General features: G+C 47.3%; 27 protein-coding genes across 27 annotated transcripts; 15 read left to right on the top strand and 12 right to left on the bottom strand.

Moving 5' to 3' along the window:
• Window positions 1-138: 138 nt before the first annotated feature.
• W97_05103 (uncharacterized protein) lies at window positions 139-822 on the bottom strand (the record flags this gene model as incomplete). Its single annotated transcript, XM_007782988.1, has 1 exon — window positions 139-822. The coding sequence occupies one exon, from the start codon at window positions 820-822 to the stop codon at window positions 139-141; it is 684 nt and encodes a 227-aa protein (XP_007781178.1).
• A 5,978-nt stretch (window positions 823-6,800) lies between these two features.
• Window positions 6,801-7,821, bottom strand: W97_05102 (uncharacterized protein; the record flags this gene model as incomplete). Its single annotated transcript, XM_007782987.1, has 2 exons — window positions 6,801-7,422; window positions 7,472-7,821. 2 exons carry the CDS (start codon window positions 7,819-7,821, stop codon window positions 6,801-6,803), a joined length of 972 nt encoding a protein of 323 aa, XP_007781177.1.
• An 858-nt stretch (window positions 7,822-8,679) lies between these two features.
• On the bottom strand, window positions 8,680-10,821 carry W97_05101 (uncharacterized protein; the record flags this gene model as incomplete). Its single annotated transcript, XM_007782986.1, has 1 exon — window positions 8,680-10,821. One exon carries the CDS (start codon window positions 10,819-10,821, stop codon window positions 8,680-8,682), a length of 2,142 nt encoding a protein of 713 aa, XP_007781176.1.
• Window positions 10,822-11,817: 996 nt separating this feature from the next.
• On the bottom strand, window positions 11,818-13,274 carry W97_05100 (beta-lactamase; the record flags this gene model as incomplete). The annotated part of the gene is made up of 4 exons (XM_007782985.1): window positions 11,818-11,946; window positions 11,997-12,869; window positions 12,995-13,095; window positions 13,187-13,274. The coding sequence occupies 4 exons, from the start codon at window positions 13,272-13,274 to the stop codon at window positions 11,818-11,820; spliced, it is 1,191 nt and encodes a 396-aa protein (XP_007781175.1).
• A 1,986-nt stretch (window positions 13,275-15,260) lies between these two features.
• On the bottom strand, window positions 15,261-16,459 carry W97_05099 (acyl-CoA dehydrogenase; the record flags this gene model as incomplete). Its single annotated transcript, XM_007782984.1, has 2 exons — window positions 15,261-16,304; window positions 16,358-16,459. 2 exons carry the CDS (start codon window positions 16,457-16,459, stop codon window positions 15,261-15,263), a joined length of 1,146 nt encoding a protein of 381 aa, XP_007781174.1.
• An 827-nt stretch (window positions 16,460-17,286) lies between these two features.
• W97_05098 (uncharacterized protein) lies at window positions 17,287-19,818 on the top strand (the record flags this gene model as incomplete). The annotated part of the gene is made up of 13 exons (XM_007782983.1): window positions 17,287-17,460; window positions 17,541-17,739; window positions 17,837-17,916; window positions 17,964-18,096; window positions 18,158-18,439; window positions 18,496-18,635; window positions 18,697-18,727; window positions 18,779-18,853; window positions 18,903-19,143; window positions 19,210-19,346; window positions 19,406-19,549; window positions 19,606-19,660; window positions 19,722-19,818. The coding sequence occupies 13 exons, from the start codon at window positions 17,287-17,289 to the stop codon at window positions 19,816-19,818; spliced, it is 1,788 nt and encodes a 595-aa protein (XP_007781173.1).
• Window positions 19,819-20,941: 1,123 nt separating this feature from the next.
• W97_05097 (uncharacterized protein) lies at window positions 20,942-23,025 on the bottom strand (the record flags this gene model as incomplete). Its single annotated transcript, XM_007782982.1, has 4 exons — window positions 20,942-21,477; window positions 22,219-22,339; window positions 22,395-22,876; window positions 22,926-23,025. The coding sequence occupies 4 exons, from the start codon at window positions 23,023-23,025 to the stop codon at window positions 20,942-20,944; spliced, it is 1,239 nt and encodes a 412-aa protein (XP_007781172.1).
• Window positions 23,026-24,803: 1,778 nt separating this feature from the next.
• On the top strand, window positions 24,804-25,947 carry W97_05096 (uncharacterized protein; the record flags this gene model as incomplete). Its single annotated transcript, XM_007782981.1, has 2 exons — window positions 24,804-24,979; window positions 25,068-25,947. The coding sequence occupies 2 exons, from the start codon at window positions 24,804-24,806 to the stop codon at window positions 25,945-25,947; spliced, it is 1,056 nt and encodes a 351-aa protein (XP_007781171.1).
• A 192-nt stretch (window positions 25,948-26,139) lies between these two features.
• W97_05095 (uncharacterized protein) lies at window positions 26,140-27,535 on the bottom strand (the record flags this gene model as incomplete). The annotated part of the gene is made up of 3 exons (XM_007782980.1): window positions 26,140-26,529; window positions 26,581-27,071; window positions 27,127-27,535. 3 exons carry the CDS (start codon window positions 27,533-27,535, stop codon window positions 26,140-26,142), a joined length of 1,290 nt encoding a protein of 429 aa, XP_007781170.1.
• A 728-nt stretch (window positions 27,536-28,263) lies between these two features.
• Window positions 28,264-30,331, top strand: W97_05094 (uncharacterized protein; the record flags this gene model as incomplete). The annotated part of the gene is made up of 6 exons (XM_007782979.1): window positions 28,264-28,294; window positions 28,538-28,689; window positions 28,742-28,883; window positions 28,936-29,611; window positions 29,660-29,933; window positions 29,993-30,331. 6 exons carry the CDS (start codon window positions 28,264-28,266, stop codon window positions 30,329-30,331), a joined length of 1,614 nt encoding a protein of 537 aa, XP_007781169.1.
• Window positions 30,332-35,102: 4,771 nt separating this feature from the next.
• On the top strand, window positions 35,103-35,498 carry W97_05093 (uncharacterized protein; the record flags this gene model as incomplete). Its single annotated transcript, XM_007782978.1, has 2 exons — window positions 35,103-35,353; window positions 35,402-35,498. The coding sequence occupies 2 exons, from the start codon at window positions 35,103-35,105 to the stop codon at window positions 35,496-35,498; spliced, it is 348 nt and encodes a 115-aa protein (XP_007781168.1).
• Window positions 35,499-36,566: 1,068 nt separating this feature from the next.
• W97_05092 (uncharacterized protein) lies at window positions 36,567-38,246 on the top strand (the record flags this gene model as incomplete). Its single annotated transcript, XM_007782977.1, has 4 exons — window positions 36,567-36,739; window positions 36,793-37,175; window positions 37,235-37,993; window positions 38,044-38,246. The coding sequence occupies 4 exons, from the start codon at window positions 36,567-36,569 to the stop codon at window positions 38,244-38,246; spliced, it is 1,518 nt and encodes a 505-aa protein (XP_007781167.1).
• Window positions 38,247-75,532: 37,286 nt separating this feature from the next.
• On the top strand, window positions 75,533-76,105 carry W97_05091 (uncharacterized protein; the record flags this gene model as incomplete). Its single annotated transcript, XM_007782976.1, has 1 exon — window positions 75,533-76,105. The coding sequence occupies one exon, from the start codon at window positions 75,533-75,535 to the stop codon at window positions 76,103-76,105; it is 573 nt and encodes a 190-aa protein (XP_007781166.1).
• A 1,222-nt stretch (window positions 76,106-77,327) lies between these two features.
• Window positions 77,328-79,095, top strand: W97_05090 (uncharacterized protein; the record flags this gene model as incomplete). Its single annotated transcript, XM_007782975.1, has 2 exons — window positions 77,328-79,016; window positions 79,087-79,095. 2 exons carry the CDS (start codon window positions 77,328-77,330, stop codon window positions 79,093-79,095), a joined length of 1,698 nt encoding a protein of 565 aa, XP_007781165.1.
• A 1,317-nt stretch (window positions 79,096-80,412) lies between these two features.
• W97_05089 (norsolorinic acid reductase) lies at window positions 80,413-81,874 on the top strand (the record flags this gene model as incomplete). Its single annotated transcript, XM_007782974.1, has 6 exons — window positions 80,413-80,531; window positions 80,584-80,600; window positions 80,659-80,728; window positions 80,784-81,009; window positions 81,086-81,502; window positions 81,569-81,874. 6 exons carry the CDS (start codon window positions 80,413-80,415, stop codon window positions 81,872-81,874), a joined length of 1,155 nt encoding a protein of 384 aa, XP_007781164.1.
• Window positions 81,875-82,818: 944 nt separating this feature from the next.
• W97_05088 (uncharacterized protein) lies at window positions 82,819-83,838 on the top strand (the record flags this gene model as incomplete). The annotated part of the gene is made up of 3 exons (XM_007782973.1): window positions 82,819-83,072; window positions 83,118-83,375; window positions 83,439-83,838. 3 exons carry the CDS (start codon window positions 82,819-82,821, stop codon window positions 83,836-83,838), a joined length of 912 nt encoding a protein of 303 aa, XP_007781163.1.
• A 2,193-nt stretch (window positions 83,839-86,031) lies between these two features.
• On the top strand, window positions 86,032-89,743 carry W97_05087 (uncharacterized protein; the record flags this gene model as incomplete). The annotated part of the gene is made up of 5 exons (XM_007782972.1): window positions 86,032-86,986; window positions 87,040-87,213; window positions 87,267-87,291; window positions 87,347-87,937; window positions 87,988-89,743. 5 exons carry the CDS (start codon window positions 86,032-86,034, stop codon window positions 89,741-89,743), a joined length of 3,501 nt encoding a protein of 1,166 aa, XP_007781162.1.
• Window positions 89,744-90,098: 355 nt separating this feature from the next.
• Window positions 90,099-92,057, bottom strand: W97_05086 (uncharacterized protein; the record flags this gene model as incomplete). Its single annotated transcript, XM_007782971.1, has 1 exon — window positions 90,099-92,057. One exon carries the CDS (start codon window positions 92,055-92,057, stop codon window positions 90,099-90,101), a length of 1,959 nt encoding a protein of 652 aa, XP_007781161.1.
• Window positions 92,058-94,377: 2,320 nt separating this feature from the next.
• Window positions 94,378-95,512, bottom strand: W97_05085 (uncharacterized protein; the record flags this gene model as incomplete). Its single annotated transcript, XM_007782970.1, has 2 exons — window positions 94,378-95,228; window positions 95,314-95,512. The coding sequence occupies 2 exons, from the start codon at window positions 95,510-95,512 to the stop codon at window positions 94,378-94,380; spliced, it is 1,050 nt and encodes a 349-aa protein (XP_007781160.1).
• A 3,143-nt stretch (window positions 95,513-98,655) lies between these two features.
• W97_05084 (uncharacterized protein) lies at window positions 98,656-100,994 on the bottom strand (the record flags this gene model as incomplete). The annotated part of the gene is made up of 7 exons (XM_007782969.1): window positions 98,656-98,862; window positions 98,910-98,970; window positions 99,035-99,204; window positions 99,292-99,642; window positions 99,694-99,837; window positions 99,886-100,911; window positions 100,968-100,994. The coding sequence occupies 7 exons, from the start codon at window positions 100,992-100,994 to the stop codon at window positions 98,656-98,658; spliced, it is 1,986 nt and encodes a 661-aa protein (XP_007781159.1).
• A 1,637-nt stretch (window positions 100,995-102,631) lies between these two features.
• W97_05083 (uncharacterized protein) lies at window positions 102,632-103,363 on the top strand (the record flags this gene model as incomplete). Its single annotated transcript, XM_007782968.1, has 1 exon — window positions 102,632-103,363. One exon carries the CDS (start codon window positions 102,632-102,634, stop codon window positions 103,361-103,363), a length of 732 nt encoding a protein of 243 aa, XP_007781158.1.
• Window positions 103,364-107,870: 4,507 nt separating this feature from the next.
• Window positions 107,871-111,530, top strand: W97_05082 (uncharacterized protein; the record flags this gene model as incomplete). Its single annotated transcript, XM_007782967.1, has 1 exon — window positions 107,871-111,530. The coding sequence occupies one exon, from the start codon at window positions 107,871-107,873 to the stop codon at window positions 111,528-111,530; it is 3,660 nt and encodes a 1,219-aa protein (XP_007781157.1).
• A 7,249-nt stretch (window positions 111,531-118,779) lies between these two features.
• Window positions 118,780-119,304, top strand: W97_05081 (uncharacterized protein; the record flags this gene model as incomplete). The annotated part of the gene is made up of 3 exons (XM_007782966.1): window positions 118,780-118,788; window positions 118,879-119,164; window positions 119,222-119,304. 3 exons carry the CDS (start codon window positions 118,780-118,782, stop codon window positions 119,302-119,304), a joined length of 378 nt encoding a protein of 125 aa, XP_007781156.1.
• Window positions 119,305-120,410: 1,106 nt separating this feature from the next.
• W97_05080 (uncharacterized protein) lies at window positions 120,411-120,849 on the top strand (the record flags this gene model as incomplete). The annotated part of the gene is made up of 2 exons (XM_007782965.1): window positions 120,411-120,560; window positions 120,628-120,849. 2 exons carry the CDS (start codon window positions 120,411-120,413, stop codon window positions 120,847-120,849), a joined length of 372 nt encoding a protein of 123 aa, XP_007781155.1.
• A 1,338-nt stretch (window positions 120,850-122,187) lies between these two features.
• Window positions 122,188-122,706, top strand: W97_05079 (uncharacterized protein; the record flags this gene model as incomplete). Its single annotated transcript, XM_007782964.1, has 2 exons — window positions 122,188-122,376; window positions 122,509-122,706. 2 exons carry the CDS (start codon window positions 122,188-122,190, stop codon window positions 122,704-122,706), a joined length of 387 nt encoding a protein of 128 aa, XP_007781154.1.
• Window positions 122,707-122,843: 137 nt separating this feature from the next.
• Window positions 122,844-123,170, bottom strand: W97_05078 (uncharacterized protein; the record flags this gene model as incomplete). Its single annotated transcript, XM_007782963.1, has 1 exon — window positions 122,844-123,170. The coding sequence occupies one exon, from the start codon at window positions 123,168-123,170 to the stop codon at window positions 122,844-122,846; it is 327 nt and encodes a 108-aa protein (XP_007781153.1).
• Window positions 123,171-136,595: 13,425 nt separating this feature from the next.
• On the bottom strand, window positions 136,596-137,576 carry W97_05077 (uncharacterized protein; the record flags this gene model as incomplete). The annotated part of the gene is made up of 5 exons (XM_007782962.1): window positions 136,596-136,754; window positions 136,805-136,840; window positions 136,893-137,187; window positions 137,407-137,432; window positions 137,496-137,576. The coding sequence occupies 5 exons, from the start codon at window positions 137,574-137,576 to the stop codon at window positions 136,596-136,598; spliced, it is 597 nt and encodes a 198-aa protein (XP_007781152.1).
• Window positions 137,577-139,258: the final 1,682 nt, after the last annotated feature.

Below are 139,258 nucleotides of genomic sequence, written 5' to 3'. Positions count from 1 at the left end.
CAGGCTAACCGAATACCCTCACCGAGTTGTGGTGATGTGCGACTATTCTACGGCGGGGGAAGTACTGTACAAGGCGACGTGGATTTAAATTCTCACGTGCCGCATCCTTCTTCTTCTCTCTCGGCTCTCTAACCTTGCTTACGCGGCATTCGCCTCAGGCATCTTCTTGTAGACAGCTTTCACTTCCTCCAAACCACCCACAATATCCATCCACTTTCTGATCAGTGGATATCTCTCCAGACTCAACCCACCGTACTCGTACTCCCACACCCAGGGATAGAAGTGAACGTCGACGGCGCTAAAACCTCCTTTCAAAACACTCTTCCCACCACTCTTCTTCAATTGCGCCTCAAGCACGTCATACGATCTGTAAACCTGCCCGACGTAACGCTGCAATGCATCCTCGTTTTTGCTCTCGTTGTAGTGGCGGTACCAGTTCACCTGGCCTGACATGGGACCGAGACCTGTAAGAAGGAAGAGGATCCATTTCTCGAAATCCACTCGGTCCTGCTCAGACGTGCCGCGGGGTCCGAACGAATTCTCCTTATCGTACAAGCGCAAGAGATAGCTGATTACGGCGCCAGATTCCCACGAGTTCACACCGGTGTTCGGATCCTCGAGAGCTGGGACACGGCCGTTCTCGTTGATGGCTAAGAATGCCGGCCCTTTAACACCTTTGGGGCCGTCTCCGAACTCCCAAAGCTTGACTTGATAAGGAATGGAGAGCAACTCCAACAGAATGGCGACTTTGTAAGGGTTAGGCCCTGATTCGTGCGCATGCAGAACCAAAGGCTTGAGCTTGCTGGTATCTGACCGGGCCATCGTGAAAAGCGGCACGCTTGCTCTTGTTGTTCAGCAGGAAGCAATGAATCTGGTGGCTGGATTCGGAACAATTTGATGATAAACATCTTGGAATAAATTGTCGAGATGCTCTCTTGATATAGCCAGGCCGTACCAAGTTTGACGCATACCATGTGAAGGTTGCAGCCTGTGCAATGCTGAATCAGCGTCGCTGATTCAGCCATCCATGATGAAAGATGCTGACATGCATAGATCATTCACACTAGCAACGTCCTGCATCTGTGACGGTTATCGTTAGGCCCCCAACTAACAGGAGTCGATATGCTAGATTGGTGGTGCTGGGCATTGGAGGACTAACTACATGACGAGGTGCCCTGTCGCCCGTAGCTGAGTCAGCGCCGCCACGTCTTTGACCGCAGGATACTGTTCTTTTCATAACGTCGCTGCATTTCTTGGCAGAACACGAAAATCGTCTCTCCGTGATTAGTATAGGCAGCTCCTAATAAAAACCGGAGAGCGCATGCCCGCACTATTAATTATTATTAGTTTAAATACCGGTAATTATCTATTTACCTAAAACGGTCAATTATATAGAATTCTTAGTGTTTTAACTTACCGCGATGCGTGTTAAAATCACCGCGCCACGCTCGCCACTACTATCCTTAGCTATACCTCCATTGTCTTTAAAGGCTCCCTCGTTTTTAAATAAGCGTAAGGCTACCGCCGAGGTGACTCCCGCTAAAAGTAATAAGAAGCTAGCCTTAAACCGCCGCTCTACCGCCTCTTATAAGGCTTAAAAGCAGCCGCGAGGTTAAACCGCTCCTATTATCGTCCCTACTATCGAACCGACTGTCGAACTAGTTATTAAGCTGGCTATTAAGCCCTTAACCGTTTTATCCTCTCGCGATTCTACCCTAGACTCTATATAAGCTTCCGTGGCACTAGTAGCTAAAGACAACGACTAGTCTTTAATTAAGGATATTAAGGATAAAGAGAAGGACCTAGTGTTCGAGTTTAATAGCATCTAGTATATTAGTTGCGGTAAGAAAGTCTTAAAATCTTAAATGGTTATCTATAAGGTTAATTATCTGGGCATTACCGGTCAGCTAAAGTTTTGGGATATTTAGTAATTTGAGAGGTAAGTGTTAAAAGAAGCTAAACCCTAGCGGTTTACCTCTCGCGGTATTTAAGCGGTTATATTATAAGATAAGATGCTGATTAAGGATTAAGCTCCGTAAGATATTAGCGGCTAGCGTGATATTCTAAAGATTAAGAAGATCTTAATAAACTAGTTTAAACGCTACCTATAGAGGGCGCTCTATATCTATATAACTATTACTATTTAAGAGATTATCTCTACTTCTAAGTTAACTCTAGTATTATAGCTATTGTAAGGTCGGCGGTCTATAACTAGTAGCTAGTATATTATTCTCTCTTACCAGCTTAAAAACGAGCTAGCGCTTAGTAATCCTAGTTTCGCTCTAAGTATAGAGTATAGATACTAGAATTAGAGTTGTTCCAACTATAGTAAGGTGTGGTCTAGAACGTGTTAGATATCTAGCTCTAATCTTCTATCTAATTACTATTCTATCTATACCTAAACGCTTGCTGCTTGGGCCCGCAATATTAAGGAGGGTATCGCTATAGTCAAAGATCTAAGCTACAATATTATACTACGGCTAGCTGTAGATAAAGGAGCACGTGGTGCTAGTAAGATACTAAGGTGGGCTCGATTACTAGTCTTGTAAGAGCTAGCTTATAGATACCCGATTTAGCAAGCGCCTCCTTTTAGCTAGCTATCTTACCCGCCTCTCTATTTCTATCTGTAGTTTTAACTACCCCCTCAACTCCCTGCGGCTGCCCCGAACGATCCTCTGCTGTCTTTACTAGTAGTAGCTAAAGACAACCTAGATGAGGTAGTTGCGTAGTTTATTAACTAGGCTAAGAGTCGACGGAGCTAGAGTATAGAGCCGGTCTAGACCTTCCTCTAAGAGCTGAAGATTTACTTTATTTAGGATGGTTGGAACCTTAATAGATTGTAAGAATCTACATCTAAGGATTAGTAGCGGTAGTATAGCTTTAAGCTAGAGTTTTTTGCTCGCATTTATAGGGAGATTAAGCCTTTTAAAGACTCTTAGCGTCGGGCTTACTGAGTACCTCTATCCTACTTATTATTTAGCTTAAATTAGTCTATATACGTCCGGGAGACTTAGATCTTAGTATAGTATTATACTTATTCTTGTTTTTTATATTTAGTTTTCTTACTAGAGCTAGTTATTCTATCCCGTCGACTAATTAAACCCGGGCGATTAGTATAAAATATAAGCTGGACTAGCTTTAATAATCCTCTAGCGACTCCGATAATTCTCCAGTGATCTATTACTAGCTAAAAAAAACCTTAATACCAAGTAGTTTTTAGTAGTATAATATTTTCTAATTATATATATAAGCGGCGGCGGGGTTTTAGACATATTATATCTTAGAACTGTTTTTTTTTAAAAGTATAGCTGCAATATTCGTGGAGTATCTAATTTAAACTGAAAAAAATAATAAGTCGTGTGTAGATTCCTATATAAATACCCTTAGGCTATAGCTAGCGTGCTTAAAATAAGCCCTTACGTTCCTTCTACCTACTATATAGATTACTATATATAAGAATACTAGGAAGTCCTCTATCTACTCTATTAGCTACCGCTCCCGCCTTATTTAGACCTTTATATCAGCGAATGTCGCCTTAATAGAGTTAAGATTAGGTGAGTATAGTGGGAGGTAGTTAAACTTAATACTAGCGTCCTAGAATATCTGCTTCACCTACTAGCTATAATAGATAGACGTGTTATCTATTATAATAACTAATCTTCTGGGCCTTTACTATAATGCTGGTAGTAGCTAGTGCTATAGCTAGGCCTTAAAAATTATAGCCGTTATAGAGTCTTAGATAATAAGGGTTACCGCCTTTATATAACCCTTAATTATTACCGCTAGTAGGATAGAGTATCGCTTAGAGCGCTGCCTAGATATAGTATCTATTATAGTAACTCCCTTAAGCGACTAACCGTACCACTAGTTATCTATCCGCTTATTAGATACGCTCTTATCTATAAAGATAAGCTTGCTCTTATTATATTAAAGCCGCTAAGCGTGTTAAGCTACCTGTAGTATTATATTCTACTCTACTACTTGTTGCGATATCTTTTTATAACTCTATCTAGCCCGCTAGAGCATTTAATAGATAGTAGGAACCAATAGTCTGATGCTAAACGTCTAGTTAAGCCAACTAGCTATTTTGTTGAGGTAGGTAGTAGGGTGGCGCTCTAGCTATTCGATTAACACCTATACTTATTAGCTATAGTATTATAAACCGGCTAGAGCAGCCTCATATTCTCTTGCATAATAGTAAGTAGCTTTAGATAGCCGGTAATAACCGATAGAGGCGGATATAGGCTACTAAATAGCTCGAGGTTTAATCGGAAGCGGTATATCGTATAATAAAAGGCTTTTATCACTCTCTTAATCTTTTTAACGGGAGTATTGGTTTATAAAAGGGATATAATAATATTAATAATATCTTTAGGCAGTTTACGACCTATTGCGGCATCGAATTACGGTGAGTATAGCCTTAAGACGATAACTGGTGGTGGTGGTGATGATTTTCGTGTTCTGCCAAGGAATGCAGCGACGTTATGAAAAGAACAGTACAGTAACGCGAGATTATAAATCCACCGTGCGAGAACACGAATCATAAGAGCCTGCAGCCTGCAGGCTGCAGGCGTAATTCTCATTCTAGTACGATTCCCTGCTGCACGGCTTTCACGGTCAGTGTATATTCGGAGCCAAGTCCGAAAGTGCAGTGGTGCGATCGTGATGGGTTGGTCTGTTGTTCCCGGATCATATTTAGAGGCCATGATTTCAGCCATGCCCAGTCCTCCCTGCGCGGCACCAACGATCCTACCACGCGTAGAAACACTTGGCCCTCTTCGCAGAGTTCCTTCGGTTGGACCTGGCGCGTTCAAAAGTTAAACTGTTGATTTCATGTAGTCTCTGTGCATCGTTGGACTAATACGGAAGCGTTACCGGCATTTGACGCTATCAGCCTAAACCTAGGATTATGCACATATGAATATCGAGGAATATCACGTTGTATGCACTTGAATTATTGATTGACAGATAAAATGCAGATTAAAGCTGTTGCATGCTTCCATAGGCCTTAAGCTGCTGGATCACTTTTTCCAAGAGTCCCGTCTTTCGACCGCCCTCTACACTTTCACTGCAAAAGTCCCTGTTACTCTAAAAAACTAGGAACCTAAACCCACTCTAAAATAGCTAAAGTATTAATATAAAGCTAACTAAGCTTAGATGTGACCGAGAGATGAGTGTCCCCCCGAAACTGAGGAACATCATATGAACGAGCTCCGCGATACCGTTACAGAAATACAGACGGTCAAGATCCACATTTCCCAGATACACCGGCACGTGGATGCCCTGGATCGGTCGGAGGCGTTTATAGATGGCAGCCTCGTGCTGCAGGTGAGCAACAAAGTCGATGACAGTGCATTTGGCGGTTATGGTGTATCCATGGGACGTCAGCCTGTCCTCAAACAGGCCCCCGCGTGATCCGTGCAAGCCCACCGGCTCGCAATCAATATCCAAGTCTTGCGAGAGTTGACGGCGCATGAGATTGAGGCTGGGATGGGCTGTGCTGAGATGGTCGGCTTGGAATATCTGGATCAGGCTCGTCATCATCAGGTTGACTCTGATCTTGCGGCGGATTACAGGCGGGGGAACTGGTCGAAGCCGCTCTACGTCGGAGCCGGATGGGTGACATGCGAAGAAAATCGGTCTGACGAGGTGGCCAATACTCCGATGAAGGCGCATCGAGTATAGGAATCGATTCGTTTGAATCTAATGGATCGTTGTAGACCAACTCCCAGGTTTTCAGTTGAGCCGCCTTGTCGGTCTGGCACTTCTGATTTGCCTGAAGGATGAACGCTAGCACTTGTCCGACAGCGGTCAGATGCAGTTGATTTCTCCTATCTGAATCCGGTGTCCATCTAGTAGTTTCCCCATGTCACCCCTGGGGACGGACAAGAAGTAATATACCGTCTTCGAATCATCTGGCACCCGCAGGAATATGAACGCTTCACCTGTGCAAGCGTATCCATACTCCAGTCCAGCCCGGATCATGTAAGAGAAGGCCTGAGTGATGGTCGCAGCGACCAGGCGACGGAAGTGGACCATTTCCTCAAGCTCCATGTCGCCGAGACCCTCGTAGATAACGCCGAGGGGTAGCTTGTGGGGAGCCTTGTACTCGGCAATGAAGGCGGCGACTCGATACTACGTACCCCGAGTCCTACCGGAAGTGTTGTACACACAGAACTGATCTGCACGAGGACTGGAGGATGTTGCTGCTCCTGTGATTATGTTTATCTAGTCTATGCCCGACCCGCCCCCAGTTAATATGGGAGCTGGAAAACCAGAAGTGTAGTTGACTTCTAACCACTACTAAGGAGTAGGTGCGGCTCTCCAGCAGATCGCATGCGTAGCGCTAATTCCATGTGCTAGAGATAGTTAGTCCCAGGGGTTAACCGACATGGTACCGTGTGTACTCTAATAATAAGGCAATTCTCTAGCGGAGAGGGGGGATAAGGGTTAGTCTACTAATGTTAATAGCAATATATTCTACTCCCACACTGGTGCATATCCACGCACTTGCCTATTACACAGCCCTTCTAACAGTCAGTCCACCGCCATGGGTTAGTGTAAGAGCGGTTCCGGAACTGCAGCTAGCTATTCCTTTGTTAAGGAAGATATGTGTTCAATATTATCTATTTATCCCAGACAGACGTGAGCTAATTTGCAACGACGTATCAACTCACGACACCTCACTCTTAAACCACAGAACTTCCTCTTGTATCATGCGGAGCACCCTTCTCTACAAACTTAAGCTTCTTCGAACAACCCTCATACCCGCTCCCTGCGCCTGATGTGCAGCAGATTAGTTACAACTTCGACTTTTCTGGAGGCTGCGTAGACTGCAATTCAACGTCAACTTGAGACCACCAAGGCCACGCTTTTGGTGCGTCCTTTTTCATTGAAGCCTGGAATCGAGGTGCTCTCTTTTCAAAGAAGCTGTGCACTCCTTCAAGGTTATCTTTACTTCCGTACATGCCGTGAATGACCCTCGAGTCCAGTAGGTGCGCTTCCTCAGCACTATTCGGGCCCCGGTACATCAGGTCGCGCATGAGCTTGTTGGATAACACGGAAGTGTTCTTGGCGATGTCGTTGGCAATCTCCAGAGCACGCTGGAGCGTCGCCTCGGGTGTCGGCAATACCTCTGAGAACAAGTCACTCAGGAGCTTGTGGTCTGCAGGAAAGGCAGATCCTGTTGTTGTGAGATGAAGCGCTCTAGAGAAGCCGATGAGGCGCGGAAGGAAATAAGAGGAGCAAGCTTCCATTATAATCCCTCTTCGAGAGAAGACGAAACCAATCTTGGCTTTGGCATATGCGATACGAATCGTAGCAGGTAGGCACATGGTGATGCCAATACCCACGGCCGATCCTTGGATGGCCGCAATTGTAGGTTTCGAACATTGGTGGATAGCCAAGGCGACACGTCCGCCACTGTCGGATGTTAGCGACGGCCAAATGTTCGAGAAATTTGTACGCTCACCCATCCCTATGATTGACGTCTCTTTCACCCATGCTAGGGAATTTTTCTCCAGTCGTACCAGCGCCCAGAAAGCCAATCTCCAAGTCAGCACCGGCACAGAACATCTTTCCACTTCCGGTCAAGACCACCGCTTTGACTCGGTCGTCGGCATCGATCATTCTATAAACCTGTTCCAGGCTTTGCTGCATGTGCACCGTAAATGCATTGTTCTTGGACGGACGATTGAGTGTGATCAGGATCACAGGAGTCGGTGTAGTCGAGGTACCTGGCACATGTGCCACCTTGATATGTGGAAGATCGAGAGAAGTATAGGTGGCGGGCACATCGACCGCGGCCGTCGATGGATGCATGATTGAATAGTAGGTCCAACCTGTAATGAGTGACGACTCCGCAAAACTCACAGGCACTCTTGGTCTCCGCGAGTTTGAATACAGGGGCTTCACACAGCTTTTGGAACTTATCAGTGGAAGGCCTCCGAAGCTCTTACTGCCGGGCTGGGGCATGATACTCTAACACATGCAAGACGTGATCACGGGCCGAGGCACACTCGGTCCGAGCCAACTGAACCTTTTCACCAACGAGTGTTATCACAGGATGGAACAGCGAGTATCGCGGTGTTGGAGATCCTCGGTTTGAAGCTTTCCTCAATCGACTGACACATCCATTGGAAACCTGTTGTTGTTGACGAGAAGCTGCCGACAGACTTAGTGCCCTTGTGGCGAGATTGAATCAGTGTACATGACTATTACAATGCTGTGGTTCTTGAGCCTGGCGGTCCTGGCCTAGTATGGACGAGAAACTAGACCTTTATAACCAGTAGGAGTACACAGTTGTTATGAGCATGCGACTTGCGAGATCACGGTCCTCAACAACGCATAGGTTGAGGACTGAATGTCGGGATAGTAAAGTTAGTCACTGGCACTGGCTCGAGTTATCCTCAAGTACCATCAGACTCCGTAGACGGCTGTAATTTGCGGTGCTTAATTCAGCTTGCAAGTGCATACAAACACTGGTGCTCAATATTCTCTAGACCTTTCACACGTACGGTCCGATAGCACATGCATTGACCGACTGTGAATATGAAAGTAAGAGGTGATATTACATTTTGATCCGCTTCCGGCAAGCCTGTCACATACAAAGTCCCCTACCGGCAATACTATCCTACTCGCCCTGGCTCGCGAACACTCCTCTGTCGGGACGTAAAACAGCTACAATTTCACTTTTAGCGGTTGTGCTGCTTCCGCATCCAGCGCCTCCTTGTAAAGACGATCCAAGACAGCTCTGTATTTCTTCGCAGCGACCGGCCGCTTCAATTTGAAGGTCGGCGTTAGGAGCCCATTCTCAATAGTAAACGGCTCCAAAGCTAACCAGACGTTGCGAACCCGCTCGTACCCTGGAAACTTGTTCCTCCAGCCCACCGCATCCAGCTCTTTCAGCACGGCTGCTTTGACTTGCTCCTCTCCACATGCGGACTGGATGGCCCCGAGATCCGTGCTTTGGATTTGTCGGCCAAGAACCCTTGACGCAAATGCTGCAAAAGAGTCGGGCTCGACGCCGAGAATGGCAATCAGGAAGTTTTGCAAGCTGTCGCCGTGAACATAGGCTTGCGCAAGATAGTTGCATGCGGAGAGATAGACACCCTCAATACGCTCAGGAGAGATGTATTCGCCCTGAGCAAGCTTGAGCACATTCTTCTTGCGGTCGATGATAGTGAATCGACCTAGACTATCCACCATGCAGATGTCGCCGGTTTTGAACCATCCGTCTTCGGTGAAGGCTTTCGACGTCTCTTCTGGGAGCTTGTAATATTCCTTGAAGATGTTGTTACCGCGCAACAGTAGCTCGCCTCGGGGATTTGGCTTGTCATCAACCGTATAATCCATTTCTGGTACCGAGAGCAGGCATGCCTCGTTACATGCCGATACGCCACCACAATTGCCCGTCGATAGATCGCCGTCTGGTTGCGCTAGTGCAATTGCATACGCCTCGGTAAGGCCATAGCCTTGTAAAACTCTTGTGCTAAAAACAATGCTAAAGAAGGTCTGTAGGTCCGGATCTAGAGGCGCTGATCCACTAACTATTGACCGAACACGCTCGAGACCTAGAGTGGCGGCGATCTTTTTACCCCATGTCATGTCGTAGGTAGTGTGCTTGTTCGTCGGGTTGTCTTTGCGACTGATGTTTGCTAACTTTGTCTTGATAACACGGCGACTCAGATCGCCCTCGAAGCCTGGAACATCTACGGTGCGCGACTTGATGGTTCCACCTAGCCGATTGAGTAGTCGTGGGACGGATGGGAAGGATGTCGGTTTTAGGAGTTTCAAGTCATCCACGAGCTCGAGGACGTTGCCGTGGAAGTAGCCAATTCGAGTACCCGCGTACATAGACACATGTTCGAGCATACGGCCGTAGATATGAGCTAATGGCAGGTAGGAACACAACACGTCGTCTTCCTTGTGAGTCGTAACTATCATCGATGCGCTCGATGATGCCACAGCGTTGTAGTGTGTGAGAACGACACCTTTAGGCGGACCTATCGTACCGGACGTATAGTTGACTGTGATGATATCTGAAGGGGCTGGAGGGTTACATGGACGATTCAAAGACGCGCCAAGCGCTTCTGCTTCGGTAATCGAGATGATTTTGAGATCAAGAACGAGTGATCCAGATAGGAAAGAGAGCAAGGTCTTATCGGACGGCGCCGCTTGTTTGTGCGTCGCCGGTTCAAGAGGATCGAGAGCGATAATGAGTTTCAGATTCGGTAGTCGGGGCTTGAGCTTGAGGAGTGACGGAATATGGTTTAGTGATGCAACAACGCAAGTCAGGTTCGCATGTCGGATAATGTGCTCCGAAGCATCGGGACCTAACGTGTCGTACAGAGACACTGTGAATAGCGACTGTGACATGCATGCCAGATCCGTTATCTGCCATTCAGGTCTGTTCTGGCACCATAGCCCAACGCCATATTGAGTGCCTGTAATCCCTTCTCTGGCGTGGAGCTCAATTAAGCCGACTCCGAGGTTAGCCATGCGCCTTTGAGCCGTTCCATAGTCCATCCACTCATATGGGCCAAAAGTCTGTTTGATAGAATCGTACGGTCGGTGGCCCAGAAACAATGCCTCTGGTCTTCGATTCGCGCTGATTTCGAACATGTCATGCGCTGTTCGCACAGACGGATCAAGGCTCTCGATGAGGCCATCCTGGAACCGCCAATGGCGGTAGATCTTGCTCCGGCCTTGCTTCTCTGAGTTTGGTAGAGCGACAGAGACTGGCTGGCCATTGGGGGGAGGCTTCTGCAGTTCCTCGGCTCTTTGAAGGTGAAGAGGGCGGGAAGACGGATATCGTGGCATGATCAAAGACGAAGCTCTTGGACGAAGGAGAGGTGCAGACGAGCAAAGGAGCGAACAAGAATTGTGTACCACTGATAAACACTGCTCGAAAAGACACCAGCAGAGACGACATGCCTCGGAGCTAGACCAGCGGAGAGAAGGGGCCTCGGAGCGAACCCGGCAGAGGCAAAGGCAACACGCCTCGGAGCGAGACTAGAAGAGAGGACAGCCTCGGAACAAGCAGGAAGGACGTGCCTCGGCCCGGTCCGCCTTACAGAGATCGGGTTGCGAGATACCGCAATTAATCATCGGATATCAAGGCCGTGTTCAGTGACACTGTCAGGGTGGCCTCGGGATATAACATGACGCTTGCAAGAGTTACCCGACGACAAAGATTCTACGTCAGGCTTGGTGTGCTGTTGACTTTGCCGATAGGCTAGTCGCTGGATCGCCGACATTGTCCATCATAAGTTGAAGTGGATACCATTGTTGTTCAATGGCTCCAGACAAGCTACATAGTTCTAGTGACAGACCTTACTGGCATGTGGACATTTGCACAGGTTAAAGTCTTGCTCGAGCAGCTTTTGAAGACGCAGGAGCTCATGGCTTCCAAAGTCTGGACATGCCGCACCCCCTATCACTCTATCGACGGATGGTGGACATCATCACGCACCCTTGCACGTTTTGAACAATGAGCTATTATGCTACAAGTCTTGAGATACGCACGCTAGCTGGATCACGAGCATTGATTGTCTGTGGAACTGTGGCATTCTTCAGCGCGGCGCAGTGCAACGAGGCCCAAAGCTGAGCTACAGTGTTTCTGAGGCAACTCTAATTGGCGAGAATGAGGGCAAGTATACACCCTTGAGCCACAAATAGTCCGTACCACGATGTGATACTGTTGTGCGATGATTTGGTACACAAGCGTTGGGTCATTGTCAAGATTGCTGCAAGGCCACCATAAGGCCTCTTACAGCTATCCTCGCAAAATCGTCCAGTAAAACGTGGTCCCATGAACTACAACTTGGCTACTGCTGCAAATGCCGCTCTCTGGAAAGCAGTGAAGAGTTTGCCAGTAGGCGCGTCACCGGGAGGCAACAACCAGCTGCCGTAGAATCCACATGTTCCTCGCTCACGATCGATGAACTGCGACCAGTGTCAACTTGAAAGATCAACTCACAACAGGTCTGACTTACCCAGAATGAGTTCGGTAATCCACTCCAATAAAGTAACTCCTTGCCAGCCTGACCCTCAACAGCGCTGACAAGTACCGCACCGCCACAGCCATAGTCCCATCTGCGGTCTTGATCCCTGGGCAATCCTGGAGCCAGAAAGCCACCCATAACCGGATCCTCAGCCCTCGCTTTGAACGCTTCTGGGTGCGCTAGTTGACCCTTGAATAATTCCTCTCTCATTTTTGGCCCAAGCAGCACCCCGTCGTTCATCAACAAACTCGTCAAGATCTTTGTAAAATCTCGGGCAGATGAGTATGTTCCATCCCCACCAAAGTCATCTTCTAGTTCGCTGACGAGAAACATTTCGGTCTCATCTTTCGTTAAAGAACCGGTCTCAGTCCTTCTTGTCCTTCCCACCATCCGCTTCATGATCTCCGGTCTCTGGAGGGGGTGAAACGTCGTACTTTCCATACCAAGAGGATCCCAAACATTCTTTTGCAAAATGTCTCCGAGCTTCACACCAGAGTTGACCCTCTCAACCATCTTTCCCGCCCAGTCAATACCAGGACCATATTCCCAACCCTCACCAGGTTCGTAGATCAACGGAGTAAGGTATTGGTCTTTGATGGATTTGTTTTCTGTCCCCAAAGACTGGCCGCAGTACTGACTCAAGAGAGGGTTGAGTAAGGGGTATGCCATACCGGAAGAATGGCTTAGGAGGTGACGCAGCGTAATAAACTTTGTGGCCGGCCTAAGTTTCGGCACTTTGTTGTCGGCGTCGAACCCAATGATGATTTGGGGTTCTGACCATTCAGGTAAGATGGCCGAGATGGGGCCGTCCAATTCGAGCAGGCCACGCTCGACGCACTGGAGTGCTGCAATGGAGGTCATGAGCTGGATAGAATTAGTGCCTATCGACAACCTAGCCGTGAAACCGTGAGAGCTTCCGTCTCCTGCTTTCAAATGCTCTCTCTTTCCCGCGTACTTGCGAACGAGGAGAACAGCATGACCGAACCTACCTTTGTACACGAAGCAATCCACATGACTGAATCCACGGTGAACAGCTTATCATCGTCTCCGATACCAATCTTGCCAAACGCCTTCTGGAACAGTAGCTTGCCTTCTCATTAGGACTATCTCATCAGCACTCGTTCGTCGCAGTGGCAGTCCTGGAAGTGGTCACTGTCAAGGTCTCATTTGAGACATCGTACCAGACTTGTCCACCGCGATAGCCGCACCTCCAGCCACGACGCCATCGTCGGCTGCTTTGTTGACCGTGTCCTCGAATTGGGCTGCCATTGCTGGAAGTAAGATCCGTCAAATGAATATGGTGGAGAACGAACGCTGTCGCATAGTCCAGCAACTGAACAACACAGACGCGAAGAGATATGCAACACAACCACGGCAGAAGTTCAGCAGGATAGGACGAGCACCAAAGATGCCGGGGGTGGGTAGGATTATCCGACTGTGGGGATGTGGTTGACCCCGCAAGCAGAGTAAATGGTACGGCCCTCGGTAGGAGACGCGGTCGTTTCGTGCCGGGGATTGCGGATATTGAACGTTCAGTTTCTCGGTAATGCTGACTAACTTACATGATGGGCAAAATGTCCGTTAAGCTAAGCGACCTAGAAGTGGGCCGCCACCTCTACTCTCCCCGCCGGAAACAAATAGAATCACGTGCCGCAGCCCGTGCTCCATCATCAAACCACGCAGTAAGGGTATATAATCGCCGCATTCATTGAATATCAGGCGCAAGGTAACAATACGAGCGCGCATTGCAACAATAATGTCTAGGCCTCGGCTTGGAGCCATATTGGTGGTGGTTAACTACAAGGTCATCCAGAAACGAGCTGGCTTAGTTTGGTGATGGAACAGGGGCTGCGGCACGTGATTCTATTTGTTTCCGGCGGGGAGAGTAGAGGCTAAGCACTCCATCAACTTGCATATTATAATGCGTCAACTCTATTTGCAAGTCTCTAGTAAACAGATCCAATAGGTCTTACTTGCTAGTCTATATCACGTGTTCTAATGTCGTAGGAACATCCGAGGTGCAGATAGACGAGTCCCACGCTGTAGCTCTCAGTGTTGTCAATAAGTCGGTTGGCGTTAAGTCATTGTTTGTATTGAAATGGCTCGGTACTAGATCTTTAATAACAGCGGTACTGCGGCTAACCGTCTGGAGGATATTCGGAGCCGCCGAACCGTGGTATCTAAGGTCTTGGCAGGTGTTCTAGATATTTAGTTGTAGGAGTTTTAGATAATTGCTGCTGCGATTAGTTAAGAGGATTCTTAGCTGCTTACCTATTCTACTATTGAAGATAAGGATAATGATCTTACCACTACTCTCTCTAACCCCTCCGCACTAAACGAGCTTCAAAGATCTACCGCGTAAAGGCTAATGAGGCTTAATTAAGATTAGTGGGGCTGAAAGTAAATATTAAGGCGTTTTCTGGCTATATACAGTCTCTGGCCAAAAGTCTTTTCGAATCGCCGATTTCTCACTAAAACTCGCTATTCTTAAGATCTAAAAACTCTATCCTGATACTATTACTAAGCAATAAGCTTTTATACTTAGTAAGAGCATAATCTTAGCTAATTATTAGTAGACTTATATTAAACTTTACTACTAATATACTTACGCTAGATATAGTTGAATTAAAGTATAAATATAAGTAAAAATACATTTTAAGATTTATATACCATACTATAATATTATACTTAAGTAGTACATATATATTAGCTTATTAGCTTAAAAACTGTATACGATATATAGTAATACTTAAATATAGTAGCTAGTTATCTAATAAATAGTACTTAAGATTTTATTTAGAAAATACTTAGAATTTAAACCCCTCTAGATACTTAGATACTTATAATAGTTTAATAATTTCTTAAGTTTAAGATAGCTTAGGTTTCTAATAGATTATACTAAAGTTTTTAGAGCTAGGCTATACTATCTAGCTATGAATTTATTACTTAGAAAACACCAAGTTTTGGTGAGAAAACGGTGATCCGGAAAGACTTTTAGCCAGGGACTGTATAGCTTAGGGAGTGTCCCGCAGGCTAGCTTTGTCACCGGCTTAGCAAATAACGAAAACCGGCGTTACTGGATCGTTATTTCCTAATGCGGAACAAATAAGTACTGGAGCTACTTATTGATAACACTGGTGGCTCTCTGCAACCTGTCGTAAACGCATCGGAGCATTCGGACCGAAACGAATTAACGCCATTTGAGACATGTTATTGCGAATTTCTCGCTGCATCTGTTCAAGCCCCTACTAAGGTTCACAATCTACTCCTCATGTTGTCGGTGCCCAGCTGCTTCTGATCCAAGCCCAGCTCCGCCATCATGTCGTGCGCCCGCCTCTTTTGGCCAGCGAGCTGCTCTATCACCTGGTCTTTACGCGTCTTGTTCTCCCGCTTTCCTAGTTGCTGCAGGTGCACCTCATCTGGGCCATCCGCTATGCGTAGCGTTCGTATCTGCGCCCACATGCTCGCCAGCGGGGTATCTTGGCAAACACCCATGGCGCCGTGCGCTTGGACTGCCCTGTCAATAACGGTCAGAGCCATTGTAGGCACAAGGACCTTGGCCTGTGCGATCTCCTTGAGCGCAGTTTTCGCATCGGCGGAGTCAATCTTGATAGCGGCGTTAAGGACGATAAGGCGCGCCGCATCAATCTCTATACGAGATTTTGCAATCCATTCCACGAGTACGCCGTGCGCGGATAGAGGCTGACCGAACGGCTTCTTGTTCTCGTCGTTCATTCGCGCAATCATCCAATCAAGTGCGCGCTCAGCTGCACCGATAGACCGCATCGCATGGTGAATACGGCCAGGTCCGAGGCGCCCCTGGATGATCTCAAACCCCCGGCCCTCGCCCAGTACTAACGCGTCGGCGGGGACCTTGACGTCCTTGAAGCTGATATGCCCGTGACCGTGCGGAGCGTCGTCGTAACCATACACGCTCAACATGTGGTGGACAGTGATGCCGGGGGTGTCAGCAGGTACAAGGACAACGGACTGTTGTTTGTATTTGTCGGGATTATGAGGGGAGGACTTGGCCATCACGATGTAGACCTGACAGAGGTCGTGTCCCGCATTGCTCGACCACCATTTAGATCCGTTGAGGACCCAAGAGTCTCCCGACTTGGTCATAGTCATTTTGATATTGGAGGCATCGGAAGAAGCGATGTCGGGTTCAGTCATGAGGAACGCTGACCGAATTTTGCCATCGAGGAGTGGCTTTAGCCATCGGTCTTTCTGCTTCTGGGTCCCGTACTTTGCGAGGACTTCCATGTTGCCGGTGTCCGGGGCGGCGCAGTTGCATGCCTGACAAACGAATGAGTATGGATGTCATGGAGGCTTCCAAAAGGTTCTCTTACCTCACTTGCCGTGCGACACTTGCCTAATTGCTCCGCCATCAAACCATACTCCACATTCGAGAAGCCAGCGCCCTCTTTAAAGTGGTTCTTTGGCAGAAACATGTTCCAGAGGCGTAGACGGTGTCGGCAGGGATGCACTCTCGGTCGACGAAATCCTCGATCTACGCACTGAAGTCAGAACCACCACATGGCTAGGCTGCAGAGGCGAAGCAAAACGTACCAGGTCGAGAGTCCTCTTTGCTCGATCCGACACCCATGGTTGAGCAATGATGGGGATGTTCTGCGAAGCTGTAGTCCTCACGCCCGGGGATTGCCGCGGAACTTCCAGGAGATGTTCCGCCATAGTCTCGCCTTGTCGATCATGAGGTTGGTTGGAGCTGCGTAGGAGTCCGACGATTATATACAAACAAAGGCGGCCGCGTTAACGAGCGCGTCTGATGTGAGTGTGAAGCACGGGGTCTAAGAACTGGTCGCCTCGGAGCCGAGGCACAATCGCCCATTCACCGTGACTTGGCCGCAGAAGGGATAAATCTCTCTCTTACAAATGCCATGCCATAACGGTACTTCTGATCTACCACGAGGCACAAGTCCCCATGCGTCGTCCTTCCCTCAAGCCATGTGCATCAGTCACAGTCCTAGCTTACGGAGTAGTCTTTCGGCTTCCCTTGGTGCGAAGTCTCAACGTTGAACGCATGATTTCCGTCGGTAAATGAGAGCTTGGTTCTTGCAACCTGAAGTGTAAATCCGTGGTTAGTCAGAATAGCCGTGGCATCCAAGCACCCAGTACCGCAGGCCGAGAAATCAGCGGCACGACGCGACCGCGGTTTAGGATCCAGACTACCATTGTGCGCCGAACCACGAGTTATTCCAGTTTTATACCCAGCTAAACCCTGCTATGCTTCGACCATACCTCTGGAACTTCCCCTACCATGTCTGTGCCCTACAAAGAGACTGATACTCAGGCAGAGGTCGCTCATGTAGAGCGGGCTCCAGCACCAGCCGCAGCCTCCAAAGCTTCCGATGGCCGCGACCAAGTCCTCGAGCATGACATCGCAGCATTTGAAGAGCGCAAGCTGGATTTCCGTACCGCTATGGCCATCGTAGTATGCACCTCTGCTCGCCAGCTTCGAGAAGCAGTACCGACATGCTAACATCTGTATCGGCTCTTGCTTTTACCTACGAGGCTGCCCTTCTGTCCTACGTCCTTCCAGTAGCGATCCTTTTCACCATTGATGCAGATATCGGACCTTCGGGCCAGATCAACTGGATCGCAACCGCATGGTCCTTAGCGACCGCTGTAGTTCAGACTATCGCAGGAAGATGCAGCGACATCTTTGGTCGTAGGAATTTCACAATTGCTGGAAACCTGTTCGGTTTAATTGGTACGTCGACGCACGTCCCTGGTCTGCTGTCAAGCACAAGAAACTTATCAGGTGCAGGATGTGCTGTTGCTTGCAGGTACAACCTGATCTACACAAGCGGGCATATTGCACGGATTAACAATGGATTACTCCAGAGCCACTTCCGTCAATACGGTCATCGCGGGAACTGCCTTGATGGTAGATTATCACATCCGCCTAACGACACCAACTGATCTTCCGTCTAGGGTATCGGTTCTGGTCCCCAGCAGCTGTCATTTGCTTGCGCCAACGAAATCGTTCCGAAGAAATCTCGAGGTCAGACTCTTGCATTTCTGAACCTTGCAGCTCTACCCGGATCGGCCTTCGGATCTGTCATTGGTATGTCATAGTCTGCTCAATCCTTTCCACAAGCCTTCTCTGACGTGTGGTCTCGACCCAGCTTATGCCCTTGTTGCCAATCTTTCATGGCGTTGGGCATTTTACGTGGGAATTATAGCGAACGGTTTCGCCCTGATACTCATCACTATCTTCTACTGGCCTCCTGGCTTCGTCGGTCTCCATCCTGAAGGCAAAAGTCGCTTGCAGCAGTTCAAAGAACTCGACTTCCTTGGGTTGATACTCTTTGGTGGCGGCCTGACAAGCTTTCTGCTCGGCTTGTCGTTCGGGAACAACCCATACCCGTGGAGTAGCGCCAGAGTCCTTGTTCCGTTGCTGATAGGAGGTGAGATTCGATGACAGTCTTATTCTCGATTGACGAGTTATACTAAGCCGCAGTAGCTGCCACTTTTCTCATAGCATTTCCAATATGGGAGGTCTACTCCCCTGACACAATCACTAAGCTATGCCCTCCAGCAGTCTTCAAGAACGTCAGAGGGTTTACACTTCCCTTATGTGTGATCTTTGTTTCTGGAATGCTGGTAAAGGCCAATGAAACCCCCTTTTTCCGCTGTTCTAGGCTGCTAACGACCCCGGAAATAGCTGATTAGTCTTCAAGTCTTGTGGCCTCAAGGTAACACAGTCTCACTCAACAAACACTACAGGCCTGCTTACAACAGATTAGAAGTTCAGTTACTCTTCACCACAGTCCCAACCACAGTCGGTTGGTACAGTTTGTCTTACAATGCAGCATCAACCCGTGAGTCTATCTTCCTATTCTCAACTACTGGTTACTTACCACTTTTCAGTCGGTGCTCTCGTCTCTGGCGTCCTGTTTGCCAGAATTCGCAGGACTAGGTGGCAGTTCCTGGTTGTGACCATCTTGCAAACAATCTTCATTGCTTCAATGGCCTCAGTCGACCAGCACACACCACGGCGCGCCATTGGACTCGTGATCGTTGCAGCTTTCAGCGTTGGAGCTTCTCAAATCATCGGACTCCTGATCATTCAATTCGGCGCCAAAGATTGTCAGATCGGGGTTGCTACTGGGTGAGGTCCACTCCCTGTCCAGAGGAATACGACTGAAGAGTGATTTAGCTTGACCGGCTCAGTCAGAGCCACAGGCGGCGCGATCGCGATTGCCATCTATGGATCCATCATCCAAGACAAAGTCAGTCAAGACTTAGCACCAGGCGTGGCTGCTGCAGCGATCGAAGCTGGACTTGCGCCTTCAGCTGTCGTATCTTTCATAGGTACCGAGTCTCTCTCTTGTTTGTCTGATAACACAGACAACGTGTTAACCGACTTTTAGAGGCCTTGACTTCAAGATCTGCGGCCGCGTTGGGTGCTGTCGAGGGCATTACACCGGCGATCATCGCAGCAGGTGCAAAAGCTGTGCAGACTGTCTATGCCGATGCTTTCAGACTTGTTTACCTGGTCAGCTTGGCCTTTGGAGGTGGGTGCAGCCTGAACGAGCAGTCTCGCAATGTCTCTCAACTAACATGTCTACAGGCATCTCTATTATTGCGGCCATCTTTGTCCGAAGCGTCGACGATGCTCTAACGTCGTAAGTTACTGACTCAATCTCAACGAGGTGCGAGCGTTTCACTGACGCGAGATGTCTGTAGACAAGTTGCGGTCAAACTGGGTGCACCGCATCTTCTTCCGGGCCACGGAACGGGTGACGCGGGGGTTATTAGCAAAGAGATTGATGAAGTCAATTAGGCCGCCATTCCAGAGCTGCTGGGCGTCAAGCAGCTGCCAACGACAAGGTGATGTAATTTGGATAGTTGTCCAGGAGAATATGAAAAGCGTTCTCCCGAGGCGTTGAACTCTTAACTTGGAACACTTGACTTCTACCAACTAGTTTCATCTTTGTACATTACAAAACCAAGCACGCAGACATCAGTGCTTCGTCCAAGCTCCTGCCTTCTTTTATACCTTCCCACCTAGCAAGCAATCTGAAAGCTTGAAAGCGTACCGCAACCACTGAATTATCGACTCTTACTTACTGTACTGCATTCTGATCTACTTATCTGGATCATGTGAAAGAGACTTGCATATGGCAAACAGACCCTACAAAGGTCGTTATCTACACCAGTAAACCACCAACTTCGGAGTCATTCAGCGAAGCGCATCGTTGTCTGAATATTGGGGAATGATGTTGACATCAATGCGCGCACAACAGGAGCAGTCACAATTCCTTCATGCGTCTCTGAAGTTTGGACTAGTTGCCACATGCTTGGCAACGTATCCACTGCCTGACTTACTATCGTGTATAGCTGGATTCGGCATGGAAGCTCACGTCAAGGCTCCGGGAGCGACACGACCGCGGTTGCACTGGCTCAGCCGACCTCCTCAGTCCGTGACATCAGACTGCCTCGATTGTCCGGTCAATCTGACTAACGAATGGGAGAGCCGTGGGCGAGTATACTCTCCCACCACCTCAGCAAGACCAAATACTGCTCAAGGGTGTAGCTCGGGTTCCACTTGAACATTAGTCTCGACCCCTGCATCGGGAATCTGGAACTTCAAGCTGCTAAAAGGATACTAGGTCCATCGATACCGGGTCCGAGGCAAAGACAACTTTGCTGTTGGACGTCATGTGCTTCCTATGGTGGTGATTTAGGCGAGGTCTGTGGGAAAGCATGCGGGCTACTCAATGTTTTTCATTTAACATGAAGGTCGATTCTCACGAGACAGGAGTGAAGTTGATGAGGAGGAAGGTCAGGGCTGCTCCATGCCAAACACGTAGTTTCTCGAGCCAGAAAGATTAATGCCCCAACTGAAGGGTGGATCAGGAGACTTTGTGGATGCCATTGCTGACTAGGGAACGTTAGGTATTGCCTCATCCAAACCCTGAATCCATAACACAATCCTCCGCCATGAGGATGTCGGACCATGCATTGAAATCGATCAAGCCGTCGATGTCACCACATAACTCAATGACATCCTCTCGCCTAGAACTACTTCTCAGACCAGCTGCAGATGTTTCCGGAAGATGCCAAATAGGTTCGCCATCCGACCACAGTGGTGTCGAGGCTGGAAGGTCATCCCTCGGATCCGAGCTCGGTCTGACCCTCCGGGCAGACTGAACAGTGCATGCGTCAGACCATGGCGTTACGGCTTCGTTGTGGTCCGGCAAGTCGCTCGTGGAACGTGCTTCTCTCTGTTCATTCTCATCTGGTATCTGCACGTCCACTTTGTTTTTAGCAGCCTCCAGGAAGAAGAACGCCGCGTCCGCTGAAGCGTACATCTCCCGCAGGCGTTGAAGGACCTGCATACACTGGCGAAAACGTCGTGAACTGCTATCATAGACAGCTGCATTACCGGACTTGATCTCCAAAAGTTGAACCACCATAGCCGGAATCAGCACAGTCACCCCTGTGGGAGGTAGAAAGCGCGTGAGGTCTTGGTTATGAAGATCGTGCGCTATTTTCGTGGTCTTAATAGCTGCGCCTTTAACTCTTTGCCGGGACATTTGTTGGAGGTTTCTAGCCATAGATTGGGACGGCAGTTCTGATAGGACTTGGGGACGATGTAAAGCGCTCACCGTCGTTAGATAGATCATGCTGAGTACAGCACGATGGACAGAAAGCTCCTTGCAGGCGTGAGCATTGGTGCGCTCATTCGACCCTGACATCCGATAGTGACAGTCCCTGGGAAGATTTTCATACCACTGACTAAGCTCTTGCTCGCATTCTATAACTTGAACCAACTGGGCAGCACATGCAGGTCCCTTCGACGTAAGCATCACTGTGCTTTCTCCTCTTGAGCAATATTGGACTGCAAGGACATGGCCTATGCAGTAGCACAGTTTTGCCTTCTCAATACACAGTTCAGCCAGTGTCGTTCTCTTCGTCACATCCGCTGCGGCTGTATGTTTTCCTAGTATATGGACGAGCTTCGGAGGAGGAGGCTGAATATCGAAGTCATCGAGCGTGAGCATCGGCAGGTCGAAATCTTCGTTCCTTATGCGCGTCGCCTTTCGCATGCTAAGCGCCACGATCCTATCGCGCATGAAACAAGACCACCATAGTCGCCTCCGAAGACGCCTCTTTCTCGGGCTTATATCGGACTGCACAGAATTGCGATGAAGTCCCTCAGTGTAAGCGAAAGACAAACAGATGCCCATCCAGTGCCAAGAGTCTTTTTGATCATCCGGCGTCTCATACGAGTAAGTCAAGAGCAGGAGTGCCTGCACAATCGAGAGCCGATCGGATTCGTAGTCGAAATCGTACAACAGCTAAATATGTTAGTCTCGCGACTCATACGTATAGCAGTGATTCCTAATATCGTACTTTGGCTTTTTGGAAAAAGTTTCTTCGTGCGGTCTTTCTGTCGTTGTAACCCTCCGCTTTGAGAAGAGGCAACTTGACGAATGCAGTTGCGGCAAACATCACGGCGTGAAACAGCATCAGGCTCATTTGATTTGAGGCATCGTTGCTTTCGATGGACTGTAGAAATTCTTCGAGGTCTATCGACGGCATGTAAGGGTGCACGTACTGCACATAACTTTGGAGAAGTTGGTTGCGTAATCCTATCCCTGGCAAAGTCAAAGCTCCTCTCTTGTGTAAAAACTCGACAACGTCCGCATCCAACGCAGAGGGAAGGGTACGGATATAGTTTGGGAGGCTCGCCCCTGCCTGGACATCGCTTGGCGTCGTGAGTCCGGCATCTAATGCTTGCAGGACCGTTGCCAGGTTCGCAGCCGAGCGCCCATTAATCAAAGATGTTCGTCGCATCCGTCTTTCGCTCGTCAAGACATCATCCCAGGTGTAGTCTGAGCACTGTCAGCTGCAAGGAATGTGATTCTTAACCAAGTCACAGACCAGAAACACGCGGCACGTGGTTGCTCAATTGAAAATCAAGCGACGTTGGTGCAGTGGCTAGAAATTCATCGATCGCTGAAAACGTTTCTCGAGCATCCATTTCTTCGACGTCGATAACTGGTGAGACCGGCGATGGAACTGGGAGAGGTTCTTCGGGAAGAAACCTTTTTCTCCTTCTCGAAACGCTCGTTGTGCACTCGCTGTGGTAGAGACGACAATTATCGCAAGGAATTCCACTTTGGACAACACTGCATTTCACCTTCCTCGCTCGACAGGAGTGACAAGCCGTGGAGGCCCTGCTTCTCATAGTGCTTTCCCCTCCCATAATCTCCCGATCAACATTCGTTTGAGCCACAGATCCGAGTGCCGCATCCATTGCGTTGGTTCCAGTGGCAGAGACAGGTGGAATCGTCGGAACGTCTGTCGCAATGTCGGCTGTATTAAAAGGGCGGCTAATCAAACGAGGGAGTGCATATGACAGGCGACTCCGTTGCTCACTTGCTCAACCGCGGCTCTTACAATCTAGTCTTGGTCCATTCAAGTACTCTTAGCCTGGCTTTTGGAAGGAAGAGTTTGCGATATGATGATAGGTGAGCAATCTTGCGTCGACTTGAGATGCTCGGGGCCGTTAAGGTAGCCCGTACCTCTCAGAGGTCCACTGAACTTCCCCGCTTCACCTTGGGCCAGATGTTGAAGGTGTGGAGGCACAAAGGACGCTTGGTCAATGAGCTTGATTGATTGATTGATTGGTACTAGCTAACTGACGATGCTCTGATGAGCTGCTTCAAACCCGATGTCAACCGTACCTTGGCTGACTCAGCTAGTGGCCGCAAGGGCCACCACAGACACAGTCGAAGCGCAGTAGGGTCTGGCTCCACCGGCGCCATAGCACGGGTAAAGAAGACACGGGATCCTCCATGGGGCAGATGAGAGCGACCGGCGTGACACTCTGCTGTCGTGAGCTGCTCCATCTCCCCACCACGATACACGGGTTTGGAGGATCAGCAGACGCCTTTCCAAGAAGGGGTAGGTGTCGCCCTTAGTGCGGGACAGGCGGCCACTGGGGTTGTTGCGCGAGCTAGACCCGTCTTTCTGCCGAGATAGCGACTCAGCACTGGTGAGTCGCCTGGCAGGCAAGGTTGCCTCACCACCGCATTCAGATCCGGGCACATCGAGCTCGCGATGAACAAGACCAGCCTAACAGGAAGATCCACCCGGCCAACACTAGTGGCCAGTACTGCTAAGAGCAACCTGGAGGACGGACGCATGAAGCAACGCCCGACGTCAATCATCCCAAGACGATCGGAGTCCACCTTCCATGCGGATGTCGAAACGTTCAAGTCGCCTTGACACCTCACTCCAGAGAGGGTTTCAAGTGGAGGGAGCAACCCATCTCGATTTAGATACGGACGCAGCAAATCAGTCTGTTGTGCTTTTCAAACCGAGGATGTTCCGCCCAAGTTCGTCCGTGCTCGGCGGCGGAGGTAAAAGGTGTATTGAAAGGAGTGTGGTGGCTGAAATGCCTTGTCAAGGCTTTATGCACCTCTAAGCCGAGTCGTCGCCGCTGAGTCGCCTTACCGAATTCCACGCCAGACACATGTCAAGTTCAGGTCGCTGAAGTTTGGCAGAAAGTAGCACTTGAAATTCACTCACAGTGTAGGGCAAGCCTGCACCTCGACCACATCAAGCCTCTTCGTCCGGATGCTCGTCTTCTTGTCGAACTCCGATCCCGAGATGTTGGAGGGAACCATCAACCGGAGAGACATCTCCTTCTTTCTCGGTCCTCTATCTTTCCCCATCGTCCTCTGACCCTTCATTTATCACATCATCACGACAGGACCGACTTCCTCGCACGTAACTTTCCACGGAGCCTCGGCTATGCGATCCTTGGCTATTCAGAGATACTGCACGCCGGTGGACTACGATGTCTTGAATGTCCCTCAGCCGCAGATCGAGGCTCCAGATGACATCCTCATCAAGGTATATGCCGCCTCCATTAACCCAGTGGATGTCAAGGTGGCATCCGGCGTCGCGAAGATGGTGCAGCCAGAAACGTACGTCCTCCTCTTTTCCTCTCAAAATCTGCTTTCGAAGCTTCGAGGCACCTATTTCGTTTGTTGACACCCTTACTCCTCCCCACAGCTTCCCCTACAAGATCGGCTACGATCTCTCCGGCATCGTCGTTTCAGTCGGCCCCGACGCCTCCTCCCGCTTCAAGCCCGGCGACGAGGTCTACGCCCGTGTGCCAGAGCGCTGTCGTGGCACGATATCTGACTTCGCTCTATCAACTGCCTCTGCCACCGCACTGAAGCCGAAGCTCCTGTCCCACACTCACGCCGGGTCGCTGCCACTCGTTTCTCTTACGGCGCTCCAGGCATTAGACGCGGCAGACGCGGAGCTCGAGGGTGGGCTGAAGGGAAAGACTGTGTTCATCCCAGACGGTCTCTCCGGTGTAGGGACTGTAGCCATCCAGCTCGCAAAAAACGTATTCGGAGCATCCAAGGTCATTACGACACTCTCGCCATCGAAGATTGCGAAGGTGGACGAGATCCTTGGAAAGGGCATCGTGGATCAGGTCATCGACTACACCAAGCAGGAGCCAGCGCAGACCCTCCCTAAGGGTTCCGTCGACTCCATGTTTGACACTATGGGCGGCGCCATGGGGTGTTTGCGTGCAATGAAAGAAGGAGGCGTGATCGTAACCGTCGCAGCTCTACCTTTCGGGCCAGACATGGAAAGAGTTATGTCTAACGCGCCAGTTGTTGCTCGTTGGGCTCTCAATGCTATTGGTTTTGCAGCCCAGTATAGAGCCAGCAGATACAAGGTAAAGTACTCTTACCTTTTCACGCATGAGAGGGGGAGTGACCTTAAGAGGCTGGGAAACTGGTTGGATCAGGGGAAGGTTGTACCCGTTGTCTGTAGGGTATCGAGTTTGACTGATTTGCAAGGCGTCAGGGACGGATGTCAGGAGGTATTAGCTGCGAAAGGCGGGATTGGTAAGTTTGTGATTGAGATCCAATAGATGGATCTAGATATTTACAAGGTCGTGTTTGAAGCCCGCTATGTACTCAGCTTGGTCAGAGCATTGGTCAACACGACATGACCGCAAAATGCTTACTGTGCATTCCATTGCGCGCTCCGCGCCCCCAAACCCAATACGTACCCGTCTTGCTTATCTTTACACTCTGCACATCTGCCCGGTTTACTGTCGTGGTTAAACAAGATCTTCCTCGAGTATCATAATCTTCTCGCGGTCCATGCCAACCACAAGCTCCGGATACTCATTCCAGAACTTTTCCAGCAATACCCATCCATCTAAAGAGAAGATCTTTTCCAGGAAGGCTGGATCGGCCTGTGCATCGCCACCTCGACTTCGCACAATGTAGTCAGTGTTGCGAGTGTTTCGGACGCGGCAAGTACAAAAAAGTAGGCCGAAGACCTCTGCACGACAGTACTTCATCCCGTGAACGATGAAGTTGTCACGCAGTTGCGGCCAAACAACGTAATCGAATATTGGCGAGTGGGGTGTGAAGAGCTGCATTGCGGTCGGACGAAACATTGCTGGCATTCGCCGGTAGCTATCCTCTGATGGATGAACGAACCACTGCATCTGATCAACAATTGATGGAAGGTTGTCAATACGAAACAGCCTTACCCGAGCAACTAGATAAGACATCCAATTGATGGCGAACTTCTCTGTCCGTCGTAACGGATCATGGAGCGTTGCACGATGCACTGCGTTGGCGAGTTCGTTCAAAGACCCACCAAGAACAAGATCTAAAGCTGCAGGCTCTGGGCTGCACAGTTTGAACAAGTGGGTAGACTTTCGCATCTCTTGTATGATTGGACCAAAGGGGTCGAAGCACGTTTTCGTTGGTGGAGCCGTAGGTGGTATCCTCAGCCACTCAGGCAATGTCAAGATTTCCTCAAGTTTCGTTATTGGTATGGTCAACTCGCGGTATGTGGTTAGGTGTGTAACATTGGGCATCTGCCGGCTTTTGGTCATCGAAACGAGCGACTCAGATGGTCTTTCGTAACGGTCAGGGCCAACATTCACCCGCGCACCATCAATGTCTGCTCGGGAGGAGTTGTCTGCACCGTTCAATGCATTCGAACTCGGCGCCGGATACTGAGAATTATTCATCTCTAATGCGTTCAGCTAGGTGCAGATGCAACGAGAAATTCGTGTAGATGAACATACCACACTCGAGTGGACCTTGACAGCCGACGTCGACGCATGGTCCGGGTTGAATTCCGCCGGTAGTCTCATCCGTGGTAGTAGAGGCGTACAAGTCTCTCCGAGGTAATCGGGTATCGTCTTGAGCAGTCCACTCCTTGATGAAAGTATTTACCTGGTCGAGTCGATCGTTTGTGGCTCGAGTCCTGGCACTCATTGACTGCACTGTGTTCCAAAGTTGCCGAACAGTTTCATTCGAGCCATCCAACAATGCCTTTACCTGCCGCTCCAAAGAGGCGTTTCTTCGCTCAAGGTTCTCGAGTGTCTCCCTCTCTCTTCTGCGTTTCTGCCTTTGGTTCTGCCTATCCCGCTGTAGCTTTCGTCCGCGGGCATCACATTGCCCAGAATCCTCCGAAGTCTGGCTTGTAGGCATGATCTTCTGTCGATGTTCATACCGTGATTGGCGATGTCGCGGCCGAAAGATTCGCAACTTCGACGTTCTTGGCAAGAAAAATGCCTTGCGTCGTTAGCGAGACTAAATTCAGTCCACGTACCCAAAGTCTTGGCACTACCCTACGCCCGGGTTCCCATGGGTCTTAGGGATGGAGGTTGATGAGTGGGCGCCGATTCTTTGCCAAGATTAAGCGAGGACCCTGATTTTGTATGTGAACAGGATGCCCATTCGCGATTGCATGAGTACAGCTAGGGCCTAGGGCCTTGACGCGGTGGCCATCTCGAGTCACTTGTGAGTAGAGCATCAACGAAATCCAAAAGACATCCCTCGCGTCATGCAGTCAGCAAAGCCATCCTCGATCACAGCGTTGGAATACAGGGAGTGTGTAGCGGGGTAGGTCTGTCCATCTGATTGGTAATCTTTGTCAGCAGCACGCTTCCGTTTCTGAGGAGTTTCTGAGGGCGCAGAAACATAAATACGACACTTTGGCGCGCTGTAGAAACTGCACACAACGATAAGCTCACTCGAGTAGAGCCTCGGACTAGTGTACAGGAGTGTTCTCGACGGTTTTGCCAAAACGGGCAGATAGTCCTTCGAGGAGGACTCTACAAACGGCCTTCCGTTGCGCCCTTCCCCTGATCTGATCACTGGCGATTATTCAGCTTAACGACCGCCAAGACCGCCCATTGCCGGTCGATCACAGAATCATGTCAGACTCGCCACCGTTGTCATCCACCGGTATGTCACTCCCACCGGCGGCGAGGAAACTCTCTCCAATTCTTCCGTTTAGGGTGAAGTAGTCTATGGCGGTGTCTCGCTCGGTTTTCTACATGTCTTCCTTAGTAATTGCTGCAGTCATTCCGATAGATACATCATAACTTTCTTTCTCCCCTTATCATAGCATTGTCCGAGTACCACTGTCCATTGCTTTTCACCTCTAAAATCAGATTCTACTTGATACCTGTCACTAACACAGATTAGTTATGGCAGAGAACTCAGGAATAAAGGTCGACGAGTTCGAAACACCAGAAACCCGCATTGAACGCCTCGGCCGAGAGCGTCCTGAAAAGTTTAAGTCTTCATGGGCAGAAGCAGGCTTCGTGTTCTCTGTAGTGATGTCACAGGTATTGACTGTAAGACGGCCCTTATATACGCGACTGAATAGCAGTAGCTAATAGTATCTAGGAATATTTCGTGTCTGGTTTTAACGTGGTGTTACCAACCGTTATCGCAGACCTAGGTATTCCACGATCATCTAGCACCTGGCCAGCAGCCGCATTTTCTCTTGTCGTGTCTTCATTTCTTCTGATTTTCGGTCGTTTAGCCGGTAAGTGATAGATGCCACGGCGTTTAACAGAGGCGAGCTGACATCCTATTAGATATGTATGGCGGCTACCCTATCTACCTTGGGGGCGTCATCTGGCTTACTTTATGGTCAATTGTGGCCGGCTTTGCCCACAATGAGCTGATGTTGGACTTCTGCCGTGCCCTCCAAGGACTCGCCCCTGCAGCGTATCTGCCAGCAAGCCTTATGCTGCTTGGCAGTATCTACCGGCCTGGACTACGCAAAAACATCGTCTTTAGCCTCTATGGCGCTTGCGCTCCGCTTGGCTTCTTTATCGGCATCTTGTTTGCCGGCGTTGCCGCTGAGTACGCTACTTGGGGCTGGTACTTCTGGATTGGAGCAATTCTGACGGCCATCACTACAGTAATCGCCTACTTTACAATTCCTTCTGACATTAAGGAGCGTAGAGGTCTCGGCATTAAAATGGATTGGCTAGGCGCTATCTTATCGTCGTGCGGACTAATCCTGGTTGTATATGCTATCACCGACAGCTCTCACGCGCTAAATGGCTGGGCCACACCCTATATCTATGTGCTCCTTATTGTCGGCGTGCTGCTTCTAGGTGCTACAGTCTATGTTGAAGGCTGGGTCGCGGAGATGCCACTACTCCCGCCTGATCTGTTTGCCGTCAAGTATATGAAACCATTAATTCTTGCGCTTTTGTTCACTTACGGTAGCCTTGGTATCTTCCTGCTATACACTACGTTTTAGTAAGTTTTCTTACAATGATCAAGTGTGTAGATACTAATAATCTTTAGCATGACTGAAGTTATGGGCGGAAGCCCTATACAACTCGTAGCGTGGTATTTACCAATGGCTCTTGGCGGCTGCATCGTCGCTACTTGCGGCGGATTTGTCCTCCACTTAATCCCAGGCAGCGTGATGGTCATCGCGGCTGGCGTGGCTTGGATAATAGCCCCGTTACTCTTCGCGCTCGTGCCTGAGGGCGCTAACTATTGGGCCTGGGTGTTCCCCTCAATGATATGCGCGACTGTTGGCATTGATATCACGTTTAACGTCACAAATATCTTCGTAGGTATATCCGATTACCCTGTTTTCATATCCCTTAAACCAGGCTAACACTTCCCTAGATAACAACAAGCCTTCCATTGAGACAGCAAGGCCTTGGGGGCGCCCTGATAAATTCTGTCCTACAGCTAGGGATCGCGTTCTTCCTAGGGTTCTCAGAAGTGATAGCAACCAACACCAGAGATCAGGGACCTATGCGCAGCTATAAGACCGTTTTCTGGTTCGAGCTAGCATGCGCTGGTGCGGCTCTGGTGCTTCTTGTTGGCTTCGTCAAGATCAGCAAAGCGTCAAGCGCAATGACTGCTGACGAGATCGAAGCTATGGTAAAACCTACCGACTTCCCGTTAACAAGAATGATTTCGCGGAGGTTGTCTATAACGCGGACGCTGTCTCAACGTTAGTTACGAGTTTGACGATCGTTTGAAGGTGGTTATGGCGCAGAAAAGGATGTTTCGAGTCCTTGATGACACTTAACGCACACAATGAGTCCTTCATTAGACGCTGGACATGTTGTGACGACTGCGATTTGATAGCTCGAGTGACAAGCTATTATTGTTGTTTCTTGCGCTGTCCTAAGGTTCGGTATGAGTAATGAAAACGGTTTCGTCAAATGTCTACAGGCTGCAGTTGATCACCCGGTAATTTTTTCCGTAGCATGCAGGTACAACCATTGAAAGACCAGCTGCATCCATTTCTGGTTTTTGGCTCTGTCGGCAAAACACGTCAGACGTTCGTGCCCGCATCATGGCGCATTGTCGCACTATCGCACCATCGCACCGTCGCACTGTTGGACTCGGAGCTGTGCACCTCTGCGCATCTTAGCGCAGCACTGTTAGCAATATATAAACATCAAAGTTTCTCCTAATGGCTATGGTCGTCGGCAAGAAGCTGTGTAAGGTTTGCTATTCCATTGACAGTAGAAGTTGCATTGCTCTACGACGGTGGAGGTCCGTTATTTGTTAGACTAGGAGTGCTGCTATAGCTGCTAGGCTCACGGATACTCTATAGTGATTGTCTAGAGATGGCTTCTAATAATAAATCATCGAAAATCTTATCTATAAACGCGAATGATTAGTCTAGACTTTACAAGAAGCGGTCTTACATACGGGAAAGACTAACCTTTAAGAGTGATAGAAGGCATGCTTAAAACAACTGCGGCAACGAAATAGAAGGTAAACACTTACGCTATAGCAAGCGTCTAACAAAGACATGAAACAGGTACTTAGATAATAGGTAAAGTCCTTATGCTAGAGGCACTCCCGGGCGAGCACTTAAGACCTTATAGGCGTTGTTGAATATAATCCTCTTGCCGGCCGGTTTAGCAACCTTGACGTGAGACATAGGCAGTAGAATTGTTGAGCGTGTTGAATGAAAAACTACAAGATAAGATAATCATGCAAGGTAAAGGCTTTATGTCCCGAAGGCGCTCCTAGGCACAACCTAAGATCTCTGCAGGCGTTGTCGGTTGCGTTGCTCTTGCTGGTTCAGCAACGTCTAGCGTGAGGTGTAGGATAAGAAAGCCCTTTCGTAAGCCGTAGTTTGGTTAATAGCTCGTTCGACTTGATCGGTAGAGCCGGCGCAAGCGTTCGTTCGTAGGTAAGAGGTTATCTAGAAATGCAGAAAAGCGGGTATGCTCTCGAGGCGTATTGTCTCTCATTCTACTATATAATATAGTACCCTTTCTATAATTGTAAGCGATCTTACCCTCAAGTAGGCCTTTAAGCCTAGACTGTAAGTTAGCTTACAGAACTCTAGCGTTAGGATTCCTAGAGCGAACGCTATAATTATAACGCGAGGCTAGTAGTATATAATAAGATATTATTACAAGATAATAAAAGTTACTAAAATGGTTAAGACTCTAATTAAGAAAGTAGAGAATAGTGCTAAGATATAGCTAATAAAGTAAGAGTTAATATCATGTAATAATAATTAGATAAGTTAAAAAGAATATAAAATTATTATTTAAATTAAGTATACTATTCTAGTAAGTAAAGATAGTATTATCTATATACTTAAGCCTATAGCTTATATTTCTATACCGTGATTCTCTTAATATAGACTCTCTTAGTGAAATTACCTATATCATATAATAATTTCTTTAGTATAGCTCTTTTTAGTGAAATTATCTATATTTTATTATATATATTTCTAGAAATATTTTCCTAGGAAAAGCCTAGAGTTATGATACTATATATTTATATAGATATCTTAAGAATACTATATAAGCTCTTTTTCTTTCTTATACCTAGATTGATAGCGCTCTTAAGTTTAGCTTAATTAAGAAAATAGTTAAGCACTTTGAACTAGCTCTTAGAAACTCGAACCTAAAGTTAATAGCTTAGGTAAAGATTAGTAAGCTCTACTAAAAGAATTACGACTTTATTACCTTTACTACTAAGATTTATACTATATTAATAATACTAGATATAGTAATAATACAAAGAAGCTAACCCTCTATATAAGTATATTAAATTAGGTTAGAAATACGCTTATAAGCTATAAAACTAAAAGCTTAAGCTATCTTAAGTTCTTCTATCTATACTAGCGTATTAATAGGTATCTCTTTACTATAGCTAAAACTACTAGAAGTATTCTCTTTTTTAAAAGTATATCTTTCTAACTCTACTTTCTATAACTAGTTGCTTACATTTAACTACTACTCTACCTATCACTTTATCTATAGTTTATACTATATAATACTTCTACCTCTTATAATATTCTTTAAGTAATTTAGTCTAGAAACTTATACTACTAATTTATAAAATTACATTATTAGTATTAAAACGAAACTAGTGGAAACTATTAAAAACAAAGCGCTTTGAAAGTTATAGTAATATTATAATAAAGTAAATAGACTTATATAGGTAAGTAATATCTCTTTATAAAACCTTTTAAGTCTTATTTTATCTTAGATAGAGCTTATACTATATATTATAAAGAATAATATTATAGATTTATAAATAGTAGATGCATTTTTATAAACCTTTACTTTTCTAGTATAGTAGAGTAGCTAGTAGAAGGTTTATATAGTATATAATCTAGCTAGGCTTAGTTCTCTTAGTTCTTTCTTTTCTTTATTAAAAGGTGCTTTTTAGTAGCATTAATTACCTAATATACTTATATGATAGTAACTTGTATAGGGATTCTCGAATAGAAATTAATTATTTTTACTAATATTAATTATCTTTCTTCTATACTTCTATTTACTATATATTGTATTTACTATTACTATTATCTGTATTAGATCTTTATAAACAAATGACCTTAACTAGTATTTATTATCTATACTTTATACTAGTAAAAGTATTTAAAGTATATTCTATTGCAGAACTTGAATAAGTTTAGAGTTAACTAAATTCAAAAAACTATACAACTTATAAGCTAAAATTATATACTTTAAGTTAACTAATAATATTTATATCTATAATATAGTAGCTAGAAACTCTATATATTATAATAATTTAGTGTATTAATTTTACTTTTTAAGATATTCAAATGTAGTAAGATACAAAGAGCTTTTTCTAAGAAACTATATTCTATAAAAAGAATAGTCTAGTTTTAGTTTCTATCTATATTAGTAAGTCTTTTTAGCGATTATAAGCGGTTATAAGCGCTATTTTAGCACTAGTAGTAGCTATAAGTATTTGAAACTATAGAATAATTCCACTTGCTTCTAAGCGGCTCTAGAGTAGCTTCTAAGCGCTATTCTAGTAGAATATAGTACTATAAGTATTTATAGTAATTATAGCGGTTATAGTACTGTTTAGTAACTAGCTTAGTAAGTAGTTTTATTAAGAAGAAAAGCTATAAGTCTGATTTAACTAGCATTCTATAGAAACATATAATAGAATCTTATTTTAAGAGTAGACTAATAAAAACAATACTTATTTATCACTTACTTTTCGAAACCATGGATATTATTCCTATTTTAGCTAGGGAAAAAAGATTAAACGAAAATCAGAACTCCTAAAATTATACATCTGATGTCTTATATATTTGTTTGCTAATCATCTTTTAGTTCTTGGCGCTCCGGGCGGGTTTGGCGGGTTTGGTGGTTTTAAGCGATTTTGGCCGATTGGATTTTCCCGAGCGGGTGAAAAATTTGCTGATGTACACTAGTATTATCCTTCTCACTACTGAAGCAACCCTTGGGTTTCCGATATCTCCGCTTCCACTCTTTAATATTCCAAGTCGGAAATCCCTCGTACAGATCAAACGCCTCCTATGTCCGATGACCGTGGTTTGCAAGGCCCCAGGGAGGAGCTAACTTTCAAATCATTCTGGAAGAAAGCTGCAAAGAGAGTCGCTGGCTCGACCTTAACCTTCAAACAGCACCAACCCGATCGCGGTGGACAACAGACATGTGAGCAATCCTTAAAAGTCAGGGCCGTCGATGATCGTGTGCTATTGCAACGCTCTATATTATCTGTCATATTCGAATTTGTCACTGATCCACAGAGCAGCACAGACTCCGGCCGGTGAGGGTACCAGCACTGGTTTGGAGATAGATCAAGATGCGCGCAACAAAGATAAGAGCAAGAGAGGCCAGCAGACCGCGCGAGCTCAGATGCGAGTCACTTGCCCATTCTTTATTGCGGTGCACCAGACATAGGGCAACGCTGACATATTCCATCAAAGACTACATCGTCGACGCAAAGAGGAATACGTCCAACATCTCGAGGAAGAGATAGCCCATCTACGACAGATGGATGTCGCTGCCCGTGAAGAGAAGACACGGCTGGAAGTTGAGAATGCCACAATCAGGCAAACGCTGGTCTCGCACCGAGTAGCTCTTTCCCCAAGCCAGACAGCCACTGAGGAGGTCGCCTTGTTCCAAGATCCAGCGATCGCCTCTGTTGGTTTCGATGACTATATCGGGCACGACCGTATCTTTGTCGTCGCGCCAGGCGCATCTGTCCAGCCAGCTTCTGATTTTACGAGCCAGCTCTCGCAGTTTCATACTGCCGCTCCGTCAACCTCCATCGCACCGCAAGTTCACATAGACGATCCCTTTAAGGTGCTTGACTTTATCCTCGCGTAAGTGTCTTTATCTGCCCTCGGTAATACCGCCCTGGCCCTTACGAAAATCGTAGTCTTGAACATCCGTGCAGAGATCATATCGAGCCGCTGAGCGCATTCCCGCATACCCACCTCGCTGATCCAAACGGTCACATGCTTACACTCTCTTCCCACGTCTACTCTCACGCCCCTCAAGAACACATTCCGCCCGAAAATCCATGGAACTTGCCATACGCCGAGATTGAGAAACTGGTCCAGTTCAGCGAGGCTTTGAATCTGCAGGACGAGATTACTCCTGTCCAGGCTTGGCAAAATCTCAAGAGCCATATAAAGTCAGAATTTTTGCATGATGCTGTCCTGAGGGAACTGAAGAGAGACCTAGCGCGTCTCGTCATTTGCTATGGGTACGCTGACCACAGCGATTACGAGGCATTGCTGACGATTTTCTCTAGGTTCGGCGCTGTGCTAAACGTGACGCAGTTCTGGGATTCCGTGAAGAGGGTTGTCGGAAGCCGTAATTTACGTCATGGTACCGAGTTACATCAATGACAAAGTGCGCCTTGATCGCTCGGCATCTGGATGATTTTGGGAACAAAGCTAGGCATTGCAGCTCATGGTCCGACAGCCGGTGTCAATACTATTCGGCTGAGATTCTTACGCTTACAGAAATGCCCATTTTCGGCCGTGTAATCTTGAATAAAAATCATGGACGAGGTGTTCAGGAAGTATCTATTTCCAAGGTTAGAAATCCAATCGGCTTTGAATGTGGCTTGCATAGCCCAATGTGGGCCCCGAGCCATCAGCGTCTCACGTTGTGTCTGGTACTTCCCTATGATGGCGCTCACCATGACCTAACGCACAACTTGAAGTGAAGCACTCGAAGCATCGACGCGTTCTTCAGGGAATGGCCCTTGTTTCTGCTGACTGCAGCAAGTCGAGTCAAATTCTTAGATCGCCGCTACGCTTAACCGACGGAAGCTAACCTTAAATAGGCAATTTTGATTTCTTAGAATCTTACTCAGCCATCTCTACAACACAGCCTATTCTAAATTAAAGCCTCCGTCTGATATTAACTTAGTGTCTTGGATCCTTATAATTCAGCCCCTTCGATTCCTGGCCTGTCGCGGAGGGATGTGGAATCATTATTGCCCTGGTTCTGGACCATAGATAAGCGGAGCCAATTGCGTTGCGGAGCATAATCTACGCTCTGCAAGAGCGAGACTTGGGTCTTGTTGATCCAGCGCAAATCACCAGAATAGTGTATTAATATGTGAGCTGCAAGGCTCCTCTGCGACAGCTGTCATGATCCGTTTCGGACAAACTGTAGCTGGCCAGACGCCGAACCCCAAGGCACGCTGATCCTTAGAAGACATGCTGGTCCTTAGCAATCGCGCAGGTCCTTAGCAATCACGCAGGTCCTTAGCAATCACCCTCTTTGGAACTCCCAGTATCTGAAATACCTTTCTGCATTGAACTATTAAGTGAGACTGATTTTCTATATTGTGGCTGTCATCAGCACCACTCTCTTCACTACACCGAAATTCCTCCACTCTTCTGCATCTTCTGTTCAGTTCGAACGCCTTTCCCTCGCCTCTTTGAGTATCCCACGACTCAATAATGGAAACACACTCATCTCAAGATGAGTCGATACCTGACATGGCTACGAAGCCGCCAACTTCCCAGATACTTTCACATAGTCTCTCGGCCTCAGATCCAGACAATCCAATGAACTGGCCGCTTCACCGTCGTACATATGCTTCTGCAGTATCATGGGCATTCGCGTTTGCAGTGTACAGTTGCTGTGCACGCACACCTACCAACGTCTGACTGACTATTGATGCAGCGCCTTTGGCCTCACTGCCTACACCGCCGGTATCAATGATGTCGTGGCAGAGTTCAATGTATCGACAAAGGTCGCTATTCTGGGCTTCTCGCTTTACCTCTGGGGTATCGCCTTCGCGCCGATCTACACGCCTCATGTCGCCGAGAGATACGGTCGCTCAGTCGTCTACTTTGCAAGTCTGTTCGTACACATGCTATTTATCCTTGGAGCGGGGTGGTCTCGGAGCTTTGCGAGTCTGGCAGTGTGCCGTTTCTTCGCTGGGCTCTCTGGTGGTCCTTGTCTCGTGCTCATTGAGGGGACGTTTGCCGACGTTTGGTCAGCGGGCACGACGAATACGTACTATGCGGTTCTGGGTCTGGCTTCCTACGTTGGAGCGGCTTGCGGTACGTCATAAACCTCACAATGCCAAAAACCAACCATTCTGACCTGTCTCCGCATACAGGACCTCTAATTGGCGGCTTTGTCGTGGGCGCGACCGGCTGGCGGTGGACCCAATGGGTCTCCTTAATGGTCTCGTTGGCAGCTTTCCTCCTCGGCATAGGTGTCCCTGAAACGTATCAGAGAGAGATCCCCAGACGAAGAGCTAAGCGGCTCGGTCGCGCTTATGCGGAAACACCTGCGCAAAGCGGCGTTACGATCTCGCAAATGGCTCGCATCACCGTCTTGTCGCCGCTCAAGATGCTTGTTACCGAGCCCGTCGTCATCATGTGCAGTCTCTATCTAGGTTTCAACTTCGCAATCATCTTCCAATGGTTCATCACGGTGCCAGCCGTGCTGAACTTGGTCTACGGCTTTACAATCCAGCAAGCCGGTCTCGCATTCATCGGCGCAATTGTCGGTTCCTTGTGCGCAGCCGCGATGTCCGTTGTCATCGAGCAGATCCTCTACCGCCTCCATGTTAGGAACAAGCTGCACATCAACTCCATGGACATCGAATACCGTCTGATCCCGGCTATGATCGGTGGCTTCGGCATCACCGCCTCGCTGTTCTGGATTGGTTGGACGGCGGAACCTACGATTGGCTGGCCCAGCCCTGTAATCGGTACCGCGGTGTACGTCTGGGGCAATTTGAGCGTGCTAATCTCCCTCGTTTCGTACCTCTTCGATGCTTATCCACCTGCTGGAACTCTCTCAGCACTTACTGCAGCCGCCAGCTTACGTCTGGTTCTTGCAGGCCTCATTCCATTAGTTATCCTACAAAGTTAGTTCGTCCTTTCCAATACCGTGATATCTGTGCTGACGTATTTGCAGTGTTTACAGGTTTGACCGGTGCGTGGGCGCTGAGTTTGTTTGGTTTCATCGCCGCTGCTATGCTGCCTATTCCATTCATACTCTTCAAATGGGGCCCGAAACTACGTGCTCGCAGCATGTATACTCACCGGCAGTCTACGATGGACGACCAGCACCATGAAGCGGAGCATACAATGGGCGAGCAGAACCGCATGAGTGTGTGATCGTCTAGTGGATGGAGCTAGGGCGTGGAGAGTGTGATAAGCGCTGCTATCTTTCATTTTTTGCCTCTGGAACGCTGTGGCTACCCTATTAAAGTTCTTCTAATGTTGTAGAGTGAGCATAATAATCTGAATTTCAGATAAATTAATTCTCTCGTTGTTTTTAGAAGTACACCTTACACCTCTAGCAGTGATACAAATCGTCCGACTAAAAATCGGTCGAAGCCGTCCGATTATTGACCGGGTCGTCGTGCCGGCTAGCAGCCGCGCTAAGCCCTTCCGGAGCTACTATCGGTTTCAAAAAGTGCAGCGGTTTGAAAATAAACTTTATCCACCCTCCCTCTAAGGCTCATTATTCCATTGAGCATGCGCAATGCTTTTACCTTAGTTAAATACTTTTAGATACCTTTCTTACGGCTATATCTATCTATATTAGTATTTATCTAGGTATAATTTACGAAATACGTAGTAGAAAAGCTTAAAGTATTATGAAAACTACTTATAGATACACCATATGCACGCCGCGTACGAGCTTTCAAGGAAAATAAAGTATACTATAGAATTATATATCTTAGTAGATTATTAGCTATATAGTATTACTACTCTTTATAATCTTTAGCTATCAGATAGCTATAGCTGAACTAAATCTTTTAATAGTATTTAGTTATATTCTAAGCGCTAGACTATTATATAGAATATAGTTTTAGTCTTTAATAATTAAGAGAGGAGGAATAAATAAAGTTTCTTTCTGAATAACTATACTTTTTGAAACTAATAGTATCTCTTAGAGGTATAGAATTTACTTACTACACTATTACACTAACTAGAAGATATAGTATCTAAGTTTAAAGAGCTTGAATCAAGCAAGTTACTATATAGTATAACACTACCGAATCGTAGTATTCTAGATCTTATTAACTAATTAGTTCACTTGTTATTCGCGGTGAAAGTATAGGTCTATATATTAATAAGTAGTTCTTTAAACATAAAGAAGCACTAAAGACTTAGAGCTTCTATCTATAAGATAGAATATTATAATAAGATAATTTAGGATACGATTATTAAGTTAAGATAAGTACTTACTATAAGAATTAATATATAAAATAACTAGTAAGCTAGTTATGCTAAGATCCGCAGAAATAACTTACTATATTATATACTATTTAAGGAAAAGTCAGCTAAACTACGTCTATTTCCAAGGATTTCAATCTTAGTAAGTGTTTTTCTTAATATTTCACGTAGTATTTCGCTTTAATATCTAGAGTATTCCTATAATCTTATTAAAATAATGCTTTTCTATTCTTCTAGAGTATCTTATACTCCTCTATATAAAGTAATACCTTTATACTATAAATTAAATAATTTGTTATTCTAGTAATTATATAACAGCAGTTACTATAAAATAACTAAAGTTATTATAATAGTTAGAGTTCTGATTAAAGAGATAGAGAATGGGGTTAAAATATAGAAAAATTAGATTAATATTACTAAGTGATAATTAGATAAGTTATAAGAATATTAGATTCTTATTTTAAGTTAAGTATAATGTTTCTATAAGAGAAACATTATTATCTATATACTAGACTATACTTATAGTCTATATTATCTATAGTATCTGTAGTTCTAATAGATAATAAAGATAATTAGATAGTATCTATATTATCTATATTGTTTGCATTCTCTATAGATAGTGGGAATAATATAGATAGCCTCAGTAACCCTACTTAGCGCAGTTCTACTATAGCGCTAGCCTTAAATTATAATATTAGGGTTCTTATACGCTTAAATTATTTCTTTTACTTACTATAGTAACTATCTATATAGCTCTTTAGAACGCTATGTAGCTAAATATACTATAAGTTATAATCTTTTATCTAAATAAGGCGCTTTACTTGTAATTTACTTACACTTACACTAGGGTCTTAGATTTATTAAAGCTTATACCTAGTAATATTAATATAGTAGTAGAAAATTATAAGAAAGATTACTAGTATCTTGGATGTATTTCTAGTAGTTATAGCTAATATAAATCTAGAGTATAACTAAAATAATCTACTTATTCTACTCTATTAAATACTAGTAGTTTAAAAATAGGCTTAGATAATTCTAGAAGAATAGACTACTACAAGATATAGCTACTAAAGCTCTATAAGTGTCTAATTACTATTAGAGAAATTAAGATTTCTAGTATCTTTATCTAGCCTATTAGTTTTACTAATACTTATTAAGCAGTCTATTAAAAGAGTTTTTACAGAAGTAGACTACCTAGTTCTATTATTTATAGTAAAGCTCTAGCTTAGTAACTTACTCTAGCTAGTTTACACTATTAATACACTATATTAATTAGTAGAAGCTCTTCTATAGATATTAAGTAGTTTATCTCTAGTTCATTTATAAATACTCTTTTAGCTAGTGTATTTAACTATACTACTAAGTCGTTAACTTATAATCTTAATATAGTAGTTAAGACTAGTCTAGTAGCTATAAATAATAAAGAAGAAAAGAAAGAAAAAGATCTAGCTAACTACAGAAAAAAAGATTTAGAATATAAAGACTTACTAACTATAAATAATACTAAAGCTTTAAGAGTTTTATAATACTAAGTTAGCTCTTATAGCTAGCTAGCTTAGCTTAGCCTTAGGGAAGTACCGCTTTTCTATTAATAAGAGAAAGAAACTACTTTACTACACTTATATAGCTACTTTTACTGGTAAGATGTCACGAACCGCGACAGATGACGCGGAACAAGAAGTGATTAGTGCCAAGCGTCACGTGAAGGACTGATCACTTAGGAGGCTAAGGACGGCCTAATCGGTGTGATTAGTGTGATTAGAGACGGATTACACTAATTAAGGGGATCACGGCGCAAGGCATTGCAGTATATAGGCAGCACCATTCTCGTTCATTAGGACGGTGTGCTCAACTCAAATAAGAATCCAGCATTCTTTATAACTTAATCTAATCTCACTACGTGATCTTAATCCTCACCTTGTTAACCATATCTTAGCACTATTCCCTACCTCCTTAATTAGGACCCCAACCATCACAGTAACCTTTATTATCTTATGATAGCACCTCGTTACACTTTAAGCACCACCTTCGTGGAACACCCAAGATCAACACGCTAATATGTCAACTATAGGATCAACCGCCGGACCATCAAGGGGGCAGGCACCGCCGCCACCCCTAGCACCGAAACCAATTAAGGTCAAGGTACTGGATGAGTATAGTAGAGAGCGTAATAAACTCGACTCATAGCTACTTCAATGCGACTTATATATATAGCACAACTAGGACCGTTTCTAGAAAGAAAATGAAGTGATGTTCGTTGTCACCTATCTAAGGGGACGAGCATTTAAATGGATCCAGCCCCATCTTAAGGACTTCCTTAAGAATGATGAACGCAACTAGTTCTAGGAAATAACGGAACTGTTCGCCAATATGCTCTCGTTCAAAGCAAAGATACGACGAGTATTCGGAGACATCGACCCGGCTTATACTACGGAGAGAGAACTAATAAACTTGACCCAGAAGGGGTCAGCAGCCAATTACGCTGCCTAGTTCTAATTAGTAGCGTCTAACACCTCATGGGATGAGACGGCTTTAACCGCGCAGTACTACCGAGGATTAAAAGAGAACATCAAGGACGACTTAGTCAGAGGCGACCGACTAGATCGTTTACAGGAAATGATTTTAACGTCAATCAGGATTGACAATCGACTGTATAAACGAAGGTTGGAAAAGAAAGGCTATAACGCGCTAGTAGTGGTAGGACGCAAACCAAGTAACCCTACTTAGTATAACCAAGATCCGTATAAGCTTAGGCCTATGGAACTTAACGCAACAGAAAGACGTCCGGGACGCTTTCCTAAGAGAAGATTATAGGGAGAACGCAGAACGCCCTCGCGAGGATAAGGATTGTCCTTAGGATAAAGAAAGTCTTTTACAGGAAAATGCTTCAACTGCGATCGCACAGGACATATCGCTCAAGACTATAGGCAGCCAAAGAAAACCCAATCGCTAGTAAAGACGAATGGCCTAAAGAAGCAAGGCAAGTTAGCTGCCACTATAACTTACTATAGGGCTATATCCTAGACTGCATGCTACAACAACAGGTGTCAGACACACCTAAGCGACAAGAACAGATCGGGTTAGTTTCCGAAACCACCCAGATCGGGACAAGCATTGCAAGTCACTAAGAAGGAACCCAGCTGGAGGACGGCTACGTTCTAGAGGTTATAGGCCGAGGTCCTGGTTACACCCACCACGGTACTATACACCCTCTCGGAGGAAGAGGTAGTACCGTTAGAAGAAGAATCGTCGGAAAGCGAAAAAGACTCCGACATCTCAAACCTAGTCTTAGATAAAGAACCAGAAATAAGGGTACCATTATAAAATCTCATCACGGGCGGATACCCACCCGAGGTATAGAACTAAGCGTACCACGACGTATGCGAACTCATAGAGGCCTAAGCGGGACAATTAGAGTTTAAAGAAAACCTTAAGAAGATTAAAATAAGGTTAACCGCCTACAAAGTACAGTAGAGATCCGCTATTAGTTTTAGCGAACTATATAAAGAAGTCTACGACCTTATCCTAGGACGACTAGTCGTAGCTATAGAGCGTGTGCGTTAGCTAGGGTAGATACTAGATAGCATGCCCCGCCTAGGACATGAATATTACGATATAGTGCGAGAACACCCGCCTATAGAAGCAAGATTCACTAGGGATAGAGGATATATCACCCCTAAGAGAGGTTACATTTCTAGGGAACTCTAATAGAAAGTCACAGTATTACGACAGGAATTCATAGCTAGGGATCCATGAGTGAATTCGGGACGCCGGGTCGATCCAAGTAAATTCTAATATAATAGAATAGAGACTCCTACTAAGGAAGAGAGTTTAGGGAGCTCTAACTCGGAAAGCTCTAATTTAAAAAACCAGAAGGCCTTCCGGCTAGAGGGTCGATAGAAGCGCCTACCGAAAGACTTTCGAATAGGTGTAAGGGCACCTGGGTACTAGGAGTATAATACCAAAAGCATACCCTTACGGCGATAAAATACACCGGAAACCTACGAGTGTGGGTTAAGATTAGCTAAATATAGGCTAAGGCACTAATCGATTCGGGTGCTATAGCGAACTTTATGTCACCACAGTTCGCCTAGGGAGCTAGCTTGCAGTTACAACATAAGCTCGACGCCTACCTAGTCACAGCGGTAGATAGTTAACCTTTAGGCTATAATTAGGGATTAGTAGACCAAGAAACCAAGACAGTTAGGTTACAGATTAGACCCCATGTTAAGGACATGCAGTTCGATATTACGGTAACAGGAACCCACAACGTAGTACTAGGGTTACTATAGCTCAAGGACGTGAATCTAAGGATTGATTGGACCCGTCAAACATTGGACTTTTCTAAGGGGAAATTGGTCTAAATAAGTGAAGACACGCTAGGAGACAGCCTCGAGATATGCGTAATCTCGGCTAAAGAACTTATTAAGGAAGTTCGAGAGAATCCTAAGTAAGTATAGATCCTATAGAGTAAGCGACGAGAGCTCGCGTCTACTATAGCCCCATTATCCATTCTAGACAAATATAAGGACTACGTGAGGTTATTTATAGATAAGGCTCCAGACGAAGCCCTACTAGCACATTAGCTATAGGATCATACGATACCTATTGAAGAAGGCAAGACACTAGGGAAGTTAGCGATTTACCCACTATTACTAGAGAAACTAGAAGCGCTACGAACGTATCTAGATAAAAATCTAAAGAAAGAATTCATACGGGAATCCCAGTCACCCGCAGGATATCCTATCCTGTTCGTACTAAAGAAGGACGGGAAGCTACGACTATATATCGACTACTAGGGACTAAATAATATAACCATTAAAAATAGTTATCTATTACCTTTAATTTCGGAGTTATAGGATCGACTCTAAGGAGCCAAATAGTTCACAAAGTTCGACATCCCAGAAGTATACAACCGGATTCGAATTAAAGAAGGCGAAGAGTGGAAGATAGTAATAAGAACCCGTTTCGGACTCTATAAGTATTTAGTTATACCATTTAGGCTCACTAATGCTCCCGCCACGTTCTAGGCATATATTAATAATATCCTAAGGGAACACTTAGATGTGTTCGTGGTCGTCTATCTCGACAACATACTAGTATATTCTAAGACTAAAGGAGAACATGTGCAACATATTAAATAAGTCTTAGAAGCGCTCTAGCGAGCGAACTTACGGATCGTACTAGAAAAGAGCCAATTCTATCGACAGGAGATTAAGTTCTTAGGGTATATTATCACGGATTATGGGATCCGGATGGACAAGACTAAAGTATAGGCGGTACTCAAGTGGCCTACACCGAAGTTAGTAAAAGACGTGTAATCGTTTCTGGGACTAGCGAATTTCTATAGGAAGTTCATACGAGGCTACTCTCAAATTACAGCGCCACTAATAGATCTTATAAAGAAAGATTAAGGATTCCAGTAGAGCAAGAAAGCTAGCGACGCTTTTTGCATACTAAAGGAATAGTTTAGTATAGAACTAGTTCTAATAATATTTAACCCGACTAAGGCTATTATCATCAAAATAGATGTATCGGACCTAGCTATAGGAGCATGTCTGAATTAGCAGAACAACAATAGACGTTAGCATCTAGTGGCATTTCACTCACGAAAGTTCAGCGAACCCGAACTAAACTATAAAATCCACGATAAAGAGCTACTAGCCATTATAGAAGCATTTAAACAATAGAGAGTATATCTAGAAGAAGTAAAGTATCCAATTTAAGTGTTCACGGATCACAAGAATCTAGTATACTTCACCACCACTAAGGTCTTAAACCGAAGACAGGTACGCTAGTCTAAGGAATTATCGACATTCAATTTCGAAATTCACTATCGGAAAGGCTCCGAAAATGCGAAAGCGGACGCTTTTAGCAGAAGGCTAGATTATATAGGGGAGAAGCCCTAGATAGTCAGCTCGATCCTAGAATAGCATCTAGATAGAAAGATTACGTATAATCGAGGTATACTAGCGGCTACCATAATAATTATGAACGACAACCTTAAGGAACGGATACGGAAAGCATACGTGTAAGACGCCCATGCTTAGAGAGCACTTTCTAAGAACCTTAAAGGATTTAAACAGATAGATAAAGGCCTATTACTATTCAAAGGACTAGTGTACGTACCACCAGGACAGCGGACGGAAATTATTCGATAATACTACAATAATCTAACCGAAGGACACCGCGGAATCTTTAAGATAGTTAAAGCAATTAGCCGCACCTACTTCTTCCTAAGGATAAGGAAGAAAGTGGAGGAATACATCGCAGCCTACGACCTATACTATAAGATAAAGGCAACCCGGCATAAGCTATACGGGTTAATAAAATTAGTAGTAATGCCAACACGGCTATAGGCTTTAATAGCTATGGATTTCATTATTAAGCTACCTCTATCCGAAGAACCCTTAACAAGAGTGAAATATAACGCCGTGCTCACTATTATAGACCGATTAATAAAAGAAGTACGATTTATACCTTATAAAGAATCGTCCAACGCTAAAGAATTAGCATACACCTTCCTCCGGAATGTGATAGCGATATAAGGACTACCTAAAGAAATTATATTAGATAGGGATAAGCTATTTACATCGAACTTCTAGACCGCGCTCACGCGACAGCTAGGACTATCACACAAGCTATTAACAGCTTACCATCTCCAGACGGATAGATAGACGGAGCGCATGAACCAAGTACTAGAGCAGTACTTAAGAGGTTATGTGGACTACTAACAAACTAATTGGGTATCGCTATTACCACTAGCACAACTAGCATACAACATAAGCGTAAACGAGACAACGGGTATAACACCCTTCTACGCAAACCATAGATACCATACACAACTATTCCACGAACTAAAAGAAATCCAAGTAATATCTAAGACAGCCCGGACTACCTTTAAGGAAATGCAATAGATTCACAGAGAACTCTAATACGATATTGAGTTTCTATTAAAAAGATCAGCATTTCACTACAATAAACATAGATCCAGGGGACCTATACTTAAAGAGGGGGATAAAGTTTACCTCCTCCAGAGAAACATCGAGACAACGAGACTAAGCAAGAAGCTTAACCACGTTAGGATAGGACCTTTTAAGATCATCAGAAACATTAAGGACACCAGCTACGAGTTGGACCTACTGGAAGGAATAAAGATACACCTAGTGTTCCACATTTTGTTATTAGAACTAGCACCTAACGGAGTGCTAGTGTTAAAAGAAGTACCGGACAATTACGTGATAGAATAAGAGGGACGATACGAAGTATAAAGGATCCTAGACAACAGCGCCGACTTCGATAATAGTGCGCGAAGATATCTCGTAAAATGAAAGGGCTACCTAGACTCGGAAAACACATGGGAGCTACTCACTAATCTCGATAGATGCGAACGAGCTATAACGAAGTACCTTAAACGGTCGAGGCCTTGTTGGAAGTAGGCTTAAAGAAGGAAGGAGGGAACCCATCCAGGGCGTTCCAGGTCGTAGGAGACATAGCAAGCACATCCAAGAAGGCGACGGGCGCAGGATTAGGGAAGTCTATTAAGAACTTGGGAGGAGGACTCGGTTATCCCCGCTCTAAGGCTTCCACCTCCTTAATCGACGATAGTTCGCGCGACATAAGCTGGGAAGAACGGTTTTCCCACTCAGCCAGCTCATCTTCGAGCTGAGTATAACGGAGGTTCGCCTCCGCGATCGCTCTTTTAGCCTTACAAAGCTTTTTACGAATTTCTTCACCACGAGCACGGAGCTGCTCCCATTCTCTATGGGTAACGACTAGGTCGCACTTAGCACCTAAGGAAATGCACTCGGCACAACGACCGGAACAAATGTCTACGCGACAAGACAGCGACTTAAAGCGACAGCGACTATACGGGGTAGGCATATCGGAACTAGAGGAACAAAGATAAGAAACTAGGTCGTTACGGCGTTTAGTGGAGGATTGTTTAAGACTAGCGGAGCCCTATTACTTAAATACAGATCTCGAGAATGTTGGCTTAGGTGCTTTCGGCATATTATAGAAAGAGGGCGAACATACCTTTCAGGACGAAAGCTATTAGGGGAGGGAGATAGTGTTATGAACCGCGATAGATAACGCGGAACAAGAAGTAATTAGTGCTAAGTGTCATATAAAGAACTAATTACTCAGGAGGCTAAGGACGGCCTAATCGGTGTAATTAGTGTGATTAGAGACGGATCACACTAATTAAGGGGATCACGGCGCAAGGCATCGCAGTATATAGGCAGCACCATTCTCGTTCATTAGGACAGTGTACTCAACTTAAATAAGAATCCAGCATTCTTTATAACTTAATCTAATCTCACTACGTGATCTCAATCCTTACCTTATTAACTATATCTTGGCACTATTCCCTACCTCCTTAATTAGGACCCCAACCATCACAGTAACCTTTATTATCTTGTGATAGCACCTCGTTACATAAGATAGGGTTTCTTATATGATAATAGAAATATAATAAGCTAAAGTACTATATTCATAAGCTATAGCTTAATAGAAATAGGCTAGACTAGTATAAAACTTTACTAATAATTTACTTATAGTAGTAGAAGACTAGTTGTTAAAAAGAGGGGGTTAGGTAGACTGAGGATACTAGTAGATATAGCTTCCTATTCTAAAATAGCACGAACCGCTACCCTCCAAGAAAGACTAGAGTAGGGTACTTTATCCTACAGCCGCTAAGCTTATTCTAGGCTATTCTAATATAACTAACCACAAGTAACCCTATATAGCTTATTAGATGTACCTATCTACCATATCTAGTTATGCTATATTATAATTCTATTACTTGCGGGCTACCCTATAGAGGTTTATAATAGAAGCTCCCTTCCTTAAGGATATACGTCCTAGATATTAGAATATAACCTTAATTAGGCTAGATTAGCCTAGAAAAACATAGTCTAAACTCTAGCTCTAAGGGTGCTATAAAATTTCGAAATTCTAGAAATCTTATCTAAGATTGCTTACTAATCCGCGCTAGTAGCGCTAGCGCAGTTTCTAGTATCCTAGCTCTTAAGCTCTATCTTTCTTCTAAACTACTCTAATATTGCCTAGTTTCTAGCATTTTTGGCTTTATTAGGTTTAGTTTTCTAGGCTTTTCCTAGGCTATCCTAGCAAGTCTTAGCCTAATCTAACTAGTTATAGTAGATAATACCACATTCTAGCTAATTCTAGATAATTCTACCACAACTGTAGCTACTCTCCGCTTAGATACTATAGAAAAAGCTAAAAAGAACGTGCACTTTTTCGTTAATCCTTATATTATATATCTCCGCTATACGTATAAGGATTTAGCCTAAGGTCTTATACCCTACTCCTATCGCATAGTCTAGAAGGTAAATACTAAGTTTTTCACCTTCTCTAAGGGCTTAATACGCTGTAACTACTACTATAAGAAGAGTAGAGACTACTTCTAAGTAGGAATTAGAATAATTTAGGGTTTTCTAGGCCTTTCTAGCCCTTTCTAGCATATTTTTAATCTAGCTAGTGCCTTAAAGCCGCGGAGAAGCTAGTATATATAGCTACTAGTCTTCTTAATAGTCTCTCTAGTCTAGATAATATAGATAAGATGTATGTATTAAAGACGGCCCTAGCCGCTATAGTTCTTAAGAATAAAGTATAAGCCTTCCTAGCTCTTTCTAGCCTATTTTAACCTATTCTAACCGGATTAATTCCTAAAAGTAGTAAGAAAGAGCATGCTACTAAAGATTCTAATATCTTTCTTCACTCTAGTAGAGATGGTTAGCATCCTAGTATTACTAGTAAGAAGTATGTTTATAGAAAAGGCGACTCTAGCTTAAATACAGGCAGCCTAGTTAAGAAAGGTAAGATATATATATTTCTAGCTTTTTCTAGGCTATTCTAGGCTAATCTAACCTAGACCACCTCGATCTTAGCTGAGCTTAGTAAGACTAACTAGGCTGAAACTATTATAGAAGCCGTTATTAATATTATTAACTATCTATCCGTAAAGGATAAGAAATTAGCAGGCACTAAGAAGACTCTATTAGTTAAACTCTAGGAGAATAAGAATAACTTAGCTAGAGAGACCGAGAAGTAACTATTCTAGGCTTTTCTAGGCCTTTCTAGAGCTATCTAGTCCCGGGAGCGATAGACTCTCTTTAGTTTAGTAATTATTTCCTTCTTTTTCTTTTATATAGCTAACTTTAGCTTATCTAAGCCCTTTCTAGGCCTTCTAGAGCCTATACTTAGTCTCTATAGTAAGAATTTTTCTTACTATTCTCTTTATTTTTTTCTCTAAATTACCTAAGTCCTCTATTAACTCTATAATCTATAATCTAGACTTCTAACCTAGACCTAAACCTATATTACTATCTTCTTTCTCTTTAGAAGTTAGCTATAACCGCGCTATATAGGCTTTTCTAGACTTCTATTATCCGTATCCGGGCTTACAATATTTTACTACTATTTACCCTATCTAACTAGCCTATTCTAGCCCTTTCTAGTCCTTTAGCGCTTACTTACGTGCTATATTCCCTAGCTTATCCGTTCTAGTGCTATCCACTTATTATTAGATAAGCCGTATTCTTTCCACTTTACTAGGTACTTATACTCGGTTCCGGCCTTATAGTAGTCTACTATTTATTCTATATTATAGATATCTAGGCCTTCCTAGGCCTCTATAATATAGGCTGGGTCTTACTATCTTCCTTCTAGCCTATTTAGGGTAAAAGGCTCTAGGAGATATACATGGAATGTAGAATAGATATCTAAACCCTTTAGAAGGCCTAAATAGTAGGCTTTTAGGTTAATAATTTCTATAATTATGAAAAGGCCAAATTTCTTATAGTTAAGTTTCTTTTTCAGTCGAATTATCTAAATATTTTGAGTATTAAGGTAAACTCGATTGCTAACTAAAAAAGAAGCTATCTTTTAGCCCTAATTATAGTATTTTACTTAACTTTCTTAGGCTTTCTTAATCCTTTCTACTAATATTTAGTGGATATCCCCCTTTCATACTACTAGGAACTTGGCTTTAGGTATTTCTAACCTAGTTTAGGCTCTTTCTAGCTAATTCTCCCACTATAGGTGTATTCTAGTATTAGTAATAAAGAGTGTAACCCCTATAAATATATATATGCTATTATTATAGGCGAACTCCGCCTCTAGAAGTAGACTAGCCTAGTTATCTTACTTGTAGTTACAGTATACCTGTAACGAGGTACTATTACGAGATAATAAAGGTTACTATAATAGTTAGGGTCCTAATTAAGGAGATAGGGAATAGTGCCAAGATATAGTTAATAGGATGAGAATTAATATTACGGAGTAAGGTCAGATTAAGTTATAAAGAATACTAGATTCTTATTTAAGTTAAGCACACTATTCTTATAAGTGAGAACGGTGTCTTCTATACACTATAGGCTAGAATAAGTATCTTTATACCTTACTCTACCTGCTCTACCTACTCTATTTATCTTAGCGTGCTCTACTATAGATCTAGTAGAGCGTGCTAAGGTTCGTAGAGCGTATTACGTGCTAGCCCGTGATAGTTAGCATGCAATTAGCCTGCTAGCCTTTATTTGTGATAATACCCTTAGGTACTACTCTAGCGTTTAGTTTTAGCGTTCTGTTTATCTATCTATCTAGGGGTAGAAGGCCGTTAATAGCCTTCTTAATACCCCTAGATAGTAATAGAACGTTCCCTAGAACCCTAAGTTTAAGATTAGCTCCCTATTAAATATAATGGACTAGAGTATACTATAATAGCGTAGAACCTTCTAGCGGAAGATATCTACTAGCTAGTAAGCGGACATTTCTTCCCTTACTAGTATATAGTAGGTCTGCTTAGTGAAGCGGTCTACTATAACGAGAATACTATTATAGGATTTACCGTTTAGCTCGCTTTAAGGTAGCTTAATAATAAAATCTAGTATTAGGTCCTTCTATAGCCCTAATAGAATAGAGAGAGATAGAAGCGTCCTAAACTATATATAATAGGATAGTTTACTCCTTATATAGGCCTCATAGGATTTTACATAGTCCTTTATATACTCCTAAAGTTAAGGCTAGTAGAACTCTTTCTACACATGTTCTATAATCTAGGCTATACTAAGGTAGCTTACTATTAGGTTGTTGTAGTAAAGCTTTAGGATTTCTAGGCGTATCTTACTAGTAGGTATATACACCTTATTCTTAAAGCATAATATGCTCTCTTATTTAGACTATCTCTCTATTTATAGAGAGCGTTCTTCTAGTCTTTTCTAGGATATTTCACGCATAATTATAGCGTGTTTATCCCTAAGTAGGCCTTTTAGAATTATCTACCTTAGTGAAGAGTCTTCCACCTCTAGTTGCGTAGTTACCGCTAGTAATCTTTTAGAAGCATAGGGCTAAGCGCTAGTTATATGCATCGCCGCCCTATATATTCTTATTTTAAACCCTTTAGCCCCCTTTTATTATAGAATAAAGTCTAGCTATCTCTATAGCTGCTAGAGTATACAACTCCCTACTAGATTATTATCTAGTAGCCTATTCTAGCTCTCCCGTTCGTAATTAGGCCTTCTAGAGGCCGTATTAGCTAGGTTTATCTTTCCCTAATAGTACTTAATATTGAAATTAAAATTAGTAAGCTATTTTGTCTATCTTACTTACCTCTAGATTAATTCCTTTATAGTTATAAAGGTCTAGAGGTTTATATAGTTAGATAGCACCTCTATAGTCTACTATAGCCCCTCTAGATAGTAGCGCTAGTGTTCAAACGCAGCTACTATTATAAGCAACTTACTATTATAAGTGTTATAGCTGCGCTCTACTAGTAATATTTTAGATAAGTAATATGCAATTAGGTGCTATTACTACTTTCTAGATAAATTTAGGTGTTTCTAACTAAGAATATCCGAGATTATATATCTAGAAGCATCTATCTTAACTAATATTAGTAATAATAGTTAAAAATAGACTAGTATAGAAGCCTTTAAAAATTATACCTTTAGGTCTATAAACGCCTATAATGCGCATTCGTCTAGCTTTAAAGGTACTAACTCCTTCTTTTATTATAGGTAATCTCCTTTAGCCGCTTCTAGGTCTCTTTTAGTTAGCTTATATAGGAGTATAGCAATCTTAGAGAATCCCTCTATAAATCAGTAATAATAGTTTATAAAGCTAATAAAGATATAGATATCTCTTATTAAGTATAGTTCTAGCTACTCTTAGATAGTCTTTACTTAGTCCGATTCTATTTCTACACCTATCACGGTGTTAAGAAACCTAAAGAATCCTACTTAATCCTTATAAAAATTATATTTCGCGATATTCGCGTATAATTTATACCTTTAGAGCCTTTCTAGAACTAATTTAACGTATTTCTAATATTTCTCTTTTAAGTTAGAGAAGATAAGGATATTATCTAGATAAATAATATAGCATATATTTAGTAGGTCCGTAAGCGCGGTGTTAATATAACTTTAAAATACTATAGGTGTATTAGTAAGTCTAAATAGAACTACCTAGTACTTATAATAGCTATATCTAGTTCGGAATACTATTTTCTACTTATCTCTAGACTGAATCTAATTATAGTAGTAGGTATCCCTTAGGTCGAGCTTCGAAAACATTTTCGCCTAGCCTAGATAGTCTAAGAATACTTGGATTAAAGGTAAGAGGTGGCGGTTCTTAATTATCACTATATTTAAACCCTAATAGTCTATATAGAAGCGTAACCCGCTATTCTTTTTATATATAAATAGGATTAGTACACTAGCGGGCGAGGTGGATAGCTATATCCACCTTCTTACTAAGTACTTTTTAATACACTCCTTTAGTACTAGGATCTCCGCCTCGGAAAGAGCGTATAAGAGCCTAAATAGGAGCTGTTTACTATCTTCTAGGTTAATCTTTAGCTTTTACAGCCTATACTCTAGTAGTATTACCGTATCTTCTACTAAGAAGACATTGCCGTACTCTATATACTTAGGTAGAAGTTAAATACTCTAATCTAGGCCTTTCTAGGCTACTCTAGATACGTGTAGGGTATATATATTAGAGAAGTTATCTTATAAGTAAGCGTAGAACTAGCGTGGCCTATTAATCTCGATAGTTAGCCGATTCTACCGCCTTAAGCTTTTTCTAAAGATAATTATCTTCTTTTAGTAGTCTACATATAGGTTCTAAATCTTAAGCTAGGGTATACTAAGAATAATATTAAAGCCGATAATATCGCCCACAATAAATATATATATCCCACTCCGTTCCGATCCTTTCTAGTTCTTAATAATATAAGATGCCTTGCAGGTTTCTAGAATCTATAAGGGTTGCCTATTAAGCGTCTTAAAATCCTAGACTTACGTATAGTTAACCTAAATACTACACTTCTTTACTAGTATATAGATTATAAAGTCGCCTTCCGCCCCTCTATTAATAAGAGCTCTAGCAGTTTTATATCCTTATCTATTATATATCTAAATTAACACGAATACAAGGTGGCTACCCGGCCTATTATAGGCTATTATAGGCTTCGCCCTCCTTTACTACTCTATAGTGTATAAGACTTAGCCTACTAGATATAGAGCTGGCGGTCTAGGGCCTAGGCTTTTAACTCTTAATACTTTTATCTATAGTCCTTCTTTTAATACCTAACCTTATTATAATTCTAATAGATTTCCTTTAAGAAGCCCTTTTTCTAGCTCTCTCTCTTAGGCTAGCCCGATTTCGGCCTTTAGGTGTCCTTAGACCCTTCTATTTCTTATTTCTATTTGCCTTACCACTTTAGATTCCCTAGAGTAGGCGCGTCTAGTGCGGCCCCTACTATCTTATCCTAGTTAGTTCTAAATCAACCTACGCTAGCATAGGTCTTAATCTATTAGTATTACTAATTTATATCTACCTCTAAGTCTATAAGGAAGGTATATTAGCGTCTAAGTACAGTTAATCTCTCCTATAGCTCTAGGTTTAGGGTGGAAAAGAAATCGTTTATATATCTCCTATTATAGTCTATAGCAAGATTCTTCTCACTATAATCGGCCTATTAGAGCTTAAGGTAGTTTAAGAGGGTTATTAGGTCCTAATAGGCCTATTTTGCGTGCTTAATTCGTAAGATTACCCTCTACTCTCTTTTATAGGTATTCTCTATTAAATCTAGTATATAAGTCTTTAAAGCCGCCTAGATTATTCTAAAAAGGCCTAAAGTAGCCTTATAGCGCTTCTAGGCCTTATATTAAGCGGGCCCTAGGTATTACTCTACAAATACTATCTTCGCCTCCTCTATTAGGAAGCTTATAGAGTATAAAATATAGCGTTCGCACGCTTAGACCTAGAGGTTCTATTACTATCTACTTTTACCCTTAAACTTTAGTAGATACTCTAGGCGCGGTAGCTATATAGTGTATATTCCCTATAGTAATACTATCTATAGCGGCATGCCTAAGTTTAGGATAGTATAGGCTAGGATAGATATATATAGCTTTAGTGGAGCTATAGGCCCTCTTTTAACCGCATGTAAAGGGACTCTACCTATAAGTACCTCTTATAGGTACTTAAGCTCTACCCTCTTCTTCCACACCTCGATCTCTACCTAGGCTCTTTAAATCTAATAGTCTAATTCCTCTACTTCCTAGCCTAATTCGGGTTTGGAATATCTAAAAGATAGGGTTAAGATTACTATATTAGATACCCTAACTTGTTACTCCCCTAGTAACATTCCACTTATATTTATAGAAGTTTCTTAGAAGTCTATTATCGACCAGCGGTCTTAAGGAGCTTCTAGTATAGCTATATTACTAATAGCCTTATAGTATCTTAGAGTAGAGGTTCGTATATTGAAAAGAGGGGGTTAGGTGGGCTAGAGATACTAGTAGGTACGGCTTCCTATTCTAAAATAGTATAAACCGCTGTCTGCTAAGGAAAGCTAGGGCGAGGTGCTTTATTCTACACCCGCTAAGCCTATTCTAGGCTATTCTAATATAACTAACTATAAGCAACCCCGTATAGCTTATTAGACGTGTCTATCTACTATATCTAGTCACGCTATATCACAACCCTATCAATTGCGGGCTACCCTATAGAGGTTTGTAACACTAGTTATCTATCTTATACTTTTAATCTTCTAGATCTATAGTATTTTATAGCGCTTATAGAGAAGCCTTTTAAGCTACTAAATATAGAGACTAAGTAGTACTAGAAGCTCTATATAGAAGATAAGATTAATAAGTATTAATATTTGAAAGGAAGATCTATTATCTTTAGCGATCTATTTAGCTAGTAGAAAGAGTATAATCTTATAGATATTTTTAAATAAGAGATAGATATATACATATGCTATTAGCACCTAACTAATAGCTTGGCTCTTTAGTAAGATCTAGCTTAAGAACTATAGTATCTATTCTAATAAACTCTCTTGTTATAACATTCTTCTCTGCTAGATCTTATGCATATTGATAGTAGTTGATAATTAAGGTATATATAACAATCCGCTATAATAATTACGTATATAAAGCCACTATATACTAGCGGTGCTATATTGAGCCAAGCAAAATCCATAGGAATATAGAGTTCGAGATGATCGTGGTAGTGGAGTTAGAGTTATATACAATAGTTGACTATCCTAGAAAAGTAAGTCGGATTCCTAATATTAGGGGCTACTTGTTAAGGGAGCGCATTTTAGTCACGTTTAGAGCGAGATAGCGGATAATTTATGCTAGAGATCTGACCTCTTAGCTCTTATAAGAGTGCTTCTCCAGTTAGTCAGCAGCCACAAGTTCGGGATCTCAAGTCACCCCGTTACTAAATTGTTAGTACGACAAGCCTATGTCACGCCTTATCAAACAAAGTATGCTAGAGTCTGCTGAATGGGAAGTGCAGTCTTTTCCTGGAGAGCTTAAGCAGGGACATCTGGGTCAGTGGCCTGGACCCACGTGGTCGAGCTTGCTCGGGGTTGCTGTATAGTAACAGTCATGGCCTTACTTTGCTCTCGGATCGCGGGCTCTAAAGAAGAAAAACAGTGTCACGGACATATAGTAATTCACCCAGTTGGGAGCTTGAAGCTTCAAGATTGCACTTCTTGGTCGGTGCTGGTGCGGGAAAGTAAATTGTGCATCTAACATGGAATAATGTTCTAACAGCTCTCAAACGGCTCAATAAGGCCTCGCACAATGCTCAGTGTTGTATCGTCCTTGGGTTCTCCATAATCGCCAAGGCGTAACCTATAGTCTATCGTCGCCAACAGTTTTGATATCCAATCTCTGGTTGCAAGGTCCTTCACGTCAGAAGATGCGATCCTAAGCGAGGTCGATACCGTGGTGAACATGCTTCCGAACGGCTTCTGTTGCATAGCGAATTCGTGGGACCTGCATATATCTTCAGCAATCCTGGCATTATCTTCCTGTAAGTGACTGCTTGGCTCAAGTCGCACAATCATGCGGTTGAGAAACAGAAGCAACCACCAGTGCATCATCGTGCATGTCGCAACCATATTGTCGCGGTAGCAACGCATTATTGAGAAGGGACCTGAACTGTTTGCGGGCGCGGGCTCCAGCCACATGGTTTCCGTACCACAGCCATCAGTCCAATCCTTGTGCCACTTGAGGGATATGTGGCGGCGGTTTTGCAGGTACTCTAACAATCTCGTCCGTCTTTCCCGGGACCCACTGGGCTGATCGTTCAATTCTCGAAATTCAGCAACAAGGCTATCGACGGTAGCCGCATGGTCGGAGAGAATTTGCCAGCGTCGAACGCAGGGATCTGGGTGCGCGTAATCGAATACTTCACTTTCCTTCCAATCTCGGGGAGGCAAGACGGAGCGCTTTCCCTTCCAAAGGGATTCATAAAACTTTCTACGTCAGCATCTGTATGACGGCACCCCTAGAGGATCCACTATCTGACCAAATCGCTTGCATTCGAGTTGAGGATAGACCTCTCAAATTCCGTCTTGAATGTGCTGTACCCTCTGATTCTAATCAGCTGGGATGCGCCTTCCACATGGGCCCTGAACCCTTGAGGACTGAATTCGGAGTACCACTTGATCAGGTAAGTCGAATGATCGGGAAAGGAGGATTAGGTGGTTCACCTCGCAGTAACTTAACAGCTGAATAGCGCAGATGGCCTCGGAGGATGTCCTTGTACCATCATTGTTGAGACAGATCTTAAGGGCTTGTATGGCACGAACATATCGGCCTCGGGATGTCAGACTTCCAAGACTCATAGAAAGCCATCCGGAATGAAATGATATCATGCAATCTGCTGCTTCATCTAACGCTGACACGCGTCCTAGGTGCCGAGGTATTAGACGCAAGAAGCCTGCAGATGCATCAAGTCTGTAGCCTGTTGGCAGAGAATCATCCATCGCGGAAACCATCCTGGATGTAATATGATCGGCGCGGCTTGGTGACATATTTGGACTTGGCCGGGGTACCAGTGGCTGCTTGGGGACAACTGTTCGAGCGTGGTAATTCGTTGAATATTTCCGCACCACGCTTTGTGTTGAATCGTAGAATTTCAAGTGCCGCACGTATCCCGGACATGCCTTGTTGACAGCTATACATTGTCCGCATGAAGGCCGAGCTTCGTCACACTATCAGACAAGTCAGGAGCGGGCAGATTGGCTGGACTTCCTTGCCGCTACATACCTTGATCTTGCGATTTTTGCACAGCTCGCATCGCTTGCTCGTTGGAACGCCCACCATAGGATGTATCTTGCATCTAGGTCTACTTCGGATTGAGAGCGATGTGCATGGCCGTATTGTATGCCATATGTAATACCAAGCCCCGCTGTGCTTCGTATGATGCGACCAGAGAAGGCTGTCTAGTGGTACTTATATGTCCGTGCGCATTCGCCTCCGCAATCCCGCTGGTCGGGGTTCAGTAGACCCTGATTGTCTGGAAGGGTGATTTGCGAAGGTTTACCCGGAGGATTGCACCTGTGACGAAGCGTCTCGCTGACTAAAACGCCATGACTTGAGGGCATGGTTATCTCTTCCCTAGTTTGGTTAATGCCGCAAGATAGGCCATGCTCTAGGACTAGCGCACTTTCTGGCACCGCCTTACTCTATACTCTACTCTATCCGGTCAGCGAATGATTTTGAGGAGTTTGTATTCTACTTCAGCTTCTCACTAGACGATTTGGAGATACGGAGTTTGTTCCGTTGCTAGTGAACGTTAAGCATAACGGAGTGTATGTATATGTATGAGAAGAAACCCAAGATCTACTCAAGCTTGCTTAATTTAACATATACGCTATAGTCTGAACTTCTTTCTAAGCATTCTTTTGTCATTGAAATACTAGTATCACGTCTTCTATAACTATATATATTATAAAGAAAATTATTCAGAAAGCTCTATTTGAATAGATTCTTCTTTAGCAAAATGATACTCATATTATACAAGAGGTGTAATAGAATACTTTAGAGTAAAGTAATTTAGAACATCACTAGATCTATCTATATACGTTATTAGATGTAAGCTATACTTTATTTCCACTCGAGGAAGCATATTCTAAGCTCTTATAAAAGAAGAATTAGAGTCTTTACTTTTTAGATAATTCCATAATATAAGACTTTAGATATACGCTTAATAGTATAATAGCTTATTGTCCAAGATTCCTGCCTTTAATAGAAGCATATTATTTATAATCTAGTTTAGGCTCTTTACTATCTTATATATTCCGCTAGCTTTTATTAATAACTATACTAGTCTTTTTATTCTTTGCTTTCTTATTAGCTTTATAGATTCTCTTTATCTAGTAATTAAACAAACTACTATATAGAATATAGTACGTATTTCTGTAGTTATAATAATCTATATATATAGGTTTTACACTTATACTATTAGACTAAAAGATATAATATTTAATAAATAGATAAAATTCTTATACTACTATATAAAGATAACTATTATGCTAGTATTACTACTAGACTAAGATAATCTTTATACTAAAGTAAATATTATACTAATATAGTCTCTATGGAAAGTAAAACGAAACTTCTAGAGCTAGAAATAGCTCTCTAATAAGCGAGATACATAAAATATATATATTAGTATAGAGAGAGATTTTTTAACCTATACTAAATAAGCTATACTAATCTCTAAGTACTGTTCTATATAAGTATTTTATTTTGTAGCTCGACTAGCTCTAAACTAGATATAGCTAAATCTAATTAATCTAGCTTAGAAATAAATTTAATTTATTAGATCTAGCTCTAAATACTCTATATACTTAAGCTTCTTATACTTATTAGAATACTGAGAATACTTAGAGCTACTAAGCTATCTAGTAAATAGCTTAGTTTCAAAAGTTTTATAGTGTATTTTATTACTTAATTTTTATTCTCTAGCTAGTAGAAGTAAAATATCTATATTTCTAAAAGTTAGCTAGTTTAAACTTATTTTTTTTGGAAAGTTCTATTAATATATACTAGAGCTAGCTCTATATACTATAGTAGTGCAGGAGGTTTATTACGTGGAAGCTAGTATAGAGTGCGCATGCTAAGGTTTAAGAATTATTATTAATCGATTAGACAACTAATATAAGTAGCATTAGTTGTATTATAGTATTAAGCATTACTACACTCATTCTATATGTTGTTCAGCCTTATATAACCTATTACCGTGATCCTATCGCCGCCTTAATAGTTCTACCTTAATATCTTACCTCCGCAGACGCGCACGACCTACTTACTTAAGTCTATACTTAAACCCCTTACCCACGATATTTTAGTAACTATACTAGGGGATTTTATAAGGTAATACACGGGTGTGTAATTCGCGGTTAAGAGCTATTATAAGGATTAGAATTCATATTAAGGATGGTATATAGGCTATAGATGTATTATAGTAAGGAACTACTAATGTTAAGGACTCTACTAGGTATAGAGCATCGACGAGTAGGATGATGGTTAGGGAGAGAACTCCCTTAACTCGGTATCACGATAACGTTAAGAACTCTAAGGACTCTACTAGGTATAGAGCATTAACGAGCAGAACGATAGTGTAATAAGGTGCTATTACGAGATATTAAAGGTTACTATAATAGTTAGGGTCCTAATTAAGGAGATAGGGAATAGTGCTAAGATATAGTTAATAAGGTGAGAATTAATATCACGTAGTGAGATTAGATTAAGTTATAAAGAATACTAGATTCTTATTTAAATTAAGCACACTAGTCTAATAAACGAGAATGGTATCTTCTATATACTACCTAGTACTATTTATAGCTAGCTATAGCTAGTAGTGCTAGCACTACTATTCTCTACTAGCCCTACTATCTATCCCCGGTCACGTGGTCCTTTCTACTAGTAGTGGCTAGTAGTTACATAGTGGCTAGCTTGTGCTAGCTATTATTTAGCCTTATACTAGCAGCGCCGGTCTTATTCTATAAGGTTGTAATAGATAGTTAGGGAGATAACTCCCTTAACTCGGTGTCACGATAATATTAAGGACTCTAAGGACTCTACTAGATATAGAGTATCGATAATTAGAATAATAGTTAGAGAGAGAACTCCCTTAACTTAGTATTATAATAATGTTAAGGATCCTAAAGACTCTACTAGGTGCGGAGTATTAACGCGCTAAGACTATAGTTAGAGAGAGGACCCCCTTAACTTAGTATTATAATGTAGGCATTAAATTAACCTTAAAAAGGTTCGGTTTAGATTAGGGTAACTAATATTAATACGCGGACTCGGGCGTAATTACTAAATAGAGGTCTGAAAGAGACTTATGTAGCTATAAAGGGTATAGATAGTTTAGGATAATAGGACGCGCGGTTAGAAAAACGGTATCTAGTAGGAAGAGCTAGGAACTACTCCTTTAGTAAGATTATTGTATATCTATTTCGAGTATAGCTATAAGGAAGTTCCGGATGGTTTAGATCCGCTACCGCAAAAGAATAGGGTTGTATTCTAGCTAGAATGAAACTCCGACTAGTAGGAGACGTCTCTAAGATCTAGAAAGTAGTAAATAAGAGTAAAGCTATAGGGGTTACTATAAGATAGCCGGCGAGTATCTATAGGATTCTTCTCTTATAAGGAATTAGTGCTGTATTCTCGTTAGAAGCTTTTAAGTACTATTTACTATTATACTACTTGCTTTTAAAGGATTTCTATTTACTCTTATTAGGACTTTTGATTTAATATATTCTTTATCCCCTTAAATATCTACTCTGTCTTTTGGACTTAGTACCGCTTAAGCCTATATAGCTAGAGGTGCTACTAGCTCGTTAAATAGTAATAACGAGAATACTCCTCTATCTATACCCTCTTCTAGAGAAGCTCTAAAGCCTATAGCTATTCCTATAGGCGGAGCTCCTTTTATAGGGTTCCCCTCTAATATAAGAAGTGCGGTAGATTAGCTTATATCTCATTTCGAATCTCGCCTAATAGCCCTAAAAATGCTAATACCTATAATAGGTTCCTTAGAACTTCCTCTATTTAATAGTATTAATGCTACTTACTAGCTTTATTAGTATAAGGCTGCTATAAGGGACTACTATCTTACTAATAGGAAGCGAGCTTCCAGGCTTTTAGACTTTTACACTAAGTGGCTATAAGCCACTATTAAGAGGATAGAGGAGTGAAAGAATAAGGATTAGGCTAAACTTAAAGAGCGTATTAAGCTAGAGTTTTATAATAATAACTCTACGTAGTGTATTAGAATCTAACCTTTCTTTATTAAATAGCTTTCTAAATATAAGACTAAGGTTATCGACCTTAAAGTCTTTACCTATAAGTATATTATTATATCCTAGAAATACGTTAAGAATAGAGTACTCGATTAATACTTATAATATACTTAATTTCTTTAAAAGCTACCTATTAAGACCTAGAAAACTCTCTTTATATAGTATAAGTTTGTAACTTATAACCTATTATCCTTTTAATTTAAGTAGTTAATAGAGGAGGTCGATAAGTTAATTTTTATTAAAGAGTCCTCCTAGGCGTTTAAGTAATTAGGAGTAGTTAATTTACTAGATACTCTTAAGTATTTAATTAATAGAGCTTAGAATGTAAAGACTATAAAGGTTAAGAATATTTCATTTCCCGAAGCTCTTATATTTCTTCTAATAGTAGTAACTTTAGGCTAAGGTTATACTCTTTTATAAACTACTTAGCTAGTAATACTAGCTATCTCTATAGTTTAGGAGGCGCCCCCGCCTATTTATAAGAGTGAGATTAATAATCTAGTATAATAGTTTACTATAATAGGTCTTAATTAAGCTAGTGTTAGTAGTCTAATAATATAGATACCTTAATATAGAAATATATATTATAATAGCTAGAAGTTCGTAGCTTTTTAGAGGAAGGTGGAAGCCTTCCGTCCTCGTTCTATAAACTATTCTAGTTAGCCTCCTTCTTAAAACTAGTATACGTTTAGGAATAATACTTCCTATACTAATTAGGGTTTAGGAGTACCTCCTATAAGCTAGCGACCTATAAATTCATTTTACTACTAGAGGGGTTGTAGGAAATAGCACAACTTCTACCTCAACTACGGGCAACTATTAGAGATAGTTAAGAAAGAATACTACTATATAAAAGGAAACTAGATTATTAAAGGCACCCACGAGAATCCTAGACAGCTAATTTATTTACTAAGAGAGAATAAGCTAGAGGCGCTAGAACAGCACTTCGTGATAAAAGGTATAAAAATATCCACTTCTTTAATTACTCTCTTAGAACCTAGCTAGAATAATTTAGAGAGTAATAAAAAAGAGATTAGCCCGAAGTTACTAGAGTACTAAGAGGAAGAACTTATTAGTAGCGAGTATAGAGCCTACTCTATAGAGTCTAGATAGGGTGTTAACGTAGCTACTTAAGGAAGCGTTAGACGTTAAGAGAGATACTATAGAGGTATGCGAGAAGCTTAGAGCTAAGGGTTTAACAACCGCCCTACTATTATTAATAGTAATATAAGGGTTACTAAACCTAGACTAAAAAGAAATACATAATAGAGAATACTTTCCTTATAATAAAACCGCTATCTTACTATTGCAGCTACTACTAAACCGGTAAACTTCTTAAATAGTAGAACTAGAGCTATAGATATAGGAGATTAAGCTAATAAACGACGCGACTATAGTAGAGGTACCTATAACTAAGCTTATAACTAGGAAGAAGGATACTAAGACGGAGCGAGTAAAGGTTATTAAAGTATAGAGACTATTAACCGATAACTAGCTTCTAAAGGAAATAGTAGAGCTAATTATAAAGTAAAAGATTATACTTTCTCTTAGTTAACTGCTCGCGGGAATACCTAAGGTCCAAAAGCTCTTAATAGGAGTAGTCCCTAAGGATAAAGTTAAGAACCTTAAGGGGAAGCTTATACGGTCTACTAATAAGTAGGAAGCTTTAAGGGGAGCGTTCTATATTAGTTATATCTAGTCCTTCACTATAGAGGAGCTTGTAGAATAAGAAGTCTACTAAGGGCAACGAAAGTACTACTATAAGTGTCCTCTTATTCCTATCTTTATAGGAGATTACTAAGGCGTAGTATTCTCAACCGCCCTTCTAGACACTAGAGCTAAAGTTAACCTTATAAGGGAGAGGTATACTAAGAAAGCTGGTCTTATTATTAATAGTCTCCCTAAGTATATATATAGTCATCAACTAGTTGTAGTAAATAATAAGAAGGTAGAGCTCCTTAGAATTATTACTAACGCGCCTATTTGGGCTAATAGAGTAACTATTAATACTCCGTTCTTAGTGGTAAAGAATATATCTTAGGATATTATTCTAGGGGTGCCTTTCTATTACTATAAGTTAGTATTAATTTAGTACTTCCTAAGTAGCGAGATATAGTGCTAGATTACCTCTATTAATAGCTTACGTAAGGCGAGGTTTATTATAAGCTATATAGAAGAGATTCCAAATTGAACAACCCACCTTATAGGGTTAGTATCTTTAAAAGAGTAAGCGAGATAGTAGCTAGCTATATTTTTATATTAGATTTTACACTAGCATATAACGCTTTAGTAAGAGGGTAGTCTTTTCGTCTTATTAATAATTTTCGGAGTTTAGAGTTTAAGATTTTAGGTAAATGTTTTAAGGGGAACTAGAGTTTTACCGGCCGCGCTAACCACTTTAGAGTTAATCCGAATTAAGGGGCTAACTCCTATATTTAAGTATTCTGAGTATTCTAACTCGCAATTTAGGAACACCTATATTAAACCTTATTACTTACGGTAAATAGTATTAAACTCGCTTTAATAACGCGATTCTTAAAGAAATTTAATAATGCTGCCCTTAAATAGGAGTTATACCGCTAGAGAATAGGGGTATACTAGAACTAGTTACATGTCTTAACACTTTATAAGTAAAAGGTAGATAAGATTCGCCCGGTAGACTCTTTAGAGTCTAATAAGTCTAAGCCTAGAGGCTCTCTTAACTAGAAATAAAAAGCCCTTAAAAGAGCGAGTCTTTACAGTCACCTTTGTCTAAAAGGGCTATATAATTATTAGGTTAAGCTATACTTTATAAATCTACTAGTTAGATGTAGAGTAACGCCTAAGCGCTTAAAAGTAATAGTAGTTAGAGAAGAACTTTAGCTAAAAGAGCGGGAGCTTTTTAAAGTAATAGTTATAAACTAAGAGGCGGCTTTTACCTAGATGTTTTCTAAGATTAGTTAACTAAACCTAGATGTTACCTCTCCCTAAATAATACGCACTATTCTATATAATACCTAGTAGGTAAAGAGCTTTCTAGTACCTAAGGCACTAAATAAGAAGGTGACAATAATGCTAAAGGAATAACTTAAGAATAGTCTACTAGAACCTAGCTATAGTCCTTATTATAACCTATAGTTCTTAGTTAAAAAGAAAAATAGGAAGTGTTAGCTAGTTAACGCCGCGTAGAATATTAACGCGGTTATAATTTAGGATGTAAATATACCTCTAAACCTAGATAAGTTCTTAGAATAGTTTATAGGGTGTGTAATTATAAGTATAATTGACTTTTTCTCTAAATATAACTAGATTCCTTTAGATGAGATATACCGCAATCTTACTACCTTTATAACCCCTTTTAGGCTACTTTAATAAACTACTCTTATCTAGGGAGCCACGAATTTAGTTATATAGTTTATAAGAATCGTAATAAAGATTCTCTAAGATTATCTTCCGAAGAAGGGTCTCCCCTTTCTTAATAACATCGCCGTTAAAGGCGCGACGACTACGTATAATAATAAGAAGGTTATTACTAGAATTCGTTAGTTTATCCTTAAGTATATATAGTAGCTTAATAGTATCCTTATAGACCTTAAGCGCGCTAGTTATACTATCTCTAGGGAAAAGTCATAGTTCTATATAGTATTAATTAAGATTATTAGGTTTCTTTACGACGCTATAGGACAATATTCGGTTAATAAGAAGATTATAAAGATTATTAACTAGCTACTATATAAGAACCTCTATTAGGCTAGAGCGTTTATAAGCATTTACACTTACTATAGGGTATAGGTTATTAAGTTTACTCTTATTACGGAGCCAATCTTCCGATTATTCTAGTCTAACTAGGAATTTAAGTAGGGAAGAGAATAGAAGGAAGCGATAAAAGTGCTAAAGAACACCCTAATAATAGCGCCTACACTAGTTAAACTAGATTACTTAGAAAAAGTAGGAGAGATTATCCTTATAGTTAATATAAGTAGGAAAGAATAGGGAGGCAATCTTATATAACTTAGCGAAAAACGTAGAAGGTATCTATATTAGTATAAAAGCGGTCTCTAGTCTAAATAGGAGTAAAAGTACGACGCTAGTAAGTTAGAGTATTAAGGGCTATTTTATACTCTTAAGAAGCTTTAGGTCTAGCTCTATAGGGCGAAGTTTACTATAGAGATAGATACTAATACACTAGTTATATAACTTAATCACGCGGTGTCCGACTTACTAGAAGTACTAATAACTAGGTAGCTTATCTAGATTTAGTTATAGGAGTTCGAAGTTTAACATATTCCGAGTATAAAGAATATAGTAGTAGATACTCTCTTGCGGAGGCTACTAAGTAAGAACGACCCTCTATAGGATACCGAAAATATTAATAATTTTATTAATATAGAACTCTCTATAATTTCGGTTAGTTACGCGACTATTAAGAATAATAAGAAACTTCCGCTAGAACCTAAATATTTAGAGGACTTTTAGATTATTACTAAATACCTTTTAACTCTTAGGCGACCTTTAAGTATTCTAGTAGTAGACTTTTCTCAATTTAAAAAGCGCGCCTTAAAGTATCTTATAAGAGATAGGCACCTATTTTAAAGAGCTTTAAAGAATATACCACTCCGAAGAGTAGTTAATTCTAAAGAGTACTATTAAGAGATTCTATAAAGCTACTACAAAAAGTTAGGGTACTAAGGAAAAGAGAGCACTTACTAGAGAATTACGGACCGATACTATTAGAATAATCTTTACTAGGACGTTAAACGTTATATTAAGACTTATAAGTAGTACTAGATGCGAGCCTTAAGCTATAAGAAGAAAGCCTTATATCTAATCTAGACCTCCACGCTATATAAAAAGTGGGCGTTAGATATAGTATATATACCCACCACGGATAGTAAGTATTACCTAGTTCTCACTTATAAGAATGTCTCGGGATAGGTTAAAGATTAAGTATTAATAGCTAATAATTTAGAGTCTATCACGCGGTTCGTTTAAGATGACATCCTCTACTACTATAGCGGTTTTAGAAAGCTAATTATCGATAGAGGCCTGGAAAACTAAGGAGAGTTAATCGAATTACTAGACTAATATAGTATAAAGTGGGTTAAGGTCTCTACCTACTACCCTTAAGTACATAGGATGGTTAAAAGGGGATATAAACCTAGAATAGACGCTTTAGTAAAGATAATAAATGGGTCTACGGGAAAATAGACTTATTACCTACTAGCTATTCTCTAGACTAACCGCACTACTATATAGACTACTACTAATATAATACTAGTATAAGTCGTGTATAGGAACGACTATATCTTACTAATCGAGATAGAACTCCCAACCTAGTAAATCTTACTATAGGAGAATATCCGAATAACTACAGATCTTCTTATATTATAAGCTTAGTAGTTAGAGTAGCGCGACGCGGATATAAGCGAGGCCCTTTTAAGCGTGTGCTATTACTAAGAGTAGAATAAGGAGTATTTTAATAACTATTAGCGCCTACGCTAGAATACATTTAATATAGGTAAGCTAGTTCTTCTCTATAATACATAACTTAATAAGGTATACTATAAGAAGCTTAACTTTTAGTAGAAGGGTTCTTACTATATTCGCTCCGCTTCCGCTAACTAGGAAATATATATAATTAAGGAACTTAATAGAATAGTATTTAAAGATATAAAGCTAGGTAACTAATTAAAGTGTTTTTATATACGCTTTATACTAGAAGGTGAAGAACCTATCCTTCTAAATATTCCGTTAGAGGGAGAAGATGAAACGGATCCGCCTAATCTACTATTATTATCTAGGGTAATAGATCTAGACAAATCGTTAAAGAATAGTATTAAGCCTATTATTTAGAAAGTAATTAACCGAGTATTACGGAACCGATATACTCTATTACTTTAGGTGGTTATCTAATATCGCGCGCGGTCTATATAGATAGTAATATAGTATTACGCTATATTACCTAAGGTAGTTATTTCTTAACACTTATAGTCTTATACGGAAATAATTAACGGATTAGACTCTAAGTAGAGAGGAAGATAAGAAGTAGGTAGAAATTATAATTCTTATAAGCTCCTTTTACTAAGTTTTTACTTACCTATATTTACGTTTTCTCTTTCTATTTCGCTTACCTACTACTATAAGGCTTTTATTTAATTTATGAGTTTTCTTCTTACCTAAAAATAGGCGTCCGCATTAGAGTTTCCGAGCGTTTATATTCTTACTATTATAGGAGGCTAGATAGATGATCTAGACGTGATAAAGCTAGTATAGAGCTTATAGCTAGTTGGGAGTACTTCTACCTCACCCTTTAGTAGTATAGAGGGTGCTTTAAGTTAGTGTATAAGTAGCTTATTTCTATTAAGTCCAAAGTAGTAGAGTTAAGTTCCGGTTAGGGTTTATAGTAGATTAGTACTTACTATCTAGTTCCTTAGGTTTCTTTAGCTTCTCTATTAGCTTTTGAAATCCGGTTCCGTCTTCACTATTACCCTCTCTATATCTAATATTTAGGAAGAACTTAGGCACGGCAGTAGTCTATACCACTTCTTATAAGTATAGAGGCGCTACCTTTAAGATAGAAGCGCTATATAGTCTTTTACTTTATAGGCTAGATTAGTAATATAAATAGGCTACTACTATATAGCTTTCCGCTCTATAGGCTAAAGCGGTATAGTAAATAAGTTACTATCTATATAGTCTTTTACTCTATAGATTAGGTTAGCGTCGTGGATAGTCTACTACTATAGGGTCTTCTACTCTATTAGCTTTTAGAATCTAGTTCTATCTTTACTATTACTCTCTCTAGCTATTACTAGAGGGGTTAGTATGGTGGATAGACACTATAAGTTACCCATCTATCTACTAGTAATAAAAGGAAGAGGGAGGAAGGAAGGAAGTAGAAGCTCTTTTATAGGCTGCTACTAGAGGATATCCGGTAAACTAGAGTGGCTAGCTATAGCTATACTTAGTATTAAAAAGAAGGGTTAGAGGGGACGTACTAGAACTACTTTAAGGAAACTATATCTTATTTCGAGATCTTAAACGGGAAGTTATATTCGATAAAAGAGAATCTAAACCTAGTTAGAAAAAAACTTTAAAGAACCCCCTTTAAGGGAAGGGAAGACTATAGTTAACATCTAAAGAGGTAAGAGGAGGTACTTATTAGAGAGTCTAAGAATTAAGGTTATTAAATCTAAGACTACCCTAAAATCACTTTCTAGGTAAGGAAAGCGAGCTTTCCTTTACTTTAAGCACTCTAGAGGTGCGTTTCTTAGTAAGAGAGGCGGTTTATTAACTAAGTCTAATAACTAGAGGATAGTTATCTAGGTAAGAGAGGGATAATACTTAGTATTTAGGAAAGTCTTCTAATAAAGATACTATTAATAGAATAAAGATAAGGTATTACGTCTCTACTATAAAGCCTATAACTTCTATTTATTATAAGAATAAAGATTTAATATAGTTAATACCTATCTTTAGCTACTTAATAGTTAGAGTTTAACTAGTTAAAGAACGCGTGGAAACTTAGTTCTACTAAAGCCGCGAATCTTTTATAGTCTTACCTTCTACCTCACCACCTTAAATACACTTACTTCCTACTCCTTAAGGTTCTACATAAGCGCTTACCGGTTTTATTTATAAAACCTATTACTTTCGATAGTATCGACTCTTTCATAATACTCCGTAGTTAGAAAATGCCTTAATCTCTTTATTTAACACCTTCCTCTTCTTCTTTAGTCTTAGGAAGCTAAATATAACTTATCTTCTTCAGTAGTTAAACTTATTTATATAAGGGCGCTTTAGAGTCTTAGTTCTATATTAGTTTAGCTAGTAGTCTACCGGCTTTTTTATATTACTAAACCGCTCTTTTATTAATAACACTACCCGGTTTCACCACATATTAGATACGCTTACTAAACTTAATTCCTTTTATTAGCTCTAATTATTCTACTTTCTTTTATAAAGCGGCCGCTTTTTACTAAGTTGCCTACACTCGCGCGCATAATATTATATTAGGAGTAGTAGGGTTAAGTAACTTCTATAGCTTTAGTAGGGACTCTTCCTACTTTATCGACTCTTTATATTTATTTTATATACTTTAAATAACACGCTGAAAGCTTCTATATTATTTTCTTTTAATTTCTATCTTATTTTATTAACTTTATAAAGTTTTATTAGTTTTAAGTATTTAGAGGTAGCGCTAGTCCTATTTAGACTTAATTTAGATTAAGGGGCGTTATATATAAAAGATTGTTCACGCGGTAATAATATAATAAACGCGAAAGATAATACTATAATAACGCGCTTAAAATCCTTTCTATTATTCTTCTAAGTCTTTAGAAGAATTAAGCACGTTCGTTTCTTCTTTAAGTCGGCTTTATATATATATACACGATTATATACCTTTTTTTATATGTAAAGATATCTATAAGTAATAGACTAGATAAGTCTATATCCCTACACTATAGTTTAATAGCTCCGCCGGTTCTAGTAACATCTAAGAAGAGGCAATTAGTACTATCTAAGGAAGATACTCCGCAAGAGGTTCATAGATTCTTTACTCCTATTACTACCGCACGATATAGATCTATACCTTCTACTTCTACACCTACCCTAATATTCGCGCTACTATTAAGATCGGGCCCTACTTTCTATACTAAAGAGACACCCTCGCTAAGTAAGATAATAGGTATACTAGTAAAGTAAGCTGCACGGCTATTTAGTATTAAATAGTTAGAGATAGCTAAAACGGAACACTCTAGACGTTTATAGAGCCTTATACTTATAATAAGCTAAAACCCGGACCTTAATTAAGCTATCCGCAATGCTAATATTAAGCTCTAAGAGAATAACCTACCTTTTAAAGACCTTAGCTTGTAGCGAGTTTAGAATATAAGCTATCTTATAGATATTATAGGCTAGAAGGATGTGTTTATTAGTAAGTTCCTCCTACTACCTCTAAATAAATAATACCTAGTGGCCTATAAGATCGATCCCTTTATTTAGTTAGGATCTAAGGTATTAGATATCCTTAAAGATAAGCTATATTCGGTAATACTAGTCTTAGTGGGCTACTTGTAGGAAAAAGAGTAAAAAGGGTCTACGCCTACCTTTAAGAGGAAGTAGTCCTCTATAATAGACTATTTAAAAGACGTCTAAGAGTATATAAATTAGTATTTAGAGAGTATAAAGAAGTTAGGGCTCAAAGTGCTACTTCTAGAAATATAATTATAGCTATTAATAGCTATAAATAATTAAGAGATAGATCGAGGATAGAGTCTCTAAGTAAGATATAATTAACACTATTAATAACTATATTCAATAACGTTCTATTAGGCTAGGCCCTAAGAAAGCGGCTATAAGATAATTTACACGCGAGGAGCTAAGCTAAATAAGGTACTAGACTAGTATAATTACGGCTTAGAAGGTAACCGCTAAGGTCTAGAGTAGCGGGTAGGTAATAAAATATAATATATAAGGTATTATTAAGGCTCTAGATAGTCTAGTGTTCCTACTACTATTTACTATAGCCGGTATATAGTCCGCTTTGAAGAAGGAGAGTAAGAAGTGTTAGGGAGGTAAGTTACATAACTTATTACTACCGAAACACATAATAAGATTCTAGGACTAACTAAAAAATAGTAAGGAGGTTATAGGCCTAGACTATAAGAGCGCGGGTAGTAGTATTATATAAAAGAGTAAGAAGAAGAGTAAGGCTATAGAGGAGATAGGTTAACTAGATATAGAGTAGAAGGGGGAACTTCTAGAATATAGGCTTACGGCGGTAAAAGAGGCTGAGATATTAGCCTATTAATATTTAGGGCGAGTCCCTATAGAACTTCTTAACTTAATAAATAGGCCTAAACTTAAGAAGTTAAATAGGGATCCAGCCAACTAGATAATCGAGATATAACTCTAAAAGGCAATCGATTTTAAGCCCTTTAAGAAAGGGCTTTACGCCTTTTATATTTAGGAACTTAGCGAGCTTTTAGAGCTATAGAATAATATACCACTCAAAACTCTCTATATCTATATAGAGTATATCTCTTACGTTAATCTCTAAAACTCTCAACTAGTTATAGAATTAATATACTAGTTTAGAATATTTCTTAATAGAAGAACTATAGACTTCTAAGACGAGTATACTTGTAGAGTTAAAAGATTATAGGTATTTCCTATTTTTCTAGATTTTATATTAAAAAGAACTATACCCGGGTTTCTAATACTTCTAAATAATTAAGTAATAGAGGGCCTTAAGTTAGGTTATAAGGGTAAAAGCCTTAGAAGTATTCTTAATTCTTAGTACTAGAATATTCACGCAGAGTGGAATTAGGTTCTTTAGTGCTACTAGTAGTACTAATAAAAGTGCCTACACCCTAATAATTCCTAGAGAGAGCTATACCTACTAAATATAATATTCTCACTATCTTAGTAGCTTATATAGTAGGACTCTTAGATGCTTTATTTAGAGATCGCCGAGCGCGGTAATAGGTATTATATATTTATTATATACCCTTTTATCCCAAAAGCCTTAATTAACGGGAATTAAGGCTTAAGTCTAGACAATCTCCGTCCCTAGTACCTAAGTATAGAATATAATAGCGACCGCCTACGATAAGGATTAGGGAAGGTAGATAAGTTTAGAATTATATATAGTAGGGATGTAGATAATATTAGGGTCGCGTATATTTAAAAGTAATCCGCGATACCCGTATTCTTTAATAATAGTAATATCCTTAAGTCTTAGAACACTACCTTAGTTCTAGATATAGTATTATATAGTCTAGATCTAGTCTTAGACACATTATTAGATAGGGTCTCCTAGAGAGATACCGCAGTTATTATTAACCTTATAAAACTCTTTAGGACTCCTACTTCTTAAAAAGAGTACCTTCACGTGTGATACTAAAGGGCCTTTAACTAGTTTTAGGTGGCTTATACTATATTTTAAGTAGTAGAGGAGGTCTAGTTTACCTATCTATTCTTTATTAGGGTGATAGGGAGGGATGTATTTATTAACTAGGGGTACCTATAGTTAGGAGAAGATAAGTACTAGCTTAAAGGTAACTAGATAGTTTATATTAATACCTAGAAGGTTATAGAGGTAGCGACCTAGTATAAACTATTAATAGAGGAATCCGATACCCCTAATTATAACCTAGCTATTATTAGAAGTATAGCTTATTTCCTTTCGGCCGGTATTCTAAGGGCCTATAAGGCGCCTCTAGAGGGGGATTCTTCTAATAATAAGTAGTCTAAGAGTAAGACTTTTAGAGTAGAAGGGCCTACTTAATAAGAGATCGATAAAGACGTGCCTATACCTAGTATAGAAGGTCTAAATTTTCTAGCGATAGGGGAGAAGTCTAGTATTCTTAAACTATATAACCCTCTTCCTCTAACGCGATTAGCTACTACGGATCCCTTATATAGTTAGTTAATAGATTAGCTTCTTCTTAAAATTACACTGGGTCTAGATCTAAGCGCGCCTATTATAATTAGTAATAAAGAGATATTAGAGTCTTCTGCGTCGGATAATAATCTATAGTCTCTATATTTAGACTTAGGCGAGCACTAAGAGAGTACTTCTAGACCTATTAAGGAGCCTATATAAAGCGTCTCTAGTAATACTAGTGGACCTATAGAGGGCGTTTCTAGCGGTGTTAAGGGACCTATTAAGAGCGTATTTAGGGATAGCGGTGTTAAGAAACCTATTAAGAGTGTATCTAGTAATATTAGTAAGCTTATAGAGGGCGTTTCTAGAGGTATTATAGGTCCTATTAAGGGTAGTTCTAGTAGTAGGGAGTTATAACCTAAGGATAGTGCTTTTATTAGTATTAATTAGCCTAAGAATGGTGCTACTAGTATAATTAAAGAGTCTAAGGGTTAGATCCTACCTTCTCTAATAGCTTTAGAGAAGGAGTTAGTAGCCGCTACTTTATAGAAGCTTAAGAAGGCGGATTAAGAAGCTATCTATAAGACTATAGAGGAGGTAAATGCATTAGAATAGATCTATAGCAAACCGAACCGCTATTAGTAAGAGGACTTACTAGTAAGGGGTTACGGCAGCACTATTAGTGAGAGGACTTACTAGTAGTAAGTTATAATAGTAGAATTTAAGGTTCTAATTCTTTAGCGATCTTAGCGTCTATCTATACTACTATTTAGAGGATTAGAGCAGCTAGGGGATAGCTACTAGGTGAGGGAGGTATATAGTAGTATAGGAGGTTTATTATATAGGAGCTAGTATAGAGTGCGCGTGCTGAGATTTAGGGATTATTATTAATTAATTAGATAACTAATATAAGTAGTATTAGTTATATTATAGTATTAAGCATTACTACACTCATTCTATATGTTGTTTAGCCTTATATAACCTATTACCGTGATTCTATCGCCGCCTTAATAGTCCTATCTTAATATCTCACCTCCGCAGATACGCACGACCTGCTCACCTGAGTCTATACTCAAACCTCTTACCCACAATAATACTATAGTAGTTAATAGCTAGATAGACTTAGAGCTAGATTGAACTTAATAAATAAAGTTTTATATTAGAAAAAATTCAGACGCTTAGAAAATTAGCTTTAGTCTAAAATATTTAAGATGCTTTAAGCGCTTACAAGCGCTTGCAAGTAGCTTATAAGCGCGCTAAAATACTTAAAGCACTCTAGATATCTAGAATATTTAAGATATTTAGAATATTTAAAATATCTAAGACGTTTAAAATAGATAGATCGCTTAAAATAGTTAGTGTCGCTTAGTAAGTAGAAATTTAATTACTAGAGCTAAATATATTCTATTAAATCTAGCTCTAATATATTAGATCTAGCTATATCTAGCTTAGAGCTATTTGAGCTACAAAATAAAACGCTAATGTATTTAATTTATTCAAATATATATTAGTCTAACTACTAGTATCAATTGTAGTCTACTCTTTGCATAGCTAAATAACTTTACCTAGAATACAAATAGTTTAATACATGAAGCTCTCAAGGTATAAAGTAGTGATATAGGGCATAACTTCTTCTATTTCAATTAGCTTTAGACTTAATTTAGTGTAATATACTTTGTTTTTGTAGCGAATCTTTAGATGTAGAAATATATAAAGAAAAAGCGTAGTAGAAGCGTAGTTCAGTTTACGTGCGCTTACGTGATTCATCTCCAAAGTCTTCTTGCAAGTAAAAAGATAATTAGCTATATGCAGCAACACTACAATAGCTAGTAAAGCACTGCAGAAGACTATATTCCATAGCTATATAATTAAATAGCTTTCTAAAAGCATGAAAGAGACTTCCACGATTGTATATATATTTATAAGTATTTATCTTAGAATATACTCTCTTTAATATGGTGGTGCTCTTAGTAGAATAGTAGAGCTAAAGCTTACCTTAGGCCTTTTTGAGGTCGCTTGCCCGCTGGCTTGGCACTTCAATTATTTTTCAACTGCGGGGTAGAAGTAGCAGAATGACGTCTATTTCTTATCGGGCGTTATTATTACGCTCAAGCACAACCGTAGCTATAAGTGCGGTAGATAACCTCGTGTGTTAAGGCGAAGATTACAGCCGCGACAGCCCCTGACATTAATCTCCTAATGCAATCCTCAAACACGAGCCAAATTCCCAGCCCGTTCCTCGGCACCATTATGGAAGTATGCATCGTAACGCCTTCGGCCAAGCATACCATGGACGGCCTTCTGAAGCTTGGTATAGGTCCCTTCCAGGTCTTCAGCTTCAATTCGGACACAGTTCCTACCCAGCAATACCGTGGGGGCCTAGGATCCTTCGAACTCAAGGTGTGCTTCGCTAAGCAGGGCGCCTTGACCTTTGAGATTATGCAGCCAATCTCAGGGCCCAGCCTCATGGCCGAGTACCTCGAAAAGAGCGGGGGTAACGAAGGAATTCAACACGTAGCTTTTGATCTTGGAAATGTGCCGATGGCGGAGCGGCAGGCGAGGATGAAGGCGCGTGGGTTCGATGTTGCTATGGAGGGCCGATGGAAGGGCCGAAGAGGGGAATGCCACTTTTGCTTCTTTGATACGGAAGGGAGTACAGGAACAGTCTTTGAAAGCATTGAATTTTCGAAGGACTGGGAGGATCCGGAGTGCCTGTGGTATCCCGCCCCGCCGGGCCAGGACGCTGGTGTGGAGCATGGTTTGAAAAAGTAGATTCATTGGTTGTGGATAGGTGCGCGATGCGCCTTTCGCATATCGAAGTAATCTTGACGATACTGTACAAGAATTGCATGTGTGATACACTTCGTATACACTACACGCGCCAGCTGACCCATGGAGTGTTCTCAAGCGACCGATTAACTTGGCAGTTGAACGGCACGATCGGAGTCGAGAAACGCATCAGGAGACAGATCACACACCACCTGTCCACTCGCAACATCAGACTCCCCACCAACGTAACTCGCTGTCGGAGCTTCAGTCAGGCGGGTCTTCAAGACATATGTCACAGGGGAGTGGTTTACCTTACACTTTCGGAGGAGATATAGAGCCAATTCCTGCGTCGGACTTCACAGCAGATACGATGAGCTCACCGCTTGCAAACAGAGTGGTGCACTCAGGGGCCTTTTACGCGAGCACCGGTGTGAGGTGCCTATAGAGTCCCAAACGGCGGTCCCAACATGTTTTCACCAGCCTCATTCGGAGAGCAACAGCAGCTCTCCTATATAGCTAGACGAAAAAAGTCTCCTTGGTTTTCCCGAGAGCCCCACCAAGATTTATATACAGTTCTCCACCCCTCCATGTAATGAGGCTCTGCGGCAGTCAAGCCACGGTGTTACAGCTGGTGCGCTGCGGCTTGGCCGCGAAAACGCACACCGCCGACCGCACGCCGAGTGATATTACCCTTTTGTATTCCAGTATGAAATAGGTCACGTAGTATGTAGTAATCTACTATACATTTATTCGGCCGCCCTTGCACCTCTCAACCTTGATAACTGGCCTAAAAATCGATCGATACTCCCCCGCCCGCGAGGAAACCTCCGGCGCCGACGGGTAAGCGTTCAGCCACCCAGCGCTTCCGGCGTGTATCTATAGCCACAGGTGAAAGTCCCGCATTTACCTCAAAGGCATTTCGGGACATTGGGGACATCGAGCTACAGCGGGGGAAACTAGGAAATCTCCAACGTCCAAGTAAATAACCAGTTGAGCTATGCTATCATACTGCGGTCGCCGGCGTGCTCCAAGGAGGGGAGGTGACCGGTGTGATGACCTTGCCCTTAGAAACATAGCCCGCACAGGCACAGGGACAGAACTGAAGGAACTTCCGGGCACGCTATATCAGCCGTTGGATTCTAGAAAAAGCGAGATCCGAACCCTGACTTTCGCCCGTGACATTCCAAGAACAACTGGCCAGAGCGACGAGCCTATCGTTCTCACCATGCACGCCGTCTCCCTTGACGACTCCAACCTCCGCCGCTTCAACGCCCTCTCTTACGTCTGGGGCAAACCAGTCTTCGACCAACTAGTCATCATCAACGGCGTCGAGGTACGAGTCACAGAGAACCTCTACCTCGCCCTACGCGACCTCCTTCGATCGGCTACTGACGCCAGTTGGTGGGTCGACGCCGTGTGCATCAACCAAGCTAACACGGAAGAACGCGGGAGCCAGTTGCAGATGATGAGCCGGATATTCAGCAGCGCCGCAGCTACCGTGGCGCACCTTGGCTCTTTCCGCCCGACGCCAGCGCTGAGTCTGCTCAAAACGCTGGCGACGCAGTACAGACAACCCGGCTCGTTGGAATGGATAGTCGCAGCGGCGAGTAACCCCGAGTTTGTGGAAGGGTGGAAGGCGTTGGTAGAGCTGCTCAGCGTGCCATACTGGTCGCGCGCATGGATCCTGCAGGAGACAATCGTATCTCTCCGGCTGGAGCTCTTCGACCCGGAGGGGCCCTGGTTAGATGTCTGGAACCTGTTATACGCTGTCATGTACATCACGTTGATGAAAGATTACATTGAAAAAGCGCTCCAGGACGGACCAGGAGTGTACCTCAAGAATCTAGACATGGTCAGGAATCAGCTGGGAATGAGGTTCATATACTGGCCGGACGAGACGCGCCGGCCGCTTCGATTAATGACGACACTGTTAAATGCGCTGCGACTCAAAGCTATGGACCCACGGGATCATTTGTATGCCCTGCTTGCCATGACGGAAGACGGGCTAGATATCGTCGGAAGGCCCGATTATGCGACGCCAACGAGTCGAGTTTTCGCGTCATTTGTTCAGTCCTGCTATCACAGATACGGAATCTTGGACATGATTCTTCTGAGTGCCTACCCCAGAAGGCTCGAAGGAATGCCGTCTTGGGTGCCAGACCTCAGCAGCTTTGAAGGGCAGATCTACAGAAACACAATCGCCCTAGAGAACCTCCTGATGCTCAACTCTTCAACTGAAACACCAGGGGTGGAAGACGTAGCGAAACAGGGAGGACAGCGTCTCCCTTGGGAGGAGTTGCGGTTCAAGGCCAGTGGATGGTTGCCGAGGAACGCCGAGTTTTCGACGGACCTTCGCATCCTTAAAGTGGGTGGCATCCTGTTAGGAAATGTTACTGGACTCGGTGGCTGGGTTGGCGTATCCGTGAATGAGCGAGATTATAAGTTCGAAGCCAACCATCCTTGCGAACAGCAAATGGACGATCCTACCCAGCCCTTCTCCATGTCTAGGACTACGCTGCTGGAGGCGGTGGCCCACAGTCTCACAATTGGTGTCCTCCCAAACATGACGAGCGCTATCCCATCGGGTCTTCTTGGTCAAATCCTTATAGCGATGGTGCACTCGGTGACGGAGGGCAAGCTCTCTCCCCAGTTTCTTTGGGCATTGGACAGCTGGTGGAGCGGTAACAAGGACCTGCGCATAGGGCACAAGGCCCTGTCCTTATGGCTGCTCGCGGACGGACAAATTTCCGAAAGACGAACGCTGGAACTCAACCAAACGTTGGAGAATATGCAGGTTACGGCACATGGCACATCACCCGCAAATCCCGAGGCCATTCTGAATATCTTCCTCAAGCGCCTCATTCACGTCACCTTCGAGATGCAACGACGGTTACTGGTAACACAGAAGGGACAGGTGGGTTTAGCTCCGACACACTGCAGGCTTGGTGACGAGATATGGATTCTTCATAACTGTAGCATTCCAGTTATCCTGAGGAGACTGCCTGGTGACGTCTTCGAGCTGGTTAGCGAGTGCTATATGTATGGTTTCATGCAAGGAGAGGCAATAGCTTCGGAGCGGAATTTTGAGGAATGTGTAATACTTTAGCTAAAATACTCATACCTAGTATGGTTATATCCATAAACCCATATGATAATGAAGATTGATTCATGCTGTGTAATTAAGTGGTAATTCAGATTCTCTCCTGGAAGTCAGTGGTTGTCTGTCGATCACAGGAAGCGCAATGATTCAAACTATAATCGAAGTGCGGGAGCAGATAATTACTCGGTGGGAGTGTCCGTCTTCGCGCTCTACGTGGTGTTGGAAAGAGGTCACGTGGTTAGGCTTATTACGATATATCTGCCTTTGAGTATAGAGAACAGCTCTGACCGATAAGCTTTTTTTTTGCGGTCTTGGTGTTTGAGATGTGTTACACATCGAGCCGATAGATTGCCTGAGGTGTTATGAAAGACGCCCAGTCGAGTTATCACGTGAGACAAACCGGCAATAGGCTAGAAGGCAACTCCTAGATCAAGCTAAAAGCTCGGCTGAGTAGTACGCTAATGCAAGAATCCTTGCCGGTAATCGTCTTAGCGCGGGGAAGACGAGGGGCTAGTCGGTGAGTTTTGATGAAAAAGGAATCTAGACCAGACCTTCAGGAGCTACCGCTCAAGGTCTTGAGGTTCGAGGGAGCGGACGATCACTTGGAGACAGCATCCTGTCGCATCATAACCCCATGTCGGGCGCAGGCGCCGGTGACGAGAGTGCTGTGGACGGACTGGTTTGGCTCAAGTTTGAAGCGTGAGGCGGGATGTATTGTGTGATCTTCTAGGCGAAGAACGTGCTCGTCCCGTGCACAAAGGCATAGTTCGCGGTCGTCGCTAATTAGGTAATGTCCATGTTCAACACGCAATTCGAAGCTATCAGTATCAGACCGGGTGTACTCGTACTCTTTACAGACTGACATACCGAACATTGGAGCTCTCCTGAATTCCGCTCTTAGCTATGTCAGGCACGGCTCGGCTAGGTCCCGGTTATGCACGCACGGGTGTCTGCATCCGAGAGTTCTCCAATCACAGATGGCTGGTGACAAAAGAGTTTCCCTAGATCCCAATAGTGTGATGCTTTACTCGATGACATCAAAGGATGAACGATTAGAATTTACATACAAGCCCTCCTCAGTGAATTTGCGGTGTTCCACCAAGAACTACCTACTAAACTCCAAAGCATCAGTACGCTTGCTACAGTCTCCTCTACTTGCGAGCTTTTGTATAGCAAGTACTCAGATCCTTTACTGTCTTTTTCACTAAAAATGGGCTCCCAAGCACCTGAGCCCAAAAGCCTTCTTGGCTACTACCGCATCCTATCGCCATCAGCCGGAGTCAGGGTCTCGCCCCTGTGTCTCGGTGCGATGAACTTTGGAGAAGCGTGGTATGTGCCTGGTCCCCATTACAGCAATCGGCAAGGCGTTGACTTCACGTAGGAAAGGATTCATGGGCTGTATGTATGTCCTTAGGCCGGTGTTCGGCAGACTACATTCCTGATCGACTGCTCTTAGCCTGTGACAAGATAACCACCTTCGAGATCCTCGATTACTTCTTCGAGCAAGGTGGAAACTTTATTGACACGTACGTGTCTTGGACCTCTGAACTCGTAAATCCGCCCTCTGACCTGCGGGCGCAGCGCAAACGGCTACCAAGGCGAAGAATCGGAGGAGTGGCTTGGCGAATGGATGGCCTCGCGCAAGAACCGCGATCAAATGGTCATTGCCACAAAATACACCTCTGCCTACCCTTCCGGCAAAGGCGGCGAGCAGATCAAGGCCAATTTTCAGGGTAACCACGCGAAGAGCATGCATCTATCGCTTGACGCATCACTGAAGAAGCTGCAGACATCTTACATAGACCTTGTGAGTCTCAACTCGTTCTACTTCTGCTCATCTCCGGTTCACAGCTACATCCGCTAATGCGCGACTCCACATGTAGTTCTACGTTCATTGGTGGGACTTTACGACCTCCATACCCGAGTTGATGCAGTCTTTGAACCGCGTGATCCTTAACGGCAAAGTGCTCTACCTCGGCGTCAGCGATACGCCCGCCTGGGTGGTAGTCAAAGCGAACGAGTACGCGCGCCAGCACGGGCTGACACAATTCAGCGTCTACCAAGGGCAATGGAGCGCTGCGGAGCGGGATTTTGAACGGGACATCCTACCCATGTGCCAGGCGGAGGGCATGGGGCTTGCGCCATGGGGCCCACTTGGAAGCGGCAGATTTAAAAGCAGGGAGCAGAGGGAGCGCGAAGGCGAGGAAGGCAGGAAAATTCCGACTTATGAGAAGTACGAGAAGGTTACGGAGAAGTTGGAGGCGATTGCGAAGAAGAAGGGAACCTTGATCACCAGTGTGGTACGCAACGACAGTTCCTATTGCTTCCCATCTAACCGGTTTCCAGCGCTGACATCCTCTTCGCAGGCACTCGCATATGTCATGCACAAAGCCCCCTATGTGTTCCCAATCGTTGGCGGTCGCAAGATTAAGCATTTGAAAGGAAACATCGAGGCCCTCAGCCTGGAGCTTTCAGATGAGGAGATCGACAACATCGAGTCCGCTGTCCCGTTCGATGTCGGGTTCCCCATGAACATGTTGTTTGGGCTCCATGATCCGAAGTTCAAGTATAGCACTCGCATGACGAGCAAGGACATCAACCTGGTGAAGGAGGGGGCCTACCTTGATACACCGGAGAAGCCGCGACCTATCCGACCTCACCAGTTGGAGTAGGGAGTTGTATAAGGCTGCGTGTAACAGGGTACTGGGCTCTTTGTCACAAGTGCAGGATTCACCGTTGCACCACGCGCACCGTACAAAAAGGCTCAGTTTCGACCGAATACGGTCGAAAGGTGGTGAATCGCTCTATATCCTCATACGCTTTCATGTGGAGCCTGTATAGTATGCCATCTAGTAAGGCTCAAGGGAGCATCACTATTACCACGAAGGGAATATCCGGAATTGTATGAGAATATCCCATTGTTATAGTGGACTAGACACGCACTCAGGCGTAAAGAAGGCCAAACCGGAGGAACGATAATAAAGGACGCAATGAAAGCTAATGACGGCTGAGCCGTCCTCGGTCTCGCTAATCACAGGCTCAGTGTGAGTTATACTGCCCCCTCATAGATAGGAATTCAATATGAGCATGGAGCTTCAGACACGGTGGGCGGTATACTTTGAGACCAAAGAACGTCTTGAGATGCTACCCGGAAGTGGCTGAACCGAGATCACATGTTTGAATTGATGGTTGCATGCTTGCGCTTATAAAGATGGAGCAGCTCAAGCCGACAAATCTGCTGTTCCGTAGGAGATGTTTTGTGTGTTGAGCTGATGGATTGCTGCGGTGATGTGTAAGAGGTCCGTCTGAGGGATCACGTGAGACAGACCAAGCCCACGCCGCGCTCTCTCTCAGCCTCCTCAGCCGCACAAGGCGCAAAACAACGCCAGCAGTACGCCGCGCTGGGATCGGACTCCGCCATCCAGGATCGCAAAGATGGCGCGCTCGCGTAGTCCGTTGGGCTGGCTTCCTCATGTCGCCTCGGTCTTGCCCGAGTTGTTAATATCTGCTCAGGAGAACGCACCTTAGGCGCCAGCAGCCTCAACCGACGCCAGAAGGATTCCTCCCCCCTCGTTACGGACGCAAGCTGTTTGTCTCCAAGACACGGCTCACCACGATGGGTCACCTCGGCATACTCCTGACCATTGGTACCCTCCTCGGGCTGGCGCAGTCACACATGTTTATGGGAAACCCTCCGCCGTTCCGATGGCGCGAAGTTCAGGACATTGAAGAGCTGGGTATGCCTTTGAATGGCTTCCCGGGGAGATACGGCCAGCAACCATTCCCGTGCAAAGGACACCATCTGGATATTGACGGACCTGGCGGTATACCTGGAGCGACATGGAGGGCAGGAGAGCTTGTGACTATCCAGTGAGCGCGTCTACCACACATCACCTGCAGTTGCTGACATGCTAGACTCTTCGACTCCACGAACACGACCGGCGCAACCATGAACAACACGCACGGCACTGTCCACAGCGGAGGCTCGTGCCAGATCGCGTTCTCGTACGACAAGGGAAGCACATGGGTCGTGGTTCAGAGCTACGAAGGGGATTGTCCTCGGGTGCGGGAGGATCTGAAGGGGCAGGTGACGAACCTGCAGGGCACCAACCAAGACTTCACGTTTAAGGTGCCGGAGACTTTCCCGTCTGGGGAGCGGGTTATCGTTGCATGGTGAGTGCAGACGATGCGCCTAGGCAAACCACCGCCGCAACAGCAATGCTGATACAGTTCCAGGACATGGATAAACGCAAGCGGCCACAAGGAATACTACATGTCCTGCTCGAGCGTCACCATCGAAGGCAGCGGAGAGCCGACAACGATCACACCTGAAGGACCCCCGCTACTCATCGCCAATCTCCAAGCCGACGCCAACAACGCACCACGAAACGATCCCCTGTGGTCCAAGTGCCATTCCAACGAGGAAACCTCGGTCATCTTCCCGCAGCGGTACCGCGGTCTGAATCCGGTCATTCGCGCCGAGAAGGTTCTAAAGTTCGAGGACTTTCCTGGACGTGATGACCCTGCGTGCGCGAGCGACAATGCGGATACACTGGCAGCACTTCGGCGCGGGTTCAATATGAGCACAACTGAGCGTGAGTCTAGTCCTCCAGACAGGTCATTTGATGGCTCCTGACGCGCGGTATAGCCGAAGTCATACAATCCGCAGCCCCAGCGCCGTCGCCACAACCGTCAAGCTCTCGTGCTCATCACGTGACCGCTGATTTTAGAGTCATTCTGCTTTCATGTGCAGCCTTGTACATTCTCAGCCGAGTTGTGTGACGAGAGACGTAACGGGGCGTCGCACTTCTCGCAACGTATGAAGTAGCGAGTTGGATCGAGCCTCGCGACATCGATCGTGAGAGCTGAAGGACGAATCACGTGATCGCCACTCCTTCAGCCGGCCAAGGGTCAGTGGTGAGAAGTGTAGTATGACGCTGGAATGAGACCGCTCAGCTGTAGCGAGCGGACTGGAGCGCGAGCGGAAGACGTTGGTGATGGTCAAGGCCGCATGGCAATAATGCGTGGAAAAGCATGGAGATCGGATATAGTCACGTGATCCTCGAGTGCAACCACGGTGGAGTCGCGGATTGTGGATGTAGTTTAACGTTACTCTAGGACAATACCCGACAACGTCTGATGCCTGGTTGAGACATCATAAAGAATCTGAACCCAATGATCTGCCGCGCATGCACAAGCGTTACCATCTTGCGCCTCCAGCGACACGGCTCAGCCGCACCCAAATCATAATAACATCCTCGCTCCTCCCCCCTGCTCAGCTCAGATCTCATATGCAGACGTTATGCAGATTCCCCAGATCCTCCGCCGCCCTGCAATCGTGATAGGCGGCCCAACTCATGGCTTGCATTCCCGGGCCTGAGCTGCAGGAAGGCATGCGTGACAGCGTGTGAGTTGTCGGAGAATAGGCCGTGCAATGGGCGATGGGGTTGGGTGGGAGGTATTGGATGGCTTTTCATCAGACGGTTTCCTACGTTTTCATATTGACTGTTCAGCTTTTCTCTTGTTGCTACGTACCAATTCGTTTAAGAAGAAGCTCTTGCATAACCCAGCCGTCGTCATCTTGATCTTCATTCAGAACGTCAATTGCCATGGCCCGATTTCTCGTGATCACTTTGCTCCCTTCCGGTACTCCTCCAAAGCGCTGAAGCTAGTGTCCAAGCATCATAGCAATCAATCTGGCTAACCGCTGGGCACAGTCCTGACCGCGTCCGTCCTCGCACAACTGCGGAGATTGCGACCAGGTGTTAAGTAACAACCTAAGCTAAGCATTCGCCCAAGGACTATATGCTTAGTCTACTTATCGTAGTGCCCTGCCGGAACCATTTGCTCTTTGGGTTGTTGCCTACAAGTGCCCAACCGGAGCCGTTTGCGTATCAGGCACTCGTAGATAATGTGTTAGGTGCGGCGTGAGGATATTGGGCGGGGTTAGAAGGGAGAGGCAGTGGAGAATGATGTGCGTCCCGAACGCAGCCACGCGGAGTCAGAATTTGAAGAAATCCTTAGGTTGTGTCTGATCTTGTAAGGCTCGGAACATGTATGCGGTTCTGGAAACAGACACGGACGGTAGATAGCTTGTGTAGAATCACCCGGAGTGGTCCGCGGTAACGGCTATGGGGAAAACATCCTTTAGATACAGCAACAAGCTCAAGGCGAGGCTATGTCAGCCCAACGTCAAACTGCAGATGCAACTTTCTCAGAACTGAAGATGCTGGCCGCTGATGAAATAGCGGGCGCTCTGTAAAAGACAAGGGTAACCAGAACGAACGTGACCGCTACGCAGACGCAATTTTGGCCGTAAGCAGCCGCAAAGTGCTTTTCGGCCCGCCCGTGGAGGTCAACCTCCGCAAAGTCATATCTACATACTCGTACGGTCCTGCTTCACAAGCCGTTATCACATATTACAGGCGCACCTTAAAACTACACGCACGCGGAAACTTTACCCAAAGCCATCTATAAACTGAGAGGCGAGTGAGCAAGACCCGTTGGCAGGTTTAGCGGACGGAGGAGGAGTTTGGTGGTGCAATCGCTCTCAGCCTCAAAGTGTAGCCTTGTCACAACGCGTCCGAGCTGCATGTCTTTTGTCCAATGATTTAGATTCTATGTATAGCTTGCTTCATGCACCCCGCACGAGGCTGAAAGAGCTTATGGCTGCCTGCCTTTCTTCCACCACCTCGCTGAGACGACAGAAAGATTGCGAGTCTTCCGAGTTGAGGACAATCCGCTTGCTAGACCTCTTTATGCTTGTCAGGCTACAGATATTGACATGTCACCTCCGCCTCCAAATAACCCTCCCAGCGCTCAAGCTAAGATGCGGAGACGGGACCGTTGGCTGGGCAAAGGCATAAGTCAACGGCTCCAAGGCACGCAGCGAGCTCCGCCAGCAGCTCCGAGCCCCTCGCCTTCAAGCATTTCGTTACAAAAACCCGTCCTATCTGCACTAGCAGCGTCCGTGTCTCCGCAGCTACCGGCTACCGGTCCGCTCCTACCGCCTAGCTCTCCGCCATCACCGTCGGTCTCTCCAACCCCAGCGCCCGTCGCTCAGGGCTCTGCGGCTATCGCTGGAGCCACAGGAAACCGGGCGCTGGAGACGGCAATCGAAAAGCATATACAACAGCTCCCTGAGGCTGAGAAAGATGCGTTCCGGGTGGCTGGAACCGCCGTCACCGAGGACAACTTGCTGTCGAGGGTTGAAGACTGGGATGAGGCCCACAAGCGTGAATCGTCCTTCCGTCCGCGAGCACCAGCTCTATCGAAGTTCTTGACCTTCCTCGAGCGACCCATGAGCGGTGTTGCTATCGGTGCACAATCCAACCCAGACATATCATGCATCGTCGTAGGTGCGGTAAGGGTGGTGATTGATCTTGCGGTCCAGTTTGTGACCTTCTTCGAAAAGCTCACCGACATGCTGGGTCGTTTCGAAGACTGGCTCGCCCCGCTTGCGGAGTACTCAAAAGCTTCTCGCGATTTAGATCTGATCCATAAGACGGTTGCTAAAGTCTACGGCGACCTATTGCATTTCTGTAGCGGGGCACGCCGCGTGTTCTTGGACACCAACGGGAACCCGAAGCCACAAACATCACTAAGGATCTTCTTGCGGGTCCAATGGGAGCCATTCGAAGCGTCCTTTGGGAGCATTGAGCGTGAAATGAAACACCATTTGGATGTTGTTCTCCATTCCGCACAAGCTATACAACTCAGTGACAGCCGAATGGCGGAGCTGAAGGCGGAAGAAGAAAGACGGCGCGTCAGGGAAAGAGAGAATTGTTCGTTGCTTGATCTGCCCCTCTTGGAAGCTGCCATGCTAACGCCATTTTAGTGGCCGAACGAGAGAACTTTTTAGACTGGATCTCCAAGATCGATTTTGACAAGACTCATGACGCTATATACGCCACGAAGCATCCTGGCACAGGTGACTGGCTTCCTCAGACACAACAGTTTAGGGACTGGCTTTGCAGTTCTAGCTCTACCGTGCTATGGTGCCACGGTGCGCGTAAGTATATGCAATCAAATCATCGCTTCAGGTATCTTGCTCACCGTATGTAGCTGGAGCTGGCAAGACTGTGCTCGCGTAAGCCCTGACATCCTCATCACATATTGCGAAGCTTGACTGACACAGCTCCTAGATCCAACGTACTGGAGTATATCACAAACTTCACAGTCAAACGCGGCATGCGTAGAGAAACCGGCGTCTGCTTTGCATACTACAACTACCGATCCCCCGAGTTTGGAGATTCTTCTCTGATCGTGTCAGCATTCATTAAGCAACTGTGCCGTAAGAAAGATGCCATACCACCGTCCCTCCTCAAGCTCAAGCACGACTCCCAGGCTCCGTCCACAGCAACCGCGCAAGAGTTGTTCATTGAACTAGCCCAAACCTTTAACGAGGTATTTGTAGTCATAGATGCACTCGACGAATGCCTAAGGGACGAAAGACACCAGATACTGAAATTCATCTGCGAAGCTGGGAAGAGCCTGCCATGTGCAAAGATCTTCGTCACCAGCAGACGGGAAAACGACATCGCCACTGCTTTCAAGGACAATAACATACCGACGATTGAGATCAAAGCGGTGAACGTCGCCGAAGACATCAGGCTTTTTGTGGAAGATCGGGTGGATCTGCTAAGACAGGGTATTCATGGGAAAAAGCTCTTTCTGAAAAGCAGCGCGCTCGCGGACAAAATCATAGCCACTTTGACAAACAAGGCGGAGGGCATGTAAGTTAGCGACGTCGTTGACCGTGGACTCGATGCTAACAGTGGATGAGGTTTCTATGGGTTAATCTCCAGCTCGACAGCCTCTGCCGTGTCAGTCAAGCACGAAAGGATCGACTGATTGAAGAAGCACTTCACACCCTGCCGCGAGGTTTAGACGAGACATATACCCGGATACTAAGCCAAATTGACAGCCAAGAGAAGCATATGAAAGATCTCGCTTTCAGGTGCTTCATGTGGGTGCTGTACTCGAAGACCCCGCTCAGCACTGCGCAGTTGCGACATGCTGTAGCGATAACAGATACCTGCAAGCGTCGAGAGGATCTCGAGCTGGACGATATCGACGTGATACTTGAAGCGTGTGCCAACCTTTTCGTTAGAAAGTACGGCGATATCCAACCAATTCACTACTCGGTACAGGAATTTTTCACAAATCCACCGGCCGGTGTCCTGCAAAAATCTTGCTTGAGGCAAATTAGCGAGCCTGACTTCGTCCACACGAGGCTTGCTAGTGCTTGCCTGCATTATCTACAACTCGACAGCCTCCGTTCTGGTCCTTGTCAAAATTCAACGGAACTCGACTTTCGCGTTAAGAATGGTGTTCCCTTTAGCTTGTATGCGGCTGCAACATTTGATCATCACTTGCAACTATGTGAAAACATCTCTGAGGAGGTGTACCATCTGATAGATACGTTTCTCCACCAGGACAGCCCTCTCCTAGCTTCCGTCGTGCAGCTCCGGAGATCATCAGACCGGGACTCTGCCTATGATGATTTTGACCCGGTTAATTTCTCAGTCACTGCTAGTACAGTACTGTATGCCACTCGGCTTTACAATTTGCCCCGGATACGCACAAGATGGGCCGCGCTCAAACCACCTAAATATGCACTACATCTGGCATGTTCCACTGGTTTGTTCGAACTAGCCGTTCGATTGGTAACAGACGGCTATAATGTTGACGAAGTGGATGAGAAAGGTATTACACCGATTTACCACGCATCGGACCATGGGCATACACAGGTTGTAGGGCTTTTACTCGGCAAGGGTGCAGCTCCGAACGCGCATAGCGGAATTTACGGTAACGCTTTGCTAGCGGCGTCAAGTAATGGCCACAGGGAGGTAGTGGAGCTGCTACTGAGCAAGGGCGCAGACGTGAATGCGCAAGGCAGGGGGTACAGTAACGCTCTGACAGCGGCAGCGTGTGGGGGTTATAAGGAGGTAGCAGAGCTGCTACTAAGTAAGGGCATAGATGTTAACGCGCAAAGTGGACACTACGGAAGTGCGCTACAGGTGGCATCCGCTGAAGGTGAAAAGGAGGTCGTAAAGCTGCTGCTTAGCAAGGGCGCAGACATTAACGCGCAAGGTGGACACCATGGAAATGCGCTGCAGGCGGCGGCACTCGCTAGAGGTAATAAGAAGGTGGTGGAGCTGCTGCTTAGCAAGGGCGCAGACGTTAATGCGCAAGGTGGATTCTATGGAAATGCGCTGCAGGCGGCATGCTGGGTAGGTAAAAAGGAGGTGGTAGAGCTGCTGCTTAGCAAGGGCGCAGATGTAAACGCGCAAGGTGGACGCTATAGGAATGCGCTGCAGGCGGCATCCGCTAGAGATAGAAAGGAGGTGGTAGAGCTGCTGCTTAGTAGGGGCGCAGATGTAAACGCGACAGGCGGGGATGAGTTTCGCAACGCGCTGCACGCCGCGACCTCTCGGGGCCACGAGGAGATAGCCGAGTTGCTGATAAGCTGGGGCGCTCACGACAGCGAGGATAACGCCGGAAGCGACGATGATGGTGAAGACGAAGACTCGGTTTGAGTTACGGATAACGAAGAAGAAGACGGAGGTATAACCAAGGCTGACGACGAAGAAGTGTGATTGTTCTCGGCGACCTGGTCCGGTGCGTCTATCATCCCCGTTGGTCTGCTCACACAGGACTTTGGTTGGTTCACTTGCTGATAAACCCTGGGACTCGAAGCACAATCACGCGTGGAGCTGTTGAAAAGACAGGAAACATGGAGAGGGTGATAATTTGAGTACCGCGGCCCTTCTCATTGATACCGGATCCTCGACTGGGGCAGACCCACTCATGGCGGCGAGAAGAAGATTAGGCACGCGCTTTGTCAACTAGACCCATCAACCAAGCTAGTTGCTCGACGTTAGCCACAATCTCCTACTCCTCCTCCGACTCTTCACCCATCTCCTCATCGTCATCCTCATCATCTCCCACGCTCTCAACACCCGCCTCTCTCTTCCGTCTCAAATACTCGGCAACCAGCTCCTCCGCGTCCGTCAAGTCACTCTCCCTCATCCAGCTGCCAGACGCATAGTCGTATCCGAGCCACTTGACGAAATAGGACCGCTCGCCGGCAATCAGCTTGTCTGAAAGGATGGCCTCGATCTCGTACTCGCCTTCGGATATGTCTTCTCCTTCGTCGAGGATGTTGTCGGGGTTGTTGGGGGAGGACGTTTGAGCGGGAGAGCGGTCGGTAGAACCGGAGACGGCACGTGACCGCGGAGAGGCGGCGTTTGCCGCGGCTGGGATTGAAAGAGAACGCGGCTGCGAGACTTGGTTTGAGCCGGGTGCTGGCTTCGACAGCGAGGTCCTTGAACCTTGCGTGTTCTTATTTTTCTCTTTTGTTGCCCCGCTCTTGAGCTTCGCGCCGGTGCCTCTCTCAGCAGGCAATCGAGTAGGCGGAGCCTTAATCTTCTCGAGCTGCTGTCTCCATGTCTCAAATTTCGCTGTTGGATGGCAGATTTTACATCCAGTTCTTCGGCGCTGTGGGTGCTGCGGGCAGCCAGTCCTGTTCGCCACTGGGATATCGGGGGCAGATGCACGGATGGGCAGGCGTGCGGAGTTGTTCTCTTGACGGAGTTGCTGCGAGGGTCTGGTGATGGAGTTTGCATTTTGGATCTCGTCATCTTCGATTTCGTCTTCGTCTGATGTCTCGGAAATCTCGGTCTTGAATGAGCTCCTTGGAGGACGTGAAGTAGGTGACAAACGGGATGAGCGCGATGGATAGAATGAAATGCGCGGGCTGGGAGCGGAGGGATAACGGTTCGATAGGGTAGCAGGCAGCGCGAGCTCATCTTCGTCTTCATCCTCTATGTCGTCCACTTCACCATTGAAACTGCTCTTGACTCCTATATCTCGTATCTCCACATCATCGTGCATGTGACCGTCCAACTCAGGTTGCGGCGGAGAGCTCGGTCCAGACCGCTGCACCGGGTCGGCCGCCTTCAGTGGCTGCGGAGAACGCGGCGCATATTGCTGTGCCTCGATAATGCCCTCTTTGGTCCGCTGCGCCTTGACCGTATCCTCCTCGCTTCTTTGCGTTGTCGCATCCCTCGATGACGGCGTGACTGACACCTCTACATATGCCGTCCTCCGCGGAACTTCCGCAGCCACAGAGCTACTGGTCCTAGACGTGCTCTTGCTCTCCTCCGTACTCTCCGCCTGAACCAAATAGCTCTTCTTCGGCGGCCTCCCCGGCCCCCTCTTCCGCTTCACGCCCCTCTCTTCCCCCTCCCGCTCCAGCGCCCCGTTCTTATGCGCCAGTCGTCGCATGGCTGCGCCATTCAATGCCTCTCGCTCCCTCTCCACCGCCTTAACCCCCTCCCGTCTAAATATCCCATTCTCAAACTCCTCCAACTGCGCCGATGACACGAATCCCCCGATCCGCGTCAACGGGACCAGCAGCTCCACTTCACTGGCCCCAGGAGACGAGGACCGGATATGCAGGCGGTAGAGCGGCATGCCGTTGCTCGGGATGGTGCGGTCGAGGATGGTGACGGTCGCGTCGATGGGGGGTTGGGAGGAGGGGCGCGGAGTTATGGGCGGGAGGGAGGTGTGGGGGGTGTAGGTGTAGGGGTCGAAGGGGTCGGTGGTGGCATTGTTGCTGGTGTCGTCGTTCAGGGCGGCGCTGGGAGAGGTGGTGCTACGGGATGTTGCGCTGCGGGAGGTTGCGCCGGTCGCAGGAGGTTTGCTTGTAACGCCATTTGTGCGAGGTGAGGATCTTTTGGTTGGTAGTAATATGTTGTTTTGGGAAGTTCGAGATCTTGGGATAACAATGTCGACAGAGCTGGTGGTGCTGCGCGTCGTTGAAGTTCGACGCGAAGTGCTGAAGTCCATGGCGTAGGGCCACGTTGATTTCAGGTTATTGTCCTCCAGCAAACTAAAAGTGCGTTGGGATGGTAATCCACTAACAGGCTTCTAGGGTACGAAATACCTAAAATAAGAAGCTACTTGCATTGAAATGCTTGATTTAGGCCTTTATTCGCGTTAATAGATAGATCAGAGCTCAAAGTATAAAGTAATTCTCTAGTAGACACTATTTTTGTAAATTCAGGACATTAAGAGTCTAAAGAGATAGGTTAGTATTAAGCCCTTATATAGTATTCTTATAGCAGAAAACCTGTTTTAGCTACCAGGCTAGCCAGATAAGGCAAGGTTGTGCGCTTGAAACTCTTGGGCGGCTCGGCGTTTCTGCGGGGCTTTGCGCGCTCGCTATTCTCACAGCCCTTGCGGCGGCAGAATAGTTGAAGCAAGTGATAATTGCCTCTCGGGCAGGAAGCCGCCCACTGCTCAGGCAATGGATCGGGGTGTGTTAGCCTGGCACTGCAACTCAGCACCCAGAAGGTCGCATGACACGTTATCTCAACGACGCTGAAGAAAACGATTTGAGACATGCCCTTCCTCTCGAACAAGACCAAAGTCGAGCACTTCATAGCACGGCAGGCGTCCGAAAACATACAGAGTTGGCACACCTCTGGATTCTGAGGTTCGCCTTCATTCCTCTGTCACGGGGTACACGAGATCTCTCTCCGCCTCGTCCATAGAAAGGTGCATCTCGCGCCCCAGATGCATAAATAACCACATGGCACCGTGACGGTTGACAACCTCAGACCCATCATACTGTTCAATGCTCCGCACCACCTGCTTCGAAACCTCCCAACACACTTCCGCATATTTGGTCTCGGCAACGGTCCACTACTGCATTTTTGCTGATGCTCACAGCCCAGCCAGACGTGCGACCGCGGTGCTGTCTTAATGGTCCCACTCGCACATCGCCCTTCGTGGTCTTTCGCTCGTCATGTATCCAGAACGGCCAAACAGACAATTACGGCGTTAGTGCTACGAATCCTTTCCAGGCTCGACGTCACGTGATATTTTTAAGTCACAGCCAGTGAGAAGGGCAGGACGGAGCGCGCACCAGCCGTGGTAAATTTGGAGACGCTCCGAAGCGTCCCAGGCACGTTGGCGAGTAGGGTTGCTTCATGTGCTCACGGTTGTAACGAGGTCTAGTGGCGGTGTAGACGGAGGCCGTTTCCCAGACACACGGGGTTCTGTGACTTCAAGATTTTGATCGCGACGGCGTCGCGTTGGTCAAAGCGTAGATGAGAGCACCGGCAGCTGCTTTGATGATGATGGAATGTACCTCGCGGTCGTAAGGCGCGGCCATTGAGGTTGGCATGTGGCTCCGCGAAGCTGTCGTGGAGGTCCCGAGAGCTTCCATGGCGTGTGCGTGATGCTGACCGAGTGCTGTAGGCATCACGGCATGCATCCAACATGCCGCTCTGGGCCGCTAACTGAGGAGTTTCCGTCCTCGCCGCTCGTGCGTCTGCATCAAGCTCCCGACATCTCCCATATCCCATTATACCGTCACTTAGCCCTCTTCCTCGCACAGCTTCCACTCCTCCTCACCGCCACCTCCGCCGCTCCATCCGACCCCAATCCCACTCCCTCACTCCTCCTGGCGCCAACAAAACTTCGATCCTGCATCTCGTACCTCCGGCTCCACTCCTGCTCCTCAACAGCGAATTGTTTCTCACGCTCGGCGTCAAGCTCTTCTCCTGGTGTGCGCTTGCGCTTGCGGCAGCGCTGTATGGGTTGGTCGGGGTCTTGTTGGGGTATGGGAGGTGCGGTGGTTAGCTGGTGCTGGAGGCGCTCGGCTTCGGCTTAGGTGGACATAGCAGGTTTGATCTCGGCGCTGTGGGTCTCGGTTTGTAGTCGTGGTGGTGATTGCGGAGAGGGAGAGGGAGGTGGAGCCTGAGTGTGTGGCTCGAGGGCGGTGTGTGCCTGGTGGGGGTTAGAGGTGTGGTCGGTATGAAGGATATGCCGATAGGCAGATTGGAGAGCGGAGAAAATGTAAGGGTTTGGCGGTGTTTTGGGTCGAAGAGGCGTTATGATAGCGGGAGTTGGTGATGCTGGAGTAGCGCCTTAGGCAGCTTGTTGGGTCACGTGTGCACTCTTCGTTCTCCTCCAACTTGATGAGATGCAACAGCGAATTCCTTTGAAGAATTCCAGCACAGTCTGTTGGAGGAGACCATTCGTAATGAGGCTATATCCGAGGGGTATCGTGCCGTAGAATTACATACACAGAATATATACAATATGGCAGAAGAATCCGCTGCAAACCCTCCAAACACGAGCATTGGTTGCAAGTCAGACCTCAAACCTCCCACTCCGCCTTGACCTCATCCACATCCCTCGCCCGACTCCCCTCCGACCTCGCCGTAGCCGGTCTAGATGTGTGTACACTATCCCGCTTCTCCTCATCTCCAGCCTCCCCCTTCCCCTCCTCCTCCTCCACCACAATGTACGTCCTCCGCTTACTCGACCCATTCGGCACCCAAAACCGCCGATCCACCCGTCCCAGCGCATACAGATACACAACAAGCACCTCAACCCCAAAGTTCACAACATAAAACGCCGCTTTCGAGAAGCGGTCCGGCATCGGCTGAGTGCGTGGCACGGGATCGAACCAGCCGACCGCGCACCTGTATGTCGCGGCTACGCTGAGCAAGAGGGAGGCCGTGAGGACGAGCGCGGCTTTTGTGCGGAGGGGGCCCGCGCCGAGGGGTTCGGTGTGGTGCGTGTCCAGCTTGTCGGTGCCGGGGCGGCGGAAGCGGTGCGCGGCCAGCGCAGCCAGCGTGATCGGGATCGGCAGGAAAGACGCGACGGCGAAGAAGGTCGAGCCGTAGAGCTGGATGCTCCGACCGATACTCCTGGTTTCTGGGTCTAGCGTGAAGAAGCCCTGCACCACGACCGTGATGACCATGATAATTGTCGCGACGATGAGCATGTACAGCGCCTTGAACGCCCAGGACACAGGGCGGCGCCAGCCGAAGCTAGGGTGTAGCGAGCGCAGGATGCGTTGCGCGAAGAGGAGGTTCACGACGAAGAGGAGGAGGGTCCCCGCGGCGGTGAAGATGGAGGAGGCGATTGCGAGGTTGAGGTTTCGGGGGAGGGCGGTGGAGGAGATGCGGAGGGTGGAGGTTACGATGCGGGCCATGCAGAAGCCTGGATTCGCGTTGCTTGTTAGCACTGTTGTCCGCTTGAAGCAAGGGGCTGGGTCAAGTCCAAGAAGGGGAAGTGAAGAACATACCGAAGAGCAGCAGGCTGAGCACGAACTTGTGGCCACGGCGCTTGTTTAGTTGGAAGATGGTCATGTGCGTAGCTGCGCCGCCGATGAAGAGGGCCAGGAAGACAGCAGTGACGGGAATGTCGACTGACTTGCTAGGCGCGCCGCCGAGCTGCCATACCTGCGGCGGATAGGGCCCTCCGCTGGGAGGTCGTGATGTCATGGCGAGAGGCTGTAGAGCTTCTTTGGCAGAGGAAGAAGAAGCTGTGAGGAAAGCGAGATGTATGAGAGGTGAGTGGCTATAATGGAAGAAAGGCGAGGAGGGTTGAAGTGCTGAACTCTACAGACGGACTTGAATGAAGAATCAAGAGAAGTAGGTTATGAGATTGTCTGGACTTAAGTGGTTGTCTACAAAAACTAGCCACTGCTCGCAGCCTCCGCAAGCTGAAGTAAATATATGGCTGCATTCCAGAGGGCATGCGACGTCAATGCCGCCGCATCGCGCTCACACGAGCCGAGAGGCCGATGGGACAGCAATGCGGCTGGCTTACAAAGTGCCGTTCTCCTTTGTCATTCACCTGAAGCCGCTCATGTCGGCCATTCGTAGAGAGCGCTGATCCGTGTGATGGTTTTTTTCTCGCCTTCCCCGCATAACGGAGCTTTTGAACTGGCCGAGTGTCATGGGTTGCGGGCCGACTTGTGTTACGACCGTATCAGAGGTACGTATCACTCCATGCCTGAGCCTCCATGCGGACTTGGGAGCTACACTAAGTGAGCTCGATTTAGCTCTAAGAGCTGCCCGTACACCACAACATCTGTTCGCGCGTGATGAGAGCGGTTGGTAGGGCATCATGGCATTGCAGGACCACGAAACAGGGCATCACGTGAGTTGGAAGAGGAACGCCAGAAAGTTCGTCCTTGGCGCATCGGCGTTTGCGATCGCCGAACTGCCGACGACACCAAGGTCCTACTCTCCCCGCGTGGAATCACGTGCCATCCCTTCATGGTCGCATTAATCTTGTTCGAGAAGCTGTAACTATCAAGAAGCGGTTATAAGAAAGCTTTACACCGATATAGCGAGTCGGTATAAGGGTATATATGTAGTTCAGCCTAGAAGTCTTTAATATCTACTGCGCTGTCTTCTTGTTAAGACAGCACGTGATTCTATCATTTTTCGGCGGGGAGAGTCGCTGCTAGAATTGGCCGGGTCGTTCAGCTGTGGGTGAAAGGAAAAGGGACTCGGAAGACAGAACCTCTATTAGACATGGAACCAGAGGTTAGCACTTCGTGAACAGGTTCAGCTTCGTTCTGGGCAGGCTGAGCATCTAGGTACATACTGGGGCTGTACTGGGCGCCCTTGTGTGACGCGCTGCTGACCTGTGATACCATCACCTTCACCCTCAGCAAGATCCCGCTTGCGCAGTGGAAATAAGCATTACGCCCTTGTCTTAGAGCGTGTGTTAGAAGGTCTTGTCTTCCAGGTCCCATTTCCGCCATCGGAGTAGATGATTCGACGCTTTTGGAAAGGTTCGGCACAATGGGGCGACCGCACAAACAACGCACCGCACGAGTCCGCCCGAGTCCGCACGAACGACGCGTCCGAATCCAGACCGCACGAACACACGCAGCCAAGATATCAGTACAGGACCCGTAGCGAAACGTGACAATCGGGTCTTACCCTTCCGGTGTTTCTATCAGCATGGCTGGCGGAAGACTTCCGAAGACGCATCCAAACCAGAGTGTTTAGCTACCCCTTTAAGTAAAATGGTGTGCCGAGGGATGTAAGAAGAGCCGCGCTGAACTTTTACAGTTAGGAGCTGCTACGAACAACACCAGAAGAATAGTATTTCATCATCCCTCAGGATCCATACTTGGCCACCTTGTCATGAATAGGGCTCTGCGGCGACAGCCAGCCATACATGTAGGCAAGCCCATTTCCCATATCAACGACCTCCGGACCTGACGAGCCAAGCTGAGCGGCTGCGGATGCACGAGATGTTAAAGAGGACCTGGAAGCTTTCCATGCGGGGAACCACGCTGCCTGTCCCTCGAGGCTGGAAATGCACGATTGACCGCTCGAATCCGATATCGCTCTTCAGTCCGGCGCTCTAGCACCAACTTATCATCTCCGAGTTGCATAAGCCACTGCTACCGGTAAGAGGATGAGGGCGCACAGGTCTGCGTATCCTGCGTGTGGATTGCTCTTGGCCTGAGAGATAGCATCCATTCTTGGTCTTCCCTCTGACATACACTGAAAAACAAAGGCGTTCGATTTCGATCCGCTAGCGCCTGAGCCTATCCGTCCAGTTGCGCGACGTTAACGGAGGCCAACCTAGCCCATGACGCTGGAGGTCATGCGTCGCAAGCCCTCGTGCCCAGGAAATGATAACGTTGACGTAGGGAGAGCGACAGTGAGTCCCAATGATTGGAGTGCACTGACCCTAAGCTAGGACTGAAGCTACGTCAAGACTACATCCCACTGCTCGACTTAGCGCTCCAGTCTGGTATATAGAGCCATGGCCGACCTCCTTGCCTTGAATATCAGAACCAACCACTTTTGCAAATACTCAGACATCCTACACTCTATCACCAGACCCGATCTCAACTTCAACGATCCCCCTCTTCGCGCGTCATGGCTGGCTGCGGTTGCAAAGATTGCTGTGGCGATAACTGCCAAGGCGGTTGCGGATGCAAGACTTGCGGAGTATGTCACCCCTCTGAGTCTACATATCATCTCGCACCAGCTACAGTTGCGCGGTCGCATAGCCTCTAATATCTTGCAGTGCAAATGATGAACTTCGCTCCTTACTCTTAGGGGCGTGATGGCAGATTGGTTTCGAGAATTCTTAACGGCTTGTTTGGCGTGGAAGCGGAGGGTGGTCTTCAGTGTCGATCGTTTGTGGAGAACAGATCTCCGGGCTCTACGCAAGTTGAGAGGTTGCGTAACCTAATCGCCACAACCTATCACATGTCACCAGATGTATTCACGGCACACCGCATTCGCTCCTTGTATTAGCATCAAAGTACTACATGAGAAGCCCACTTGGTAGCCCAACACATGTCCTAGCCTACAAATGCGATTTCGCAGTGCGGACGGCATTCTGACGCATTCCAAAGGGGGTCTGCAGACGTGGGCCTTCTCCTACACAAAGTTCTTCTGTCGGAAACACCTTCATCTTAGAGGAACTAAGCCTGGAGCATGAACAGGAGTCGTATTACTCTCACCGTATTGGTAGCAAAATTAGATGAAGAGGACCTTCGAAGCTCCCCAAGCCATGTTATACGGTAAATCCATGCTGTGTATACTACAAGCCCAACGTACTCTTCCTCCTGTCTTTACTCTGCCTTTGTGTTGCACACGGTACACTAATAAAAGGAAAGGACGACACCAAGGGCAGCAGCAACCAGGTGAGCCAAGTAACTATGTAGTGTATATGCGGAAGCGGCACCAGCCGTGGTACTGCCCGCGCTAGGTGGCTGTGTCATGGTTGTATTGACGCGGGCGCCGATTATCCCAGGAAGCTGTTCATCGCCTTCCATGAGAACCAACGCCATACCGCTCTGCCACGTTCCCTGGTTGTCAGCGCACGAGCACCGCGACTGGTTGTCAAATCACTCACCACAAGATGCCATTGGATGTGGCAGTGGAATAGCCATGCTCCCGGATTATCGGTCACGTACCTGCCTCAAGTCAACACTTGCCAAAGACTACACGGTGTGAATTGGGGTGGGAGGGGGAGCTCACCGGATAACGGCCCACCCGGATGGCGGAAGATCGATGGTGTCTCTGTAGGGCGGGTTTCGCAGGTTGATGAGAGATTGGGGTGCGTCTAGGAGAGAATCGTACGGAAACGTGCCGTTACCGGAACCGAGATGCCAGAATTTGTGTCCGTGAAGGTGCATTGGGTGTCCCATCTGTTCCACTCCATGATTAGCTCCTGAATCTGTGTCCATGATCGCGGGTCCTATCGTGAAGGGTCTGGATCGTGTATTGCTTACCACATCCAAAGAGTCGTTTGCTATATTCATGATGATATCAACAGTCGAGTTCGATGGCAAGTGGTACGTTGTGTTTGCGTTCCACCCATCAGATGCGTTGCCGTAGAGGATAGGTCTTTCTGGCTCCAAGTAGGGAGAACCGTCCACCACCCATGTCACAATGTCTGTCTGGTTTATCATAAAGGACAGAGTTGTATCAGCCGGTGTGCTGGGGGGGATGTTGCCATCGAACGCAGCAAGCAGCGTCACATCAAGTTCTGAGGCGTTTAGCTTCGCGGACCCGTTCGTGAGCATCCAAGTCGAGGCTTCATCGAAGCGAACATTACTCAGATTGGTATCGTTGGTAGCCTCGACCTAAATAGTTAGGAACGTTTAGAAATAGGCTAAGGCTGAGAGATGACTAACGTTGTACGACACGATAGCCTGTCCTTCGATGACTTGTTGCATGTCACCGAGCGGGTAAGATGCGAATCGAAGGAAGTAGTCCCCAGGTTGTTGGTTGAGTTTGATCATGACTGAATAACGTTGGCCAATCGAAATATGAAGCACCTTAATGTGTCAGTCGCTCTCTTGCATGACGGGTGCGGATTGACCTACCTTGACCTCCTGCAACGCTACGAAGAGCCCGTCGGCAGCATACACGAACATCGAGTGCGCATCTACTGAGACACTCATTCTGCTGACTGAAGCCGCGTTGACAAGATTAAGAGCGAGCCAGCCCTGAGAATAGTTTGCGGGTATCGTCAGCAGCGACGAGGTTGTGTTGGTGCAAGTTTCGGGCGGAAGAGACGTGAGGTTGTAGCCTGGCTTGAACATCATCGGTGGCGTGCAACCATGAGGACCCAGTGGAGATGACCCCATGTCAGACATGCTCGACATGCTGGACATGGGCATCATTGTCGACATGACGCTTGGTTCGGTTGGAGGCTGTGATACTGTTGCGGAGGCCGTGACAGAAAGACTGGATATCATCCCTCCGCTTGTCTCCATACCTGGCATTGCAGAGTCTTCTGTGGCCGCTCTCTGTCGCATGCTATGCATCTCCATTGTCATAGAATCCGTTGTCATAGAATCCGTTGTCATAGAATCCATCGTCATAGAATCCATCGACATGGAATCCATCGACATGGAATCCATTGAGGTCGGATCCATCGACATAGAGCCCGTTGGCATAGCATCCATAGAATCCATAGGTGTAGGAGCAGGATCATGCGGATCGGCGGCAACCAGGGTCTCGATTCCCAATCCAGCCCCGGCCTGAAGGATGTAATCTGGCAGACACTGCACTCTCCCGTATCCATTAGCCAAGAGACTATCGACACAATTGGGAAAGGCACCGGTCTCAAAGTATTGCGCAAACACCTCGTCTGACAAACGATGATACCAGTCTGTCAGAAGGACAGGGGCCGCATCGCGTTCGGCTTGTAGGAGGGCACTCAGTTCGTCGTTGCTGCTGGCAAGTTCCTCGAAAGGCCGACGTCGTGACGGAGACGGGTGGATCATCAAGGGGCCGCGTGTGGCGTCGCTATAGTACGCTCGGAAGTGTGAGTGGTACCAGTAGAAGCCGTACTCATCCTTGACAGAGAATCGGTAGGTGAAGTTCCCTCCTGGCGGAACGGGGAACTGTATCGCAGGTAAGCGTTAGAATTCACCGCGGATAAAATGAGATGTGTTCTCACCTGTGAGACTCCCGGTACACCGTCCATATCAGGAGTGCCTCGCTGCAGGATACCTGGCAACGTACTCGCGTCAGCGTATCGGAGCTCGTGAAACTGCACTCATGCTCGACACACTCGATGCGAAAACGAACCATGCCAATGGATGGTAGTTTCCACATCTAAGTCATTCGTCACGAATACTTCAATATCGTCTCCTTCCTCGGTTTCAATGAGCGGGCCTGGTTGCTGGTCGTTGATCAGGTAAACCTCGCGCGGGACTCCGTCTGAGCATTCATCAGCTGAGTTCGAGGATTTGGGGACACTCGATGCTCTACAGGCCGCCTACCAGGAGCCCGAATCCCGCGATGGATCCTGAAGTTGTAAGAGTGAAGTTCTGCATTCGAGACACTGCTTCGGAAGAGCAACAGTAAAGAGATGAGAAATAGATCAAGATGTACAAGCAGCTTGACAGCTGCAGGAGAGCAAGAGATTGGTGTCGCTGAGAGCAGAAGCAAGCCAGTAGCAGGAGAATTGCAGAGATTGCAGATGGACTCGAGATGAATAGAAAATGGATGGTCAACTACTGAGACTGGAGCAGACTGGATCACCTTCGTCAACCCATCTTACGAGGAAATGATTCTGCGGGTATGGTTGCCAGCCGCCGGGGAGCCTGACAGGTAGACAGGTAGCCAGGGATCCCCAATTGCGATGTTTGTGCGGACCTCGGCAGAGGTGCTTGCGATATTTGTGCGGAATCTTGGCACACTGCAGCCATGAAAGCATTGGTCAAGACAGGATCATGAGCAGCGTCGGCTACACGTACGAAGTACACATGGTAAGTAATGTCTGAATGGGCGTCCCCAACGACGATCAAGGGAGTCTCGCCCCCTCGCTAAGGGTGACTCTTCCAATCCAAGGCTTTTTCGGGCATGCCGTGCAAACAACTTCTGCGGCTACACCGTCACGAAGCCTGCCCCGAACAGCACCAGTGGATGTAGACTTCCTTGCAGAGAGTACCGCCATCTTCTGCAAGGGGCACATTAGGTAGCAGCTAGTTACTCAGGTGTCTGGGTATCTAGGCCAAAGTTACGACTACTCCGTGCTTCAGAGCTTTCCCAAGGAGCCCGACACGAGCCGTCACGGCTTGGGTCTCAGGCCTGCGTGGTTTCTGCGGAAGATGGCTTGGCTAGCTTCCGCCAATTGTAATTATTCGAGCTGTCGTCTGTGCATTCGCACATCAGCACATTAGGTGACGCGTCCCTCTCTGGTCTTCCTCCGTAGTGGTTAGTGAAGGGCATGCTAGGACAATTTCTCGCCCCTTTCATCAAACGCACAATTCTCGCAATATCTCCCAGCCAGGTCACTCTTAGCTCGACAGTGCCGTCATCTTCAATCACGATCACAAGATCCGGGCTGTGTGGTTGAAACACCGATGCCGCATTCCAGTTGGGAGAGTTCTGCTCCATTGGCGTTCAAATGCCGCTGCCAATCCAATCCCTAGTAGAATATTCAAGGACTTGCAGGTTCACTTCATACTTCACCTTCTGTCTCAGTACCATCAAGCCTCCGTTGCAGCAGCGCATGGAATGCCTCGATCAAGATGGAGTCTTTCTGTAGAAGCGTCTATATTGCGCGCATTGATGCGTTTTGGCATGCTCCTCCATCGGCTTCCTTCCCCCCAGCCAATGACACCTTCCTTCAGGAGAGATATTCCAGCCACTGTGTCCCCCCGGAAAGGAACCATCACCCTCTTGTTCTACACCCCTAAGGGATACGCCGCACGCCGTCATGATAGGGAAGGCTCGAGGTATCCGGTCTTGGTTAACTTTCACGGCGGCGGATTCACCATCGGTCATGCTGGCGACGACGCTCGATGGGCTACTGCCGTGGTCGACATCGTCGACGCCGTGGTCGTCAGTGTTGACTATCGGCTGGCACCGCAATATCCCTTTCCTACGGCTGTCGAGGATGGCGTCGACGCAATCCTTTATCTCATGCAAAACGCAGAGGAGCTCCATATTGATCCTAACAGGATCGGCGTGAGCGGCTTCTCAGCTGGCGGAAACCTGGCCTTTACGGTGCCGCTGAGATTACTGGAGGAGCTGCAAAGGAGAAGGGAGCGCGACGCTCAAGCCCTGTTACCACCACATCTTGCGGGAAACGAGGGCAAGGTGGTTGTCATCGTGAGTTGGTATCCGTTCACGGACTTCGCCACCAGCACGAGAGACGAGCGTAGAAAATCCAACGTCAGACCGGACAGAGAGCTTCCGAAGTTCATGACAACCCTATTCGACGCCTCCTATCTCTATCCGCCGCAAGAAGTCTCTCTATCCGATCCGTACCTCTCCCCGGGAGTCGCTCCGCATGAAGTGTTGAAAGAGCTGCCTGAAGATATTTTCATCTATTCTTGTGAATGAGACGGACTACGCGCCGAGGCCGAGAGGTTCCGGAGCCGTCTCGTAGAAGAGCTGGGAAAGCATGTGCGGTACAATGTGGTGCCGGGGGTGCAGCATGCTTGGGACAGAAGTCTAAATCCATTCAAGAGCAGCCCGGTGGCGGAGCAGGCGTACAAAGAAGCTTGTATCGGAATGAGGACGGTATTCGATAGCCAGGGAGTGCTAGGTTATGGACAGAACCGGCCGGTAATAGAGTGAAATAAGCAATGTCTAACTTAGTGGCAAGATCGGCTCTACACGTCCACATCCTGAATCAAATAAGGTACCGCAATAATGGAGCCAGAGAGCGAAGTTGGGCACGACTTCCGAGATGGTGCACGGCACTTAGGCAGGGCGAGATTGAGACGGAGAGTCGAGTAGAGGCTAAGGCGGCGAAACAACGCAGCATGTTGATTCCAGCCCGTTTCCATGCTTGGTGCGATCTCCAGAAGTCGAGAGAGGGGACTGAGTTTGCATGCAGCGTCGCATGTACACGAGGATCCGACTCGGAACGAGCTTGTACAAGTACCTTTAGGTTACGGTCTAGATGCCTGTCATAAACCACTCGGTACTGCAAAGTTGTCGGTGTTCATAGTAGTTCTATGCTCCTTGAGGAAGCGTGCACTGCTCCAAGCACATTCGTGTCAAAATGCAAGAATAAGTGACTTAATTCAAGAGCCATCTCATGGCGGGTGAGGCCTCCATATACATAAACGAACCCCAGCCTCCCATTCACCAGCCATCTTTTCTGGTGTCATCAACAATCTGGGTGCCTTGCTCTGCAAAGAACAGCGGCCTTTCGGGTCGGACAAACCCTTTGATTAACGGTGCGACCGGAAGCGTCGGCGTTTCACTCAGCGCTGGTTTGCCAGCGGCCTAGTGGCAGCTCTTGTGGAGAGCGCTAGGCTTATGTGCCTGCTGGATGAGTTCGAGCACCCGAGGGAGTAGCAGGAGGAGCCCGGAAAGCGTAACCCGCGTTAGATTCCGGCGGTTAAGTCCCTGTCGGCGAATGCTTTCTGCGTTGACAAGGACGGTCACGAGAAGAAAGATCGGCTGAAAGCGGTGCAAGACTATGGCAGACGCTGATCCCACTGACAAGAAATCTAGTAGAGTCTGATAAGGATCAAAGTTAGTAAAATTTGTGCTTTAGGCGTAGATCCCTATGGATATACGTACGGGGACCCAGCAGCAGGAACTGTGAAGCAGCGCAGTGATGACGGGCGAGAAGTAGAAGAGGTTGATAGGTGTTCTTGGACGCTGCTGTCGACTTGGATTTTCTCCTTTCTCATTTGACTGCGATGGTGAATGGCATACTTCACAGCATGAAGGCATCACTTCGCACCAAGAAGTGAAAGATGCTTTAAGCGGGCAGAAGAGCGCTCTGTAGACAAGGTGGCAGGAATGTTTTAAACGATATAGAGAAACTGGCACGGAGAACGAAGGGCTCAAAGAGAGAGAATACGCGTTACATATGCCTTTCGGAATCTTCCCCGCCTCCTTTATCTGGGTGCGGCGACGCCGTTTCAGGCATTTCGCTGGCCGCTACCATCTTGAGCCATGCGCAAGCCATTGGCAGGGCTCGATCCGTAGTTGTTCTAGCCAAGATAGCTTTGCAATTTCGTCTAATTATCTAACGGAAGTTCCAACCGCAGCACCGTCAAATCCGGTTCACGATGTCATGGCTTCAGAACTGCGTGGTTTTTGCGGGAAAAGCTTGGCGTAGCATCCACTACTAGTGACTGCTCACGGTACGCATGTGCCGCAAAAATTGCGCGGCCTGGTATGGCACCGGATCGCGCAGTTGGCAAGACACCATGGCTGTAGCGACGTAGCCAAATCGGCTCGAATTTTCTCTTCAGTTACGATGCTCGTCTTCTATCATACAGAGGTTGAACATTACATTAAAGGCATATCCAAGCTAAGATTTCAATGGCAGGACTTGCCGTACTTCCGCAGCCGGGTGTAAGTATAGGGGAGAGGTGCTAGGAAGCCTGCGCCGATGGAAGCCGCGGCTGCCATCCAGAAGCTGGGATCATCCAGAGCCACTACTCCTCCGGTCAGGTGGTAGTCTACCGCATTCTGAACCGATTCCATAGTCAACATCGAAACCATACTCATCCCCATAGCTGTCCTCGCAGCTGCCGACCAGGACAGCTGATCACGACCGAATCGAAACAGAAGTGTCTCAAGCAACATTGACGATGTTAAACCGGAAGCCACTAGCCACAGAAGAACCGTCAGCACCTCAGGATGGCTTTCTCACACACACTGGGATAGGGAAAGGCTATTTACTAGATATTCCCATGATGGTGCCAACACCCAGGTCGGGATAGAATGCCTGCAAAAACCAGAGCGCCGAAAAGTCGCCCAACGTGCAACCAACGAGACACCGAAAAGTGTTGATCGAGGCTCGTTTCCAGATGGGCTTCGATGACCAGAACCCGAGCTTCGGTTGTACAGCGCTGCTTTCCCCATGGCTATGACTCCCGCTGCATTCACGTTTGCCCGACCGTCGTCTAGAGGCAGAAAGGCTCACGGCGGCTGACTGTGCAAAAAATCTTGGGCGGAGACTATGGGAAGGCTCCCCGGTGAAAGAGGCGAAGCGTAACACCGGTTGCGCGGAGGTGAGGCGTAAGGGAAGTGCCTGCGCGTGATAAGACGTCCGCATTAAACTCCCCATGGTGGCAGGTCTCATCATTGTGATGGCTGGAAAGGGTACGCTTAGAAATCGTCGTGCGGCGGCCTTTCACCAATCCGAAGGTCGCTTTTGCGATGAATGTCCTGATGCGTTGGCTGGCAGAAAGGCTCCAAGGAGGGAAGAGATGATGCAGGGAGCGAGACGTGGGAGATGGCAGTGCTAGCAGCTCTTCGGCTCGACGAAAAATAAGCCGGTGAGGGCGCAGAAAAGCTGTTATGATGTAGCAGGGGCGTGGCTGCGAGATAGGCTCGAAGGAAAGCAGGCTCAAAGTAGAGCAGAACGAAATGAGCAAAGGGCAGATATGCACTATGCGTCGTATGAAGCAATGTGGGTAAAGGCCGGGGGACGGGTATGTCTGCAGGATGGCACTACTGTAGGCGCACCATTTTTGCGATTGGCTGGCGAGGATTTAGGGTTACGGGGGGCGCAAAAACCGCACAAACCGCGCAGAAGCCCTAAACGCTATCACAAGGCCCCGGGACCGCCACCCGAGGCTTCTGTCAGCATGCTCGAATGGAGGGCGAAGTGCGCCAAGCGCGCCAAGCATGCTTTGTCAGCCGTTCTTCAGCAAATCAATCACCACACACTCTCAGAACTAATATTGTATCCTATCTCTCGTACTCGCCCGCGATGCTGCGATACTACCACGCCATCGATACTCGATGCCCAGCTCGCAAGAGGTGAATACCACAGCAATAGCTCATGTGTACAGGTTCAAGGTTGCAATGTCTGGCGCAGGACCGTAATGAGTGTACGGTGTCCCACTATGTGTCTATTTGCTATGAAATCCAACCCGGTGATCGGGTGCAATACTGAACAATCCAGCAAGTCTGCGTTTCACCACCTTTGACAGACCGGCCGTGACAACCACCCTTGGAAGTTTCCCCCTCATGTGACCCTCTGCCTTGCAATCTTTAACGCCGTGGCTGCAGACGTGTTTCCAGACACGACTTGGCCGGCATCGCATCTTCGGTCAGGGCGTAGGATTCTCAGTTTCACGAGATTGATGCGCGACAAATGCGAAGCGTCAGTCGCCTGCGTTGCTTCTTTGGGTTTCCGTTTCCCTTGGTTGTTGAGCGGTCTTCTGAGATGAGCGAGTCTTTTTTGCGCTGGCGGAAGTGGGCAGGACTTCCACCTGGGCAGGTTGGAAGTCGCCCACTCGCACTAATCGCGCGGCCTGGGCAAATGCCACTTTACATCATGGACTAGCTTAGCAGCCTGAGGCACGACACGCACAAACCGCGCAGCCCGATTCCCCACGATCGATCCCTGCATGCCGCAGTTCCAGGTGCAGGTTACATAACGACTGATCGGACCACGAACCAGTCATCTCTGGGTCCGGCCAGCTAGTTGACACTATCCGCCCCGCGGGCAGCGTGTCTAGAGCGGGCTGGTGGGGCCCCGGCTAGTCTTGTAGATCTTTTCCCAGAGTGTGTACCAAAAGCACCACGCTACTCGGGAACGCTACCGACCCGCTCTAGTCGGCGCCACAACGTTGATCGCCGCACAAACCACGCAGCCCTAGGAACTGAATGTGGCGGATTAATAATAGCAGGGGGAGCGACCAACATCTACAAGCTTCGATTTTTAAGTCAGATCACCTGCTTGTCGGATACTCCCGCATATATATTTCGTCCTGCACCGTAGCTGTCGGCTTGAACCATTCCACAGACAAAGCTAATATCCTCATAACCCTTTACTTCGCCGCCACCTCCATCTCCACCAGCTCTACTGTCACCACCATCACATCACCACCATCGTCACTATCCTCCGGAGCATCTCGCCAGTAGGATGGACGGCACTGTAACTCGCCAAATCGCCTTCATCATTTCGAATCTACATTGCTCGTCATGTGTATCGAGCATCGAAGAAGTCCTTAGTCGCCTCCAGCCCAAGCCCCTCTCCATCTCACATTCAATTGTTCAGCACATCGTCACGGTCGTCCATCCGGTGTCTTTGGCCGCAGAAACCATAGCCAAGACGCTGGAGGATGAAGGCTACGAGGTGTACAGCGTGATCGGTAATCCTCTCTCGGAACAGCCTATCATCATCGATGAGACCAGGCTCGTCCAGGACGGAGAACAAGGATCTTGGGTGCTAGGCCAAAGCCTCCAGCGGTGGTGGTCGAGCGGAAGCCTCGCCGCCGCGGAGAGGAAAAAGCAAAGACATAAAGAACATTGCGAGCAGTGTCGGTCCGAGCATGAAGCCGCGGAGAACGGAGAGGAGCTTGCACCGCATCCGATTGACAGCATGGACACCGAACGCGGCGCCAAAGCCGAAAAGTTCGTTGTTGTTCATTCGACTTCAGCTTCGAGGAAGTTCATAGCATCCCTCGCGATCGAGGGCATGTCCTGCAGCTCGTGTGTTAGCAAGATCAGCCACAGTCTTGAGGAAAAACCATGGGTTGAATCCGCGAACGTCAACCTTCTGACCAACAGCGCTACCGTTATATTTACGGGCGAGGATCATACGAAGGAGCTTATCGAGGCCATCCGTGACGTTGGCTATGAGGCCGATATAGAGCAGGTCGAGGAAATTGGTAAGGACCGCATGATCCCGAGCGCCCCGCGCCTGGAAAGCGACCTATGGAAAGCGTCCTACACGGTTGGAGGCATGACCTGCAGCTCCTGCGTTGGAAGTATTACGAAAGCAGTGGATCAACTTCCATGGGTCAAGGCCGTTGACGTCAATCTCCTCGCGAACAGTGCTGTCGTTGTCTTGGAGGGCAAAGACCATTTGGATGAGATCCAAAATGCGATCGAGAATGTCGGCTACGAGGCTAAATTGATCGAAGTGGTAGAGGCCGGCGGTAATCGCCAACAACAGAGTTCAAGGAGGACAGTTTCAATCCAGGTTGGAGGGATGTACTGTGAACATTGTCCGGAAAGAATGGAGAAAGCTATCCTTGCTCTTAGCAAGGAAGTAGTACTAGACAAGCCCGCTACCGTTGGCGACCCGATTCTCAAAGTCTCCTATTCCCCTGACGCACCGCGACTCACAGTGCGAACGATTCTCGCATCCATTTCCGACGCCGATCCTGCGTTCAAGCCCTCCATCCATCATCCTATGACGATTGAGGAACGATCGCAGCGAATGCAAGCTCGGGAACAGCGTCACATCCTCTATCGGCTGATCTTGTCCGTCGTCATTGCGATCCCGACCCTGATAATAGGCATCGTGTACATGGCTCTAGTCTCGGAGTCCGACCCTAATCGCCAATACTTAATGGAGCCCTTGAGCAGGATCAGTCGAATGGAGTGGTCGCTGTTTGCTTTGGCGACGCCCGTATACTTCTTCGCCGCCGACATTTTCCATCGGCGTATGTTGAAAGAGTTGCGCGCGCTATGGAGACCAGGCAGCCAGACGCCGATACTTGGACGGTTCTACCGGTTCGGCAGCATGAACATGCTTATCTCTCTGGGCACAACCATCGCGTACTTCTCCTCCATCGCTGAGATGGCCATCACCGCGACCCGCAATAAGGATCCGCACATGGACATGGGCATGGGCATGGGCATGGATGACGAGGCCACTCCGTCCTACTTCGATTCGGTGGTCCTCCTCACCATGTTCCTCCTCGCAGGCCGGTTGATTGAAGCGTATAGTAAGGCTAAGACGGGCGACGCCGTTGCGATGTTACGGAAACTGCGTCCGACGGAAGCTCTTCTCGTCTCCAGCGAGGCTGCCTATAGTCCCGAGGCGCAGTCCGACACGTCCGTGCAGAAAATCAACGTAGACCTTCTCGAGTCTGGCGACATAGTCAGGATCCTCCATGGTGGCTCCCCCCCTTGCGATGGCACGGTCATCGCGGGTTCCGCAAAGTTTGACGAGTCCAGTCTCACGGGTGAATCAAGGCTCGTGTCTAAATCGGTCGGCGACAATGTCTACTCCGGTACGGTGAACCAGGGTGGCGCTATCTCAATCCGTCTTACTGGGGTCGCTGGCGCTTCGATGCTAGACCAAATCATAAAAGTAGTCCGGGAAGGGCAAACACGCCGTGCGCCAGTCGAGAGGGTTGCCGACGCCCTTACGAGTTACTTCGTTCCACTTGTGGTTCTAGTCGCGGTCTCTACCTGGATTATATGGCTAGCCCTTGGGCTTAGCGGAGCGTTGCCAGAGTCTTGGCGTGATACGAATGTTGGGGGTTGGCCATTCTGGTCACTACAATTTGCTATCGCCGTTTTCGTCATCGCTTGTCCTTGCGGTATTGGTTTGGCTGCCCCAACAGCGCTCTTTGTTGGCGGTGGTTTAGCAGCGAAATACGGTATCCTAGTAAAGGGAGGCGGAGAAGCTTTCCAAGAAACCAGCCAGCTTGACTGCATAGTTTTCGACAAGACGGGGACTTTGACGCAGGGCGGCGAACCTGTTATTACTGACTACCTCTACACTAACGGTAGTGGCGAAGGCTTTGCCGACGAGGATACTGCCTTTGCTACAGTCAAGATGCTGGAGGAAGACAGCTCCCATCCTATCGCTAGAGCGGTGGTCGGTTTCTGCAAGGCACGGAATGCAAGCGGTTTCACGACAAAGGAAACTTTCGAAATTGCAGGTAGAGGGATGAAAGGCTCGTTTACCGCCACAGCGCACCCAGGAAAACTGATCGGCGTGCTTGTAGGGAACGAGACCCTGATGAGCGATCATGGCGTGGTCGTACCAGAGGACGTGGCTAGGACGCTGAACACTTGGAAGAGTGAGGCGAAGTCGGTTGTTCTAACGGCTATGAGGATCGTTCCCGAGGACGCGGCGGTCTCTGTAACTGACGAATGGACTCTTTCAGCTATCTTCTCCGTTTCAGACCCGCTCCGACAAGAAGCAACCAGCGTGGTCAACGCTCTACAACGCCGCGGCATAGACGTATGGATGATATCTGGTGATAATCCCGTAACAGCCTTCGCTATCGGAGACAAGGTTGGCATTCCTCGGGAAAATATCATCGCTGGAGTGTTACCGGAACAGAAGGCTGAAAAGATCAAATATCTTCAGAACTCACTCCAGAAGAGACAGAGCGGCAGATTCCGCAGGCGAAGCAACCGGACTCGGGCAACGGTGGCCATGGTTGGTGACGGGATCAATGACTCGCCTGCTCTTACCACGGCCGATGTAGGGGTCGCTATTGGATCTGGTTCCGACGTCGCTATCTCCGCTGCCAAATTCATCCTCCTTACATCCGACTTAACTGCTATCCTCACTTTGACCGATCTTAGTCATGCCGTTTTTAGGCGCATCAAATTCAACTTCCTTTGGGCATTGATTTATAACATGGCGGCGGTACCTGTTGCGGCTGGAGTCTTTTACCCGCTTACGAGCAACGGAAATCATATTCGGCTTGATCCTGTTTGGGCGGCGCTTGCTATGGCTCTTAGCAGTGTCAGCGTTGTATGCAGCAGTCTACTGCTGCGGAGCAGGCTGCCTCTCGTGGGATTTCGGGCACAGAAACAGAGAGCCGACTAAGGCTCCACAGGCGGTGGATGCTTACGATGAGTAGCAGAATGGCGGACCATCACATGCTTGATTTCAGATGATGTCAGTTTTTCGGTCCTCGCTCCACAGCCCAAAGTCCGTTTGTACTCTCATTACATAGCTTCGACGGCTTCGATATGGCCTTCTGTTAGTTTATATACGATCGTGATACGTCTTAGAATCCTGTCGTCAAGAAGGGAAGAAAGGCGCTAGAAACTAGGCATGCATGTCTTTGTAGCTCCTGTGTCTCTTGCATGCCCTCTACCAATCGTCTCCTTCTCAAACGACGTAGTTGTGTTCTTGTCGCCTTCTATTGCGTCTCCGTTCCCTCCAACATTAGCCGACTGCGTGACAGGATATGCGGGCCATCCGTGTTACGATCGTACTCAAAGTACAGCTTATCTCATACCTTAGCTACTAGTCAACGTTCGGAGCTGAGTGAAGTAGACGGGGTTGAACTCTCAGAGTCATTCGCGCATGCCGCATCTTTTCGCGCACGACAAGAGCAGTTGCATTGAAGAGTCGCAAGGCGGATGGTCACGTGAGCGGGAATACATGCCTTCCGTCGGCGCATCGGCACTTGCGGCTCCCGAGCCGCCGACAACACCAAAATTCTGGCCTGGCCGAGCTGTTCGGCTGCTGTAGGAAAAAGCGTTTGCTTGAAACGGAGCGGGAGCAGAGGGTCTAACCGACGGCGAGAACATATCAATGCGGTTTACAATGGTTCTGCGGGCGGTACAAGGCTCAATCATAGTCTATTGGCAAGTTTCTGACTCCAGCATGGTCACGTGCGTTCAGCTGGCTCCGGCGGCAAGGATGGGGGAGCTGTTGCTTGCCTTTACGTTAGGGTATATTGCGAATGCAGAACGTGGATACGCAGAGTAATTACAGTAGTATGACCAACACGCTAGCCATCATGGAAACCCTCCTCACATCCCTTCTGTGCAGAGATTGTCTAAGCACCCGACAAACCGGCAGGGAGGACAACGGCCATGCAGATCATGCTCGGTTTAATGAAGCTTTGCATTGAATCCAAATGAACAAACGAACTGATGGCACGGGCAGGGAACGAAAACTGTGATTGAATCTTGCAGCAGCCACTCGAACGCCGTACTTTCACTTACTCAATACGCATTCCTTCGAAGCGGAGCAGCTGGAATTACTAGAGCAGCTGTAGCATAGTCTCCGAGGCCTCCTGTATTACAGTTTGAAATCCTGCCCTCCATCTCATGTGGATTTCGCACGATTGAATGAAAAAGCCATGTGCCTGCTTCTTTGTTCTAATAATTTTATGATGTCCCGGATTTTAGCGCTATGGTAGAGCATTCCGGCTGTAAGCATACGTGCGTGGTGTCTTCTGTATCCTTTTGGAGGTGCCTTAAGGTGTGGTACGCCGCTTGCACCGGCGTGATGGTGAGCTTACTAGGTATGAAAGGGGCAACAGAAATGGTCAGGGCGGGATGTCATCCTGATAATAAGAGAACCACCTTGGAATGTCCTTGTTCGGCAGCGGAAAAGTTCTATGCCCGGAACTGCAACGATTGTGCCTGCGAGTGTGTGCCTGTTCATTCAAGCGGACTGTTTGATGATCTGCTGCATCCCTAGCTGGTTGTTAAGACACCGTTTTTGACAAACCAGCCCAACTCTCAATTAGCAGGAAGGAGGGAGCAGCTGTTCCGTCCCCTGCAGCAGCGGTATGATGGGCTCTGCCGTGAGTGGAACAAAAGAAAAGGAGAGGGTGCCGTGGGTCCTTTTCCAGTCATATCGAAGCGGCCACTATGCGACTTGGACGCCGCGCGCTCTTCCGTATTTCAAAATGAGCTCTAGTGGAACTTTCGTTGAGTTCAGAGCTGCTTGGTCCGCATGTTTTCCACCAGCATAGGCTGCTGCTGTGCTTCTTTTCCGGAGAACCATTTACCTGTTATCTCCGTGCCAGGCTGCTCCCATGTAGGCGGCCTACATATCTGCGTCGTGGCGGCGGATCATCGTGTCTGTGTAATGGGCTGGACATTGATTGCAGCCGGGGATAATGCTGTGGGACTCTGCGTGCCTCATACTCCGCTTGACTTGTTTAGTTGGCTTCGTTGCTCCTTGACTCCGACGGGGTTGACTAGCCGAAGCTGTTCAGAGCATGTGTACAGAATACGCCTCCTGGGGGGTTTGTTGGAGAGGGGACTCAAGACAAGCCTTTTGACAGCCGGCGGCCCTGAAAGCTTCTGCAGCGAGCCGTGTTCCCCGTTGACGCCAAACGCCATTGATGCACGGAGCTGTCCCCCCCCACTTTGGAGCTTCCCCAAGAACTTCTACAGCTTCATGCCGCTTCGCCCACCACACCCACCCCTCAGCCTCCCTACTCGACAACAACGATCTGAATCGAGGTATTTCAGCTTGTCCCAGCTGGGAAGACGTCTTTGCAAGCTTAGCAGTACTTCTTTTCACTTTTGCGACCGCCTTATTGCTCATGCCGTCGACCTGAAGCTGCGGTCCGGCGACTTTTCGATCTGCACCACTGAGCGATCCTCAACACCACCACCTACCACCATCCTCCGGACACTCTTTGGCAGTAAGGCAAGCTTACTTAGCACCTCAGGAAGCCCTGCAGCATGCCAGATACGCTGTTTCGACACCGCGGCGCTGGTGTTTTGCCAATCTTCAATCGTCAAGCCAAGTCGATCTTCCCTTCCTCCACCACCTCCCTCCACAACCACAAGCCACAACAACGTCTTTCGCATCTTGCAACAAGCTCAGAAGCTTCGGAAGATAGACAGCAAGCTTGTGCCTCAAGTATCTACACTCCTTTACCGCGTTGCGTGGAGGTTGAATGAGGTTTTGGGCCTCCGCCGGTAAGATCGACTTCCAATTTTTCACCCTGTTTTGCCTTCCAACACCACAACACAATGCCTGCAAGGCTCCCAACAAGTACGAACAGCTTCATACAGTGCCAAAGATCGTTATCGACCTCGCAAACCTCACTGTGTGGATGGTTGTTGCCGCCGCCCTCAGGGGGTCCGGTCGCACGGCTGGCTCTGCACATCCTATCCTCACGCACCACACCACAACGCAAGGCTTGCAGGACTCATAGCTTCGCAAGGAGCATCAGAGGATACTCAAAATCGTTCGCGAGTTCGAAATCCTCACTGCTTCCATCGTTGTCGTTGGCAATCCGAAGGTCGTCGGTCGCACCACCCCAGCTGCTCTTCCCCTTCCGTACCCCAGCATCATCAACACCACACACGTACAAGAGCTGATAGCTTGATTGGCAGGTCCTGCTACCATGGACCGACACCAAGCAACATCCATACCGCCGCCAGAAGTCAACGTCTCGCCGGCACCACGAAGATCTTGACGAATGCCGCCCACCAAACCGAAACACCATGCCTTAGCAGCCAGTAGATCTGGGATCTGGTTATGATACCTTCCCGTCATCTGTCTTGATGCAGCGTCCCCAGATTCAAGAGCTTGGAAGCCTGCCGCCGTCGACGTTCACAATTGCACGCTGGCTCTCCCGTCTCCCGCAACAAGGCAACTCTTGACAGTGTTCGACGCCATATCCCTACTTGGCTGAGCGGAACATCCTTACTGACACTTGGAAGCCTCTCCGTCTTCATCTGCATGGTGGAGTCGACGCCGAGCGAGGATCTGAGGATTCAAATACACCCGGAAGGGTCATTGTGTCCGACGGCCATGGCAAGATCCGGCCTTTCCTTCGTACGTAGAGCAACAAGACACCCCTGCATCTTTGGATGGCCATGAGCTGACTGCTGGCCTCAGAACCGCCACCGCTCCGCCGTCTCTTCTTGCTCCCACCGCAAGGCGAGAACTCTTCGAGTAGAGAACAGCACCAGTCACGTGACGGCGCATCCCGAAAGAGTCGAGGCACAAACGCATCAAGGCCACTTCATTCCTCATGGACCTTGAACATAGGTGCTTGGAGCATGCCGCCACTGGGGTGTGTGGACGGAAGGCTGTTCCAGTTGGCACAAGATCTGATGGCCGGCCGCCGGGAGTAGCACCGTTGGTCTTCGCCTTTCTCTCGAGGATCTTCGCAGAGGCTGACATTGGCACAGTACTCTTACTCGCAGAGACTCGAGATTCCGCTGCCTGCAAAATCCGTCTCGACCGCCCTTCCGCTGGCGCAGGCCGAACACCAACCCTCTGCCTTCTTACCGACGCTCAACATACGGTGGAAGATCCACGAGACCGATCTTGAGGGGTTCGGATACATCAGTCTCCGTCTCTTCAATCCTTGCTCTGCCTGCGGCTACCACTCGCTTCTCGGTTCCGCAACCACCATGTCCAACACACCCGTTTGAAGAAGCCATCCTGTTCCGTCGGCATCCAGCACTTGGTGGGTTGCCCTTGCGGGGTACATGGGGAAGGGTCGGAGAGCATACTTGACACACCTGGAAGGCTGCCAGTTCACTTGCACCCGAGTTGGCAGAGCTGTAGCGGGACGTTCACAAGCGTCTCCCCAGTATCTCAACGCTGAGATGGCTAGGGGGGTTGCCGGTATCAGGACTCCACGGACTCAGCCACGAGGGAGGACACTAGACTACTCCGGCTCCCAACGACAATGGCGCCCGGAGGTGTCAGAAGGTTGTGGAACAACGCAGTCGGTCCCGATGTTCACTCTCATTCCAGTGCAGCAACCGCTTCTGAAATTGATCCGGTCTTCCCTCGAAGCCATTGACGCATTTGTTGCATCATGGGTTCAATTCAGGCCCCCGTTCATCGCGCGTGGTGGGAAGAGGCCTCCGATTCTTGATTCGTGGTGGCTGAGTCTGCGGCGCCGGCCAGGTGATCACATTCGAATGACACCGCAACGCTCGAGAAGCTTGGGGTGACATCCTCGAACTGGTACGCTACCCTTTCTCTGTTGTTGAGTCCATGCTAAGTAAGCCATACAGTCCCACCGCGGCCCTTTGATGATGCGGAAGAGTTACTTGCGCACAATACTGGTAACGCTGATCCAGATGTCCAGCGTGTGTTTGAGATGTTTACCGCACGAACCCATACCGGGGACTGAGGCTCATCTCATCTTCGAAGTCATGGAGAACGGCCGGCCACATGCAGAGCCATACGTGATCTTGCAGGACGGAGGCATGTGGAACGACTGGAACCACGCAAACTGGCCTGACGGCAACGTCTGGGTCAACTGACTGAAGAGGTCTTCGTGGGCTACCGACAAGCTCATCGAGAACTGGGGACGTACTCCATCAAGGTGCCAGATCTTGTGCGCCCTGGACCCAGTCGCTGAAGGTAAAGATCGAGCATCTCTTCAAGTCCAAGCAACAACAAGAACAAGAGAAGCATGATTCAGCCCAGCTCACGCCGGCTGAAATGGCCGTGCTTTACCCACTCCAGATCCCCGTCGGCGTCCATCTGCCAAGAAAGAGCTGGATGAGGAGACCTTCACTCTCAAAGGTCTTGATGACGTTCCGGTTCTGCCGTACCGGATCTAGTGGCACCCTCGGATCTCAAGGAAGACGTGAAGGATGCGGGTTCTGTAAAAACTCGGCTCGAGGAGTCCTTTCCTGGAGGACTCACAGTTGGAATGGCCAATGCGATGCCGGCGGTTGCGAAAGCCTTTGAGCGCAAATTCGAAGACGACAATGCCGACAATGCCAGTGGTGGCGATGTGGAGCTACCAAGGAGGAGCGCTGCCTGGAGTATCTCCACAAGCACATCATCTCCGGTCTCCGGCCTCCAGTCGCCTTCGTTACATTGTCTTCTACTGGCTGATTGACATCGAGGCGCTCTCTGTCGGCAAAGTCCAAGCCGACCAAGGCTTGTGTTCTGGTGGGGTCGGGGGGCCCGCCGACCCTATCTTCAAGGACACCAACGGATTGCTAATTTCGCCTTACGGTTCGGTGCTGTGTGTGGTCAGTGGTGGGCGAGTTCTCTTCGCCCGCTCCTTCAAACCGTGCATGGGAGTATTGGAGTCGCCATGACCAATCGCTGCAGGACGGAGCGAGCGCCGGTTCCTAGGCGATCTTGACAGGACCACGGGGCCAACAGCCTCTCACATCGGTCTGTCTCGCTTCATCGCCGCCTGGCATGTTCCTTATCTGATAGTGTCTCTACGTGAGACCCAGCATGATGCGGCAACCGTCGCTCCTACCCGCGTTCGAACCGTTATCCTCCTCACGATCCCTGACGGAGTTCGCGAGCTGATTGCCAGCGGAACTTTGATGCCGACTGCTTGGTTGTCTCAAATCCTGTCCCCGGATCTTTGCGCAACACCGGCCGGCATGTCTGGGGTGGGGAAGGTCTGCACGCAACTTCTCCTGGCCAGTACCCGACCCTGCCAAGTCGGATCTCGGAATCGTCTTTCAGTATACAAATCGACATGAGCACAACGGTGACCAGGTCTTACAGCTCGTACGAAAGTGCGAGACGCTGTAGAAACAGTCGATTTGGAGCCCAGAGGAATCAAGCCGTTCGCCCTCTCGCAGGAAGCTCTGGGTTCAACTGCCTGAACTACCAAGCCGAGGCGAAACCGATATTCCATCGTCATTTCATGCCCGACAAGAAATATTCTGATGCGAAATGCGCCGATGGTCTTCATCAAGGGCGCCTCTGAGGCTGTAGCCAGGAATCGAATGCACTCGACATGTACTGCCAAACGGTTTGCGGAGTGTCCGAGCAGGGAGCAGCGATACCGGGTGGAACACCGTCGACTTCCCGCAATCCCGCCGATCCTTCGAGTCTGCCAGCATTACCTATGCTGTCACTGAAGACTTTTTCAAGCGAGGGATGTAATTTACTTCCCTTACTCTTCCACTGCTCTTCCTCAGCGCAGATGCACCTCAGACCTTATTGTCTATGTAGACAGTCGTGCGAAGGCTTCCTTTACGACTTCAGAAGTTTTCTTGGATGGAGTAAAACCTGAGGCATCATTTGAGAAACCGACCGTCTCAAACCCGTACCTAGCCCTGCTGCCCTTGCACATGCCAGTCCTCCGCGGCTGGTTCAGAAAGGTGCACCGACGAGACACCACCATTCGTCATCTTCTTGGCGTGGGATATGGATCAAATCTTCCGCCGATGGAGATTCTGCTTCGGTATGATAGGAAGAGCCGGCATCGAAGGATCAAAAAGCAACGTCGCTATGAACGCTTGGCTGCCACAAGCCAGTTCCGTACTACCACTGGCAGGTGGGAGTTTCACCCTCCACCACCGTCTACTTCTCAGCCTGGTGCTGGCTGGTACTCTTCCAAGCCGACAAGGTCTTGCTGAAGATGAAGGAGGTGAGTCCAACCCACCAACATCGGACGGCACCACCAGATCACACTGTTGTGATGCTTGTGACTGCAGCGATCAAGCTGACACCCCTGTAGGAGGGCAAACCATGGGCTGAGATCAACGACATGTGGGAGATGATCACCGGCAAGAAACCCGCCGAGTCAATTCTCCCGAATCAGTCGTGGGAGCCCCCATCTGCACAGTGCATACATGCAGATGCTGGTGCGTCCGGACGGACAGTCAGGGTACCGCTACGCCCGCCTGAAGGCCAACATCAAGGCTTTGAGGCTAAGAAGACGGTCGAGGAGCTCCTTGAGCAGGAGAAGTGGAATCCGACCGCCGCCGCCATGAAGGAGCTGGGCACGGACGACTACACTATGGGTACTTTTCCATGCTTCTCTGCGTCTTGTACTAAGTGCGTTTGCTGAATATGTCTAGGGCGCCTTCCTGCAGAAGCAGTTCAAGAAGCTTCAGGACGCTGGAGCTGCGACTACCGCTGCTACCGACCCGATGGTAGTTGACAGCGACACGACGCCTGATCTCGGTGGTACTGTGGCCGCATCAGGAACCTCCGCCGTTACACTGGTTCTTGTGGTTCACGAGAGACACAACTGGGAATAGGCAACCTTCTAGCGGGCCGAGCCGGGCGCGGACGACCATACCGTGAGTACTCTTCCACGTCTGTCAGCTCCAAACAGCACATGGCATTTGCTGACCACCCTCAGGGTGCCTTTGTGCAGAAAAGGAGACATCATGCCGACGGCACGACAGATCTTGGAACGGTACGAAGCGGCCAGATCACGTTCGTTTCGGAGCTGCCGTGGGTTTTCCGGCAGCAGTGGTATGAGAAACACAGCTGCTTCCGATATCGAGGAAGATGACAAGCCCAAGCCGTTCGAAGCGAAGAAGATGGTCGAGGAGCGCGTCGGGTTGAAGAGCGCTTTGAGAGGGAGAAGTGGAACCAGATCGCTGCATTTTGCTCGTTCTCGGGTGCCGCGCAAGTGACCAAGGGATCTAGGCGGTGGCCGTAGAAGACGGAGTAGACGTCTGACAAGATTACCGGCAAGGACGTCGTTCGCATGACGATCATCCTCAGACACACACGCGACCTGATACTCCGCCTGCTGAGTGCAACAAAAGGCCTCGGTGGTGGAGATGTGAAAGAGCTGACTCCCTTCGCCGACTCTCTTGACAGCTGTCCTACTTCCGAATCTGGAAAAGCGATGTACTCCGAACGAAGCGCTCAAGCATCCATTCATCATCTGTATGAAGGTCGCGACAATGGATCAGTCTTCTTCCGGCTTCCCAGGTCAGCTAGATGACGCGCAGCACAGAAAGCCAGTTCTTGCTCGTCCCGTACAGATACAGCGTTGTTCATCAAGCAAAGCAACGAGCCTTCTTGCAGAACCTCACGGCAATGGAAAAGTGCTACGGCACGTACATTAAGAGCCATGAGGCGGCGAATCAACGCCATGTCGCACTGCAGCAAAGACCCAAGGGCGCGGTGGGCTCTCCGTGGCCGCCGTAGAAGCTCTTACCATCAAGCCGTCTGTCTACTCCACGTCACCCTCATCATCGTCTAGCCTCAGCAAACCGACGCGGCCCACTCACCGAAAGGCACCAACCAATGAAAGTTGAGATCGATCTGAAGCGAATTGAGCTTCTGAACGTGTTCGGTGCTAAGCTCACTCCCGCGCTGCAATGGGTCCCCAACGCCGCAATGATTTGTCTGCTTGACAAGCCGACGAAGCTCAAGGAACTGCACATCATCATCCGTGTCCTGCCGATTTGATGGCGAGACGGGCAAGATCGTGGGAGTTAGTCGGCGAAGAATGGTGCCACAGGAAGGTCATCGACCAGTTTCTTTCGACAAGCTCATTCGGGCCTTGGATAGCCGAGGGATGAAGTTCGTGATGGACATGGTGGTCAATCACACGTCAAATCAGTACGGGTGGTTCCAGGCGGCAAAGAAGTCTAAGGACAGCGAGTTCCGAGACTTCTACATCTGGAGAAAACCCAAGGACGACGCCAGCGGCGAGGAGGTCGAAAAACAGCAAGTTCAGTGACATGTACGGTATGCGCAACTTCGCGCAAAGTCTTACAGAAGACGCTCGGTATTGCGTCTTCCTGACTGCTTCCAGCTGAGATGGACTCCTCCCCGCATAGAGGAGCCGCTCACTTTAGTTCTCAGGGCCGGCGAGTCCGAGATCAAGAGTTTCACTCAGCTGAGGAGCCTATGTATACGGAAAGAACTGCGGCGTGGCCTTGCCGCCCGTGGCAATGAATACCTCGTAGAGAAGATTACCAGCATGTGCTGCTGGGTGCCGTGCGTTTTGCGTTGCGGATGCTTTTCTCCTTGCGTGTGCTGAGGTCAGGGGCGAGGAGGCCCCCACAGCCATGGAAGACACCACCACTGACGGGCCCAACCGTGCGGATGAGCTGGTATCTGGGGAAGCCGCTCCCAGATTCACTTCTGTCGGCGCTGCCCCTGCCCCCTGCCCCTGCCGAGGCCGAGGCCAAGGACGGAGAGAGCCACGAAGATACTCCCGCCATCGTTCCCGTGGCCAAAGAAACGTGCCATTGTCTCCTCTACCGGAAGCTTGAACGCAACACCCACAAACACGTCTGGCCCACCAGCGGCAATCTCACTGTCTAGCACCGCGAGCAGACCGGGGCCGGATCCGCGGCAGAGGACGCGGATCGCCCCAAGGAGACAGAAACCTTGATCGAGGACCGCGCCGGGACTCGAGATCTCCTCCGAGAAGGCGACGCACTCCCGACAATTTCCGCGAGCCGCATCCCGGTAACAGTCCCGGCATCGATTGTCTGTGGCGAGAGCCCAAAGGTATGACGCTTTCTACGAATCTTGGTTGAGGCGATTCCCCAGTAGCACTGACTGACAACAGCAGCTAGCGACGAGCACCGCCCCGTTACACACGGGCAGCTTCGGATTCCATCAATCAATCGAGGGCAGCCGTTCCATGATCCGGAGTCCGTCTTGGGCAAGGACACCGTAGCAACCATGTACGTAGGGGTGGCGAGGGATGAGCAGGTACACCGGACACGCCTGCACCCTCACTTGCTCTGCTCGCGCCGATGCCGGGAAGCCACAAGGAGCCGAGGGGAGCATGTGGAGTCTGCGGTCGGGCTCAGTGAGTTGAGGGCTCCGTTACCGTGTTCGAGCAGTAGGAATGCGCTGACGATTATTCTGCAGCTGGATGAGAACAGCCTAAGAGTCGAGCATCGCATGACGTGCCGTTCGACACTCAGGCCGCGTGTGGTGGAAGGAGGCGTCGGTCTACCAGATCTACCCTGCTTCCTTCAAAGATTCGAACGGAGACGGACTCGGTGATATTCCCGGCATCATCCTTCAACAGGCCGAAGAGCGTCGACGGGGTTCGATCATGGCATCCGCCCACCGCGGCTTCGAGCAAGCCGTGAGTCAAGCCAACGCCGAGACGCTGAACGAGCTCAGCCGCCACTGCCAGTCACTCCAAAACGACAACGAAGAGCTTCGCACGGTGCCCGAGCAGTCCCAGAAGGTGCCACCGAGAGATCCGCCTTCACCGAAGAAGTCTTGGTGTCGTCGGGGCGTACGCTGTAGCTCCCTTGGACCACGTCCCGGTTAATGGCTCCTCACAATCGCGGAAAGTCGCCTGCTTTTGGCGCGAGCTGCAGAAGGACATCCTCGAGGAGCTCTCCGCGCTAAGCTCTCCGTGCTGTAGAGTTCTGTTTACTCCGGTGAGAAGCCAAAGAACTGGCCCATTGTCTTCATTCTCGCGGTCTTCTTGCTGGTTGTCTGGGAGGAGATGCAGTTCGACTGCCACTACCGCATCCCGGATCCTCCAAGGTCATCGGCGTGGTCCAGGACGACAACGTTGCAACAGCTAGGAATGCGGCACAAGCGAAGCAACGTCACGTAGAGAGTGGCCAGCCGAAAGGCGCGACGTGGACACTTACGTCCCTTCTGGTAGCAGGAGGGATGACAGGCGTCGACCGCGGTCGCCTTCTCCACTAAGACCTTCACGCTTAAGTTCATCTAGGCAGAGGTCTATATCACCTACTCCACCCCGGCGCTCACGCCGCAGGTCTCCGACTCCCTCAAGATCTCGCTCGCCTCCACCACAACGTCGTCATCGATCGCCCAGCGCGTCGCGCTCACGCAGCCGACACAGATCATCGCCACAGAGGCAGAGATGGGACCCGGCGCCTCCCAGGGATTGGAGCTACACGTCTGGTGCGACAGGCTCTCATGAAGAGGCTGCTGGGTCCACTCCGCGCACATGGGCTGATAAGTCTCTTCGGCATCAATAAACCCGGCATTGTGGGAGGAGTTTTGAAGGATGAGACTTGCGGAGTGATAGGCGGAATTGACCCTGATGGGCATCTCGTGGTAGTTGTGTTACTAGTATGTTGTGGATTGCCCGGTCTCGCTTGCCCTAACTGATGTCTTTCCCAGGAAGGTAGCTGCGGAGATGTATTTAAGCACTCGAATCTTGTACCAAAAGAACGTTAACGTTTTTCCTTTCTTCCCTGGATCGTGACTCCTTACTTCGCTCGTGCAAATCGTGCTTTGGAAGACAGCAGTTGGTCCGGATGGAAGCCTTTCGAGTTGATCAAAGCATGCCCTTCTACTGCATGGCCGCTTAGCGGTGCACGGACGTTCCGAAACTCTTATCGTCAAGGCTTTATGCTCTTGCGTGCCCATGGTCCTGAGTTCCTGTGCGCATCTCCACACATATATATTTTCGACAGCTTCCATCTCTTACTGGGTCGAAAATCCATTCTTTGTAACCCATGACCTCAAGGGCACCCATAAGTTCTTAACCTGAGGATCGTCTTTGCCGCACATGGCCACCGTCCAGGTTGCCCCAGATCCAGGAGATCTTCCATGCTCTTTCAGCCAGGCGCTCCACGCTGCCTTGACCTTCCCGCTATCCAGTTGTATCCACCTCCTCCAACCCACCGCTGTCGTCGTCTTCGGGAGCCGCCGTAGGGTTGTGTCTTTGACAGCTGCATCTATGCTTGGAATTTAGGTTTGGTCGAGTCAGGAATGGAGGATATCTTCGCTAGGACGTGCTCGAATTGTGGGAGGGGAGATTGAAGCCGCTTGCTGATGCAGGGGCCAAGAAGGACCGGGGCGGCGGGAGGTTTGCCCTCGCTTGCTAAGAGGTATGAGCTGGATCCCTTCGCTGGCATGACCGGTTGTTAGCAGCTGCAGGCTAACAACCTGACTTAACCCCCAGGACTGCATCCGCTGCGTTGGTTGCAGTGGCTGCTGACCGATTGTCCTCCTGCAACGGTATCAAGGACAAGTTCCACACCTCATCGCCGGTCACTCCTGTCTGTTCAGCCAGCCTGTCAGCTTTCCACCATGGTCTGCCTCCCTTCGATGCTCCAGCGTCAGGACGGGTGCGGGCCAGACCATCCCTGGAGTATCTCCCGCCTGCAATGAGCCCTCCCGGTCTCAGTGGTTCTTCAGAGCCGTCCTCCTGCGCTTTCATTTCATGGCGGCACCTGTTACGTCTGAGGCTTTCCGATGAAGTGTTACTCTGTGCCGCTCGCTACTCATGGCTGGCGGCTTCTGCTCCCTCCTTCTGGAAGTGTTCTTCGGCTGTCGCAGAACCGTTGTGGTTTGAGGGAGCGTCGAGGTGTTTGTATCGGAATTTGCGCTTCGGAGATCATGCCGCGTGTGAGGGCGTGTAGAAGACTCGAGTGGCACGTAGGAGTGATGGTTCTGGGGGGGGAGACGAAGCCGTCTTCAGGAGTTGATTCGAACTCAGCAAGCCGCCGCAACGAGCAGCGCGTCGGTGAAAGCATCCCGCCGCGCTGGCTTGGTCTCGCCTTGATGCTGTGCAGCTGGTTCGCTTGTGTATGTTGCCTTCTATGTGTTAATCTCTTGTCCAGGGGTAGCGGCTCAACGTTCATTGCGTGAGGACGCTGTCCGCAATCGGGTTCGACGGCGCGTCATGAGTATGTCAGGGAAGGGTGGTTCAGCGCGTCGCTCACTATTGCCGGCTCGTTCGGGTGATGCTTTCGCTTTGAAGGACTTATGTCAGCTTTACTACTGCTCGAGTTTCGCGAGCTCGCTGGTGAGCGGGTGTATCGACGGCTGGGAAGGAAGGCTACTCAAGCTGAGGGGGCTTGGAGTCGGGAAGGTGTCGCGGTGATGTGAAGGGATTGCACTGAGGTGAGTCGAGACTCGAGGCGGCGCTTTGATCTTGCCTGATGCTGAAGATCTCTTTAACAGGTCATATCCAGTCCGTTCTGCAGGGGGCAATGAGTGACGGCGGCTTGGGAGTAGCTGGATGGCGTAATGTTGTTCGGAAGTAGTGGGAGTTTCTCACGGCGGTGAGTTGCGAGGTCTCAAGGGGGTGGTGAGGGAAAGCGCCTCTGGCACTACGAGCAACTGGTCCAATCTGGGATTGCTTTTCAGGGTGGTTGTTTTGCCAGATGAAGGCTGTTCGGCCAGTGAGAAAGCGTCCACACAGGGGCTTGGTGATTCGGATGATCATGAGGTGGGAATTGGGAAGAAGGGAGGACGTCTGGTGTACGTAGATAGGTGCCACACAGTCAATGCAAGGGATGTGCACTGGTAACCGGCCTCCGGGCCGCGATGAAGCGATAGCATGATTATGAGTGGTAATCTGCTGAGCAAGAGTTTATCGCACACCGCTCCTAAGCAGTTCTTGCGCGGCGGTTGGTTATCTACGGAGTGTACCATAAACGAACAGACCGCCTCTACGGTCTCCCGAAGTATAACACCATCACAATCAACATAGCAAAACCCGCCAGATCCTTTCAAAGCGTACCTGAGACTGTATACAGCCCGATGGAGCTTCTGCTATCCGTTCATTGGTTCTTTGACTTCAAGCCCTGCCATCCTGCATCTCAAAATTCAGTCAAAGAAGTCCAACTGTTCCAATACCTTCTCAATTCATCTCCTCCGCAATCGCCTCAGTCATTCTGCCCAAGTTTTCTCTTCCAGAGGCCTTCCCGGCACCAACCTTCCGTCCACCGAGACCCGGGTCTCACGGACTATCTCTTGCTCAGGTCCGCCAGCTCTCTGCCATTCTTCCATTTCCAGAAGCCATTGCTCCCCGAGGCCTGGAGCAGATGCGAATGAAGCGACAAAGGACGGGGCAGCAAGAGACGGAGCAGTAAGAGACGGAGCATCAGCAGACGGAGTGTCAACGGACATGACACTGCCGTGCTGAGTTGTTATCGACTCAGCATCACTCATGTCGACATCTGAACAGGTACCAACCGAGTTAGTGTCCCGAGGCGCAAAGCGAACCGACTCCATTTCATCCCAATCACTAGCGACGGAACCGGCAGACCGGGCAAAGACTTCTGCTTTGACATGATAGCGAGGGCCGGTTCGTTCCATAGGGCCGGGATGAATGGAGCGCTTGAACAGCACACCCGAAGAGCGATATTGTGGTTGACCCGCATAGAGCCACAGACGACAGCATATAGGAGAGCTGCAGATCCAACTCTGCGGATGGTGTGGAGCCAGGGTACGAGTCCCTGCCTGCCAGAGCGGACACAGCACAGGGACCGTAGTGCGCGGACGGTTGGGGGTAGAGGGAGGACCAGTTCCCTTACTTGAGTCCACTAAGACTTGTGTCTTTTTTGACCGGAGCTCTACTGAGTCTTTCGGGTTCTTCTTGCGAGAGCTTTCCGCTATGTTTTTTCAAGAGATATCCGTCTGTCATATCTCTTTCGAAGTCGATATCTGCTTTCGATATCTGACTCCAGTGTTTGCGTTGTCGAAGATTTCGACGACGAGCTCACGAGCTGGGCAGATGACGAGCACAAGTGGCTCTGCGCGGACGCGGTTAGTGGCAGATTGTATGTGCGCGGATTAGGCGCGGAGCCGCAAGTTTCTTTGCCTTGCCCATCAGACTAGGTTTTTCTTGATCTTCCCAAATCTATCTTCCGCTTAATGTCGTCCATTAATTTCGCCACCTTCTCCACCTTTTCCCAGTACAATGTCTCGCTAGTGAGCTTCGACAGGTACTTCGTCCGGGACTGAACGGCCGCAGTCCGACTCCGCGTTGTGGGCGGACTCATGATCGACTCATGAATGGACTCGTGGGTGCTGCGAAAATCTGTGCATCCACAAAGGATTAATATCTCGTGATGTTCGAACACCAGATGGCGGAGCAGGCTGCGGTACTAGACGCCGGATTGAGTGCTGGTTATCAGTACCTGGAACAGGCCACTCGTCGATGATGAAGTCGGACGCGAGCCGACGTTGCCTGACGTGCCGGAGGCTACCGGACGCGATCCAATGGGCCGCGAGCCGCTCAAGGTGACGGGCCAAGAAGAATGTCCACCGCGGAAGAGAGAACAACAGACGTACGATCCCGGGCGTATGGCGTTTTCGACCTGAGTCTTCGGCCATACGGTTGTGGAGGTTGATGCACGGGACGCCGGAAAAGATCGTACCTTCTGCAACGCCATAAAGACCCACGACTGGAGTCTTAGTCAATATCCCCGGCGCATGCTCTTCCATCTCATGCTGGACCGCGGCAATGCGTTGAGTGCGTCCTGTTGGAAGCCGAGCGTGTCATGCTGGAGGCCAAGGTGCTGCATCGGATCACTACTACGGGCGGCTACAGGGCGTTCCAAGGAGGAAGCTGCAAGCGCGAATCCGAGCACCGGAACCCAAATAAGTGGGTCTGCTAAGTGCTTGGTAGAGGATTGCGCTGTTGCTTCCAGGCTCCTGATAATCGATGACATGCAAGACGTCTAGTGAGAGCCGCATATAAGTGCAGAGCTCGCGGGCTGCGCCTCCGTTATTCGCAATGGCTAGCGCGATTGCGGTCTGGCTCCCAACCCAAGCACCGGAACCCAAGAAGATGGATCTGCTGAGTGCTTGGGATGGTTAATCTCGGGTGAGATTCCGCAACGCCGCTTGAAAAGGTAGTCGTATTCATGTTGCTGTCCGTAAAGTGGTGGAATTGGTTGGAGCAGGACTAGTCGCTGTGGCAACTTTCTCCCAGTCGCACTGGAAAGACGTCAATAGATCATACTTCATTTCACCTGCCCTTTGGGGCAAGTGGGGAGGTTTTGCAGAACGTACGCTGATAGGTGCGGTGGCGAAGCAGAACATCGCGAGGATGCGACGCTTCTCGGCTCGGTGAGCAACGCGCGGAACTGGTCCCAGTCGTACTGCGGCATGATGATTGGCTGGTCAAATAACAGGCCAACCTCCGCTAAAATTTGAGAGTCAGCGACCCCCATCAAGTGGGACGGTACGCTCCTCCCGCTGCCTCTCGGCAGCTACGGTTTGTGCTTTGTGAGCACTTGCACTAGCTGAGGCTATGCCCCGCTGAGGTGGATGCCTAGTGGCGGCCACCGAATATTGCATAGAGATATTTGAATGGCGTCTCTATTTCGCCGTTCTGGATACTCCTGGTTCCGCTTGTGCGGGGAGTGTGAGGTAATTCGCGAAGGGAGCGGTGGCCAGAAGGCACGTTGGCACTCGGTATGGAAACACGAAATCGCGAGTGGTTGTATGGTTGAGAGTAGAGGGAGTAGGTCTAGTGACACGAATGTTTGTTAGCACGTGAGGGAAGAGGTGGATATGAAGTTGGTGTAAAAACTTGCCTTGGGTATCAGGCGGGAAGGGATGGGTTCCGGCGATGGATTACGCTTCGGTCTTGCCCGAGCCTACAGAGAATCAGTATGGATATCTGCTGATGCTTGGAAGAGGACTCTCACTTACCAGTTTGAGCGAGTAGATTAGTAGCAAAGGCAACGCCTCGCGTAGCTGGTGCGCTACTCACGAGTTGTACCGTCTTGGAGCCGTCTTTGGGCCCTTTGGAAAGATGAGCTAGTGCTCAGGCTTTCTTTGGCTTTCGCCGGACTCTCTTGTGAGGTCGACAAGAGTCCTCTGCAGCAGAAATCAGCTACCTTGTTGCGCAATATGAACATCCTCCTCCAACTTACAATTTGGTTTGATATCTTTTCCGGCTTGGGAAAGAGGACTTGGCGATGGCTCTGCTGGGCAAAAGTTTGATAATCTGACTGCGTTGCCTCGTCAAGCTAGGAGGGTGTAAGAGCTGCATCGCGCAACGCGTGGAAGTGGGCAATTTCTTCCTGCGATATTGAGGTGGGATCGGGTTTGCGGAAGCTCACCCCGAAGGAGGCTTTTGCTATGGTGAGTTGGTGCGCCATGTCGGCTCTCCAGCAACTTCAAGGATGGGAAGACCACCATGAGGCACCGACCCGCCATGACCGGCCGGACGGGAGCGCTTCTTCTGCCAGCTTGGGCCTTGGTCATATCCTGGAGATCCTTGAGGGCTTGCCTAGCGGCTTCGGGATTGTGCAAGGCTGGCTTGACCACAGTCGGAGGCGGACTTGCCACGAACCGCAGAATCACCACGAGTTACGGAGCTGCCGTGGGTTCCACGAGCCGGAGAACGGCCACGCGCCGTAGTTCCACCGCGGCCGGGGCCAGCATAGGTGGGAAGACCACCACGAGGCACCGGAGGACAGGAGTTCATCTCTCAAGGAAGCTTTCGAACGACTGCCAGTGGGTCATGTTGCTGTGTGAGTTCGACGCGTGGAGTTTGGTAGGCGGGCGATTCTTGTTAGGAAATCCGTGCTCCTTTAAGATGCCCAGCGGAATCTCATCATCCTCGTCATCACTCGAGGGTCCACTTCGATATGGTGTTACACCGAGTCCAGCGGGAAGATTGTTCGCACTATGGAACCTTCCGTCCCAGGAAGGCCGGAACTGTGTCGATGAAAGATCTGCAGTATTCTGCTTCGATCTAGTAGCCACCTTAATGATGGGCATACGTATGATCATCGTCGGTGTTCTCCTGCAATGCGGTCAGCTTCAAACTCATGACTGATGGACATCAACACGTATCTCCTCCCAAAGAGCCGCTCTTCCGCCCGCTTTGGGCTAAGTAGTAGACGAGTCAAAGACCCTCTAGATTGTGTAGCAAGATCAATGGATTCGCCGGTTGTCGAACCGCTAGTGCGAGGTCGACAGTGCTCGCTTCTAGTGCGAGGCACAATTTGTAGTGTTTTGTACGGCAACTCGGCCTTGTGCGGCGTACTTCGCACTTTGTGATGTACTTTGGCGTACTCCCAATCCTGCAGACGCAGACCTTGCTCGATGAGCTCCGCATGGTATGGAGAGATCGCTCGACGTGGGTTGGGGCAGAGGTCGAAGACGGCATTGTGCTGGTAATGCGATATCCGTTGCTTGTGTACTTGGTGTTGATATCGCTGTGCTTGACCGCGCAGTTCGGCGACGATTGAGGTGGTGCAATGTGGGATTATATCCCCAGAGGCATAGGATACCTCTTGGAGACCATTGCCCTGCCGTTCGAGGATTGGATTGAGGATGTGGCTTGAGGTATCGTGACAAGGCAGCGCTGACTGAGAGAGAAGAGAGAGACTACCTCAAGGCGCTGGTCAGCTGGAACCTGCTTTGCGAAGGCGCTTCCAGATGCTATTCTGGGCCTTGGTCACGTCCCCGAAATCCTTTGCGGTTTGACCAGCTACGTCCGGGTTGTATAAGCTTGGTTTGCCTATAGCCGTAGGTGGGATAGTGGCATCTTCCTCTGGATCTTCAGCGAGGACTCTGCCAGCTTGAGACGTAGTTGGTGAGGTTGGGCGAGGATATTCTGCACTTGACGGTTCGTTCACGCAGGAGGACTAGCTAGCTTCCACATGGCTGAGAGTGAAGATCTTGCGCTGGAGGACTCAGCGGTGTGTTACGGACGAGCAGCACCCACGACGGAGGCCCGATCGACACGGCCAGAAATTCCCATGACCTGTCAGTGTATCAGCCGTGTCCAGAACAGTTTCGGCGTAGAGCGAGAGACTTACACGCTTCAAGATTTCCGGGAGCTGAAGAAGGGCGACGAATATGTAGCGATATCTCGCTAGACGACCTCACGTTCGAGGTCGACAGCGCCCGCATCTAGTGATGCGGGCTTGAGTTGTTAGAATATTGTTGACATGAACCGGCGACTAGTGTCGGGCGGTTGTTTAGATCCTTGGCGAGAGCTACTGCTGGCGCCACTTTACATCTTCTTGGTGAAGACGCGATAGAGATTTTTGTGTTTGCGTGATGAGAGCGGCGTTGCCTTGAATCGATCATGAAGGGATACGGCAGGCCTTGCCGCTGTTGAACGCGTCGACATGGGCTTGTTCTCGTCTTGACGACCGGTGAGCGTGCCAGACCTCCGTTGGAGAGATAGATACTGCAATGCAGCGCTTTTGTCGATGAAGCAGGTAATCCTGGGTTCGTAAAGTCGGCGGAGATCTCTCATGCAGTTACTTCTGTAACTGAGAAGAAAGTAAGAATTAAGTCAACGAATCCGGCGTCTTATCTTACAGGCATTCCTCAGGCTTTTGGAAGACCTCCGAGCCATCATGTAGCGCTTCGCAAGTTTGCGAGGCTCCTTGGGCGAAAGCTGACCCGTGAAGTGTATGTACGCTAAAGGAAGATGCCAATGCGGCGGCGACGGCATTAGGTGTGGTAGCAGCTGCAATGCAGCGCTTTGCCGATGGAGCAGGTAGTCCTGGATCCTCAAGATTCGGTTAAGATCTTTGTCGAGCTTGTCTAGTGTTCAAGCGGAGAACTACAGAGTCCTCAGCATGGTGCTGGCCTTGCGTCAAGATCTACTTACTGTCGTCGCGCAGCTACTTGCGCAGCGCATTCTCCTTCAGCTGCCTCGTTGACGAGGGGACGACATATTACTTCTGTAACCGTCGACATCCTTGAGCTTGTGGAGGATCTTGTTGAACTGGGTACGGGCGGTACGTATGGACGAACAGCTGGTTACGGCAATCACCTTATCTCACTGAGAGAAGACTGTCAGCAGGAGCTCAACTTGAATATGAATCGCGGTAGAAACCGCTCTGATTGGACCACCGATTGAAGTAGCTTACCGGGTGTGGTCATAACCATGACACGGCTGCGGAATCGAGAAAGAGAGGTTGTAAGAGGTTGGGAGTGTGGTGGATCGGAGCTGTGAGACTCGAGTTGGGAGAGAGGAATCAAGGCAAGATCTTGACCGTCGACAGCGCCTTTGTGGTCCTGCAATAGTAGTCAGATCTTCTGCAATACGGAGCATGGAGGGCTTGGACGGTGATCTTACCTGCTCAGGAGGAGAACTCCGGCATTGCCGGACATGGTGGTGCGCAAGAAGTTCGTCCTGCAGCAGTAGTCAGCTATTTGAGGTGTGGTTGTGCTTGTCGGAGTACCGAGGATTAAATCCTTCGTGGTACGGCTCGTGGAGCATGAAGATCTTGCGGAGGCAGTTGAGAATGGACTTACTTCGCGCCTCGAAGACCATAACTGTGAGCAGCTAGTGCTTGAACGCTAAGTGTTAATGACCTGCCGTAGTGGTTAGCTACTTCTAGGAGCTGATATGGATGTTGAAAGAGAGGAAGGAATGGTGCTGCAAAGATCTCTTTTGAAAGAGACATCTCATGATGGTCAAGATCTTGGACTCACCTTTGGATAACCACCTCTGGCTAGTGTTCCATACACTAAAGGCTTTCGAGCATCATCTCAGCACCCCCACACCACCCTTTTGCAGGCGTATCTAAAGATATCCAAGGGTGGTGGTGGAAAAAGAAAGTTTGGAGTTGTGGCAGAGGGAGGGGCTTTTAAACCCTCGGAGCAGACTAAGCGGCATGCACGCAGGCTGCAGAGACCGCTTCACCAGGCGCAGCGTGACGTGCGCCCCCGCGGCCACAATAGCTCAATGCACATGCGGGCAGCTGGCCGCAGTGCTGGCGGCTCGAGGTGAAGCTCTAGGGCACGTCAATGGGATATTGGGCATTGGAACACGGCGTTCAGTCACTGTTGTTGAGGGTTTCCACCCCTTGCATGAAGCCGTGGCGAAACGGTATCCCTTGCAGCGCCCCCGTCCCAGCCCGCTTGTAAGGCTAGCAGCGGCTGAGGCTTTCAGTACGGCTTTCAAAAACTTTCTTAGTCCACTGCAAGACATCAGATGAGCGCACTGGTTGATATCTCACATCAAGTGCGTCGGGACCAAAGATGCTCTGACTAAAGGAGCATTACTTGAATCTTCCCGAGAGCGCTAAATAATCGTACCGGCCACCGATACTCTCCCTCTCCTTCGCTTGTGAGGGCGTCGCTGCAATCGACCATCTTCCGAAACCTCCTGGTTTTAGCTATTCCCCAGGCTCATCTGGTCTCTCGAGCCTCCAGCAAGTGTATGAAGCGGTCTTCCATCTAGCATCGTCAGCCAGGTTCTTTCACCCCGAGCCAGTGTCTGACCTTACCTATCGATTCTAAGAGGATGGCCGACGCCGCCGGGAGTATGGTATGGTCTCGAGGTGAGATCTAGACACAGCGAGGCAAATCAGCATCTCTCCTCCGCGAATTTAAAACGGTACGGTTTTCTGACCTTGACGGAGCCGCCATAACCAGTTCCCAAAGACCTTTGTATAGGCTGGTGCGCTTCTCGAAAGAAGCTAGGGTGGTCGGTTGGGGGCAGTGCGGATGGTCTCGTAAAGCGTGTCGTAGATCTTGGGAGCTGGTATTGTCCACCTGCTGGGTCTCTTGAGAGGCAACATCGTGAGGGACCAAACTTTGTATTATTGGGGATGATGGTGGTGAGGAGGTGGCCGCTGATGGAATGGGAGAGTGTGTTATGGCTGTGTTGTTGTCGTCAGACTTGATTTCTGAGAAGGCTGTGGTGGGAAATTTTGACAGTGAGAGCTCTGCAATGCGCATGGAGATGGAGAGAAGTCAGATGACATCAGCGTTTTGCTGCCTGCTGTCCCTTTCTGTGGCCGCTCCACGACATGCGCGTTCTCCTCGACTCGGAAAGCGCAGAGTGATAATTCTGAGTCAAGTTGAGAATCAGATCTCCAACTACAAACCGGAGAGTTTAATATTTTATAACTGTTCAGAAGATGGTGGCATCGTTGAAAACTTCGCCCGATCGACATCCTCATCACAGAAACTGCGAACTATGTTCTGACGAACAACCCTCTCCAATCCTGCGCTTGACCAATACAGATATCTCCATCCCGTGCGCCAGCAACACCTCCTGCTACCAACCCACACCGAGCCCAAGAAAGTCCACCTCACGAGATCCTACGGTCCCACCTCCACAACTTCCAGTCGTCACTCCGGCTGGAGCTTTCGCTGAGCTCGAGCTGGAGCGGCGGCTGGGAGTCGTGGGGATGGGGCCGAGGAGGCTCTTGAGGTGGATAGGTTCGAGGCTCGAGAGTTTTTCGCACCTAACAGCATCTTGTCAGCTGGATCAAGCCTTGCCTTGCCTGTGGGAATATACCTCGAAACTGGCAGCTCTATGCTATGGCATCGGCGCGCCAGGCCTCGGAGAGCTTCGCGATCCGGGTATCAAAGCGGTTGTGCTTGCGGGCGTGTTTGTTCTTTGAGGAAGTCGTGCCCATGATGTGGTGGAAGACTGTGCGACCTCACCAGTCGGCGCATACGACGGTGGGGTGCGGGTTTCGGACGACCGAGGGCCTGTCTCGAAGTTTTTCGTAAAGATCCGCGCGCGCATCAAGCGCCTTTCCGAGCTGTTGTCAAGACTGAGGTACGCGGGAGGGATGGATGTATATTGTAGGCGGTTTGCTGAGCCCATCAGCATGAAGTAATCGAGCAGGTGGTCCGTCCAGAACAGATGGTTCGCTCAAAGCATTGCCGCCACCAGAGGCCGGAAAGTTGGTCAAACTTGGTCGTTTAGAGGAAGTAAAAGTCATGATAAGGCCTGTGGGGATCCTCAGCTTCGAACCCCAATCGGACACCGGCTTGACGAGATGAGATATGCGAGTTCTCTTTTCGTTCTTGTCTGTATGATCTCTCGCAGCGGCGGCAGCTCGCCTGGGAGCTTCCTCGACATCTTCTTCGCTTCGTTGTTATTTCTCCTTGTGGAGAACTGTCCGGTGTAGCAAAACCCATCAGCCTCTGAGAAGCTTTCCAACACTATGTTAGAAACTGTGATGGCTGAACACGGAGGGCATGGCGTCATTGATGGAATCTTGAGGAGAGAATATGCCGCCGGGAGTTTCGTTGTCGAACTGGAATTTATGCGGTCGTGATGATTTACGCTGATTGAGCTGGCATCTTGAGGCGAGCTCATGTGGCGGACTGAGGATGGTCATCGTTGGTCAATATTCTAAATCGCGAACCACGGGGTATTGGAGGCAACATACAGTCCGTCCTTGCGCTCCGTACCTCCCAGATCTACTCGCCATCGTGCTTTTTCTTCCGGCCGTTGATCGAACGCGCGACGTCTGTGAAATGCGGCCGTAAGTAGCAAGTGCGGAGAGTTTAACGCAGGTCCGACGCATCAGGTGTCATTGCCACAGGTTGCGATGCTGCCATCAGAGATCGTCCGTTCCTCTTCGTGCCAGTGAAATCGAGTTAGCTGTACTGCTTTAGGTGCTGGGTACAGCCCATCTGTTCTATCCCAAGAAAAGAGACTTTTGAAGAAGTGTGCGCTCAGAGAGAAGATGTTCTTCGTCATAGCCGAGCAGAAACCAGCGGCGTAGATTAGGTTGCCCTTCACAACACGACTGATCTTGCTCTAGCATTCAACGATAGATTACGATACATTGGTTTTCATCATTGCACACGGTGATGAAGAACAAAGGGTTGGCAAAGACTCACCCACAATCACTGCATCTGGGATCGGTGAGCTCACGCCGGCTGTTCCTGCCATGGTGCAGGCAATTAAACCGCTGATATTGTGGCGCTCCGTTTTTAAGAATTGCTGGTCCATGGCTAAAGTTCTATGACGAAAGTCTAAGCGTGCCGCGGGTCGAAGCTGCAGCCATTGCATTGAGCTCAGCTGAGGTACTCATGATGTGAACAAGTAGATCAGATCAGAGTAGGGTGTCTACTCGTCTGGGGGAGCTCCCAGAGGAGAATTGCGAATCGAACGTGGACAGTTCTCTGATTACGATCGATGGGGATGAAGCGCGAGGGAGATCTTGACGGCGAAGGCTTGGAGGCTGCTACAATCGTGGACTTGGAAGCAATGTCAGCAGAACTCGAAACTGTCAGCACTTAATCAAGCCCTTGCAGAAGAATTGGAACGACGACGATTTACATGGTGTTGTGCCTGTACTCACGTCTCAAGTGATAATAACCGTCGATTTGAGAAAGCCAGTAGGAAGGAGGAAGCTGTGGGCGGTCGGCATAATTATTGGCTGGCAGGCCGTGCCCTTGAGATTTCTCAAGGCAGTACTGACAAGATCAAAGCTGAGACTGGATGGCTGCCAGTCGCAGCTTTCGTCTCATCCACGTGCTCGGACGGAGATTGGGATTTTCGGCCACGGAAACATTGATGTTGTCTGGATTTCTTAAATCACGGTCACCTCATTCTGCCAGCGAAGGTGTTAGGTCGAAGAGATTTTAAACATCAGCAGTGGCGTAATTGTTCTGCTTGGGAGCAAATTCATCTTGAAACTTTCAGACGTGGCATTCGCAGGTCCGAAGGCCTGACTTCTCAAAGAGGCACCGCGTTTCCATTTGCACACACTACACTACAATCTGTTGATGAGAAATCAAGACCCAAACATCTCAGAAATACAGCCCACAAGATCGGGCTTCCCAGTACATGACACCAAGTCTGCTTCTGCAAAGATCCTGATCTGTGGAAGGCGACATACGCAAGGCGATCTACGTCAAAGGAGGGTCAGCAAGACATTTGGATCTGGGGTTCCAGCTTGGATCGAGTGAGTAGATGATAACGTACCTCAGAGGCACAGCTCCTCATGTACGGATCTGGCTCATAGGCGGCGCACGGAGCCACAGTTTCTTCAGTCAGGGCAGAGAGGCGTTGAAGAACGTGACGATGTCCTCAAAGCGCACGAAGCTGATGGACGCGTAGCCACCGTCGCAGCTATTATCGAAGTCCATTCGAAGGTACATGAAGTCGTAGAGACCGCGTACCTTTTCATCCAGTAAGCCCTTGAGCTCGTCCTGTGGGAGTCAATAAGTGATTAAGCACTGGATGTGTCTTAGAAACTCACATGGCGCATCTTGGTCGAAATATTGCGTAGCATGATCTAAGAAGCAGTCAGGGCATGCAAAGCGGACGTTCTGTCAGGCCATGCTTACCGTGGTGCGCACATCCTCGCCAGCTTGAATCCGCCTAAGATCGATGCGGTTGTCGCGATTGTTGGCGTGTTCCTCAGTGTCATGGTGATGGCGCGGCGCGGCTTGACAAGCCAGTGGACGGGGGCCACCAAGGCCAGCACCCGATCTCTTCGGTTGCTTGGTTGACAAGACCAGCCGACGGCGCCTGCGATTGAAGCAAGAACCCGAGCATCTAAAGCGGAGACAGGAAGAGGAGGCGCCGTCGGCTGGAACGGGAACGACTGAGCACATTCCGGTTTCCGGAAGGGAAACTGTCCTGCATCAGATGTGAGCGTACTGCGTAACGTGCGGTAACGGGAATTGCCCTCGGTGGCCATGTGCGTTGGTAGTCTAACACTATCTAAAGTCGATGCGTACGATGAAAGCCACCGAGTGAAAACCATGAAAAGCAATGGCTGCACTCACCTAGGAATGTGGTGTACACTACTCAAACAGGCAAACGTGATTGTTGCTGCTGGAGGAAGTCAGCGCCTACGTTGATGTTGCAGAGGGAAGATTTAACTGGCAGTGGCAAGTCAGCATCTCGTCCTCAAGTGACATCGGCTGCAATGAGAGTGGACTCACCTTACGTGTCGCGCTCCTCGTCGCAGCGGCGGAGGTCACAGTTGCAAGGGTCCGGAGGCCTAAGAGGGGCACACTTGTCATTCTGCTATCTAGTTAGTCGCTACGGGATTGACTACTAGCTCACTACAAAATTACGGCGCTGTTGGGAATTCCTTCTGTATCATTGAGCTACGACCTCAGATGCCCATCACAGTGCATCAACGTGGCAGACAGAAGCGGCTTTGTCGGAATGCACTGTTGCAGAACAGAAAACTGTCCAGCTGCCGTCCAAAAGCGGCACTGGCCTCTGAGGCCGTACCCTGGCAGCGGAAGTCTACAATGCATGGCGGGCAAACGATGCGCGATATCGCAGACCACCGTTCACTCAGCTGCTTTGAGCATGCTGATGCAGACCTTCCTGTACACCCCCTTGTCCAGTATGTGTGTCCATCCAGCGCCTTCCACCTCCGCCAATTGCCACCGCCGCGCTGTTTTCATTCGTTGTAAATTAGATGAAGGTGAAGGGAGGGAGGACGAAGGCTCGGTGGAAGAAGAGGAGGGTCGAAGGAAAAAGGATAGGCTCGGTGGTCTGCAGAGTACTCCGTTTAGCCATCATGAGGTCTCAATGTTTGGTGCAGCGTCAGGATGATCCATACCTGAACAGTTTCATTTCAGCCAGTCAGCGGCAGTAAGGCGGTGAGCGAAAGCAGGAGCGGTTTCCGGGTTGTCCGCAGTCCTTCATTATGGCAGCTGCGCCATCGACTGAACCCGCGGAAAGAAGATCCTCATCGATGTCAGCAAATTCGCTCCAACAGACAACTTGCGAAGAGCTGAGGGTTGATCCTTCCGATTGACTCAGAAAGCTGCTCCCTGGCGGCTGGCTGCGGCAGATACTACACTCTCGAGCTCAAGAGCTCGAGCCAAAATTGTTCCGACTTACTTCTGCGCTCAGGAAGCGGGGATCATCATCGTCAAAGAATTTCCACCAAGAGGGCCGAGGATGAAGAGGGGAGCACATACCTTTCAAACATCTCTTGAAAGCTGGAAGCGCCATTTCTGTGATGATCTTGTCGGTCAGCACAGTAAGACCGAGAGCCGGAGTGAGAGAGGGAATGATTCTTACGTTTCAACTATCTTCTCAAGACATGCGGTCTTTTGGATCTGTCGGACTTACATTCGTCAGCGTGTCCCAGAGCAGTTAAGTGCAACGGAACTTCGGTGGCCGGTAGTAACTCAGAGACTGCACCTCCGCGAACAGGTACAGAAAAGAACACTTTACGCAACTGGGATCTTGGGGTGCGGAGCATGCGAAAATCATCATCGTCAAAGAATGGTTCAAGGATGCGAGAGAGCTTACGCACCTTCCTTGGTCCTCTTGTGGCACGCTTGCACATCTGGAATCTTCACACCGGTCAGCGTCAGATCGGTCAGGTGGGAGATCCAGAATGGATGACGGATCTTCAGAGATTCAGACGCTGCACCCTCGTCCTTAATCCTTTGTGTCGCACCTGCACAGGATGGAAAGCTGATGCGGAGGGTGCGAAGTTGATCGTCGTCGCAGGATCAAAGCCGGGAAATCATGATGATGGAAATGCATGCACGTACCTTGACACTGCTCTTGAACGGTAGGAGCAATAGCCTAGCTATCAATCAGCCCAGAACTTTTCGAAATACTGATCAGATGAAAGGGCTCCGGTGGGGGAGACTCAGAAAGCCGCACCTTGGCGGTTGGCTGCCCGATACTGCACAAGAAGGCTTTGAGCCTGAGCTATTGTCACTAGGTC

This window comes from Coniosporium apollinis, assembly GCF_000281105.1.
Source record: "Coniosporium apollinis CBS 100218 chromosome Unknown supercont1.23, whole genome shotgun sequence".
Lineage (NCBI taxonomy): Eukaryota > Fungi > Ascomycota > Dothideomycetes > Coniosporium > Coniosporium apollinis.
The sequence above is the reverse complement of the archived record's forward strand: the minus strand, read 5'-3'. Positions and strand labels throughout refer to the sequence as shown.